Source organism: Eutrema salsugineum, unplaced genomic scaffold (assembly GCF_000478725.1).
Source record: "Eutrema salsugineum unplaced genomic scaffold, Eutsalg1_0 scaffold_13, whole genome shotgun sequence".
Lineage (NCBI taxonomy): Eukaryota > Viridiplantae > Streptophyta > Magnoliopsida > Brassicales > Brassicaceae > Eutrema > Eutrema salsugineum.
In genome coordinates, this window is record NW_006256885.1 from 4,561,830 (window position 1) to 4,696,086 (window position 134,257).

At 36.3% G+C, this 134,257-nt stretch overlaps 29 protein-coding genes and 4 pseudogenes across 29 annotated transcripts in view; 24 read left to right on the plus strand and 9 right to left on the minus strand.

Annotated features, from left to right (window-relative positions):
* Positions 1 to 449, plus strand: part of LOC18024080 (CASP-like protein 2A2) — a 724-nt gene extending 275 nt beyond the window's left edge. The window contains exon 2 of the mRNA XM_006407024.2: positions 26 to 449. Within this exon, the coding sequence (XP_006407087.1) occupies positions 26 to 380 (355 nt within the window). The 3' untranslated portion in view covers positions 381 to 449. The remainder of the gene's footprint in view (positions 1 to 25) is intronic.
* Positions 450 to 4,320: 3,871 nt separating this feature from the next.
* Positions 4,321 to 5,760, plus strand: LOC18024081 (serine/threonine-protein kinase WAG2). The gene has a single exon (XM_006407025.2). It carries the CDS (start codon positions 4,321 to 4,323, stop codon positions 5,758 to 5,760), a length of 1,440 nt encoding a protein of 479 aa, XP_006407088.1.
* Positions 5,761 to 8,053: 2,293 nt separating this feature from the next.
* Positions 8,054 to 8,494, plus strand: LOC112088981. The gene has a single exon (XM_024159650.1). The coding sequence runs from the start codon at positions 8,180 to 8,182 to the stop codon at positions 8,324 to 8,326; it is 147 nt and encodes a 48-aa protein (XP_024015418.1). The 5' UTR covers positions 8,054 to 8,179; the 3' UTR covers positions 8,327 to 8,494.
* Positions 8,495 to 8,922: 428 nt separating this feature from the next.
* Positions 8,923 to 11,016, minus strand: LOC18024082. The gene is made up of 5 exons (XM_006407026.2): positions 10,659 to 11,016; positions 10,312 to 10,559; positions 10,185 to 10,218; positions 9,423 to 10,084; positions 8,923 to 9,339 (listed from the first exon to the last, which is right to left on the minus strand). The coding sequence occupies exons 1-5, from the start codon at positions 11,014 to 11,016 to the stop codon at positions 9,082 to 9,084; spliced, it is 1,560 nt and encodes a 519-aa protein (XP_006407089.1). The 3' UTR covers positions 8,923 to 9,081.
* A 5,176-nt stretch (positions 11,017 to 16,192) lies between these two features.
* Positions 16,193 to 20,494, plus strand: LOC18024083 (protein STRUBBELIG-RECEPTOR FAMILY 7). The gene is made up of 16 exons (XM_006407027.2): positions 16,193 to 16,404; positions 16,936 to 17,068; positions 17,165 to 17,236; positions 17,333 to 17,398; positions 17,479 to 17,550; positions 17,637 to 17,705; positions 17,795 to 17,866; positions 17,947 to 18,012; positions 18,098 to 18,160; positions 18,244 to 18,569; positions 18,658 to 18,947; positions 19,032 to 19,303; positions 19,383 to 19,515; positions 19,628 to 19,761; positions 19,858 to 20,014; positions 20,106 to 20,494. Exons 1-16 carry the CDS (start codon positions 16,311 to 16,313, stop codon positions 20,229 to 20,231), a joined length of 2,145 nt encoding a protein of 714 aa, XP_006407090.1. The 5' UTR covers positions 16,193 to 16,310; the 3' UTR covers positions 20,232 to 20,494.
* A 1,408-nt stretch (positions 20,495 to 21,902) lies between these two features.
* LOC18024084 (zinc finger CCHC domain-containing protein 7) lies at positions 21,903 to 25,070 on the plus strand. The gene is made up of 8 exons (XM_024159330.1): positions 21,903 to 22,003; positions 22,284 to 22,589; positions 22,721 to 22,867; positions 22,960 to 23,118; positions 23,317 to 23,475; positions 23,580 to 23,696; positions 23,821 to 24,021; positions 24,121 to 25,070. Exons 2-8 carry the CDS (start codon positions 22,296 to 22,298, stop codon positions 24,877 to 24,879), a joined length of 1,836 nt encoding a protein of 611 aa, XP_024015098.1. The 5' UTR covers positions 21,903 to 22,003; positions 22,284 to 22,295; the 3' UTR covers positions 24,880 to 25,070.
* A 230-nt stretch (positions 25,071 to 25,300) lies between these two features.
* LOC112088931 lies at positions 25,301 to 25,932 on the minus strand (annotated as a pseudogene).
* Positions 25,933 to 26,366: 434 nt separating this feature from the next.
* Positions 26,367 to 28,714, plus strand: LOC18024085 (pentatricopeptide repeat-containing protein At3g14330). The gene is made up of 2 exons (XM_006407029.2): positions 26,367 to 26,393; positions 26,573 to 28,714. Exons 1-2 carry the CDS (start codon positions 26,381 to 26,383, stop codon positions 28,507 to 28,509), a joined length of 1,950 nt encoding a protein of 649 aa, XP_006407092.2. The 5' UTR covers positions 26,367 to 26,380; the 3' UTR covers positions 28,510 to 28,714.
* A 759-nt stretch (positions 28,715 to 29,473) lies between these two features.
* On the plus strand, positions 29,474 to 30,081 carry LOC18024086 (putative RING-H2 finger protein ATL61). The gene is given in 2 exon segments (XM_006407030.2): positions 29,474 to 30,008; positions 30,011 to 30,081. Coding segments are annotated over 2 exon segments (606 nt in total).
* A 2,730-nt stretch (positions 30,082 to 32,811) lies between these two features.
* Positions 32,812 to 36,048, plus strand: LOC18024087 (pectinesterase/pectinesterase inhibitor 3). The gene is made up of 3 exons (XM_006407031.2): positions 32,812 to 33,468; positions 33,918 to 34,401; positions 35,133 to 36,048. Exons 1-3 carry the CDS (start codon positions 32,866 to 32,868, stop codon positions 35,822 to 35,824), a joined length of 1,779 nt encoding a protein of 592 aa, XP_006407094.1. The 5' UTR covers positions 32,812 to 32,865; the 3' UTR covers positions 35,825 to 36,048.
* A 1,023-nt stretch (positions 36,049 to 37,071) lies between these two features.
* On the plus strand, positions 37,072 to 38,972 carry LOC18024088 (pectinesterase 1). The gene is made up of 2 exons (XM_006407032.1): positions 37,072 to 38,161; positions 38,299 to 38,972. The coding sequence occupies exons 1-2, from the start codon at positions 37,072 to 37,074 to the stop codon at positions 38,970 to 38,972; spliced, it is 1,764 nt and encodes a 587-aa protein (XP_006407095.1).
* A 6,204-nt stretch (positions 38,973 to 45,176) lies between these two features.
* Positions 45,177 to 46,168, plus strand: LOC18024089. Its single transcript, XM_006407033.2, has 3 exons — positions 45,177 to 45,511; positions 45,624 to 45,748; positions 45,854 to 46,168. The coding sequence occupies exons 1-3, from the start codon at positions 45,341 to 45,343 to the stop codon at positions 45,990 to 45,992; spliced, it is 435 nt and encodes a 144-aa protein (XP_006407096.1). The 5' UTR covers positions 45,177 to 45,340; the 3' UTR covers positions 45,993 to 46,168.
* A 61-nt stretch (positions 46,169 to 46,229) lies between these two features.
* Positions 46,230 to 53,713, minus strand: LOC18024090 (1-phosphatidylinositol-3-phosphate 5-kinase FAB1B). The gene is made up of 12 exons (XM_006407034.2): positions 53,625 to 53,713; positions 52,444 to 53,210; positions 51,442 to 52,185; positions 51,163 to 51,316; positions 50,704 to 51,048; positions 49,745 to 50,602; positions 49,314 to 49,645; positions 49,117 to 49,240; positions 48,901 to 49,029; positions 47,277 to 48,758; positions 46,932 to 47,198; positions 46,230 to 46,846 (listed from the first exon to the last, which is right to left on the minus strand). Exons 2-12 carry the CDS (start codon positions 53,046 to 53,048, stop codon positions 46,520 to 46,522), a joined length of 5,367 nt encoding a protein of 1,788 aa, XP_006407097.1. The 5' UTR covers positions 53,049 to 53,210; positions 53,625 to 53,713; the 3' UTR covers positions 46,230 to 46,519.
* Positions 53,714 to 57,711: 3,998 nt separating this feature from the next.
* Positions 57,712 to 58,503, plus strand: LOC18024091 (protein LURP-one-related 11). Its single transcript, XM_006407035.1, has 2 exons — positions 57,712 to 58,026; positions 58,129 to 58,503. The coding sequence occupies exons 1-2, from the start codon at positions 57,712 to 57,714 to the stop codon at positions 58,501 to 58,503; spliced, it is 690 nt and encodes a 229-aa protein (XP_006407098.1).
* Positions 58,504 to 59,363: 860 nt separating this feature from the next.
* On the plus strand, positions 59,364 to 65,201 carry LOC18024093 (probable E3 ubiquitin-protein ligase rbrA). The gene is made up of 4 exons (XM_024159488.1): positions 59,364 to 59,839; positions 64,706 to 64,862; positions 64,914 to 65,032; positions 65,132 to 65,201. The coding sequence occupies exons 1-4, from the start codon at positions 59,364 to 59,366 to the stop codon at positions 65,199 to 65,201; spliced, it is 822 nt and encodes a 273-aa protein (XP_024015256.1).
* A 2,477-nt stretch (positions 65,202 to 67,678) lies between these two features.
* Positions 67,679 to 68,730, plus strand: LOC18024094 (annotated as a pseudogene).
* Positions 68,731 to 70,193: 1,463 nt separating this feature from the next.
* Positions 70,194 to 71,043, plus strand: LOC112088932 (probable E3 ubiquitin-protein ligase RNF217). Its single transcript, XM_024159489.1, has 2 exons — positions 70,194 to 70,837; positions 70,950 to 71,043. Exons 1-2 carry the CDS (start codon positions 70,194 to 70,196, stop codon positions 71,041 to 71,043), a joined length of 738 nt encoding a protein of 245 aa, XP_024015257.1.
* A 652-nt stretch (positions 71,044 to 71,695) lies between these two features.
* Positions 71,696 to 72,717, plus strand: LOC18024095 (probable E3 ubiquitin-protein ligase RNF217; the record flags this gene model as incomplete). The annotated part of the gene is made up of 2 exons (XM_006407039.2): positions 71,696 to 72,543; positions 72,651 to 72,717. Coding segments are annotated over 2 exons (915 nt in total), but the record flags the coding sequence as incomplete, so codon positions are not given.
* A 1,574-nt stretch (positions 72,718 to 74,291) lies between these two features.
* LOC18024096 (subtilisin-like protease SBT1.5) lies at positions 74,292 to 77,203 on the plus strand. Its single transcript, XM_006407040.2, has one exon. It carries the CDS (start codon positions 74,658 to 74,660, stop codon positions 76,995 to 76,997), a length of 2,340 nt encoding a protein of 779 aa, XP_006407103.1. The 5' UTR covers positions 74,292 to 74,657; the 3' UTR covers positions 76,998 to 77,203.
* A 1,956-nt stretch (positions 77,204 to 79,159) lies between these two features.
* Positions 79,160 to 79,268, minus strand: LOC112089048 (annotated as a pseudogene).
* Positions 79,269 to 80,299: 1,031 nt separating this feature from the next.
* LOC18024097 (ethylene-responsive transcription factor RAP2-2) lies at positions 80,300 to 82,550 on the plus strand. The gene is made up of 3 exons (XM_006407042.2): positions 80,300 to 80,744; positions 81,275 to 82,158; positions 82,253 to 82,550. The coding sequence occupies exons 1-2, from the start codon at positions 80,450 to 80,452 to the stop codon at positions 82,111 to 82,113; spliced, it is 1,134 nt and encodes a 377-aa protein (XP_006407105.1). The 5' UTR covers positions 80,300 to 80,449; the 3' UTR covers positions 82,114 to 82,158; positions 82,253 to 82,550.
* A 1,438-nt stretch (positions 82,551 to 83,988) lies between these two features.
* On the plus strand, positions 83,989 to 85,756 carry LOC18024098 (annotated as a pseudogene).
* A 974-nt stretch (positions 85,757 to 86,730) lies between these two features.
* On the plus strand, positions 86,731 to 88,312 carry LOC18024099 (GDSL esterase/lipase 4). The gene is made up of 4 exons (XM_006407044.2): positions 86,731 to 87,062; positions 87,228 to 87,355; positions 87,439 to 87,669; positions 87,763 to 88,312. Exons 1-4 carry the CDS (start codon positions 86,795 to 86,797, stop codon positions 88,255 to 88,257), a joined length of 1,122 nt encoding a protein of 373 aa, XP_006407107.1. The 5' UTR covers positions 86,731 to 86,794; the 3' UTR covers positions 88,258 to 88,312.
* Positions 88,259 to 90,087, minus strand: LOC18024100 (GDSL esterase/lipase At3g14220). Its single transcript, XM_006407045.2, has 5 exons — positions 89,778 to 90,087; positions 89,531 to 89,649; positions 89,229 to 89,429; positions 88,726 to 88,981; positions 88,259 to 88,629 (listed from the first exon to the last, which is right to left on the minus strand). Exons 1-5 carry the CDS (start codon positions 90,025 to 90,027, stop codon positions 88,373 to 88,375), a joined length of 1,083 nt encoding a protein of 360 aa, XP_006407108.1. The 5' UTR covers positions 90,028 to 90,087; the 3' UTR covers positions 88,259 to 88,372.
* Positions 90,088 to 91,214: 1,127 nt separating this feature from the next.
* Positions 91,215 to 93,352, minus strand: LOC18024101 (GDSL esterase/lipase ESM1). The gene is made up of 5 exons (XM_006407046.2): positions 93,011 to 93,352; positions 92,804 to 92,922; positions 92,164 to 92,364; positions 91,803 to 92,058; positions 91,215 to 91,707 (listed from the first exon to the last, which is right to left on the minus strand). Exons 1-5 carry the CDS (start codon positions 93,273 to 93,275, stop codon positions 91,379 to 91,381), a joined length of 1,170 nt encoding a protein of 389 aa, XP_006407109.1. The 5' UTR covers positions 93,276 to 93,352; the 3' UTR covers positions 91,215 to 91,378.
* Positions 93,353 to 98,415: 5,063 nt separating this feature from the next.
* Positions 98,416 to 100,630, minus strand: LOC18024102 (GDSL esterase/lipase ESM1). Its single transcript, XM_006407047.2, has 5 exons — positions 100,292 to 100,630; positions 100,080 to 100,198; positions 99,588 to 99,788; positions 99,200 to 99,461; positions 98,416 to 98,950 (listed from the first exon to the last, which is right to left on the minus strand). The coding sequence occupies exons 1-5, from the start codon at positions 100,554 to 100,556 to the stop codon at positions 98,610 to 98,612; spliced, it is 1,188 nt and encodes a 395-aa protein (XP_006407110.1). The 5' UTR covers positions 100,557 to 100,630; the 3' UTR covers positions 98,416 to 98,609.
* A 2,032-nt stretch (positions 100,631 to 102,662) lies between these two features.
* LOC18023434 (GDSL esterase/lipase ESM1) lies at positions 102,663 to 104,829 on the minus strand. Its single transcript, XM_006407048.2, has 5 exons — positions 104,517 to 104,829; positions 104,290 to 104,408; positions 103,918 to 104,118; positions 103,540 to 103,801; positions 102,663 to 103,220 (listed from the first exon to the last, which is right to left on the minus strand). Exons 1-5 carry the CDS (start codon positions 104,779 to 104,781, stop codon positions 102,880 to 102,882), a joined length of 1,188 nt encoding a protein of 395 aa, XP_006407111.1. The 5' UTR covers positions 104,782 to 104,829; the 3' UTR covers positions 102,663 to 102,879.
* Positions 104,830 to 113,483: 8,654 nt separating this feature from the next.
* On the plus strand, positions 113,484 to 118,960 carry LOC18023436 (phosphoinositide phosphatase SAC2). The gene is made up of 17 exons (XM_006407050.2): positions 113,484 to 113,660; positions 113,879 to 114,005; positions 114,180 to 114,384; positions 114,481 to 114,646; positions 115,260 to 115,482; positions 115,733 to 115,809; positions 115,915 to 116,102; positions 116,196 to 116,293; positions 116,383 to 116,516; positions 116,646 to 116,780; positions 116,911 to 117,268; positions 117,371 to 117,492; positions 117,579 to 117,692; positions 117,790 to 117,966; positions 118,069 to 118,218; positions 118,323 to 118,419; positions 118,523 to 118,960. Exons 2-17 carry the CDS (start codon positions 113,919 to 113,921, stop codon positions 118,619 to 118,621), a joined length of 2,430 nt encoding a protein of 809 aa, XP_006407113.1. The 5' UTR covers positions 113,484 to 113,660; positions 113,879 to 113,918; the 3' UTR covers positions 118,622 to 118,960.
* Positions 118,961 to 120,036: 1,076 nt separating this feature from the next.
* On the plus strand, positions 120,037 to 122,252 carry LOC18023437 (dnaJ homolog subfamily B member 8). The gene is made up of 6 exons (XM_006407051.2): positions 120,037 to 120,509; positions 120,808 to 120,901; positions 121,097 to 121,164; positions 121,437 to 121,493; positions 121,580 to 121,801; positions 121,919 to 122,252. The coding sequence occupies exons 1-6, from the start codon at positions 120,399 to 120,401 to the stop codon at positions 122,045 to 122,047; spliced, it is 681 nt and encodes a 226-aa protein (XP_006407114.1). The 5' UTR covers positions 120,037 to 120,398; the 3' UTR covers positions 122,048 to 122,252.
* Positions 122,253 to 122,705: 453 nt separating this feature from the next.
* On the minus strand, positions 122,706 to 124,302 carry LOC18023438 (protein PATRONUS 1). The gene is made up of 5 exons (XM_006407052.2): positions 124,142 to 124,302; positions 123,737 to 123,813; positions 123,372 to 123,641; positions 123,241 to 123,284; positions 122,706 to 123,078 (listed from the first exon to the last, which is right to left on the minus strand). The coding sequence occupies exons 2-5, from the start codon at positions 123,801 to 123,803 to the stop codon at positions 122,875 to 122,877; spliced, it is 585 nt and encodes a 194-aa protein (XP_006407115.1). The 5' UTR covers positions 123,804 to 123,813; positions 124,142 to 124,302; the 3' UTR covers positions 122,706 to 122,874.
* A 414-nt stretch (positions 124,303 to 124,716) lies between these two features.
* Positions 124,717 to 125,501, plus strand: LOC112089023 (dormancy-associated protein homolog 4-like). Its single transcript, XM_024159937.1, has 3 exons — positions 124,717 to 125,013; positions 125,154 to 125,202; positions 125,314 to 125,501. Exons 1-3 carry the CDS (start codon positions 124,824 to 124,826, stop codon positions 125,339 to 125,341), a joined length of 267 nt encoding a protein of 88 aa, XP_024015705.1. The 5' UTR covers positions 124,717 to 124,823; the 3' UTR covers positions 125,342 to 125,501.
* Positions 125,502 to 125,929: 428 nt separating this feature from the next.
* On the plus strand, positions 125,930 to 127,834 carry LOC18023439 (trihelix transcription factor ASIL2). Its single transcript, XM_024159879.1, has 2 exons — positions 125,930 to 126,001; positions 126,111 to 127,834. The coding sequence occupies exon 2, from the start codon at positions 126,130 to 126,132 to the stop codon at positions 127,510 to 127,512; it is 1,383 nt and encodes a 460-aa protein (XP_024015647.1). The 5' UTR covers positions 125,930 to 126,001; positions 126,111 to 126,129; the 3' UTR covers positions 127,513 to 127,834.
* Positions 127,835 to 129,483: 1,649 nt separating this feature from the next.
* LOC18023440 (COP1-interacting protein 7) overlaps positions 129,484 to 134,257 on the plus strand; it is a 7,151-nt gene continuing 2,377 nt past the window's right edge. The window contains exons 1-9 of the mRNA XM_006407055.2: positions 129,484 to 129,840; positions 130,385 to 130,478; positions 130,573 to 130,755; positions 130,840 to 130,939; positions 131,019 to 131,049; positions 131,499 to 131,535; positions 131,708 to 131,860; positions 132,322 to 133,457; positions 133,888 to 134,257. The exon at positions 133,888 to 134,257 is cut by the window's right edge and continues 379 nt beyond it. Of these exons, the coding sequence (XP_006407118.1) occupies positions 130,420 to 130,478; positions 130,573 to 130,755; positions 130,840 to 130,939; positions 131,019 to 131,049; positions 131,499 to 131,535; positions 131,708 to 131,860; positions 132,322 to 133,457; positions 133,888 to 134,257 (2,069 nt within the window). The 5' untranslated portion in view covers positions 129,484 to 129,840; positions 130,385 to 130,419. The remainder of the gene's footprint in view (positions 129,841 to 130,384; positions 130,479 to 130,572; positions 130,756 to 130,839; positions 130,940 to 131,018; positions 131,050 to 131,498; positions 131,536 to 131,707; positions 131,861 to 132,321; positions 133,458 to 133,887) is intronic.

Consider the following 134,257-nt stretch of genomic DNA (forward strand, 5'->3'; position numbering starts at 1 on the left):
TGTTTTTATTGTTCCCTTCTTGTAGGTATTTGGTGAATGCTAATGGAGTCTGTGCTGCCTATTCTCTTTTTTCTGCTATCTGTGTAACAGCCATTCCGTGTCCAATAAGCAAGCTCCGAGTATGGGCATTGTTCTTGCTTGACCAAGTGGTCACATATGCGGTTTTAGCGGCTTTTACCGTATCTGCAGAGACAGTTTACTTAGCATATAAAGGAAACTTAGCCATCACTTGGAGCTCTGCTTGTGATTACTATGGAGTCTTCTGTCACAAGGCACTGGTTTCAGTTCTATTTACATTCCTTGTGTCTGTTCTCTACATGTCGCTTTCACTCATCTCTTCTTATAGACTCTTCAGCAGATTTGAAGCACCTAAGCAGTGAATACAAAGAACACATAAATAGGAAGTCAAAGGTACAAGAAACTGAAAGAGAAACATGTTCTGTTTGGTTAAAGTGAAAGAGAAGGTTGAATAAAAGTGTAACTGAAATGTAACTTTTTTATTCCCCTAATGTTAACTAGATATTCTATAATTTTTCATACAATCACACATCATGGTGATCAGAACCAAATCATATAAATTATTACGCAATGCAGATCGTCCTCGGCGCGAACTTCTTATTAGAGAAAAATGCAGAAAAATGGAGGACCATATGGTTAGGTGGTTTATTTTATAATACGTACAAATGTTAGAATTCCTACAAGGTGAATGTTAGAATCCGTACAAGGTGATAGAAAAATTAGCACCCTTAACCAAAAAAAGAGCTAATTTGTAATGTAGATAAACTCAAATTTATGTTGCCATCATATAGAAGTGTTAGGAATCAAATGTGAATAAAAGACAACAAACTGCAATCATATACAAACAGACCAAAACTCTAGTGATCCCTTAAACCATCACATAAGGCCCATTTACAGGTATGGGCCGACATTGAATTAGGCAGCCATAAACGTTGACCATTTGACTTCTAGAGTGCAATTGTATAGATTATTGTAGTACTACTCCTAACCTCAATAAATTATATTCTATTATTTGTAGACGTATTAGGTGTGCATGTTCCTTTGTGTGTTGGTTATGCCAAAATTAATTCGTAAGTAACATTATTTCTATTTGTTTTAGTCTCCAGTTAGGTTTACTTATTTATTTAAAATGTTTTTAACTTAAAAAGGGGCATAATTCAATGTATTTGAAAACCCATATGGTATGTTGTTTTATTCAATAAATTGGTCGTGGGCTCCAAGGTGATGATTAGGAGCTTCTGTTATGTCTGATCTCAGTGAACGTTAGTATATGTGATATGACCAATTTAAACTTGTTAAATTAAAGTGCCTTGTACTGTCCAGGGACTTTCATTAGACACAATAGTACTTACAATAAATTAACAAAATTAATCATCGAATCAAACAAAATTCAAGCTAGGATGCATTGCGCCTCCAAAGGGACTAACAATATGGTTTACACTCCAATGTGAATTTATTTGGGCGTCAACATGATTCCGATGCCTTTGTAGTATAGTCCTGGAAAAAAAAAGAGTTAATGGCATTTAGTGGTATTACTCAAAAAAAAAATCGTTGAGATATTTTGTAAATTAGGTAGTCCTTTAAATTCTTCACAGAGTAATAATATCACAGCATAAGTTTGAATGTGAGTTTTTAGAATGGTTTGGAATGTGAGTTTTTAGAATGGTTTGGAATGTGAGTTTTTAGAATGGTTATATATGTGTGTGTGTGTCTGTGTACACTAAATTATAGACATCTTATAATGATGAGATATTTTTTTCTTTCTGTTAGAAGTAGTTGTGGCAAAAAAATGCAACTATTCATCACATGAAAGGTTAAGCATTATTTCATTTTGAAATAATGGTTTCTCTTAATAATTAATACAGGTTGGATTCTTTGCCCCCCATCAATTATTTTCTCTAATTTTTTTTCCTTCCTTTTGCAGTGTCTTATTCGTAGCATTTGAAATCGAAACAAATAAAAATAAAAAAATTATAATATGAGTTACTCATTCGAGAATCGATATAATAAATACTAGTAAAGTAATTGATATGATATATGCATGCGTTACATAGACACCATCACCCCAATTGTGGATCGCAAAGGTAAAACTACTTCATTGTAATTCTGTGAGAATATAAGAAGGTATAATTATGTTCGTCGACAAGAGTACAGATGGATCTTTTTATGCCAAATTAAACCACGTGGTTAAGCAATAAAGTGCCATTACTCCTAATGCAAATCGCTTAATGATATATTGACAATTTGACATTATAGTGTTCATTTACCGGTTAACACATATACTTGGGGTAAGATCCTCGTGTTTTCCTTTTCCTGACATCTTGGGATTACAGTTTTTGTTTCACGATTTTCTTTTGCATCATGCAATTGTGTTCCGGTATGATCTGGCATATATTTCACTTATTTACAGTTCATTAATGATATTATAAAAGACTATATACAAAATTTCTCTTATATAAGCAAATTTTTTGAAGTTCACCTAAACCAAGGAAATGTATGGAATATTGGAATCCTTCAAGACATATCAAAAAAAAAAAATTTATATGTTCTTTAGTGTCGTTTTTAGGTGTGCATCGAGAACCGCTTATCATTTTGCGGATTATTTAGCAAATGCCGCCCTATGTTCTTTCCTCCCAAATGAACTATCTGCGTTTTAATGAAATTTGTTGTTCAAAAGAGAAAACCAATCATTTTTTCTGTGTAGACTCTTCGCTATACGACCGTTTAAGCCATTGACTAACCGTCAAACTCTCCTCTTATCTTTCTTAAGAAAACATATACCGTATTTTATAGATTTAAAATTATAGCTTTCTGAACCTGACGGACGAGCAATCCACGAGCTTATAAGTTGATAGCTTCAATAATTGATTCTTTTTTAAAACAAAGATGGTAGTTTATATAATAAAAAATAATAATAATAATTTAGGTAGGAAGTAAATGGGAAGTAATTATTGGAAGAATTATTATCCTAATTATATATTAGATTTTAAAAAGAGAGGCCCACAGAGAACAGATTAGAAAATCGATAGAAGCGACAAAGGGGGGGTCCCATGTTGGCCACGTGGCAGACAAAGTAAGACTTTTGAGCCGACGTGGGTCCCGCAACGGTAAGAAGCCATAGTAATGGCCCATCACATGGATCCAGTTCCCATATTCTCTTCAACATGCGAATCCCTCTTCAAAATTCTGACCCACCCAAAAATCAACGATGAAGTTTTATGTTTTAATATTAAATAATTATTCTTAAAATGCATCGTTTTGAGAAAATATTAATTAGTTTTCATCATCATTTTTTGTTTAACAAAAGGTACTAAAATACTTTATTCACAATTATTTAGTACTCTATATCCTTAAGTTGCCACATTACACTGCTTATAAGATATGAATTTTCCTTTCAGACTTTCTCCAAAAAAAAAAAAGATCTTGTGTGTGTAAAGACTTGTAAATGCCCATGCATGCATAGGGGTGGTACTTGGTAGAGTTAGCATAGAAACTTGATAGATGACAATATGACATAATTTGTATTTGTTGGATTATGGCGAAAAGTAAACTTATATCTCAAAATTATTGTGTTTCAACTAATAGTCTTGCTACGCAAAAGCTGTACTATTTTAGCATTAAACGTATATAATTGACTCCTTAAACGATAGATAAGATTACCGTAGTCTCAGCTGAGTACACGTAAGCATGATGAAGCTAAATTCGAGGAACGTTACAGCCGACAAACTGTTACCGCCTCATGAATGCACACAGTCGCGCATTTACTCTCACTGACCTTAAGTTTCTTCACATTGATTCACGCACCGATTAAAAATTACGGTAAAGCCAATTATATTTTTTTTTTGTAGAAGTAAAATACTAATTTCCCTCAACTCTAAATTTGTTTTTTCCCTCCAACTCAGTAATTTCTCTTGAGCTATTGTTAAAATCGTAACTGCTTAATTTCTGAAAATATTATCATCCATGTGTTAAAGACATGTGATAAAACAAGCATGTGACTGCACACCCAAAATTAAACATAATTCCAATCCATGATTAAAATTTAAGATTAAACAAAAATGAACCGTTAAGGTCAGACGAATCACATTACCTTGTCCTTTCCTCAACTTCCTCATGTCAAGCCTAAATCGCCCGAACATAACCTTTTTCTTTAATCAATAATATAGTAATTAACTAATGAATCACCTTCTTCCTCTCCATTCTCAACTATCTTCTTTATAAATATCTCAGAATTCCCCGCCCTTTAAACACACAAACACACACACACAAAAAGAAGTGAATATAACAAGAAGAAGAAAAAAAATGGAAGAGGAAGATATATATTTCCCCGACACCGATCTTGATCTCAGCTTCACATCCACCGTCACCGACCGTACATTTGCCTCCTCAAGCGGACGCTCCAGCCTCACGCTAAGCTTCAACGACAGACTCTCAACTTCATCCGTCGTAACAAACTCCTCCACCTCCTCCTCCACCGTCAACCACCGTCGTCACGATCCTCACTGGTCGGCAATCAAATCGGCAAAACATCTCTCCTCCACCGGAAACATCCACCTCCGTCACCTGAAACTAATACGCCACCTCGGCACCGGAAACCTAGGCCGAGTCTTCCTCTGCAACCTCCGCGACTCCTCCGCAAGATTCGCTTTAAAAGTCATCGATCGAAACAACCTCACGACGGCGAAAAAGCTATCTCAAGTCGAGACGGAAGCAGAGATCCTCTCCTTGCTAGACCACCCTTTCCTCCCTACGCTCTACGCTCGTATCGACGAGTCTCACTACACGTGTCTCCTCATCGATTATGCTCCCAACGGAGACTTACATTCCTTGCTCCGCAAGCAACCTGGTAACCGTTTACCGATTCAGCCGGTTAGGTTCTTCGCCGCGGAAGTCCTCGTCGCCTTAGAGTACCTTCACGCAATGGGAATCGTATATCGAGATCTCAAACCGGAAAACGTTTTGCTCCGGGAAGACGGACACGTCATGTTGTCGGATTTCGATCTCTGTTTTAAATCCGACGTTGTCCCTACTTTTAAATCTCGCCGGTATCGGAGAACTTCTTCTTCACCGTCGCTCCGTCGGCGGAGGAGCGGTTGCTTCTCCGGGGTCGCGGCAGAGGATAAGTACGAGAGGGAGGAGATCGTGGCAGAGTTTGCGGCGGAGCCAGTGACGGCGTTTTCACGGTCTTGCGTCGGAACTCACGAATATCTTGCGCCGGAGCTAGTCTCCGGCAATGGACACGGAAGCGGAGTAGATTGGTGGGCCTTCGGAATATTCCTTTACGAGTTGTTGCACGGAACGACGCCGTTTAAAGGATGTAGTAAAGAGGAGACCCTGCGCAACATAGCATCGACCAATAAGAACATGAGTTTCCACGGTGATTCAGAGGAAGCGAAGGACTTGATCGAGAAGCTTTTGGTGAAGGATCCGAGGAAAAGGCTAGGATGCGCCAGGGGTGCGCAAGATATCAAACGTCATCCGTTTTTCGACGGGATTAAGTGGCCGTTGATTAGGCATTATAAGCCACCGGAAGAAGTTAGAGGTCTTGTGATTAAGAAGTCGCCGAGATCACATGCTGGTCACGTGACGGCAGTTTCACCGCGACGGAGGAAGTCGTTTTTGTGGAGGGCATTGTCTTATTTACTGCGCGGTAAAAGCTCTAGTGGTGGAAGTAAAAATCATAGCAACAGTAATTATTATCATTATGTAAGCAAAAGCTACGCGAGTCGCAAACGCGTTTAAGGCTGTCTTGCGTTTTTTTTTTCCTTTTTCAATTTTCTTAGAGGTGAAGCAACACAAACATAGAGATAGAGAGTGTATATGCGTATTACTATTAGTGAATGTATACAATAGGATGTTCAACGATTTTGTGTCTGAATATTATACCACAATACATAGTCTTCTAGACTTCTATCATATCTTCGTCTATATTCTACTGACTGCGTAAGTATCATTTCACTAACTCCAATCAAACGATTATTGGCTCTTAAGCAAGGTTTTCTAAAAGAAGACATGTAACTTCGTTTTTTCAGTTTACTGAACTAAACATTTGGTGACAAAGACGTTAAATATAACAATGATTTGAACATACTAGTTACTAATTAGAGACATATATATGGGTATTGGTCAAAAAAAAAGAGACATATATATGGGTCTAACCGTCTAAGAACCATACTTTTTTTTTTTTTACAAAAATGAAGTGGAGTTTAAGAAATTGGGCCTTACTGTTAGGCCGATTATATCTAAATGCAATTGAGTAAGAGGGATACTAGTAGTAGTAGTCCACATTGTATCCTTCGATTTATTGGAATGTGGGCGCATTATTTTGGGTGTAAGAAACAACATAATCAAAATTATGATTCTGGTTGGGCTTAGAATCATTAGACTCACAATAACATAACATATATATGTTAATACATACAACATGATTGAGAAGACTTTAGTTTGATCCAAATCTGTTATGATCCGGAAATTAATTCACGAAGTGACGCAGAATTGATTAGAAAAATGAGGAAGAAATCAAGAGGGATGATTGTGTTCTACCAGCTGTAAAACCGCAACGAATGATAGAGAAACGGGAACAGTCACAATCTCGCTTACAGAATTTGTTTTGCGTAATTTGACACTGGTTTAAAATAATGCTATTAAACCCTGATATGGTTGGTCCGACCACAATCTACAAAATATATTTCATTCTAGTTTTTGTGACCGGTTTATGATATATTTTAAAAAAAAAACCATTTAAAACTTTAAAAGTAGTTTACCAAGCTAGCAAGCCAAAGAAAAGTCCATTATCAACAAGTCAACAACCTATTTTGGTAGATTTTTTTTAAAAAACCTAAAATTCAACCATGCATACGTTTTTTTAACAACAAAACACGACGTTTCATTAAGCTGGTGGAGAAAATCCATACACATAAGAAAGCCAATTCAATACCGAGGAACTTACACATAGGAAAATATAACACCTTGTGCTCTTGTAACGGCAAAATTAAATTGAAGCAGTCAGTAACAAGGCGAATATCAGTCAATGAGATCGAGTTCGAAGTATTTTTATCATGATATAAATTAAATGGTCTAGCTATATATTTTTCGATCCGGTTTGATTCGGTGATTTGATGCTCTTAGATATTATTATTCAGTTTTGATCACATTGGTTGGAGTTGAGATTTGAAAAAATAAAAAAGGGAGAGAAGCGAAGCAGCTCAAGTGGAGAAGGCGAAGATAAGATTGCCGGTTGCATGTTCCCCTAAACCTAAACCCAATCTCAATGTTTTGTCTTCTTTCAACATCTCTCCTCTTTTCATGCCCACCTTTCTCCCTTTTCTACTCTTTCTGTAGATTGTGTTGAAGCCTATTAAACAATGTTGTTAAGTTAAATCGATCATTTCCTCTAAGGGTTAATAACAAATAATATTAATCAACAGCTGTGTTTACCGCGTTTCTTACATATAAATAAAGGCGCACCAAATAGTGTAGGCCTATTAAACAATATACTAGATTATTTAATTCTCTGATGAAGTTCATTTTAGAAGAGCAGAATTTTGAATTGTATACTTGTGCATCTTGTTCCTTTCCATACACAATACCGTATTCGAATTTCGGGTCTGATAAAACTGAATACAAAAAAATACGATTAACATACCACAGGAAATATTTTGAAAGGATTCGTAATTTTTTTTGGGATGATCTTCCAATTTTTTAATGGAATTTTTATTTGTTGAAGTTTGTTATGCTATCTTTAATGTATAAAAAAAAACATAAAATGTGGTATCTTAAAGATTTGTTATCTTGCAACCCATAATATAATATTAGACAATGACAGAATATAGTATTTTATGTCCAAAATTATGATTTCGTGAAAGTATAGTTCCTTGGAGATTTCAAAGCGAGCCATGCAAATCCCAATGAACCAAAAAAAATCAAGACCATGTTCATCTGCTCTGAATTCACTTCCTTTTTATTTACTACACCTCTTTCTTCTTTTTTCTTCTCTATAAATACTCTTCAAATTCTTCTCTCCTTCATTGCAACTCTTTCATTTGCACTCTCTTCCATCACCCACAAAAGGGTTTTTTTTTTGGCCTTGGGCACCCAAAGTCTCAACCTTAAACCAAAAACAAAGTCTGTGATCACTAATATAAACCTAATTATCAATCCCATGGCAGAATTCAAGAGAAAGTTCAACAAAGGTCATGCCTTTACAAGCAAATGTGTTTCCTTGGTGAAGGAACAACGAGCTCGTCTCTATATTCTCCGCCGTTGCGCAACCATGCTTTGCTGCTGGTACATCCATGGCGATGAATAGAGAGAGCCCATTGAGTTCTTCTTTCAAATTAACCTCTACATATCACTATATATATTTATATATATCCTTCCTCTCCATCTCTTCTTCTTGAGGCTCCATTGGATGTTGAAGCTCTCTCTGTTGGTGTTGGTGCTGGACTCTCTTTAGTGGCTGCATGCATGGCTTGATCCCCCTTCAAGAACTTTTGATTCTCTCTCTTGTGTTGGTGCAAAACCCTGCGATGTCTTTTTTAAACCTAAAAGTCAACTCTTTTGGTTTTTTTTTTTTTTTTTTGTTTCCATGGGGTATTTTGCATCAACCAAAGGAGAGAGAGACATTAACCTCCGATTGAGCTGGCGAAGTTTTTACTGTTTTTGGAATATAGCGAGAGACCCCATGGATGATGTTATGTGAAAAAGGAGTTTCATACTGTGAATTCTTCTGGAATAGTTTCATTTTGACCAATGAGTTTTGGGTTTAGTTTCATTTTGACCAGTGAAGTCTTTTCTAGTTTCATCTATATATGACCTTATGACCTTAGATCTTCTTGTTTGATTTTTGCCTTTGGTTGTAACTTGTAATTGTAACCCGATGCGGGATAAAGAATAATAACACGATGAATAAACTTTCAATTTTTGCAATGTAGATATATTGGCTCAAGCTCAAAATTGAAAAACTAAACAAACAAAAAAACATCTTAATTTATTTTACAAACCAACATTTTAACGGTTTACTCTAAGAACAAGGTTCAAGATCAAACAAAAACAGAGCACTGTTCAAAGAGGGGACATCTGAAGGTCATAATCCGGTCCAAGCCTGACCGAGTTAACGTAGTCACTCGTGCAATGATCCGACAGACCTGGAACAAACAGTCCCATGATCCTAAACAAAATCCTAAACCATCCTTCTTTATAATCCGGTCCATAGATAAACCCCATTGTCAAGCCTCTAACCAACTCCCAAACTGCGTTTACATGACCAAGAATCTCGTAACGCATACCGTAAGGGTTCGGATCCGGCTCATCCTCTGCTTTCTGTCAAACATCCAAGAAAAACCATCAATTTCACATTCCAAATCTGAAATCCGTAAGTTTTATATAAGTGATGATAACATTACTGTCTCGTTGTAGAAGCTATCGTAGTAAAGACAGAGTCCGAAATGTTTATAGAGGAACGTATTGTTGTCGTAAGGCAGTCTCGGTACAAGATCGTTGCAGTATACAACTCGAAAGTATCGGTCAACGGGGTGATTCAGTTGATCTTTCATGAATAACCCGACTTCTCTGTTCCCGATCCTCGGTTGTCCAAACGTGTAAACACCAAGCAGCCTCTTCATCATCTCTGTCTCCTCTTTCAACACAAGCAATGTGGGAAACAGCACAGCTAAAGCACCACCTAAGCTGTGACCTGTGACTACAAATTGGGCGTTTTCGTGTTCTGAAAGCAAACGTTTCAGAGTTTTTCGAACTGCGTAATAGGCGCTTCTCTCTACCATCTCTAGGAGATAGTCTTTATGATTCTCTTCCTCGGAGGAGTGTTGATCGGAGAGATGGTAATGGAAAGTGGGAGTGTCGTCTCTGGTACCTAAACCCATGGCTTCGATGAAACCCATGTGAAGCTTTCCCACATTTGGGATTTCATACCAAGAATAGTCGAAATCGGTTCCCCAATCGTCTGCATCAAAGGGCTCAGTGCCTCTGAAGCTTATTAGTATCAAGTTTGCATCTTTCTGCTTATCCGTAAGTATAAAAACTTGTGTAGACATCTGCTTCTGATAATCTGTGAACATAGACACAAAAAAAGAAAACACATCCACACAAAGTGTTCAAATATAAAGTGAAAACTGTTAAGAAGCTAAATCTTGCTATCTAATTCTCACCATTCCAACAATCCAAGAACTCCACCACATTCATCTGCAGACATTAAGACATGGAAACTTTTATTAAAGTTGGAAACTTTTTCCCACATGAAAATGTATCTGAAGTTTATATTCTTAAATAGCTTGCCTTCCAATGGAGATTAACGACATTTTCAACAACCTTGGCGTTCTCATACGCAAGCTTCGACGCCATCACACACAAATCCATAAGCCCACGATTTCCCGGTTCGATTCTAACCCTTGCAGAAGAACCCGAATCAATGCTCACCAACTGTTCGACGAAACTCCAACTCTTGTACAGATCAATTCGCCCATCAAGGTGCCCAATCGTACTAATAAACGTCACAGAGCCTCTTTCTGGTATCACAACTTTCGCTGCAACACAAAATCAATTCGCATTAAAATCATCCAAACTCATAAAAATGCGATTTTTTTTTCTTCTTCGTTTCTGTCAAAGTTTGTAACTTTACTTACCTTGAATAAACCCGAAAAGCAAACCGAAGAAGCCGCCATTGGCAGACAATAGATTGAGGAGAAAGTCAACGAAGAAACCTGTGTATTCCATTGGCGTTCGGAGAAGTCCGATGATCTTACGGACCAGAATCGAAACCACGATTACCCAACGGTGATCTTCCGCTTCCTCATCGATCACTGTCGTGTTCCTACTGGAGTATTCATCAGGCCATTCCAGGAACTTTTCCTTACTCGTTTCGTCGCCTCTCAAACCGTACCAAAACAGGTCTCTGTACCCACCTCGGTGAGGTCGAACGATCAAGTAGTTCGACCCGTGACCCGGATTCGAAGCCGAACCCGATTCGTTGTGTTGGTGCATGTCTCTGGTTCCCTCTCTTCTTTTGTATCCTATCAAATAGAAGGTAGCTTAATAATGTAATATGGATGAATGTATATGCATGCATATACCTCTCTGTTTGTATTTAGGCTTTAATTTGTTGCTTGTCTTTTTGGTTAAAGCATATTTTTAGTTAAGCCTCGTCACTATCGTATCAAGTACTGCAGATTCTGATTTTTTTTAGTTAGCTTGTAGCTTGTTTACTTTTCTTTTCTTTTTGTTTTTTAGATTATTTTTGTCAATGGGGAAACCAAAATAATTGTATCAGTAACGAACAAGAAAAACTAGTTTTGGAAAGTTCGACTAATTCGTAACCAAAACGAAAGTTGGACTAGTTAATGCGCTTTGGAGTCATCTGACCAAAAAGGAAAAAAAAACGACTTTTTTCACCTGCCATTCTTTTCAACTTTCAACTGAGTTGAGTGTATATTAAGGAACGTTTTCTTTTCATATGTTCTATGCGTAATAGATGAATCTCAGTTGTTACTTGTTGTATTCAATTGAGTCTATATTAAGGAACGTTTTCTTTTCATATGTTCTATGCCTAATAAATCTCAGATGTTACCAGAGCCGTATTTGAGATTTCTCTAACTACAAGCGAAAAGAAAAAATTAACCTTTTAAAACTTTTTTTAATACAGTTTAGCCCACAAATAATTAGCAAAAAGAAGAAAAAAATAACAAATATGCATTTGGAAAGAATTGAACCCAGCTAAACTTCTAACCAAACATGCTTTTACTTATTCACAAACCACTTAGACTAATTCAAACTCTGAAAAATTAGCCCTAAAAAAATATTTAACTCCTGTAACTCTGAAATACATGTTTTATTAGGTTGTGCTTAGCACGGCTCTTGGATGTTACTATGATACTTGTTACTTGTTACGGCTTATACTTCCAGCATTTCTTATAATAAATAAAAAAACAAACAAACAGTACTTTCTTCACTTTTACAGTTTACTATAAAGAACACTTAAATTGGATAACCGAAATATTATTAGCACCAAAAAGAATAATCGTTCTGTCAGGAGTCAGGACTAATGCAAGATAAACGTAGGCACCTCACACGTGTGACGTGTCGATGTTCAGAAAGTGGGCCTCTGTCCTCAACGGCCCAAAAATCCAAACATCTTACGTAGTCCATGTGTCATGTTGTTCTCGCTCTTTCTTACCCATCTTTTGACAAATGTTTCATTGCTATCTCACACTTTGCCCCAAAATAATCTTTTTTTTTGGACATCGCGTAAGATAGTCTTTCTAAGCTAAGATTTTACATAAATGTGTCACTTTACATGTATTGTCAAACGGTTTCCAATAATGCACATAACCTTTATTGGAGGAAATATTGAATCACATGTTTATTCAATTTTACGGCAAATCCCTATGATTGAGAATTTGGGATGATTGAGAATGTGCTTTTATGTTGTGGTTAGTGTAGAAGTATATTGGGTTTGGCAAGTAGATTTGATCGTTGTAACATAAAGCTGTGAGCACTTCGTCGTTTAAGGTGAAAGGACCGGCCGGTTAAAGCGGCACTCTCGACTCTCGCTATAGATTTATTAAAAAGGCTCGGTTTATATCATTTAATGCAAGGTTTGCAACTTTTTAAAACAAATAAAATTATCCTCTCTTGACATGCACGCAACACGTCGGTTCTGTCTCTTCTCAGTTCTCAATCCTTATTCCGAAAGAAAGTGTAAACTCTTCAACAAGCAAAGCATTTTTTCTTATGTATCTCTTTTCTCAGACGGCTAAATAAATAAAATGATTTGTACCGTTTTGTTTATCTTTTTGATTTTTAGTATTTAAAGTTCATACAGCGGAATTTTCAAAAAGAGGAGAGAAAATTCTACATCATATGGCAGAATATTTATACTTCTAGAATTTAAATGGAGGCGGATTATCTGTTCAGAATCTTTGTTGTGATAGCGTTAGTTGAATAGGCTATTTTGAATATGTAAACGATACATATATATATATATATATTATATATATATATATTCGTGTGTGTGTTCATAGGTTATACATATACCAAAACAAATGCTACAATTTTATGTAGTTTTTAATTAAGTTAATGGAGTACTGTTTTTCTTTGATTCTTTCTATGAGATTTTCTGGTGGACTTACTTGTTAACAAGTGGTTTATTTGATATTCCTAGAAACTAGTGTTGGAATAACTTTCAGTACTCTGTTTATATAAATTAAAAGAAATATTCTATCCGGTCCGTATGTAACACAAAAAAAAAACATATACAATGCCGAGTCTAGACTCCGAAAGAATAAAAAAAATAAAGAGCAGAGAGCCAGAGACTGCTAAGTTTGTATTACGAACTTACGAATAATTTATAGGATTCAGAGTCGCATAACGCTATATAGTGCAGATACTTTACTTATCAGAGCATCTCGTACACTCAGAATTTGATCTTACTTTTTCATGTGTAGGGTTAATAGACCAAATGAACTGGTCTGTATAGGTCATTGCAAAAATAAAATTATAGGATCCATAATCTATATAAAGGGTTTCTAGTGGGACTACTTGAAAATCCGGAGTGGAAAAACCTCTTTTGAAGAAAACCATACAAGTAGTATATACACAATCGATTATAAAAAATGTTGGAAATAAATAAATACAAGCATACACAATACACACTAACACACACACACACCGGCCAATTTTATATGGAAGCAAATAGTTTTCCTCCATCCTTGCGAAAGGACTACCACAATAACGTAATTAGGTCGCCTATCTTTTTGGACACGAGTGAAATCAAAACGACGCGTAGTTTGTCGGCAAACAAATAAACGGCAGCACATTACGCGTAGTCTAGTCAGGGATCGTCTGACGTCGTCTTGTAGTTAACGGATTAATTGGTTTTTCTGGAAGATTTGTGGTTACGAGCTTATGTTTTGTCATTTTTATATTGATTTGAACTTCTTCTTTTTCGTTTATTTTTTCTTTATAAGAACTTTTAATTCATCGAACATAATAGTCCGTGTCAAATGTCGATAGAAATTAGAATTATATTCCTAATACATAATCCACTTGACAATACAATCCTACAAAATTTATAATGAACTGAAATTATTACTAACAGTGAGACAAAAAAATAATAATGAACAAATAGTAGCTTGCTGAGATTGTTTTCGTCACCCGATAAAATATCTGTAGATAAACATCAGGTTTTTTCGAAGCTAACTTGCTTGTGTTTCGTTTGCATCTAATTTTTTCTTCAAATCTGTTTTTGTTTTTAAATATTTAGTTAATTGCTCGGATGTTCCCCTAACCCAACCCGGGAACGGACCGGAGGGTCATTTTAGCTAATAAATATTTATCGGAAAAATAAATATGCTGGAGAGATACGTCAAATCTTTCATTTTAGTAATTTATACTATCCGTGTCACACCTTGAGCTGGCACACGCACACGCTTGGCTTCAAGCCTCGATTGATCTATTCATTGACCTAAATTATAACATTAGGCAGATTAACAAATTTGTTTTGAAATGATCCAACATACGTGGGAATATAAAAACTCTGTATTTGCGGGGTTCGTAGTATAAGAGTTTTAGCTATCTAAAGGACTACTTATGTTACTGTATAAATTTAATCTACCATTTTGTGATGTATGAATTGTAGAAAAACAGATAGATGTCGCCAATAGTTTTCTCAAAATTGTATGATGAAAACATATATTTGAACTACTATTATTCCAAAATGCTTAATGCCAAACCCCGTGTCAAATATATATTTGTCTCGTCGGTGCATTTTAAAACTAATATCCCAAAAAAAAAAAAAAAAAAAAACTAATATCCCAAACACGTATTTTTGGCCGGTCAAATACTAAGGTCAAGTGAACAAGTTATTAATTAAACTGAGAAAAATCAAGAAAGCGAACGTACACTAAGAAATTTTCAACGAAAACGTTAACTAAGTGAATGAGAGGCAAACCACGTACAATGACCGATTAACACGTTTTTACCAAACTATTTATTTCATTTTAATTGGAATAATCTATCTAAATGATTCATTATCGATGATGTAACTTTGAGTTTGACAATAATTTGAAAGTTAGCGAGATGATTGGCATACATAACAATACTGAATGACGATTTACGATGTACCATTTAACTAATAATGTTAAACATAATCAGGAAATAGTTTTTTTTTGTGTGCTAAGTTCTCTTTTATGACACACATTGATCTGAACTAATTTCCGTCTCTCTAATAGAAAAGGTCATGGTTGCTACAAGGATCTCGTGAGTTTTATTACTGATACAATGTATACCCATAATTGCGATATTAGTGCGTGTTTTAACTCATATTCACTCACCCACATGTTTCTTCTCAAACAAAAAAATTACCTTTTTTGCACAACAAACAAACAAAAAAATTACCTTTTTTGCACAACAAACTCATTAGTCTAGTAAGAAAATTAACTTTTTACTCGATTTCCTTTAAAATCCCACTTAGATGTGAAGGAAAAGTAATTATTTCTTCAAAGCAATGACTGATAGACAAATCATAGCCAATCTTCAAAGTAATCTATACTGTATGAAAGCTTCGTTTTGTTTTTAAAAAGACAATAAAAATAAACTCTGTATGAATTTTTTGAATCACAGAAAAAATGTTAGTACTGTATTAGCTAAAAGGAAAATATAATTAAAATAACGAAAAGAGAGAAGAATATACAACCTTTTAAAGCGCGTAGGCCTTATGAAAACTACAGGTAGTTATTACTTTAATTTGTATATGTATTTTCTTTAATTCGTGGGAATGGGAGATAAAAACCAAAAGACAATGTGTCAAACCATAACCATGATACACCAACCAAGATAAATTGATTTAGTAAATTTCATGGACAAATTTAAAAGGATAATTAGTGAATTATCCTACTAAGTGTAACATTAATTAATATTAAATGAAAATGATTGAATAAACAAATGTAAAAAAGTATATCGAAAACAAAAAATGCTAAGCTAAGCGCCGTAGCCTATTTCTATGGCTCTTGGATTCTTACTTATAGCAAATCGTGCTTGCCAGCTTTACTCGATAAATTCGTCTTATGGCAGAAACAGTATAAAATCTAGCTAACAAAAATTTATCCTCAAATAATATTAATAAAATAAATCGATGAACACAAAAGCCTGAAAATTTACAAATTCAGTTTTTTGGGTTTTTGCCATTTGGGTTTTCTTTTGTCTCATTTGGTTTTAGAGAGAGAGAGAAAGGGAGAGAGAGGGAGAGAGAGGGAGAGAGAGGGAGAGAGAGGGAGAAGAAGATGACTGAGAATCGGTTGGTTTTGCCTCTGTTTATACTCTGCATTGTTGGGTTTGAGCCAAGTCTCATTCATGGAGCCACAGATGCATCAGATAGTGAGTTTACTTTTTTCATTTTCCTTAAAATCTTGCACTGTGTTTTATCTCTTTCTCCCCAAAAAGTCTCAATCTTTTCATTTTTATTTCTTTGTAATCCATCATTTGTGTAAGTTTTATCGGTGATTCTGGGTTTATGTTTCTTACGAGCTTTTGATTTCTTCATCCCCAAAACTCAAAACTTTCTGTCATGATGTTCTTTTCTTCAAAACGGGTTTGTTTCGTCCAAAGTGGGTTTCACCAAATCTCGAATCTTTTCTCTTTTCCACTTACTTTTTATTTTGTTTCTTCTTTCCTTTCTTGTGTGTATCTTTTTCTGGGCTTTTTTTGTTGTTGTTGTTCAGTCTCAAGCATTTCTTCAACTAGACCGGAAACTTTAAGTCCTCTCATAGTTCATAAAACCCCAATGATCTCTTATCTTGGATCTGCTTGACGGAATCAAAAAAAAAAAATCAAAAATGATGATGATTCAATCCATGGTTTGAAATGTTCCCCCATGGTCTCTGATTCAGTGATTCTCAATATGTGCAGCTTCGGCGTTGAACACCATGTTCAGCTCCATGGGTTCTCCAGGACAGCTATCACAATGGACAGCATCAGGAGGTGATCCTTGTGGCCAAAACTGGAAAGGCATAACGTGCTCTGGCTCAAGAGTTACTCAAATGTAATGATTTTTGTATCATATTCAAATAAATGTGTCCTGTCTTGTTTTCTCTTGTATCTATGCTTGATACATTTTTTTTTTTTTATCTACTTGCAGAAAGTTATCAGGTCTTGGACTTTCTGGATCACTAGGATATATGCTTGATAAATTGACTTCTGTAACTGAGTTGTAAGTTTCACATTCCATGATACTTCAAAAATTCATTTCTTTTGTATCTAATGACATAGCTTATAATCTCATGGATTGTTCTGGCGAAACATGCAGTGATCTAAGCAGCAATAATCTTGGAGGCGATTTGCCATATCAGCTTCCTCCAAACGTTGAGAGATTGTATGTTTGATGATTTTCTTTATATGTTCGACAAGTTTCTCTGTGTGTTACCAAGTTGATAAAATTTCTGAATTGTTTAGGAATCTTGCTAATAACCAGTTCACTGGATCTGCTCAGTATTCCATTTCTCTAATGACACCTCTCAAGTACCTGTAAGTTCTTAGTTTAGTTCAGTTATTTATCTTCGAACATCTTTTGGAGAAGATAGGTTATTTAATGCTCATTTGGTTTTTCCCAGCAATCTTGCTCACAATCAGTTGAAGCAACTAGCTATTGACTTCACGAAACTCACATCTCTTACTATCTTGTAAGATCTTTTCTTCCTGACTTCTCTCAGTTAAGAAACTTGATTAGCTGAAAAACAAGAGTTTTGACAAAATTCATGTGTGGTTTCAGGGACCTCTCTTCCAATTCTATCACGGGCTCTCTTCCGAGCACCTGTCGCTTTCTAACGAGTGCAAAATCAATGTAAGTATTCTCCATGTATTGAAAGAAATCACTATAAGGGAACCAGCTAATACTAACATTGTGTTTGTTGAACTTCACAGTTATCTTCAGAACAATCAGTTCTCAGGCACAATCGATGTACTAGCAAGCCTTTCTCTCGAAAATTTGTGGGTAACTGAAGCTTATCTGTTTTAAAAAGCTATCACATTTAAACATCAATTTGAATGATTTTCTTGCTGAATGCTTCCTCAGGAATATTGCAAACAATCGTTTCACGGGTTGGATCCCAGATTCTTTGAAAGGCATTAACTTGCAGTAAGTTTTTCATTAGTTTCTTTGATTTTCTTGGAACTTTTTTCTTATCTCACTTATATTGTCCTGAACGATCTTGGAAACAGAAAGGATGGTAATTCTTTCAATTCGGGGCCTGCTCCTCCACCACCTCCTGGTACACCTCCCATCCGTAAATCACCTACTCCTAAATCCGGTAACGGTGAACACCGGTCCAATGGTGATTCCAACAGTAGCAATGTCTCAAAGAAATCAGGGATGGGAGCTGGTGGAATAGCAGGAATAGTCATTTCATTGTTAGTTGTAACAGCAGTCATAGCTTTCTTCCTGATCAAGAGAAAAAGATCAAAGCGGACATCGTCCACAGACATTGAAAAGACTGTTAACAACGTTAACCAACCCTTCACACTCGCTTCAAATGACTTTCATCAAGGCAATAACACGTTAAAGAAATATTGCTATAATGTCTATACATTGACGTGTTCTTATGGTATTCTAACTTTGTATTCACGTGGGTGCAGAGAATAAGTCGATACAGAATCCACCAGTAGTTGAGACAAAGAAACTAGATGCTTCTTTGTCGATGAATCTACGCCCTCCACCAGCTGAGCGACATAAGTCGTTTGATGAAGATGATTCAACTTTGAGAAAACCCATTGTTACAAAGAAAGCTGCTGTTGTTGTTCCTTCAAATGTGAATACGTATACGGTTGCGGATCTTCAAATAGCTACCAATAGTTTCAACGTTGAAAATCTTCTTGGTGAAGGGACTTTTGGAAGAGTATACAGAGCTCAGTTTGATGATGGAAAGGTAATTAATTTTATAGAACTCTTTACATGTAATAGCACAATTTCTTAATGTTCTGCTGCTGAGATATTGTTTTAATCTTAATAGATACTAGCCGTGAAGAAAATTGACTCGTCTGCGCTTCCTACTGACACGGCTGATGATTTCACCGAAATAGTATCGAAAATTGCGCACTTGGATCATGAAAATGTCACAAAGCTTCACGGTTACTGTTCTGAACACGGCCAACACTTGGTGATCTATGAGTTCCATAGAAACGGCTCATTGCACGACTTTTTACACCTTTCGGAAGATGAAAGCAAACCGTTGATATGGAATCCTCGCGTCAAGATCGCTCTTGGCACTGCGCGCGCATTGGAGTTAGTCTTTAAACATCTCTAACACATTATTGCCGGTTATACGGCAAGAGTCTCATGGAAAGTATTGTTGTTGTTGCAGGTACTTGCATGAAGTTTGTTCACCATCTATAGTCCACAAGAACATCAAATCAGCAAACATTTTACTTGACTCAGAGCTAAATCCGCACCTATCAGACTCAGGTCTCGCTAGTTTCCTTCCCACTGCGAATGAGGTATATACGGAGACTTCCAACACTTTTATACCTTCTCCAGTCTCTATTATTTGCTCTCTCTCTCTCTCTCTCTCTTTTGTCCATTACTTAATAGTTCTGATACAATGTGCAGCTACTAAACCAGAACGACGAAGGATACAGCGCACCAGAAGTTTCCATGTCAGGCCAATACTCTCTAAAGAGCGATGTTTACAGTTTCGGAGTAGTGATGCTTGAGCTTTTAACCGGAAGAAAACCATTCGACAGGTACTTCTTTTGTATATGATCCATATCTCTGTGGTAGTTAGGTGAGGAACTTTTTGTGAAGAGATAACTGATGTGCTTGATATTGCGGCGTGACAGCACAAGGTCAAGGTCTGAGCAGTCATTGGTGAGATGGGCAACACCTCAGCTTCACGACATTGATGCTTTGGGAAAAATGGTTGATCCAGCTCTCAAAGGGCTTTACCCTGTTAAATCTCTCTCCCGATTTGCAGATGTTATCGCCCTTTGCGTCCAGGTAATGTATATTATACATAGAAATGTGTGTCTGCAGATGGGAAGAATGAAATGAAAGTCTGAATGTAAATGGTGTTCTTAATTTGTGACAGCCGGAGCCAGAGTTTAGACCACCCATGTCCGAAGTGGTGCAGGCCTTGGTTGTGTTGGTGCAAAGAGCAAACATGAGCAAGAGAACTGTCGGAGTCGGTAGCTCCGGGACCAATGATTACATGTAAATTCTTTTACCTGAGAGACAAAAAACACTTTGCCCCTTTTTACTCCCTTGTCTGCTCGGATTATGGGTCGGAGGAGATAAAGTGACAGAGACAATCAACAAGACAAAAGTTTTCTTCTTTTTCTTTTGTTTTTTTCCATAAAACTGAGAGAATAACAACAACCATACGCATTGTACAATCACCATGTTTCCTTGTAAAATGTTCCCAATCTGTAGCTTCTTTTAGATTCCGACAACATGAACAAAGACCATCCCCTTTTGTGAGTTCCGAGCGAAGACGGTATTTGATTTTGCCATTGTATTGTATTTTCATTTTTTGGAATAAAGTTTCCTGTTAATAGTTGAACTTTATTAATCAATTTGTAAGTTGTGTGGTGCTAGTGAATTGATTGAAGCTGAAACAAAACGGTCGTGTTTTGAAATCTGATGGAAACTTTCTTTTAAGAGACATGATTGATGCAATTACAAAACCCCCAACTCATGTATTAGACACCCGACACTGAGCAAGATTGGTCTTGAGTCTCAACGGATATCATTGATTTCTGAAAAGAGCAAAGAAACAGAGGACGACATGTGGATACTTTATGACACGTAGCTTATAAACCGACTACAGTCATGCAAACCTCACGTGTGAATCTATCAATCACAACCATATATTATAGTAGCTATTGTATACACTTTGTAAAATCAATCAAAATAGAGAGAGAGAATGATGATCGGAAAATGGTGTAAACGTCTCGGAACCGCCGGGAAGAGTGATGGTCGGTACTATGGCGTGATTAGGACCATGGTTGGAAAAGCTTCGAACCGAGCCGGTGTTCATGGTTCCAGGACTCCCGACGCTAAAGCACTTAACAATGTAATTATATTCATATACATATGTAGCTAGTTTACCAACTACTTAACTAGGTCTATATTAGATATCAAATCCTTGTTTGCTAATTATTATTGAACAAATTGTCCTAGTAATTGTGAAATTCAATTCTTCTAATGCCTAGGAGGACGAGATTAGGGAGAGGATCAATAAAGGTATAGAAGACAAAGAGCAGAAAAGAAGAGAGGTTGAGACAAAAGTTGAAGACTCGCAAAGAGGATCCAACGACGATGCATCTTCTGCTCAGTGATTCACTAATGTTTTTTTTTTTCCTTTTCTACTGTATATACTCTTCTTAGATCTCAATAATTTTCCAATATGCATTATAGTATAACCTTTTGGGTTTAGTCTTCCACGATTTTTCACTTGAGAACGAAATTCATAATGTTTCAAAATATACAATAACAGCAAAGAAAACAAAAATACTAGATCGTTGCAATTTGCAAACACAATATACATTTGGAAGCAAGAGATGAGTATAAGAAAGATACAGCAAGAGATGAGTATAAGAAAGTATGGTCAGAACTACAAGAAGCAATTGAAAAATCCGGTTATTTACCTGATACAAGCGTGGTGCTTCATGATGTTGATGACGATTTTATTGTGTGAACCAGACAACAAAATGTATACCCATGAATACAGAATACCCATAATAAATTGCAGTATAGATGAAGCCCATAAATACCCATGACAGTTTTTAAAAAATTGGTTTTTTGTTTTGTCCCACATCGACAAACTTGGATAATTAAGAAGGGGAAACTGCACTATAAATTAGAGACTTCATCGCTATTGGAATTCAAACAAACTGCCACAAGTTGTATGCCCAAACCGAATTTGTGTGCGAATCACACTTCTTGGGCTTGTTATTGGGTGTGATTAATCGCCTTTAGGCAACACAGGTGTGAAGACTGTTTTTCAATTAAATTCCAGTATTGGAATTTAAAATAACTCACACAAGTTGTAGGCCAATACCGAATTTGTGTGCGACTCAATCCTGTTGGGCCTGTAATTGGGCCTGATTAATCATGTGAATACGTGTTTGAATACGTGTGAAGAGTGTTTCTTAATTAAAATCCCAAGGGGTCACCCTCAGTTCAACTGGAGAGAGAATTGAGCAAGCTCTCTCCAAGTTTTATAGCATAATTTTATGGTCTCATCTTATTTTATCATTTTTTTCAGGGATAAGTAGTCATGCCAAAGCGCAACGATGAAGATGAAGAAATTATTTTTGATGACAGAGAGGACACGGAAGAAGATCCTATAAACATTGGAAATGGCTCTGATGAAGATAATGATGATGATGAGGGTAATGAAGATCTTAGCTTGAAGATATTAGAGAAAGTGTTATCGAGGCATGATTCAAAGAAGATAAGTATGTTAGATCTGTCCGGTTCTGGTGTAGTAAGTACTGTGATTGTCAATGGAGGAAATTCAAAGAGTAGTAAGAAGATGAACGGAACCAATCCAAAAGATGCCCATAAAATTGTCAGTATGAACGATTTGTTTTTCTGTTATAACTTTTAAAATTAGTTGTTTTTAACTTCAATGTTGTTATTTGTTAAGAAAAATTTAATACTTGTGTTTAATGCTCTTCGGTTTCTCTTAATTTGTATCAGTCCATTGGTTCAGCAGACCAAAGTGAGGATAAGATGGTGGAAGATTTAACAAAAGGGAAAGATGATGATGATGAGGTTAAGGTTGAGAGATCTGCTGAACCAAAAGCTGGAGAAATTTCTAATAATATGGTTTTGAAAAAGCTTCTTGTGAGTTGAAATCACTGCTCTTTATCTCCCATATTTTTATTGGGGAATAATTCTATCTGTGATAAACATTGTTGGGGTCTTGTGTTATTCAGCGTGGAGCGAGATACTTTGACTCTCCTGATGCTAGGGAGAGTTGTTATAGTTGTGGGGAGCAAGATCATGTTACTGTTAATTGTCCAACTTCAATCAAGCGTAAGAAACCTTGCTTTATATGCGGGAGTTTGGAACATGATGCAAAGCAGTGTTCAAAGGTGCGATTTTTAAGCTTAATGGTCGGTGTTTTATGTAGTTGCCTTGCTTTTCTTCTCTCCAATATATTCATAAGGCTTATGTATAAATTCGTAGAAGTGTTTGAGTGTAGTTATGTGGTTCACAAGACAGATTTAGGACGGCTAGCGAAGTTATTGTTGCATAGGTTTGCTGAGTGAATTTTTTTCTTGTTTCCATAGGGACACGATTGTTATATTTGCAAAAAAGGTGGCCACCGGGCAAAAGATTGTCCGGATAAGTACAAAAATGGGTCTAAAACAGCCATATGTTTAAGATGTGGAGACTCTGGACATGACATGATTTTGTGCAAGTATGAGTACTCTCTGGATGATTTAAAGGTAATTTCGTTTTCATGAAACTCAGTACTCTTGCTTAGTATAGTTGGATTATATGGTAGATCAGACGGATGATAATGATATATTTCCATATTTACTTTGACCAGAATATACAATGTTATGTCTGTAAAAGCTTTGGCCATCTATGCTGTGTTGAACCGGGTAACTCACCGTTATGGGCTGTGTCTTGTTATAGATGTGGTCAGCTAGATCACATTGGACTGGTAAGTTGTTACGATTTTGCTTTGGGATCATCCATACTGTCGATTACAGAATTGATCAATTCTCATTTTAGTTAAAATAGTGATGCAGAGTTCATCATTCGACTAAAATAGATTTTCTCTTTAGGCTTGTGGTAGGTACTATGAGGAAAGCACCAAAAAAGATTTTGCTAGTTCATGCTTTAGGTGTGGGGAAGAAGGGCATTTCTCACGTGAATGCCCGAATTCGTCGAGCATTAGCACTTCACATGGCAGAGACTCACCTAGTTTATGCTACAGATGTAATGGAGTAGGACATTTTGCTCGTGAATGTCTGTATTCCTCTCAGGTGGGATCTTTCTCTCTCCATTTGGTGCTTTGAACTTTCAATTCTTTCTTTTTTTTCTCTGATGTTATGACTTAGGGTTCTTTTTCTTTCTACATTTAGGTCTCCAAGAGGAATCGTGAACTATCTACTCCATCACATAAATCTAACAAGAGAAATAAACAAAACTCGGAACACACTCCTACTCCCCATGAATCCAACAGGAAGACAAAGAATATAGAAAATTCTGAACACATTTCTACTCCTCGTGAATCCAATGGAAAGACGAAGAAGAAGAAGAATAAAGAAATCTTGGAATACAATTCTACTCCCCATGAATCCAACGGGAAGACGAAGAAGAAGAAAAATAAAGAAACCTCGGAACACTACTCTACTCCCCGTGAATATAATGAGAAGATGAAGAAGAAGAAAACACATAAAGGAGAACATGGAGAACATCTGCAAACTACACCACAGAAACCAAAACTGAGAGGCGGTTGGATGATAGATGATCTGGAAGACTATTCTTTCCAAAGAGGAAATATCAGGAGGCCACGGTCCCCTATTACACCATCGGGTCATAACTATCATAGGTTACCCACTACATATATGGATCATACTCATAACCATAGATCACCAACATTTAGTTCTGGTGGTCATTATCCAGGTTCTCAATCAACCACACCATATGGTAGAAACCATAGAAATTCATCATACGAGTCTAGTGGGCATCTCTCGGATGATTTGCATTCAAGGTGGCAACCTCATTATCCTTCTCTTTCCCATCATCATCATCAGAATCACAGATATGCATCTGCACCCTCAAGGTATGGTCCGGCTCACCACTATAGCGAGTATTCAGAGAACTATGGTCGCTGGTAGTATCAATTGATATTGTCAGAGACGATTATTATGCTTGATGGTGTTTGTTGGTTTCAAAAGTTAGCTTCACTAGACTTCTTGTATTTGATTTGGGACTGATGTCAGCTTCTTGTTGTTTTGTTCTCTTCTCTTACGCAAGTACTTTGTTCAGTCCTCATTTCTTTCCCTCAAGTAGATTACTCAGATTTTTCTTTGTTATCTCTGTTTTTTAATTTAACTTTTAAAGATAATTTTGTATTTGTTATCAAATATGATTTCATTTATAAAATTGGTTTTTGTTTTCTTTAATCAACTGGATTGGTTGCTTACAAGAAATGGGTAACATAAGAAGAATGTCTTTTCTAAATTTTTAAAAATATTAATAAACAAGTACATATTTCACTGTAGAAAATGATCATGATTTTGAGGTAACTCTTAATTTTCACTCCAAATAGTTTTTAACAATATCTAGGCCACATAACTCCTTCACTGGCATTGCAGCCGGAACTGGCAACTGAAACTTTGAATCCAAACCAACCTCACATTTCCACATCCTTAGCTGTTTGCGTGCTACTTTAATCCCCTATATTGTGCCACAGTGCACCGAAGCAGCCACTAGCAACGGAGGCTCTTCTAAAGCTGCATTTACACAAACCACCATATGATCATAAAGTTGATTGTTAGTTTTTGAAATGTTGTCTACTATGAAGAGAGTACGTGTTTTTCATGGCAGCCGTTGTTTAGTATTTCGATGTTGAACTATGTAGGAATGGTATTTATGGTCGGTATCTTGTATATCCATATGTTGTCTGCCACAACGAATCCATCCGAATCAGTTATATATTTTTCAAGCATGAAAAATCCAAGCTTTTGCACAAAAGCTCCTTTAATCTGCACAAACAAGATTTATAGGTAAAAGTTCTATTTGCTTAAACATATGTGCTCTTTTTATTATATTATATGTCCTAAATCGACAACCGGATTGAGACTTTTGTCATAGTCATACAAGATTTCTGTCTGTAAAACTGTGATTTTTCCCGTCACAAGGTCTACTTCAACATATAACGATACCATTGGATTACCAAAGTTGCTTCATTTCCATAACTTAAATTCAGATTTTCAAAGATAAAAAGTTACTGAGAAAAAAAACAAAAATTTGTTTTATTAACTGCAACATCGTAATTCATGTATTTCGTAGGAGTTTCTTCTGGAATATACAAGTCACTAGCTAATAAGTTCACAGACTGCGCATAGGCTAAGGGCATAACAAAGAAAAATACACAATAACAGCAAAGAAAAATAAATACTATATCGATGCAACTGGCAAACACAAAAGGCCCAAATATTAGAGGCCCACTTACAAATCGAAATTCAATTGCCACTCTGTGATGGCTTATCCATCTTCTTCTCTGTTTCTACTCAACAAAGGAATAACTTCTCCGCTACTTGCTTACTGTAAATTTATAGAGAAGAGGTTTTGAGTTCTTCCTTCTTCTCTCACTCATTTTCTTTTGAATATTCAATGCCTACTCCAGGTACGTTTGCATTCGGATTCCGAACATTATGCGCCACCGAATTTCACTTCTTTGTTTCAGATTTTTCTTTGTTCGAATTCCACCTTTGATGATATATATGCCTATGGAATTATCACTTCTCTTCCGTCCAAAAATGATTTCTTTAAAGCTTATGCCTTTACGATTCGATAAACTTGCAGATGTTGCAACACTTCAAGCTTATCTTTCTCCATTGGGGTCTCAGAGTATTATCCATTCCAGATTTTTACAAATTCCATGGAGACAACAAGCCGGCTTCTCAAAGCACTTAAAAGGCCTCTCTAAATCCGGAAAGCTCGACGAAGCCGTCGTCACTCTGATAGAGAAGTCGTCCTCACTCTCCAATCTCTCCAGCCCGGAGGCTTACACAGACGTTCTTCACGCCTGCATCTCCGCTAGATCGCTTCACCATGGCCAAAAGATCTGCTCTTTGGTTCTCAACAGCCCTAGTCTCCGTCACGACCCCAAATTGCTAAGCAAGCTCATCACCCTTTTCTCGGTTTGCCGCCGATTGGATCTCGCTCGGGAAATCTTCGACGGTGTCACCGATCCGACCCTTCTTACTGAAAAAGTTTGGGCGGCGATGGCGATTGGGTACTCTAGAAACGGGTCACCGAGAGACGCTTTGCTTACGTATATAGATATGCTGTGTAGTTTCATTGAGCCTGAGAATTTTTCAATTTCCGTTGCGTTAAAAGCGTGCATTGATCTGAAAGATATCCGGGCTGGGAGAGGAATCCATGCGCAGATTGTGAAACGGAGGGAGAAGGTTGATCAGGTGGTGAATAATGCGCTCTTGAAGCTTTACATGGAACGTGGCTCGTTCGAAGACGCACGCAAGTTGTTCGATGGAATGCCTCAGAGAAACATTGTTACTTGGAACTCTTTGATTTCTGTACTCAGCAAGAAAGTCCGAGTTCATGAGATGTTTAATCTGTTCAGAAAGATGCAGCAAGAGAGAATCGGGTTTAGCTGGGCGACACTGACGACAATATTGCCCGCTTGTTCACGTGTCGCTGCTCTTCTCACAGGGAAGGAGATTCATGCGCAGGTTCTGAAATCGAAAGAGAAACCTGACGTTCCATTGCTTAACTCATTGTTGGATATGTATGGGAAATGTGGAGAGGTTGAGTATTCTAGGAGGATCTTTGATGGTATGTCAAGTAAGGATCTGACTTCATGGAACACGATGCTAAACTGTTACGCAATCAACGGGAAGATCGAAGAAGAGATCAATCTGTTTGAACGGATGGTAGAGTCAGGCCTCGAACCAGATGGGATTACATTTGTTGCCTTGTTATCAGGGTGTAGCGATACAGGGCTCACTGAGTATGGTCTAAGCTTGTTTGAACGCATGAAAACAGAGTTCGGAGTTTCACCGGCCTTAGAGCATTATGCTTGTTTGGTTGACATCTTAGGCCGAGCGGGTAAAATCAAAGAAGCAGTCAATGTAGTAGAGACAATGCCCTTTAAGCCAAGTGCATCCATTTGGGGATCACTGCTTAATTCTTGCAGGCTCCATGGGAATGTTTCAGTGGGAGAGATAGCGGCAAAGGAGCTGTTTGTTCTTGAGCCCCGTAATCCAGGGAACTATGTTATGGTTTCTAACTTATACGCTGATGCAAAGATGTGGGAAAAAGTGGATAAGATCCGAGAGATGATGAAACAAAGAGGGATCAGAAAAGAAGCTGGTTGTAGTTGGATACAGGTTAAAGATAAGATTCAAATCTTTGTTGCAGGGGGTGGATACGAGTTTCGTAACTCAGATGAGTATAAGAAAGTATGGTCAGAACTACAAGAAGCAACTGAAAAATCCGGTTATTTTCCTGATACAAGCGTGGTGCTTCATGATGTTGATGATGAAACTAAGGCAAATTGGGTTTGTGGACACAGCGAGAGACTCGCGACTACTTATTCTCTAATCCACACCGGTGAAGGGGTTCCTGTTAGGGTTACCAAGAACCTGAGGGTATGTGCAGACTGCCATTCGTGGATGAAGATTGTATCGCAAGTAACTGCAAGAGTCATAGTCCTCAGAGACACAAAACGATTCCACCATTTCGTTGCCGGCATCTGCTCATGTAAAGACTACTGGTGACCAGTGAAAGTATTCGATTACACCAAGCGCAAAATATATTAACATTTGCAACAAGCTGTGAATACAAGCAAAAAGTGCTTTGAGCTTTCTGCCAACAAGAGAGCCATTTGCTGAAGCATCATTATAGGAGCATTTTCCAGTTTGTAGTCAGTTCATATTGTATATCTATAACTCAATTGTATGTCAAAAGTAATCTATAAAATATCAGCATTCCTATTATTATATTGTCGTTATAAATGCTTAAAAAAATAACAAGTTGATTTGATGGAGTCTCAGTATTAGAGGCTTTCATATTGTCCAAAAAAAAAAAAACACATAATGAAGAGAAACTAGTGATTATTAAGGCAATCAAAGACTGAAGAAGAGTAGTGGAGTGTTCATCAAGAAAGAGATAAAGAGGAAGAAGGTCACGTGAGGTGAAGCCAAGTCATGCGTTGGGTTAATCACATTAACTTTTATGGTTTTCTTTAACAATTTCAATTAGGAATTTTCTTAGTTTTACTTTCTTATTTATTTCAGTTTAGGAAGTTTTCCTTTTAAGAATAATTAGTCAGAGTTAATCTCTGAATATGTGTATGTTCAAGAAAATAAATCAAATCATTAACCAAAAAAAAAAAGAAAAAAAAACATGGGCTTTGAAGATGAAGGACTTTGATTTTTGCTTATCAATAGTTATCGTCTACGCCATTGCTATTCTTCTGTTTGGATTCCTTCGACTGTTTGGATTCCTTCGACTTAAATTGCATCTCAAAGAGTATATATCTGTATAAAATATATTTTTTAAAAAAAATAGAATTCCTAATTAAAATGGAATTGGGTTTTTGTTACGCTGTTATATATAAATAACTAAACAAATTTAATAACTAATAAGGTTTCGGCTGCTAAGAGCTTTCTCTAGGGTCTGTGTTTTGTTTTTTTAGCTTTTCTCTCTTACTAAATCTTTCTTCCTCAAAGGGTTTTGAGGATGAGAGATTCTGTTTCTGAATTTCTAATACAGTTCGGAATAAACTTCGGCCTCACCGTGTTTTTCTTTGGGATTGTGTGTGGATTGGTGTTTTGTCTTATTAAGTGTGATTGTAACGATGACAATCATCATCATAATGATCATGACAACAGCCATGACCATGTCATCGTGACCATCATGGAACATTCTGGTATCAAGCCCTCCGTTCTCCGATCAATCCCCGTCGTAGACTTCAACTCTAACGACTTCAAAGACGGCGTCGAATGCGTTGTTTGCCTCTCCGATCTCGTCCACGGAGACAAATCCAGGGTTTTGCCGAGCTGTAACCACTGGTTTCACGCCGATTGTATCGACTCGTGGTTTCGATCTCACTCCACGTGTCCTATCTGCAGAAAGAGAGTTTGTTCGGTGCAGCGAAGAACGAGACCGGAACTTGGTCTCGACGAGGGTTTGGCACAAGACCACGACCCGAGTTCCGAACATCCTCGGTTCCCGACCGATCCACCTCCAAGTACCAACGCGGCGACGGTTGTTGAAGAGGCTGCGTTGAATCAGACGAGATTCGACCAGATTTTACGGCGGTGGTTGTAGATTCCCCGGGGAAGTGAATCGGAGAGTTTTATCTGCTTGAGTCACGGAGTTCGATCCTAACAAACTAAACGATTCCAACAGTTATCGAAAATATTCAGGCCCATTTTCATCGATATCGGCGGCCCATTATTATGTGAAGATTCGGCCCATATTCAAAGCTACCATAGTATTGTATTTTTGTGTTTTCCATTAAAATTATTGCTTTTTCTTTTGTCGGAAATTATTGCTTATTTCTGCAAGTTGTTGACAAACACAAAATTTCAACTTTATAATTTCCCCAAGTACGAATGTGTTTTTTTTTTCCAACCTACAAGAAAGATGCGAACTGGAGATACTGTGGATGTCGCGATGAATGTTTTACTTTATAACTATTTTCAGTAATCTATTTATTTCAGAAAAACAAATCATTTCCCAACGCTATCTACTGACTACTGACACCGATTTAATTTATATTAACTGTCTAGTGTAGCAACACGTGCAGAGCGTTAGCACAGAATAATCTACCAACCAACGTGACCTTACCAAGAATAATTGACAGACTTGTGAAGTTTTTTTTTTTTTTGGAATAAAGACAGACTTGTGAAGTTGTAAATGTGAATATGGAATAGTTGTACATGTAATATAATATGAACTAATTAATTACGTTAGTTGTTTATATATTTATGGTATTTGATACACTCATCCACATTATTATTTTAAACAATAAAAACATTCGAAAAGTAAAGAATTAGGCCGTCGTTTATCAAAAGAATGAGACGTACGCTACATCGGATGCCTTGTATTTGCAAGTAGGTGTCGGAAAGGATTATGCAAGTTGTTTTCCTTCTTTTAACGTACCCTAACCCACACTATTAAATGTTCTGCTTCTTCTGCTACTTACATTTCTAAGAAAAAGAAAAAAAAACAGCGTTCCCAGCCTTAAATGATCTACTTTTAGATATGAGAGATTGATAATAGAGAGGGAAGCAGGATTTACAGATGATTATGACATAACCTTTTTATTTAAATATACAAAATTATGAAAAAAGAAAAGAAAAAGAAAATGAAAGAAAGATTGTGATGATTGCAATTTACAACTGGACCTGCTTTTCAAGACGAGGGACTAAAAAAAAAAAAATGAAAACTAAAAGTAGCATTATGGCTGGGTTTGATTTCGTAATCGCAAATTCAAACCTTACGCTCTGCGTTCTACTATAACTATAAGTCCATTCATAGAATTTTATATAACGAACAAAGGGTTATTACAAAAAAAAAAAAAAGTTATTACAAGAAAGCAAGGATTCTGCGCTGTAGCCTGTAGGTAAACCGACAAAAACTTAATTTAATCGAATTAATGGAACATATTTTTTTTTCTTAAGATGTTAAATGGACCCATGACAGGCTTGCAGCATCCTGTTACAGTTCCACAGCCATCGGCCTAAATAATTTATCATTTCATCGACATATTCGGTGCCACTATCGCCATGTAACACTTTTGTTTTACCTTAACTACATTACATGCACATTTTATACTCAAATAGCAGTATAGAATTCTCTCTCTCTCTCTCTCTCTCTCTCTCTCTCTCTCTCTCTCTCTCTCTCTATATATATATATATATATATATTCTATATGGTATGACTAGCGTTCTAATTAGGAACACCATTTACAGACTTACAGTAAACATATTCTCTCAGTGCTAAATATAAAACTCATTTCAAAAATTTAAATAGAATATTATTATTATTTTGAACTACAGAGAGAAATGTATAGCTTTTTCTTTGCAACACCAATAATGTTGTACAGGTTGCTGTTAATCGTTAAAAGAATATTATCACCCAAAAGAATAATTAATATGCTACTTAATAAGGAAAACTTATTGTCGGTTCGAGTTATAGAGCAACTATGTACTTATAGAGCAACTGAGCAGCTAATATACTTTTTCTATCACAAAATTCCCGAGGTTACATGTTCTAAGTAAAAAAGATTATAACGTCAGCAAGACAAATACACGCAGGCAAAAGTATACTACTATTAGAAACTTAGTATATTTAATTCATATTGATATAAATGTAGATGTATGTACGACGAGTTTAGAAAGTAATCTCCCAGGCTATAGCGCAATCAGGTTTTTAGATTTGTTAGAGGTACCGCGAATAAGTTTTTTACGTTCTTGAATTCAGCCAAACGTAAGTTGAATTCCCAAAAAAATTAATTTGATGCCTTTCATAGTTTTATTTTTTAGGTATTGGGGATTACTGCCAAATAAATGCTTATGATTTGAACCAATTAGTCAATTACTCTACGACAATTGACAATATTGTAAATAACAAATACTAGTTACCGTACCAAAGTGCTATTATTTAACCGAAAAGTGTCAGAAATACGAAAGGGAATTAATATACACTAAAGCGAGCTTTAATAAACAAAAGAAAGAGAGTGTAAGAAATACGAAAGGGATTTAATCCCGTCTCTTGATCAATTAGACATTTCGTTTAGACTCGTCTTCAAAGAATATCAATCAAATACAAAAATACAAATTTGGGAGCACTACATGAATAGCACTTCTGTGGAACTCGAATAATCGGAATAATATTCTGTTTTTGTTTTTCCTTCACATTATCTTCTATGAACGAGGCGGCTTATAACATGTGTTTTTTTTTTCTTCTGTTTACTGAAATTCCACTCAAATAATAGAGTCGGGAAAAGTAAAAAGAGAGAGAGAAAAGACATTTTAAAAAATCTCGTGTCTGATTTTAATTTCATCAATATAAACACCCTAACCCTTCACGAGCACTCATCACTCACCCATCAGTGTCAAACAATGGCATCTTTAATCAAAGAAATCTTCTCTAAAGATAATCTCAAGAAAAATAAGAAACTTATATTACTATCCGCCGCCGTAGCCTTGCTCCTCGTAGCCGCCGTCGCCGGAATTTCCGCCGGAGCTTCAAAAGCCAACGAGAACGGAAAAAGAACACTATCTGCGTCGTCTCACGCCGTGCTAAGATCCTCATGTAGCTCCACGCTTTACCCTGAGCTTTGCGTCTCCGCTGTGGCTACCTCCGGTGACGTCAAACTAACGTCGCAAAAAGACGTCATCGAGGCGTCGCTTAACCTAACGACAATCGCCGTGGAGCATAACTACTTCACCGTGAAGAAGCTGATCAAGAATAGGAAAGGACTGACTCCTCGCGAGAAGACGGCGCTTCATGACTGTTTGGAAACTATTGATGAGACGCTCGATGAGCTCCACGAGGCTGTGGAAGATCTCCATTTGTATCCTACCAAGAAAACTCTCCGGGAACACGCCGGTGATCTCAAAACCCTAATTAGCTCCGCCATTACTAACCAGGAAACTTGTCTTGACGGCTTCTCTCATGACGCCGCCGACAAAAAAGTTCGTAAAGCCTTGATGAAGGGTCAGGTACGTATGTATACACCATATCTGTAAGACTCTAACCGTTAAAATAAGATAATTATGCGAAATGTATGACATAAAATGGTTTAGCGAATAATTTGAAATAATTTGAAAAACGCAATTATCGACAAAATGCATTTGTTTTTGGTAGCAAAACTTATGGAATCCGGAATGGCTCAATAGAAATCACTATTTTTGAAAATGTGTTATTTAGTGGCAAAAAATTAAAAGGTAACAAAAAATAAGATGTATATCCATACATCACATCGCTTTGACAATTCTTTAGAAACTTTTTTTGTCTTAAAATGAGATGTCGTTAGCTAGTGCCGGCCCAAATGTATGAATAGTAGCTAACGGTTGTTGTTATTAGAGTATATCATTTAATTCTATAAACTTTAGATGACATGATTTTTTCTAACGAAATATATCTTTATAACGAAATCATTATTGTGTAGATACACGTAGAGCACATGTGCAGCAACGCACTAGCAATGATCAAGAACATGACTGATACCGATATAGCCAATTTCGAGTTAAAAGCTAAACTCACATCAAACAACCGTAAGCTCAAGGAGGAGGAAACTACGGCGTCCATAAATATCGCCGGCGCCGGAGAGCTAGACTCCGAGGGGTGGCCGACTTGGTTATCCGCCGGGGACAGGAGGCTTCTTCAGGGATCTACGGTGAAAGCCGACGCCACCGTGGCGGCTGATGGTAGTGGTACATTCAAGACGGTGGCGGCTGCGGTTGCGGCGGCGCCAGAGAATAGTAATAAGAGGTATGTGATACATATAAAAGCCGGAGTATATAGAGAGAATGTGGAAGTGGCGAAGAAGAAAAAGAATATAATGTTTATGGGAGATGGTCGCACGAGAACTATTATTACCGCAAATAGAAATGTCGTCGACGGTAGCACCACTTTTCACTCCGCCACCGTTGGTAAGCAATTTTTATTATTATTATTTTTCGTTTTGAAAAATTATTAAAGTATTGCACGATCGATGTGGTCCTTTTTTGGTGGGAAAATCTTTACTCTTTTTTCATGCACATTAATTATACACAAGTAGATTCTTAGTCTTAGTACCCACTACGAGTCTACGACAGATGATTCGCACATGAAGCCTAGCATAGGAGATAAAATTAAATTGGAATTTTGCATTACCAAAATCGAACAAAAAACTAGATTAGGTATGACTGTATGAGTCATCATGTGCGAGTATGGATCCATCATTTTTTCTTGGCTTTATTCATATTCTTTTCCAGGTCACGTTGTGTGGATTAGTTTATGGCTCATCCACTCGTGAAGAGTGCCTTTGGTTTCATTACCTTTTTTCTTTCTTATCTTTTACTATTTTCTTTTGTTTCATTGTTGTTGACTTTTCTATTGAATCTTGTCTCTTATTTACATTTGTTACACCATTCCATTACAACAACTTTTACATCTACACACATTTCAAGTCTGTATTTCATTTTTTGAATATATTTTCAAAAGGGACCATCATCAAAAAGGTAAAGTTAGTAGATTTTGCTAAACTAAAGTGAGATTCCAGCAGAACTAGTCCGTGTTTAGCTAATGATTATTAAATTATTTCATGTTTTTGCAACCTTTCTTTTTTTTAAGCTAATGATGCCGTTAATTAACCGGTGTCTTTTTTTTGTGTGGGTCCCAGCTGCTGTCGGCGAGAGATTCCTAGCGCGTGACATCACATTCCAGAACACGGCGGGTCCGTCGAAGCACCAAGCGGTGGCTCTCCGTGTCGGTTCCGATTTCTCCGCTTTCTACAATTGCGACATGTTGGCTTACCAAGACACTCTCTACGTCCACTCTAACCGTCAATTCTTCGTCAAGTGTCTCATCGCCGGAACCGTCGATTTCATCTTCGGAAACGCCGCCGTCGTGCTCCAAGACTGCGACATCCACGCTCGCCGGCCAAATTCCGGCCAGAAAAACATGGTCACGGCCCAAGGACGAACCGATCCGAACCAGAACACAGGGATCGTTATCCAGAAATGTCGGATTGGTGCCACGTCGGATTTACTGTCCGTGAAAAGTAGTTTCCCGACGTTTCTTGGCCGGCCGTGGAAGGAATATTCGCAGACGGTGATAATGCAGTCGGATATCTCCGACGTGATCCGACCCGAAGGGTGGTCGGAGTGGACCGGGACTTTCGCTTTGAACACTCTGACTTATAGGGAGTATGCGAACAGAGGAGCAGGGGCTGGAACTGCAAATAGAGTGAAGTGGAAGGGCTTTAAGGTAATTACGGCTGCTGCTGAAGCTCAGCGATATACGGCTGGTCAGTTTATTGGTGGTGGAGGCTGGTTAGCTTCGACCGGTTTCCCTTTCTCGCTCGGTCTTTGAGATATTATTATTGTTGTGTATTCCCTACATTATTGTTTGGTCGAATAATTTATTGATTTTATAGATAAATCAAATTGTGTTTGCTTGCGTTGTGTATTTTCTAGATCGTAGTATTGGAAACGAGATAAGAGAATAATGGCGATTTTTGGGCCATCAGAATTTTAATTAGATTTGTCAGAGAAGATAGATTGCTTATTGATTATGATGATGACTGATGTCATGATCTTATAACTTTTATCCAATTTTTTTTTTTTTGTCAACGAATTACCAATGTTTTTTCATATTTAATTCTTTTTATAATTTCGTTATACAATATGCTAAAAGCTATATATGCAATATATATACCAAGCAAACCAGATTTCACTCAACTAAATTGTTTCGTTATACATTCTTCTATTGAAATTGCATTAAAAATAAGATGTTACATGGCCAAGCTCAGTGTTTTTAAGCCAAGACTAAGCAGCCGAACAGCACAAGCTACACACAAATTGGAAATACATTTAAACCAGCATTCTTTGAATATGATATTTCTATAAACGATATTTATAGAACTTAGACTGTCCTTGTACATCCTTAGTATTCTGCAAGAAACTGATCCCAAAATTAATGTAAAATCACCACAATATCTCATCAACTATATAGTATCACTCCAATCGTAATCCCAAACATTCAAAGTTTCCATAGTAAAAACACGAAAAGCCATTAGAATCAATACTGTATAAACGATAAGATCTTCAATAAAATCATGATGTAAGCATAAGTGGGCATTAAAATGTTCAATCAAAGAACCAAATATATTGTGAAGATTTCGTGCATTAAAATCCAAACAATACAGATCTAGCACAAATAACTCAACAATAAATTATTATTTGACATTGAAGACGAGAAAAATTGATTTTTAGTGCATTAATATTCGACCTGGTTTAGACGAGACAATTGATTTGCCCTGATTAATGAGAGAGTGCATATTCGACCTAATATTCTAATAGAGATATGGTGAAAGACTGAGGAAAAAACTACCTAATGGAGATAGGTTTAAATTAATTAGTGACAGAACATAATGAATCACCACTTCCTTAAAAGAACTTGCGCGAAATATTCACATTCCTCTACTTATATAATTCAATCATCAACACACCCACATCATAAAACCATTGTTCGACGAAACAAACAGAAACCCTAAAAGTTTCACACAAAAAACAAAAAGAAACCCTTGAAAACGTTGATTTTGTTTTTTTTTTCGTTTTATGGATACTCTGAAGGTAATCAAAGGATATTTCAAAGTAGATGAAGCGCAAGATGTAGAGTTGAAGAGAAAGACGTGGAGGCAGTGGCTTTTAGTGGGAATTTCCGTCGTGGCTCTGTTGGCGATTACCATCGGCGTCGTTGTTCATAGCCGGAAAAACAATTCACATGGTTCAACACTGAGTTCAACTCCAAACTTGACACCAGCCGCTTCACTCAAGACCGTGTGCAGCGTGACTCACTTCCCTGCTTCTTGTATGTCAAGCATCTCTAACATTCCATCTTCCAACACGACGGATCCTGAGGTTCTGTTCAGGCTTTCACTGAAAGTGGTGGTCGACGAGCTCGCTTCGATATCCACTTTGCCAAAGAAGCTCTCCGAAGAGACAGACGATGAGAGTATCAAATCAGCGCTTGGTGTTTGTGGAGAGCTTCTAGACAACGCGATGGATAGTCTCAACGAGACTGTTTCCGCCATGGATGTCAGAGACGGGAAGAATATTCTGAATCCTACGAAGATCGACGACCTCAAGACATGGCTCAGCGCAGCCTTAACCTACCACGAGACGTGCTTCGACGCGCTCGACGAGCTACGCTCGAACAACAACATGACGACGACGGAGAACTACGCTAACTCCACAATCTCGCGGAATCTGAAATCCGCCATGAGAAACTCCACCGAGTTCACTAGCAACAGCCTCGCAATCGTCGCCAAGGTACTCTCTACCTTGAGCGATTTTGGGATTCCAATTCATAGGAGACGGTTACTCGGTTCCAAGCCGTTCTTCCCACGTTGGGTGTGTCCACGTGTGCGGAAGCTACTTTCTGCGGAGAATGTTACTCCAAACGTGACGGTGGCTGCTGATGGCTCCGGCGACGTCAAAACGGTTAACGAGGCCGTGGCAAAGGTTCCGAGTAAAAGTAACACCATGTTCGTTATATACGTGAAAGCTGGTACGTATGTAGAGAATGTGGTTATGGACAAGAGCAAATGGAATGTTATGATCTACGGTGACGGAAAGTCCAAGACCATTATTTCCGGCAGTAAAAACTACGCCGACGGGACTAAAACTTACGAAACGGCGACGTTTGGTAACTCCCTCTCTCACTTATATTTCTCACTCCATTTTATTTGGTTAACGCTGGTTTATATTAAAGACATTAAAAGTTTGTATACAACAATGTTATGGAACTTTTGTTTATGATTTTCTTACGTGTTCCTCACGCAGGTGTTCAAGGGAAAGGATTCATTATGAAAGATATTGGAATCATAAACACAGCCGGACCAGAGAAGCACCAAGCGGTTGCGTTCCGGTCAGGATCGGACCACTCGGTTTATTACCGATGCTCATTCGATGGCTATCAAGACACTCTCTATCCTCACTCAAACCGACAATTCTACCGTGACTGCGACGTCACCGGAACAGTCGACTTCATATTCGGAAACGCAGCCGTCGTTTTTCAAAACTGCGATATCATGCCGCGTCAGCCGTTTTCGAAACAGTTCAACACTATCACCGCGCAAGGCAAGACCGATGATAATCAGAACACGGGAATCTCAATCCAACGGTGTAGAATCTCCGCCAAAGGAAAGGTAACCGCTGAGACGTATCTCGGCCGTCCGTGGAAGAAGTATTCGACGACTGTGGTTATGCAGTCGGAGATTGGGCCGATCGTGAATCCCGCTGGGTGGGTACGCTGGGATGTCGGAGTTGAGCCTAAGAAAATACTTTACGGAGAGTATAGGAATTTTGGTCGTGGATCGGGCTTGAGTCAGAGAGTTAAATGGGCCGCTTACAAGCCCGTTATGTCTGATGCCGAGGCAGCGAGGTTTACTGTTGCTGCGTTTATCCAAGGAAACAAATGGTTACCAGCGAGTGGAGTTCCAAATCAGCTCACTTAGTGACTAGAATTTCTTCTCTCGTAACCGTATTATTTGGATTTAGATTATTTAAGAAACGTTCTTTTGTTTAAAATTATTATTATGTTATTTGGAATTAGATTATTAAAGAACAATACTTTTATATGAAAAGATAATATTGTATTTGGATTCAGTTTTCTACTTTAAAAAGGATATTTCAATACAAATACAATGTTTTAGATTGGGATCGATACAAGTTACAGTATAGTTTGCCATTTAGACGGACAATCAATGACTACATATATAGTAACACTGATAGTGAGTTTTGCTATTTTTCGGTAATTATTGTGCACTTATGCCAGTGATTTCAGAAATGATAACATTGAGTATTCAAACATCAAGAATTCCCTTAATTAGTGTGCATGGTATGCGACTGGACTCAAGCTTAACGGTGGCTAAAGATAGCATGGGCGATTACCTCACGATCAATGAGGCGGTGGGAAAAGTCCCCAAGAAAGAAAGTTCGAAATTCATCATCCATGTCAAAGAAGGCATATATAGAGAAAATGTAATCGTTGACCGAGACAACGTTGCAATGTTTGGCGATGGGAGCTCCAAGATGGTAGTCCGGTAGCTTGAACAGGTTGGACAAACCACATTACACCACATTACACCACATTTCAAATTGTCACATTTTGTAAGTGAATTTAAATTTTAGGACATTAGAATTGAAATGGTCACATTAAAAGACTGAAATAAGAATAAAATAAGTAAATTTATAAAAATAAACATAATAGATGCAAAATATATGCAAAATATGAGCAAAATATAACAAAAAATAACATAAAATGATTCATCATCGATTGAACTTGCTTGAATGTCTTCGAAGAGATGAAGAATAAAAACTTTCTAATCATCTAAAAAATTTAGAAAAGATAATTAAGGTGCTGACATTTTCTTTGGCCGAGTTTTTTTACTAGATATGATAAAGCAGTTTTTTTCAGAGTACTATGTAAATTCTGACCAAAAAGAAACTTAAACTTAGAAAGTAAAGTAATCAAAATGACTTTAAAGATAATTCTAGGCAAGCAAACAAAAAAGTTTCAGAGGTTTAATGTTTATTCGTCGTTATTACCCAAATAATGAAAGAAAAACTTTGGTTCGAGTACAATTTAGTCGTAATTGGAATGTTATATTGCATTTTGATGAAATTATGTAACTTTTGTTCTCATAATAGGACATAGACGTTTTCTTGCATTCTCAGCAAAAAAAAAGTAAAACAATTATACCTTTGCAGCTAAAAGGTATAAAACGTCAACACCACTGCGAAAAATAATTTAAACACTCATATCCTTTGCCAAAGACGTGTCAGTGTCTTTGTGGCATGTGATTGTATACACGGTACACCAAACATTTACGTTGCTAAAGACGGCACGGGAGATTACCTCATAAATAGTAGTAATAACGGGAGATTACCTCATAAATAGTAGTAATACTGATTGGGAGTTTTGCTCTTTTTTCTTTACTTATTGCACTTATGCCAATGTGTATCAATTTGCAACTCCTCGACCATCTGTAAGTCAATCACTACAAGAAAACATGCCATATTCCTACGAAAATTCCTACGAATGTATTTGGTATGAATATTTTTCACCAATTTCTTACGCAATTATGACGAAAAATAAAAGTGGTAAGAAATAGGTAAGAAATTTCCTACAAAAAGAAAATGTCAAAAAGTGGTATGATATATCCAACCAATAACCTACTAAATTTATATTCGTAGAAAATACGGTCAAAATTTGGTAGAAAAGTTGTAGGATCCAATTGACTGTTACATTGGTGGAAATTTCGTAGGAAATTGTCCTACGAAATATTGTTTGTAGAAAAATCGTACGAATTTTGTAGGAAAATATGTCTTTTAGTTTGTCCCACATCGAAAAGTTAAGAATTTAGATGAAGAAACTGCACTATAAAAAGAACAAAATTAAAATTTTCTACGGATTTCCTACAAAATATCGTTTGTAGAAAAAATCGTAGGAATTTCGTAGAAAACTTATGTTTTTTTATTTGTCCCACATCGACAATCTAAGTTAATTTAGGTGAAGAAGTTGCTCTATAAATAAGAGTCTTCACCTTCTCTCCCTCTAATTAATAATTACTTAGTCAAATTTTAGGCTCATAGTAATTATTGAATTTATTTTGTTTTTTGTATATATTTCATTAATCAAATTTATAATTAATTTATATTTTATTTTAAATTCAATTTCTGATATTAATTTAGTTTTTGATTTTTATAAAATTATATTGGTAGGAAATTGGTAAGAAATAGTAGTAAAAGATTAGTAAAAAAATCGTAGGAAATAAGTATGTGATGTTTCGTAGGAAATTGGAAAGAACACTAATCGATAAAAAATAGTAATAATTTGGTAGGAAAGTTCTACTAAAAATTCCGTAGGAAAAAGATCCTACCAACATTTTCGTAGGAAATTTCCTACCATTTTCTTACCTTTTACAATTTCCGATGGCCGATTTCCTATAACAAAATTTTGTAAGAATTTGGTAAGAAATGACTGTTTGCTACGTTTTTCTGACGATATTTTCTGTAGGTTTTCGACATGTTTTCTTGTAGTGAATTCTAATGTCCCAGTTTTATATAATCAAATATAATTTTGTATCAAATATTTTTAAAACATCAAATTGATTTTATCTTAGTGAATCTCGTGACTTTTCTATTTAAGTGTTGTTCAATGCATCATTAATATTTAAGTATTGTTCAATGCATCTCATGACTTTTCTCGTTATTATTGCGATTGGGGTACAAACGGTACCGTCACTAAAGACAGAACAGGAGACTACATGACAATCAGCGAGGCAGTGGCAAAAGCCCCCGTGAAAACAAGTGCAAGATTCTTCATCTACATCAAAGAAGGCATCTATCATGAAAATGTTATCGTCTAATGTGATAACGTGTGAACGTTTGGAGACGGTAGAACAAAGACAAAGGTGTACGGGAGCCTTAACAAGATAAAAACATCAAATTGATTTTAATCTTAGTGAATCTCGTGACCTTTCTATTTAAGTGTTGTTCAATGCATCATTACTATTGAAAGACTGAAATAAGAACTAAATAAATAAATTTATAAAAATAAACATAATATATGCAAAATATATGCAAAATATGAGCAACACATAATTAAAAAATAACATAAAATGATCATGTATGATCATCGATTAAACTTGCTTGTCTTTAAAGAGATGAAGAAGTTAAAACTTTCTAATTATCTGAAAATTTTAAAGGTAATTAAGATGCTGATTTATTCTTTGAAGAAACGGAGAGAGGTGTGATCAATAGCTCAACTATTGTCACTAAAACCTTAGGTGGCTTAACAAAACAAGATGGTTAAACCAAACATGTATTCCATACGACAGTTCAAGTTAATTCCATTGTGATAATTACTGATAAGTGATAAAGCCTAAAAACAAAATTAAGTATAAGGATATCTCAAGCTCTATTATATTTTAATTTTAAACGTTACTTTAGAGTAAAATTTTCTCCAAATGTCACTTACTTTTAATTCCAAAATAGAGTAATAATGTTACTTCTTAGTCTATATTTAGAAATTGAATAATGCTATTTTTTACTGTGTTTTATAGTTGATTTTTTATTTATTTATACAACGGTCCTTTGAATTTTAATTATTTTTATTTATGATTGAAACAAACAATAAGTATTTGTTGTTTACCTGACCAAAAAAAAATATAGAAGATAAAGGTAGTTGCTGATCTCATTTCCTCGGTCGGTTATGCCTTTATACTGTACTGTAACTATCTACCCCTCAAACACGAGATTGTTAATGTTATATAACCTCAAGGGATAGACCAATAAGTAAGACTTTTAAAGTGGTGTTTGAAGAACTGTATCTATATCCATTTACAACTAAATATTAATTTATTCCCCGATATCAATCATAATTCTCAAGCAGAAAGAGGTGAAAGCCACTAAATCATTCCTATGTGCTATAATGACTAATGTAGCGATTAATAACATTGACTCTTCATCTCCTTCACCAAACTGTAAAGCTAGATCACCGATATGAAAAAAAACACCTGCACAGAAGTATAAAACCCTAAAAATTACATAGTGAAGGAAAATAGAAACACGATTAGAGAAACTATAATAACTACTATTGAACTTTTATGAATGCAAAAATACTTTACGAGCTGGTTGATTGATCGGAGTCGAAGAAACCATCTCTTCAAGTTTCCGAAGACGCACTCTTGCTTGAATAACAAGTTATACTCAAATGAACACTTGGGCCTTTAATGGGCACATATATTTTATATAACGGGCTTTAAATTAGGCTAACATATAACTTCTTAGTCTAAGTATTTATCAAACCTAAATACGCATTTGTTTCTCGGTTCCCAGCTCATTTACCTGCATTCACTCGTACTCTCGTAGACGTATGTTTCTACTATTGTGTCATCTCCAAAATATAATAGGTTACTTAAGAAGATAACATTAATAATTACATTTTATAATCATACTTGCTTATAAAAAACTTAGAGATCGTACGATATTGATAAGTTAGGCCACCACTACGCCATGATATAAGTGGACGACGATCTAGAAAAATGATATTAAAAAAAAACTTGATTGACGTATATAACCTCCCAGCCTCCTGAAACACAGAGACCACAAATACTTAATTATAGTCTTTTATATATAAAACCGAATAATTAATTAGCAACTATTATCTATCAATACTATATTATTCATTTGACAAAAAAATGATTGTGAATTTTTTAATCGTTTTGTTAAAGCGATTCTGGAAGTTTGCTCCAGCGTTTGTGACCTACCTTGATCTATGATTCCACCATTTCGAGTTTTTCTATATTATTTTTTTTGGTTAAAAATTTCTAAAGTCGTTAATGACTCAAAAACTAGTGAACATTTGTGGTTTTCATTCAAGTAAACAAAATAAAGATTCGTATAAGTTTATTTAATTTTAATAGAGGAATATTCGTTGGCATGTATAAATTGGTATTAATTTGTTAGTTAACGAAACCAGCGAGGTAATACTACTCTAGAACACACCATACTGACGTTGGAAAGAGACGACGACATTTTCCGCGCAACTGTACGACGATGTCTCCATGTTTAGCTAACAATTAATGATTAATCTCTCGTCCAATCATATTATTAAAATATACATCAGTTATTGACATTTTGAAAGAAAACAAAATTTTACATGTCACTAGATAGACGGACATGTCACTAGTGTCGTTTAAATTTTTTTTTTTCACATCTATTTAAAAAATATACTCCATTAGAAACTTCATATATCCCTAAAAGGCAAAACTATTAGTATTATTAATTTAATTTAAATTTAAATTAGGGATGATTTCAAAATTTAAAGTACTAAATTTCTATTGAAAACCTAAAACGATATATTTTTATTTCAAATTATAAGAAGATTTAACTAAAAATGGAGAAATTAAAAAAAGTAAGGTTCTTTTTAAAGGTATCATTTATATATAAACTAAAAATAATTTAGTCATGTAAACTAAACAAAAAGATTGAAATACATGTGACACTGTATTCAAGAAATGTAAAGATTGAAGGAGATGTGAAAACATTTTATATTTTGAAAAAAAACTCCAAAACATCTTATGATTTTAAACAAAAAAAACTAATCTCTAGTGGTTTCTTTTTCCTTTAACGAATCATTTTTATTAAAACACTACTTTTATTTTTGTCAACAAGTTATAGACAAGTTATAGACTTATACTACGTTATGTTGTGTTTTTAGTTTTAGTAAGCGAGTATATAAATCCAAATGGCAAATTCTGTGATTCAAAAAAAAAACTAATTGGAGGTACCTCATAAATATTTGATAAGGAGGTGGTCTTCTCATCTCATGATGAAATATGTTAAAGCATTTTATGTACAAATGAAACTGCGTAAACGACAAGTGAGTATTATTTTCTTTTAAACAACACCAGTTAATACTCATACATGAGTAGACATATATGCGCATAAATTCAACGATTACAGGGGAAAAATTGACTGGCCAACCTTTCATTAGAGAAAAAGAAAGAAGAAAAATGAACCATTAGAATTTTGTTTTACTAAGATAATACGAAAGTAATGACCCCACGACAAAGACATTTATAAACTTGTTAATAAGATGACCACTCTTTTTCGGCTATTATATTATTTGCATCTTGTGTCTATTTAAACCCAATAAAACTTTTGATAAAACTAAAAGATTCAGTCAATCATCGGATTTATAAGTTTTGTTTTGCCATAATTTTATTTAAGTTCTTGGGACCTATAAACCAAAATTTTTGTCCCAAACAAGAAGAGATCAAAGTTTCTTCTGAAGAAAAAGAAACACATAGAGGCTATGGCATATTCAACTAAACTTTGTCTTCCTCTTCAAACACCATGTTTTGTTCCAAAGACAGTAAGACTAAGATCAAAGACTTTGATGCTTCAACAGAGTCAAATTCAAGTTAAAGTCAAGCAAGTCACAGATTCACAGCCTCAGCCAATCCGATACTCCACCAAGAACACTGTACGATCCGTTCTTCTTCTTCTTCATCTTTTGTAGAACTGGGTCTTGATTTTCTTGAGAATCTAGACAGGCTATTTGGCAATTAAAATATGATTTTTGTTTCCTGAAACAGCTATTTGAAGATCCGACACAAGGGATCATATGTTACACCGATGATAATGGAGAGGTGATATGTGAAGGGTACGATGAAGGTCCTCGTTGTCCCCCAGAGAGTCCAATGGTAGCTTCTTACTCAAGGTATGATAACCTCCTAATCCTAAATTAAATGTCATCAGATCGATCTTGTTTCTATGTTTTTTGATTATTGAATTTGGTAAAAAAATTATATAAAAAAAAAAACAGAGAGGTGGAGATTCTTGATCTTCTGCAAAGAAGTTATCTCGATTTGAGAGATGCAGAGAAGGGTGATAGTCAAAGACGAGGAATTGCTTCAAAACATGCGATAATGATGATCAAATGGAGCAGCTTTGACTTCCTCTAAACCTCTCTTTATTTTATTTTTTCTTTTCAAAATCAAAATCTGTTCTCTCTTCATAAAGGCCTCTTGAATAAGAATGTACAGAAAAAAAAAAGGCTGTAAAAGAAGCAGCGATTTGCTTCTTTCTTGTTTCACTTTTGTAAGAACACAAACATGAATATATGTCCCAGATTCTGATTTCAATGTTTTCTTAAGCATCAAGAGGGAATCAACGAGAAAAACTGTGAAGGCAATCAACGATAGAAGAAAAGAATCTCATATACAAAAGAAAAATGTTATTTTTTTGTACAGACAGGATAAAACTGAAATGATCTCACATCTTTCTGAGGAAATTTCAGACAATCTCCTAAAACTCTACCTGAACGACCCAGAATCTAAAAGACGCAAACAAAATCCATATCCGAGAGAAACCCAATCTTCCAAAAAATTAAAAAATGAATCATAACCGAAGAATTGTGTTCCCCAATGCAAAAAGAAAAACCAATTTTCTATACAAGACCAAAACAACTTACATTATGAGTATTCATATATCACTCTGCTTGTGTACCGGCTTGAGAGGTTTCTTCTGGTTGATCAGACCTCGAGTTATTAGTAATGACATTAGGCGGAGACCATTGATCAGGAACCATAAGGAAGTAAGTCGTCATCGCCTTTCTGAATCTTCTCTTGTATTGCTTTGGAGAGATTACTGTCGGTGCTTCATTCTTTGGTCCTCCTAAGATTCCTGTAAATTTCACCCAAGACTCTAGATGTTTATCCCATGTGTACTGCCTCAAGAAGTCGATAATCCCGAGAACTAGCTCGTTCTTTTCTTCATCCACGCCTACTAGCAACGAGTAATCCATCACATCACCCAACTGCAAACACAAACAAGATGCACACGTTTATAAACTTTATCAAGAGTAGTGAAGAGTAAACGATTTGTGGAAGAGTAAAACTCACTGCAAGAAAAGCGGTATCGTTCCAGACGGCTCTTTCCAACAACCGTTTTGCTTTGTTACCGACAAAAATGGGAGAAGTTGGCATTGCCTCAATCAAGTTTTGATCCAACAAGACGTTGTTGCTCCCACTAGAGTCAGGATTGTATCGCGCCCGGGAAGAACCTTTGAGGTCATAAAGCCGTTTCACAGTTCTACCGAACAGAAGATTCTCCATAATCAGAACATCCATCTTTGTTTCTTTCCCGCTCTTAAGTTGCTTCGTTGAAACCTATTAACACAAATACATATTCTCATCAAGAGTGAATCAAACCTGAACAGGAGTTCTCTCGACCTAGCAGTTACGTACCTGATAGATTCCCAAAATTTTTGCCAGGCAAGTTGGGCTTTTCGTGCTGATAGACTCAGATAAGTATTTGAAGTAAGCAGGTGCAAATTTGATGAATGACTCCAATTCTGTCTTGGTGACTTGCTTGATGATAAAACGATCGTCCAGGGTTTTAGCAAAGAATACATTGCTCTTTCCACCTTGAGCTCCCCATTTTTTACACCGGCTAAGAGACCTTATAAACTCAAGTTCCGAAGGGATACATATACCCCTCAACGCCTCAAACCGTTTTGCATAGTAACAAGTAACTGTGTACTTCACTTTTCCAAGAGTGCCATCTTCTCCATATGAGACTCGAGCATGTAAAGCTTTCGTATATGAAAGTGGGTCCAGACGCAGTGAGCTGCTGCGAGACGAGGACATTGAAAGTATACTTTCATCGACTGAACCAGTGCTTCTGCTAGGGTCAAAAATGGTGTCATCAACTGGACGAGCGATATTCAGTTCAGAAGGATATGACACTAGAGAATCTCCTTCAACTTGGCGTTGATATTCGGGTGACATTAAGGCATATGCGATCATACTCGTGGGCTCATCATCATACACCGGAACAACAATATCATTCATGCCTACAGGCAGAAGTAGTCTTGGTCCACCTTGAAGCTCTGCCTCTATAAAAGATGAAATATAGATAGGGGTATGCTCGCCAAATGTATCCATCTTCTGAGAGCTAAGCAGGAAATTCTTGTTGATGGAACGGTAGAAATTGAGGAATGGCATACCTAACCAGCTTACAGAATCTTCTGAGTTCTCATAATTTCTACTCGGTAAAGCAGGTGAAACTGGATAAGCCACCTTAAAGCCGTTTTGCTGTTCTGGGAGATCTATTGGATTTAAGCCCTCTGATATTGGAGGGAAAGTTGAAGAGTTTGACATGGAGGAAGGAGGAAGCAAGATCTTATTATTAGTTGGAATCTCCACTGATGTTTGACGTTCACCTATCCATGCTGCGTCAAGAGTGGCTGATAGATTTTTCATAACTATCTGGCCATCAGACTGTGTCCTGCGAACATCGAGTTTATTTTCCAAAGGATCAGAAGTATCAGGTAAGGTCTTGCTGGGAGAAACTTCTCCCCCATCTTCCTTTTCCTGATTTAAATCTGAATTTGTATTTGCTTCCTTCTGAACCTTATATAACGAGCCAGTGTCACCAGCAGAATCACCATTAGGATTCAGATTAACCTCTGAGCCAGCAAGAAGAGAGTTGGACCCAGCATTCATCTCGGGGAGCGTCTGGCTCTTAGACAGGGGTGGTTTCTCCTTTTCTTCTCTGCTTGTATCATCACTACCCTCAAGCTTATGTAAAGTTGATGCACTAATTAATCGGTGATCCCACATATATGACTGAAAAATCAGCTGTCTGCGAAGCCGGTATAGCTCAAGAATGTCCACGAGATGTTGGCCTTCCTTCACTTCCCCGTGCAACATCTTTTGCATATTTTCCTGGAAGAAATGTAAGACGAGTTACAAAACAGACCTTTTGTCTTAAAATAATTTTGTCGTATATCTGTTTTAAGAGATAGAACCAATTTATTTAGCATCGCTGAGTTTTAGATGCTCTTTCATATAAAACATAATTTCTTACCTCGAATTCTGCTTTCTCTCTTTGCAGCACTTCTTCGAGTTCACCAATTCGACGCCTAAAACCTTTCTCTGCGATTTGACTAATAGCATTTAATACTTCAGAAAACAGAAGCTCTGCTCTCTCTACCACCTGCTTGATAAAAAAGAGAGGGAGAGCTCAGTCAAATCAACGTGTTAGATTTCGATACTGCACCCAAGGAAATCACAGGTATTTAACCTCGTCTGTCTCTCTCTGTATCCAGTCCTGATTATTATAGTTGAAACTAAGAATAGATGGAGGAAGGTAGACCGAATGAACATCTATAGTAGCGTAACGGAAGCAAGCAACCATGTTCCCAAATCTGCACGGGCACAACTTGTTAAAGCAAAGGAAAAAACACAGATTTCTAAATAAGACATGTTTTAACAACTTACCCATAGAAGCGAAGACAGTCTCTATGCAGAGAATGGCCACAACATGCTACTCTACTGGCAGCTGCGTGATTTGAAAAACTGAGCTCCAGAAACTTCCCAAACGATAATCCCCATGCAGCATCAGACATCACCACTCGTAGAGTCGCTGGAGGGAAGCCGTTAGGTCGCGGGCATCTCAGGCATCTATGCCACATCCAGATCTTCCCCTCCTTTTCACCAGGTAAGAGATAATCTTGAAGCTTCTTAACAGATATCGTAAGGCTACCTTGCCGATGAGTGTAACAGTGAACGTGAGCTTCTGATGGCATCTCACAAGAACGGCACCTGTAACTCTGCAATTTAAGCATTTATTTGAGTTACCAAGGTATTATGTAAGCTGTAACTGATAAGTCGCATTATTGAACAAAAATAAAATAGAAAAATAAACTCACATGATCGAACAAATGATCTCTCAAGAACCGTCCCAATGGTTTATCAAAACTACCATAGTATTTTATCCGAAAGAGGTGAGACCTCTCACACACAGTTCCTTTCCACACTGATCGGGACGATAGAGAAACCAAAATGCTCTGGTGATCAGAAGGTGACGGAGGAAATTCCTCTTTTTGAGATTGTGGTTCCTTTGGGTTCTCACTGTTTTGTTGTTGGACGGTTGTAAGCTCTGAACCAGTGTCTTGATTTTCAACCATAACGCTCGTACTACTTTGAGAAATCTTTTGCACAAAGCATTGCGCTGATGAATGCAGGGAACTGTTTGATATGTCTTCTGCCTCAACAGTTGGATTGCTTTTGTCTGCTGGTGTGTCGGCCAGTGCAGATCTCTCAGATAAATCTGAGTTTCTTCCCTCTATCACACGGTCAGGCAAATTTAATGAAACATTATAGCGTGAAAATAAGAAGCTCGGATTTAATTCTCTAGCCTGCCAGCCTGAACCATTGGGTATCAGAGGATCTATATCCTTCTTGGTGGATAGATTGGCAGTGGTCGAAAGCAACTCTGATGCTGGGACACTGTTTGCTCGTTGTGGTTCGGAACCAGATAGCACTGTTGGAGATTTATCATATGTGGAGACCATGAAACCTGGCACAGTAGATATCGAACGTTCAATGCTCGTAGATTTATCTGGAAGTGCCACCGTAATTGGGGAATTCAAGGGAAGTTCTGGTGACGCTCCTTCGTCAGCAAGAAATGATGTCTCGAGTGCCAAATGATAAGCTGCAAAAACTCCATATTGGACCACATGCTTCACTTTTTTCAATTCATCTTCATTAGCACCCCTAAGCAAAATCTGAAGAAGAAAGGACAAAAAAGTAAGAAGTAATGTCGTGATGCAATAAGATATAAGAGATCTGCTCTGTATATCAAATTTTAATGGGTGTGAGTACTTACTGTAAAGCCTAATGGCTTTGGACAACCCTCAAAATACATCAATGTCTTCACTACTTTCTTTCCAACTTGACCAGCTGAACCATGTTCTTCAAGAAACCTATCCACCCGAAAGTTCTCACAGTAACCCAGCTTTTGAGAAGAGAGGTGATCTACTGATGGAATTATATGAGCACCAGTGCATCGAGCAATGCGATCTAAAAGCGGCCTCTTGATGTTTAGAACAAGAGATATGTCTTTGACTAGAAGATATTCTTGAGCAAATCGAGATACCGACTTTTCGACTAGTAGAATATTTGGACGTTCAGCGTGAATCTTTGCAACAGCCATCTTTAGATGATCCTTTTCCTGATAACCAAAATAAGTGTAAGAAGTAGAAGGGTTTAAGTATAAATACGAAAACTCCGTATCTATTACCAACGAGACGCAAAAAGAAATAGGGAAGTGGCGGGCAAATGTCACCTGTTGCAACAAAGTATCAAAACTCGATAACTGGTTTGAGACCCTTTGATACTCAAGCCCACCGCCTAAAATCAATAGTCGAGCTTTCTCAATCTTCGCTCTCATTCTCCTATGAGCCACATTTTTCTTGCAAACAACTCCCTTTACTACCATGCTGTAAAGTAATACACAAGATGGATTACTGAAAAATGAAACTTCACAAGAATCCAGATAACATGATGAGAATTACTATGGACTTGACACCAGTGTTTTGGGATTAACTTTTGTTGCTTCTATTACCTATCATGTCGGAACCCGGAAGCTAAGCACTTTACTTTGACATAGCCACCAGGATCCATTCCTCCACTTTTGCTCATATCAGGCTTCAATAAATTAGCAGCCTCCCAAGAAAGAGAGGTAATAATCTCCAACCAGCTCTCTTTGCCCTCTTCATCGCTCACAGGGATGTTCTCAACTTGCAATAATTGTGCAAGCAAAGCCCTAAAGTGCCCATCAACCACATTCTTCATAGCCTTTTTGTGCTCTTCACTTGTTCGATCCTCGCTACGGTACTCTCCACTTCCAAAGCTAGTGGAAGGTCGTAAGTATCCCCACTCACCTGAGGCATCTCCCTCATTATCTTCCTCATCAAACAAAGGACTTTCTCTCTCATCTTCTTCATTTTCTGGATCAGGTGGAACCCACAAAAGTCCATTGTTCTCAAAATCCACAGGTTCTGCCACTTGATCATCTGAAATATCTGGAGGAGATGGAGCTTCACATTCGTCACGACCATCATGCTCATCATTCTTCTGGAACTGCTCTGATCCTTGTCCAATTAGAGATTCAAGACATTGATGAATGAGTGGAGAGCCGCTTAAACTTTTCTGGTCAGCGGTTTCTCCACTAAGATGCTTACAGGGGCCATCGCATATGCTCATTTCATCATATTCCATTGGACCATAATATTCGTTAGCTTGAGGAGAATGACTCGTCTCAATATCAGTCTGGTATACACCATATTCGTCGTACTCATCATCACTCCTGACGCAAAAAGGAAAAAAAAAAAAAAAATCAGTTACCAAACACGATTGTGGATCTGATTACCTAGCTTTAACTCCAAAAACTAAGTTTCTGATACATACTTCACATGCAGAAGAAATATTTTGATCGATCTCTACCCTGGAATTGCATAAAAGGTGTGGTCAAAGGCCACAGGATCTACCCTAGAGCTTGATTGCAGAGTCTAATAAGCTTCACTCGTACCTATGAGATCAAAGAGAAGTAAGAGAAAAGGAGTACCTATTAATAGTGAAGCGAGATGGATCTTCCACATCTGTGGCAATGAAGCTGCCCCTCCTAGAAGTTTCTTTACCTTGCCTGGTAGTGCTTGTCTCCATTGAAGATACTCCGTGCAAGCTGACATCAGAAACACGTTGAACCCTTTCATAAGGACCAATTAATCCTGGCATCGAGCCAAGAGCGAAGCTACTACTATTGGCAGTTGTACTAGTCTTTGAGCTAAGAAGACTCGTCTCTGAAGCTGAAGTACTAAGTTCCGGGATATTTGAAACATGAGGTCCACCAACACCTTGTTCCCATTGCCTGAAACAATAATTGCAAACACGTATCCTCTCCCACTCTTCACGGGGAGTTCTCGAGTCGCTGGGAGCAAAAGGTACTGAATTTGCTGTACACTTGCCACAGAACACTCTCCCACAAAGACGGCAATGGTGCCTACGATTGATAAGGGTAAACTGACTATCACACTCGTAACATACACGACAGCTCTGATCAGGCATCCAAAAATCCCTGGACACAGTAGCTGGCTCGGACCGCCAGGGGAGCCAGGATTTTACCAGACCCACTATCTCAGAGAGTGTCCTATTACTATCTCTTGTATCCATCTAAAATCTTCCCAACCATCATGTTATGACGGTCATGGAAGTCTAGAATCCAAATAAGCAACAGAGCTCAACACATAACAGATGACAACTCTGATATCCAACTGATATAACAACGGATTAAAGCAGGCAGAGCAACCCAGAGACCTCTAGCTTAACCTCTCACTGAAAGAAATATTAATCAAAAGTCAGACATATAAGTCAAACGCTAGAAATGGTTTCAACAAATGTTTCATGAATCGGAATAAGAGTATATCCAACCATCACAAGAGTCAAGGATGATCCGGATCCAATTATCACTAGATTAACACGAAACCAATCAGAAACAAACAAATTCTGGGGGCGTTGATCAGACAAACATTTGTTCTGTTTTTCTCACGAACAAGCAAAGATCTTTCCAGGTATGAAATCAAAAAATCAAGCAAAACCTAATTATCAGGAACCGATCATGTGCGAAATTTCATGCTTGGTGGAGACTAAAATGCACATCGAAATCGAATAACTTCCATATCACGATCAGGAATTAACGAAATCAGAGAAATAGCCTAAAACCCATCTGAATTGATCGGATCAAATCACCTTAACAGAAACCTCCCAGTCACCAGGAGATCGTCGTCTTGTATACTCGAATTTCGAGGGATTTTTCCCCTTTGATTTCAGGCTTTTTGAATTTTTTTTTTCAATTTTTGGAGCTATTGACTGATATTCATGGTTTTTTGTGGCAGGGAAAGCGACATCGTCACAGCAATAATCCGCGTCACACAGTTTACAATCTACACCTTCACGTAGCTAATTCTAACTCCCCACCATTTAAACATTTAATTTTCCTACGCGTAAATTAATGATGGACCAAAACTTTTTTATTTTTCAATGAAATACAGTCCGACAATTTTTCGAGAAATTTAGCTTTAAAAAAAATATATGATACTCCTACAATTTGAGAAACATTTAATTTTCCTATGCGTAAATTTATTATGGTCCAAAATTTTTTTTATTTTTCACTACGCGTAAAATTGTTTTCAGAAAATTAATGGGTTCAATCCCAAGACCAAGAGTTCTATAAATAGAGCTTGTTAAAGATCTCAAAAATTGTAAACCAATTTGTTTTCTTCAATAGACTTTTTTTTTTGGTCGAAATTTTTCTTCACTAGACTTTATACCCCAAAAAACGAGATAATGAGTTTCACAAAAATCTTTGTGACTTTCTTTTTTGTAGTTACATTGGCTGTTTCTTTGTCCATCCAAAACGAAGTGGCAACAGGATGGTTTTTACATACTCATTATTGCAACTAATTAGCAATTATGAGTATCGCTATTCGCTGCTCCCTCTCAAATCTGAAGCCTTGGATTATGGACAACTCTGCAGCTCTGAGACAAAAAAATTATTCTCTTCACTGGCTTCATCACTTGTTTCACTTACAGTCTTTTGTATGGGCTAATTAGGCCTTTTGGGCTTGTAACATTTACATTCCCATGCTTCTAAATAGACAATCGTTTAGCAAAAACAAAAAAAAAAAACGAAGTAGCTTTTATCATAAAAATAAAAGAAATCTACAACATGGATAATTTTGAGAAATGATGAAAGAATATTGAAATTATAATTTGGTATGTTATATCTATATTGTAGTTAGATTAATAGGGAGTTTGTGTATTATGTGCAGAGAGCAAAGCGAAGTATGATCCGGTTGGTGTAAAATGCTTGGATATTTTATGTACGAGTACATATACAACAAAAGAATGCGAGGGGAAATGCATATCATCAGGGTACAAAAATAGAGAATGTCTTTTATTGGATCCTTCGAAGCAAGAACTTCATTGTTGTTGTTATTTTATAAAGTGATGATGATCCGTTGATTTTCTTATATTTGCCTTTAACTAGCTATGAGAAGCATGTGTTTTTTCTATATTAAAAATGCATCTATTAAATTTTAATCACTTGTTTATTTCTTCTTGAAAACCATAATCGCGATTGAATTTGTAATTGCATCCGTATTTTTTTATCCTTTAGTTATTGGTCAACACGCAAATAAGTAGCAGTTGTTAATGATTGGCTTCTAAGCTAATTGTTATCCTTTATCAAAAAAAAAAAAAGGTAAATGTTATTTCTAGGTTCATAGACTTGCTTTGGCAAAAGAAATTGCAGTTATTCGTTCAACATTATGTTACGGTGTCGAAGAAACTTGAGCCACCCATAATGATAGCAATAAAGCTCAGGTACATAAATGATTACACTAAGCCACATTAATGCAAATCCTGAAATTAGGAACCTTTTAAAATTGTAGACCAAATAGGTCTATCTGTGACGACAACAACAAAGAAAAAGACAAATGCATAATCCCGTTTGGAGTTGGATAAGTGGCAGAAAGTAAGGTTTTGAAAAATGGTATGTACTATGCAAATTAGTGGAACGTTTTGTTTATTTCTGTACGGCAGTTATTAGTTTAAAATTTTGATTTTTTTCCTCTTACCTATAATTTGCTGTTATAACTTCGTTTACTTATAAGCACTATTTACCCTCCCAAAAATAATTTACAAGCTTATGTTTATACATCAAGCATTCGAATCTTATGTGCCCATTCCAGTTTCTTAAAATGGCCCCAAAAAAGTGTTCTTTTAATAATATTTATTTAGGATATATATACTGTACACTCACACATAGATAAATATTAAATTTGTAATTGGCCTTTTGCACACCAGTAGAGAGATCCATATATATGCTTGAAAAATAATAAGATTAGGCTACCTAATACTTCAATTAAATTAAATACTTCATACACTATATCATATATTGGTTTAAATAATCTAACAATTTTTTTTAAAAAAGTTCTTCTCTTTTTGTCGGTAATCGATATATGGACCTGGTGCTTATCCTAACACAAAAAAGGCACAAAAGGGCACAAAAAGGCACCTCCAAAAAGGTATATATATTGGACCGTTTGTGTCAGCTAAATTGGAATTGTAACGGATGATGACACTTAGTGATTAAAGTTCATATAATTAATGCTTCAAAATTCTTATGTCAGAAGATGTCATCAATTTGTCATCTTAAACAATGAAACTCGTAGACTAACGCAAAAAAAAACTCGTAGACTAACGCAATCACATGGAAAAAAGTAACACGAGGTTAAAGTGTCGTTATTAGTGTTTTCTTACGAGTATTACAACCTTACCATACCATGAAGCGTGAACTATAAACATTTCAAAAAAGGTAATTAGGTTTTGATTTTTGAACTCGAAATCTAATTAAATCGAGATACATAGTCTATATATAATGTTTAAGACAGATGATTTTAGGACATAAAAATATACTATCATAAAACTATGCGAAAATCAACTAATTAATAATTTGTTACCTGGTATAACAAAAGCGGTTATTTTTCGATTTCAAAGTATTTCTTTTTTGTCAGTTATCTCGTCCAATAATATACTTCAACTTGCTGTTTAGTATCATTTCGGGAATCCGTCAGCCACGAGAAAAGTTCAAAATGCCAGAAATTTGATATTACTCAATTAAAGTGTATAAAAAATAATACGACAAACTAAAACCTAATTTATAGTTTGCACGATTAAAGAAAGAAACCAGAATATATAATTAAGACAGAAACAAAGGGTAATGATGCCTGACGCTTATCCGCCTAAGACCTAAAATAACCTGTGACACAATGCACTCTTCGTCGATTTCAACTCCATTTACAGTGACTACCAAATTTTCAATAATTATAACATAATTACAAAAGTTATATAATCATACGTACTGTACATATTTTATCTTAGGGTAAACGATACACTTCAAAAAAAAAAAACTCTAGCGTGACGATGTATATCCATATATATGTATATATATAGATATAGATATACGTATATTTAGATATAATGCCTGTACAGTATTAAGCATCGAATAATTTAGTTTGTTTCTATGTGGTTGCTGATATCGTGTGATCTTTATAGTTTATACCACGAAAAGTGATTATATAAAATTTAATATATAGAGGTATGTTAAACGAAATCTGAGCTAATATGTCAAATGCCATTTTTATTTTTTTATTGAAGTATGTTATTAAACTAATTGAGACATACACAGCGAGAAAATACAACTCAAAATGGTAGGAGCAACTTCTCAAGCTACCTAGAGCTCCATATATATATATATATATGATCTATATAGATTATATATAGTTAAATTATAAATTTAGTATCTTTTTCTTTTTTTCTTTTCTAAAGATTGTCGTTAGGATTTCACATTAAACATGTGGAAGAATACCTTGATATCGATATCAAGCTGTTCACATATTAATATACACAACAGAAAATGTTATAAATAACTCGAGATAACATGCATAATTAACAATTATAAAAAGAACTGGAGATTCAAACCTATAATGAGACCAACTTTCTTCTAAAACACGTGGAAGCTTAATAATGTGATAAGACTTTTTTTGGGCTAAAATGTGATCAGAACTTAATTACTTTGAACATCGAATATTAATAAACTAGTAGACAATCATTAAGTTGACTTAAATTAATCACAAACGAACAAAGTAAGTAACTTCGACAACTCGGTTGTGTATATAAACCCAAGTTTTAGCCATTTATGTCCACCAAATAAAATCGTTAAAAAAAAAAAAAAATTGAATCACTGTCTCGATAGTCGATATAGATATATTTTATGCAAATATACCGACGACCTTACGAGGCAAAAGCTTGGCAGAATCGAATCTGTCCAGCGGAAACTATGGTGAAGATTCATCCCTACCAGACAACCTCCGGCGCCGGAGAAGAAACAAGTTCTCCGTACTTGACGACGGGGAAAGAGAGCTTCACGATTTGGATGAAGTCGTTGGTGTTCAATACAAATGGTTGCACCGTCTTCGATTCCAAAGGAAACATAATTTATCGTGTCGATAATTATAATTCTAAGAGCTGCCGAGAAGTTTTTCTTATGGATTTACACGGTCGTGTCTTGTTTACCTTACGTAGACAGGTAGACACACGTCTCAATATTGTTTTTCATATCATGCAAGTTCCTTTCTTTCTGGTTGCAAAAAAAACTAACTATTAATTTCTTTTCTTTTTTTTTTGGTAGAAATTTGGATTGTTCAAGACCTGGGAAGGATATAGACCATCTCGGACAGCTGAATCAACAACAAACTTAGAATATTTTCGTCTGAAAAATAATATTTTTCAGATTCCAAACAAAGATTCATCTTCTTCGTATAGAGTCATAACGGGATCGTGTAGAAACGATGAACAATATTGTTATAAGATGGTCACTAGGGGATCAAGTTTAGGAATCGAGGACAATTGTGGAAGAATCGTTGCAGAAGTGAAGAGAAAAAAATTGAGGAATGGTTTAGAGTTAGGAGAAGATGTTTTGACGATGATGGTGGAGTCACAAGTTGATCACTCTTTCATCATCGGACTTTTTTTAACGCATAGTCTTATCAACTGTAAACTGTAATAAAAGGTAAAAACTTTATTAAACAGGTGCTAATTGATGAGTTTTTTGGGTTGTAAATTAGTTTTTTTTTTTTTTAACTTCCACAAATTTTGTATCGTTGTTTCTAATCAGGAAACAACTAGAGTCATGTAAGATAGATAGTTTCAACTTTCAATAAGTGAGTGTAAGCTCTCTTTTCTTCGTTATTTGTTTTTTTAAGAGTTAAAAGATGGAACCAAATGACAAATTAATAATTGAGATGGATTATATAATTTCAACTAATGTTACTTGTAAGATAAGAGTCTCAATCAGTAAACTGACTGTATATAAGCTTTCCTTTTTTCGTTTAAAATTGTAAACGTTGAAAGATGGGCCTAAACAACAAATTAGTTAATCATTCAAGATGGATTTGGTAATTGCATATGCTTGGGGGTTATAAGTGAAGAAAGTTACATGTTTAAGGACCCAACTGATTATTTTCCATAACTTATTCAAAGCGCGGTGTATATCTCTGATTAGTTAATAGTTAAATACCAGAAAATAATGAAATTATATGGGTTCCGTGAGATTTGATTCGATTCGATTCGATGCCTAGGAGAAGATCTGCATCCTTCATCTTCGGTATACGATAAAACGACGACGCTGTATCACTTAATTACCGGAACACATCTCCGCAGCTATCCCTCGTCCCCTTCTTACTCTCCACCTCCATCAACAAAAAACCCTAACCCTAAGGTAAATTGTTCGCATAAGCTTTTTTTTTGGGTAACAATTGTTCGCATAAGCTGAGTTCGAAACTTCGAACCAAACTCAAGACAAAGGAATAAAAACCAGAACAAGACGATATGGGATCCTGGTTCTCATCATCGTCAAGCACAAATATGGACTTAGGTGTGTTGACAGTTAACGACGAAAACTATACGAGGGATCTCCATTACCAAGAAGCTCTGTTTTCTTCCTTGGTCGCTTCAAAGGCTGAGACTAACCATCATCCCCAAATCCAAAGGAATATCGCCACTTGTATTAAGCAGAGAGCACCGATGATCAAAACCGAGAACGAACCATCTAAAAGGTCATGTATGATCTGTATGGACGAGAAGCCTTCCTCGGACATCTTCCGAGGAGCCACTAACTGTGATCACTCTTACTGTACCAAGTGCACCATCCGTTACGTGGTGACCAAGATAGAGGAAAACGTTGCGAGGATCAAGTGCCCTGACGTGGAGTGCAAGCGTCTGATAGAACCGTACACGTTTCGAGATCTGATCCCAAAGGACGTGTTCGATCGTTGGGGCAAAGCCTTGTGCGAGTCGTTGATCATGTCTTCGGAGAAAATCTACTGCCCGTTCCAAGGCTGCTCGGTATTAGCGATATATTAGTGATATTGTTGTAGTTATATTTGGATATCATATATTTAGTATCCCGTGAATGTTGGGAATGATTAGCTGTGTAAGATCCCTGGTTTGTGGGGATTCATATTGATCATCACGGTCATACATTGTGTATATAAGAGGGAAACCTCCAAAGGAATAAGATCACATCGATTCCTCATTTTGGCATGGTATCAGAGCCAAAACCTCTTTCACTTCTAAATTTCTGATTTAAAATCTCTGTTTCTCTTTCAATGGCTTCTGAATCGGTGGAAAACTCTGGCACAGTTGCAACTACTGTTGCAGAGACAAGCTCTTTAATGTCGCCGTATTATCTTCATGCTTCTGATAATACGGGGCAGGTGTTGACTCCCATTCAGTTGAATGGATCGAATTACGAATGGTGGGCAAAGCTGATGCTGAACTCACTTCGTACGAAACGAAAGATTGGTTTCGTTGATGGAACTCTAAAACGGCCGTCCGACAACTCCGATGATGCAGAGAAGTGGGACATGGTCAACTCGATGGTGATTGGCTGGATTTACAGCAGTATTGAGACGAAGCTTCGTCCTTCGATATCTCTGGTGGACAGTGCGAAGGCTATGTGGACAAGTCTTCAAAGGCGTTTTTCGGTGAGTGATGACACTCGAATTCATCAGCTTCACAGCGATATTACAGCGTGCAAGCAGAATGGTGACTCGGTGGAGGTGTACTTTGGAAGAATCAAAGTTTTGTGGGATGATCTCGCAGATCTGGACAAGGGATTTCAGTGCTGTTGCAAAAGCGCTGATTGCGACTCGATGGTGAAATACGAAAAGAATCGAGAGAAGATTCGCGTGCACCAGTTTCTTATGGGGCTCGACACTTCACGTTTTGGCACAGCTCGGTCCAACCTTCTCAACAGACAGTTGGATCTAAACCTGGAGTCTGTGTACTCTCAAATTGTGCAAGAAGAAAGGCACTTGTTGATGATGCGTAGCAGTGAAGAAAGAATTCCGGTGGTTGGTCTTTCAGCAGTAACGGGAACTCCACAAGCTGCCGCGGGAAGGTTTCCTAAATCTACCGTGACCTGTACACATTGTGGGAAAACGGGGCATGATGCAACGTCGTGTTTCCAATTGATTGGGTTTCCAGATTGGTACTCTGATAAATCAAAGCCTTCGGGTGGAAGAGGAAATGGTCGTGGTCGAGGAATTGATCAAGGAAGGGGACGTGGTGGAGGACGTGGTTCAAACTTCCGGGCAAACAGTGCAACGGTTGGTGATAGCTCCGGTGGCGATGACAATCAAGCTCCCGGAATACCAAACTTCACACCCGATCAGTGGGCATCTCTAGCCAATCTTCTTAACAGTCAAAAGCAGAATGGGTCAGAGAAGCTCTCGGGTAAGTCAGAGAAACTTTATCTGTTTGGTCCAAATAGTCGATATGACATCATTATTGATTCTGGTGCCTCTCATCATATGACGGGTGATATTAATCTGTTGACTGATTTGGAATCTATTGATCCTTGTCCGATCACTTTGCGTAATGGAGAACTAACCTAGGCTACTCGATTTGGACGACTTAACTTTGGAGGCCGACTTGTTCTAAATCGTGTTTTCTATGCTCCTCATCTCTCCATTACTCTGATTTCAGTAGCTCAGTTGTTGAATGATATTGCTGGATTTGTGCTGTTCACGAGGAAATTTTGTGTGATACAGGACCTCAATTCGAGGACTTTGATTGGTGCGGGTAAACAACAGGATGGCGTTTATCACTTCAAGGGTGTTGTTGCAGCTCATTCTGGTTGCGCAGGGAGTGTGAACACGAGAGAGCTATGGCATCGTCGCTTGGGTCATCCTTCATCAGCAGTTCTTTCTCTTTTATCGCATGTTGGTTCCTTTTCTAGTAGTTCAGCGAGTTCTGAAAAAGTTTGTGACATTTGTATACGAGCTAAGCAGACTCGAAATAAGTTTTCTGATTCAAATAATAAAGCTGATGATTTTTTTGCACTGATCCACTGCGACCTTTGGGGCCCTTATCGTGAACCATCGTTAAGTGGTGCTCGGTATTTTCTGACCATCGTCGACGATTTTTTGAGAGCTGTGTGGACAATCTTGCTACTTGAGAAGAAAGAAGCCCCCACTGCTCTGAAAACGTTTATTTCCTTTGTTGAAAGGCAGTTTGACAAGCGTGTCCGTATTGTCCGATCTGATAATGGATCAGAATTCGTTTGTCTAAAACAATTTTTTGCTGATAATGGGATTTCTCAGCAGACTTCGTGTGTTGCGACACCGCAGCAGAACGGCCGGGTTGAGCGTAAGCACCGGCACATTCTGAATGTCGCACGTGCTCTGCTTTTTCAAGCACATTTACCAACGCGTTTCTGGGGGGAAAGTGTGCTCGCGGCTACATACTTAATTAACCGGACTCCGTCGAAGATCTTGAACAACAAAACCCCATATGAATTACTGTTTAATCAGGCTCCTTCTTATGATGATCTGCGGACATTTGGTTCTCTGTGCTTTGCTCGGCGAATTTCACGCGACAACGATAAGTTTTCTGATCGCAGTGTTCGTTGTTTGTTCGTGGGTTATCCTTTGGGGAAGAAAGGTTGGCTGCTATTTGATCTCGAGACGGAGACGACATTCTCCTCTCGCGATGTTATTTTTCACGAACATATTTTCCCTTTTGCAGAAATGTCTACGCCTGACGAAGTCACCACTTCACTTCCTCTGTCTCACACGCATCCAGCTGTGTTTGATGATGAGTTTGCTAGTGACTTGACGACAGGGGGAGTGCCTACTTCGTCAGGGGGAGTTTCTACGTCTGTATCACAAGGGGGAGTTTCGGTCTTACCTGAAGAACCAGTTTTGACGAGCCCGTCGTTACCATTGTCAGACTCTAGTTCTTCCGATCATGTTCACACAGAGGAACTTGGACGTGGGAAACGAACCAAGACACAATCTGTTCTTCTCAAACCATATCAGATCTATGCGGCTCAGGCTGGTAGCACTGTTGGACATGACTCTGATGACACTGGTTCTTGCGTATATCCTCTCACCGATTTCTTTTCTTCCCACAGGCTGTCTCCCACACACCGAGCTTATTCTGCTGCGATCACGTCTGTGACAGAGCCGCGATCCTACAAAGAGGCTTTCAAACATAAAGTCTGGAGAGAAGCTGTTAATGGGGAGGTTGGTGCTCTTGAAGACACTGGTACATGGACGGTAATGACTCTTCCTCCAGGTAAACAAGCTATTGGATGTCAATGGGTGTTTAAAATCAAATTTAACTCAGACGGCACAATTGAGCGATACAAAGCACGATTAGTTGCACTTGGTAATCGTCAGCAAGAGGGCATCGATTACAAGGAGACGTTCGCGCCGGTAGTCAAGATGACGACGGTTCGTATCTTACTTGGTGTTTCTGCAGCTAAAGGCTGGGAATTGTATCAGATGGACGTCCATAACGCTTTTCTCCACGGCGACTTGGAAGAGGAAGTATATATGCACTTGCCTCCTGGTTTTCATTCGTCCACACCAAATCAGGTTTGCAAGCTTAACAAGTCGTTGTACGGGTTAAGACAAGCTCCACGTTGCTGGTTTTCTAAGCTTTCGACGGCTTTGTTGGGTTTCGGTTTTCAACAGAGTAAATCGGACTACTCTCTTTTTACTCTGCTCAAAGGATCTTCGATAATCTATGTACTGGTTTATGTTGACGATCTCATCATTGGTGGAAATGATTCTGCGTTGATTGCTCGATTTAAAGACTACTTGCATCGGTGTTTTCACATGAAGGATTTGGGGGTGTTAAAATATTTTTTGGGAATTGAAGTCTCACGAGGAAAAGAAGGCATCTACTTGTCTCAACGAAAATATGCACTAGACATTGTGGCAGAGTGTGGACTTCTCGGTGCAAAACCAGCTGATACTCCTATGGAACAAAATCATAACTTAGCCAGAGCTGATGGTCCCTTTATGTCTGATCCGAAGAAATACAGAAGGTTAGTGGGACGACTGGTCTATTTAGCTGTGACTAGACCTGAGCTTAGTTACTCTGTTCATATCCTCGCTCAGTTTCTTGCGCATCCGAGAGAGAAACATTGGACCGCTGCTCTGCGTCTTGTTCGGTATCTCAAAGGTTCACCGGGGCAAGGAATTTTGTTGAGTTCACAGAGTGATCTCACTCTCTCTGCGCATTGTGATTCCGACTGGGCAGCGTGTCCACTCACACGTCGTTCTCTCTCAGGTTACATTGTCTGTTTAGGGGATTCCATCATCTCTTGGAAGACCAAGAAGCAGAAGACGGTATCGCGATCGACTGCTGAAGCAGAATATCGGTCTATGGCACTTGCGTTTTGTGAGCTTATTTGGACAAAGGCGATTCTCGAAACTCTGGGTATTAAACAAGCGGCACCGATGTCTCTGTTCTGCGACAACAAAGCTGCTCTTGACATTGCAGCAAACCCAGTTTCACATGAACGTACGAAGCATATCGAGGTAGACTGCCATTTTGTTCGTGATGGAGTTCAGGATGGTACCATTGTTACTCATCATGTCAAGACGACAGATCAGATTGCTGATATATTGACTAAACCGCTCGGTTCCCGGCAGTTTCGATTTTTGTTGTGCAAGATGGGCGTTCGCGACCTTCACGCGCCATCTTGAGGGGGAGTATTAGCGATATATTAGTGATATTGTTGTAGTTATATTTGGATATCATATATTTAGTATCCCGTGAATGTTGGGAATGATTAGCTGTGTAAGATCCCTGGTTTGTGGGGATTCATATTGATCATCACGGTCATACATTGTGTATATAAGAGGGAAACCTCCAAGGGAATAAGATCACATCGATTCCTCATTTTGGCACTCGGCGATGATGGTGGTGGACGATGATGCTAGAGTGACGGCGACCGAATGTCCTTCTTGTCACAGACTGTTTTGCGCTCAATGTAAGGTGACGTGGCACGCGGGCATTGGGTGTCAGGAGTTCCAGAGATTCGGGAACACGAAGATGAAGAGAAGCGTAGTTAGTAAGGCAATATTAACCATAACCAACAAAAAGAAGAAGGATAAGAGTAGCGATGAAGAAGATGCAATGCTGATTGAGATGGCCAAGAAGAAGCAGTGGAGGAGGTGCCCTAGCTGCAAATTCTACGTTGAGAAAATCGTTGGCTGTATGCATATAAACTGCAGGTCAGTTTTTTATGATCATTCAATACATTAGGAAGTGTTATTCAAAATTAAATTTCGTTTTTAATTTGATACTATTTGTCTTTTGGATTATTTTTGTAGGTGTGGTTTTCAGTTTTGCTATAAATGTGGATCAGCGTGGACTTCTCGTCACGCTCTTCACGCATGCTGAATTCGTCCTACCGTTATAAGGCCATTCTTATGCAAAGTTTCTTGATTTCTTTTTTGACAAGGTAACGTTTTTTAACAGATAACAGTACAAGAAGTTGAGTTTCAATCGCAATCGCAGTCGGAATGTTCACTAAAGCTTTCACATTTTTTAACTTTTAAGTACCAAAGCCGACAGCGTAATTTCTTCTATAATTTTGTCCCAATTTATTCCAATTATTATATTCTTTTACAATAATTAATATATAGTCTTATTCCATTTTTTTGGTATTTGTGTAATGTTAATTTTAACTTATTCTGTTTCTTCATATAAACAATAAAAGGTAAAATTTTAATATGTAATGTTAACATATTCAACTATACTATGCAATCAATTGTTCTATTTATTCGTAAATAAGAAAGCCATTTTCTTTAGAAAAAAGGAAATTTTCAAGCATTTAATCTAATGCAATTACCTTCGACTTCATGAACATCCTATGTAGTGTATGCCATAACTCATCAAGACCCCAAAAAAAAAATAACAGAAACAAGACGATATGGGATCCTGCTTCTCTTCATCATCATCTTCGTCAAGAACAAGAATGGTAGATTATTACTATTCCCCTGCTTTATACGATTACGACAAAGTTTTCAGAACCTCCGATAAGGTTTTCAGAACCTCACAACAAGATTATTTGACTACATATACTACATTCCATAAAAAAAAAAAGGTCCAAATCATCTATAAACAAAAATATACGAGACAAATAATACCTTTTACCGAGATATGATGTCTTTGACAGATATATGAAAATTAAATGTTAATACTTATTCAAATATTTTTTTACCAAATATGATGTTTAACAAATATAAAAATTAAATGTTTATAATATTTATTACCAAATACGATGTTTTTAACCAATATGAAAAAACTGTTTATGGTAATATTTTTTTTTTTAAATTGCAGAAATGTTGAGGTCTTGGAAGTAAATAATGGGATTTATATGTTTAATACCAAGACCAAAAGATGTATAAATAGAGCTTGTTAAAGATCTTAACCAATTTATTTTCTTCAGTAGACTTTATACCCAAAAAACGAGATAATGAGTTTCACAAAAATATTTGTGAGTTTCTTTTATCTTGTTATGTTTGCTGTTTCTTTGTCCATCCAAAACGGACTGGCATCAGGTATGGTTTTTATATATTAATTACTGCAACTTGATAGCTTTTATCATACTTGACAAAAAAATAGCTTTTATCATAAAAATAATTAAACCAAATATACAACATGGACAATTTTGAGAAATGATCAAAGAATATGGGCTTTTGAAAATATAATTTGGTATGTTATATATATATATATATATATATATTATATTGAAGTTAGATTAATACGAAGTTTGCGTATTATGTGCAGAGAGCATAGCGAAGTATGATCCGGTTGGTGTAAAATGTCTTGATATTTTATGTTCGAGTTCATATGGAACACAAGAATGCGAGGGGTACTGCATATCATCAGGGTATAATAATGGAGAATGTCGTTTAGTGGATTATTCGAAGCCTCATAACCCTGAACATTGCTGTTGTTATTATATAAAGTGATGATGAATCGTTATTTTCCATATATATGCCTTGAACTATGAGAAACATGTGTTTTTAGTATATTAAAAATGCATCTAATAAAAAACTACATTTAAATCATTTGTTTTTTTTTCATTTTAAAAATCGCAATCACGATTGCATTTGTATTGGTATTCGCATTTCTATATCCATCTTAGTTATTGGTCGGCATTAAGTAGCAGTTGTTGAAGATTAGCTTCTAAAGCTAAATGTTATTTCTAGGTTCATAGACTTGCTTCAGTAAAAGAAATTGCAGTTATTCGTTCAACACCATGTTACGGTGGCGAAGAAACAACGCCTTGTGGACGTCTCCTCCCATAGTACAGATTGCGACAAGGCATCAGACCCGGTGATCTAACACTAATAAATAAGTTTTGTTTACCTATTAGTCTCTGTGGTATATCTTTGCAAGGTAAATTCATTCTTTAACAGATAACAGTACAAGAGAAGTTGAGTTTCAATCGCAATCGCTTTCACATTTTAACTTTTAAGTACCGAACACAACAGCGTAATTTCTTCTATAATTGTCCCAATTTCATATAGTCTTATTCCAAGAGAAGTTGTGTTATATATTTTTCAACTTCATATAGTCTTATTCCAATTTTTTTGGTATTTCTGTAATGTTAATTTTAACATATTCTGTTTCTTCATATAAACAATAAAAGGTAAAATTTAATATGTAATATGTAATGTTAACATATTCAATTATACTATGCAATCATTTGTTCTATTTATTCTTAAATAAGAAAGCCATTTTCTTTAGAAAAAAAGGAAAATTTCAATCATTTAATCTAGTGCAATCACATTCGACTTCATGAACACCCTATGTAGTGTATGCCATAACTCATCTAGACCCCAAAAAAAAAACAGAAACAGGACGATATGGGATCCTGCTTCTCTTCTTCATCATCATCTTCGTCAAGAACAAGAATGGTAGATTATTACTACTCCCCTGCTTTATACGATTACGACAAAGTTTTCGGAACCACCGATAAATATGCGAGGGATCTCCAACGATTTTCTTCCTTGATTAATTCAACGGCTAAGATTAACCATCATCCCCAACTCTAAAGGGATACCGCTACGTGTACTAAGCAGGAAGATCCGGAGATTAAAATCGAGAGCGAAACCGCCGAACAATCTAGAAGGTTTTGTCTGATCTGTATGGACGAAAAGCCTTTTTCCGACATCGTCCGAGGAACCAATAACTGCACTCACTCCTACTGCACCGAGTGCACCGTTCGTTACGTGACGACCAAGGTAGAGGAAAACATAGCGATGATCAAGTGCCCTGACGTGGATTGCACGCGTCTGATAGAACCGTACACGTGTCGAGATCTGATCACAAAGGACGTGTTCGAGCGTTGGGACAACGCCTTGTGCGAGTCGTTGATCCTGTCTTCGGAGAAAGTCCACTGTCCGTTCGAAGACTGCTCGGCGATGATGGTTGCGGATGATGATCAAGGTAATGATGCTAAAGTGACGGAGACTGAGTGTCCGTCTTGTCACAGACTGTTCTGCGCTCAATGTAAGGTGACGTGGCACGCAGGGATTCGGTGCCAGGAGTTTCAGAGATTTGGGGACACGAAGAAGAAGAGTAGCGATGAAGAAGATGCTTTGTTGGTTAAGATGGCCAAGAATAAGCAATGGAGGAGGTGTCCTAGATGCAAGTACTACGTTGAGAAAGTCGATGGTTGTTTGCATATAGATTGCAGGTTAGTATTTTTTTCATCATAATACAAATCCTTTTGTTATGAAGTGTTTTTTTTCTTTATTTTCTGCTTTGATAAAGAAGGAAGTGTTTTAAAAAGCTAACTTTCGTGTTAATTTTGGTTGTTGGATTATTTCGCAGGTGTGGATTTAATTTTTGCTATCGTTGTGGATCAGCGTGGGATCGTTTTCACGCATGCCATATTCGTAGTCTATTCTTTTAAAGTATTATTATCGTCATATACGTTGATGTAAGGACAAATTGCCACTGGCATTTGAAACCGAAGCCCATGACTAGACTTGTCCACACACTTGATTTTAAAAATTATCGTCGTATTGATATATTAATTTTCTTACAATGGAAAGTGGTCAATTGCCGTGAATTCATCTTGTATATGCATTTCTCATTCGGAAAACCCCTTTATCATCAGAGTGGATCACGGGTCACTTTTTGGTCTAGTCTCATCATAAGTATTATCGACTTTTTGACCAGTCTTGTTGTTCTTTCTTTGATTTGAATGTCGGAAAATCTTTAAACTCTCTTTTTTTCTCCTGGTGGAAGATCGTCTAAACGCTGATACCATTTAAAATCCAATTACTCGCCTCCCAGTTAACTTAACCGGCACACAGAAGTAACGCGAGCGTCTCCTCTCGTAATACAGGGTGTAACAAGGCATCTGATCCGGTGATCTAAGAACGGAGTTTTGTTCATTTCTTTTGGTTTACTAAAATCCAACAAATTCGTTGCTTCCCAAAAAAATGACCACCACGAACTAACCGTGTGACAAATCCAAAAGACCCATTCCGAACATTGTTCCCCAAAGAATATAATAACTTATGGTATACTCATTAAACTGAAAAAAAATGCATATCATGCCGAGTGGTTTATAAAATTCTAACCAATCACTTTCAAATTAACTATGACCAAAAATAATACTTTCTCCGTTTCTTTATATAAGCTGTTTTGAATTTTTTTCCTTTTCATAATATAAACTATTTTTAAAGTTTTAGGTAAAAAGTAATACGCCTAAACCCTAAATCCTAAATCTTTGCAATTAATAAGCTAACTCGGATCTGGATACAGTTGTTTCTTGGATTGGGCAAAATCAGTTCCGGATCTAAGTTCTCCTAAAAGTTTCGTGTGTGTGTCTTTACCCAATATCATATATGACTTATATATATATATATATATATATACAATCAATTAGTATTCTTATATAACAAAAATGTTGATTTCCATTTTACAAGATTTACAAACAAATTAATACTTTTGATTTTACTAGACTTCCCAAACCAAATAACGCTAACCATCTTTCCATTTTTAAGAAGCTATGTTCTCTTCCCTAGTGGCTTCAACGGTGTAAAGTATATAAAAAAAAAACCTTTATTACTCAATACTAGATTTTGCACCTACACCCATGCTAAGCATGAGTAATATATCTTTATTACTCAAAACTATAGTTTACATTCATGCTAAGCATGAGTAGTTTTTTAATGCTGATATTCAATTAATTATATTTATTATTCAAGATTCCTTTGTATAGTTTACAGAATCTTCAATAACTGCGAAATCTTGATGCCCTACTTTGTACCTGTATATATGATCCTTGTGCATAATAGGATAAGCTCTACATTCGACAAGATCAGAGCCACCTCTAATACTCTCAACAATAATTTACAAGTACAAATGAATCACACCAGATGGATTAAGCGAGAAGGATGGTGGAAAGAAGTTGAGAATCAATCCGCCGAGCCATCTAGAAGGTTATGTATGCTCTGTATGGACGAGAAGCCTTCCTCCGACATCTTCCGAGGAGCCACTGACTGCAATCACTCCTACTGCACGGAGTGCACCATCCATTACGTAGCGGACAAGATCAAAGAAAACTCAGGGTGGATCAAATGCCCTGACGTGGGGTGCACGCGTTTTCTAGATCCCTACATATGTAGACATCTGATCCCTAAAGACGTGTTCGAGCGTTGGGAGAAAATCTCGTGCGAGTCGTTGTTCTCGCCGCGGGATAAGTTCTACTGTCCGTTCAAAGACTGTTCGGCGATGATGGTTGAAGATGGATTTAGTGCTAACGTGACGCAGACCGAGTGTCCTTCTTGTCACAGACTGTTCTGCATGCAGTGTAAGGTGACGTGGCACAAGGGGATTGGCTGTGAGGAGTTCCAGAGTTCTGGGAACACGAAGAAGAAGAGTAGTGATGACAAAGATGCTGTGTTGATTCAGATGGCTAATAATAAGCAGTGGAGAAGGTGTCCTAGTTGCAAGTTCTACGTCGGAAAATCCTATGCCTCCTATGGCTGTATGCATATTAGGTGCAGGTTAGTAATATATAATATATTCATTACAATTTTCCTTATGAATAAGGAATTGTTTTAATTAAACATTAATATTTGGGTTTGTTTAATTTTTTTTTTTTGATGTTTTTTGTAGGTGTGGATTTCAGTTTTGCTATCGTTGTGGATCGGCGTGGAAGGATTCTCATTACGCATGCAGAACTCTAAGGCAGTATTACATCTTCAACTAATGTTTGCGAGATAACATTATTCGATTTGCTGCAAAAAAAAAAATATATAAATAAATAGAGAATATTTGATGGAAAAGAAAATTAAATTACCGTAATATTAACCAAAGTATAGTTCTAACTTGTCTTAATCAGGCCGAGTAGTTTATAATTAACATTTTTATATAGGAAAGTAATATTCATATTTTCTATAACTCTCTGCCAAATTGATTGCTCTAGCATTGTGTAGAATATAGATAGTATTAGTAGGTATATGATTCTTTTTGGAATTGAAAATCACCAATTCGCCAGAGCATAAAACTTGTAATAGCTTTAATAATATCTGAATCAGTTCTTCAATTTTGAGGGGTTTTTCTTCTTCTAACAATTTGCCAATTTCGTAAGACGGAATTACTTATAGTGGATATTTTGATAGAGTTAACCAAAAGGCATTTGACTATAATGTGAATGTGGAAGGTTTTTTTTTTATTATTGTTTCTAGAGATAACCAAACGGCATTTGACTATAATTTAATTGCTTAAAATTTCATATTCAAATGCTTAGTTAATCTTCATCAATACTAATTAATCCTATGCAATTAACGAAAAAAGACCTTTCGAATTCAACATCCAACGTCATTATTTAAGGTGAATGAGCCCAACTCTAATGGAAACAAAACGATATCTTGAATGATGGATCATCATCATCGTCAAAAACAAAGATGGACGTGGATGTGTTGGTTGATGAATCCTACTTCTCTGCTTTATTCGATTACGATGAAGTTTTCCCAATCTCCGATGTTAACTACGCGACGGAGCTTCATCTCCAAGAAGCTTTGTTCTCTTCCCTAATCGCTTCAACGGCGGAGATCAATAATAATCCCCAAGTAAAGACGAATCTAGCCACATGGATTAAGCAAGAACCGGAGATAAAAATCGAGAATGAATCCACCGAGCCATCTAGAAAGTTATGTATGATCTGTATGGACGAAAAGCCTCTCTCCGACATCTTCCGAGGAACAATCACCTGCACTCACTCCTACTGCACCGGGTGCACCATTCGTTACGTGGCTTCCAAGATTAAAGAAAACTCAGCGAGGATCAAATGCCCTGACGTGGAGTGCACGCGATTGATAGAGCCCTACACGTGCAGAGATCTGATCCCTAAAGATGTGTTCGAGCGTTGGGAGAAAATCTTGTGCGAGTCGTTGATCTCGTCATGGGACAAGTTCTACTGTCCGTTCAAAGACTGTTCGGCGATGATGGTTGGTGATGGAAATAATGCTAACGTGACGCAGACCGAGTGTCCTTCTTGTCACAGACTCTTCTGCGTGCAGTGTAAGGTGACGTGGCATGCGGGGATTGGCTGTGAGGAGTTCCAGAAATTTGGGAACACGAAGAAGAAGAGTAGTGACGAAGAAGATGCGATGTTGGTTCAGATGGCCAAGAATAAGCAGTGGAGGAGGTGTCCTAGTTGCAAGTTCTACGTCGAGAAAGTCGATGGTTGTATGCATATAAGTTGCAGGTAAGTAATATATACTAATATTCATTACAAATTATTTTTGGAATTGTTTTAATTATATACGATTATTTCAGCTTTTTTGTGTGTTTTGGTTTTGGTTTTTTTCGTAGGTGTGGATTTCAGTTTTGCTATGGTTGTGGATCGGCGTGGAATTCTGATCACGCATGCCGAATCTAAAGGCCCATCGATGCGTAGTTCGATTTATTCTATGTGTGTTTTAAAATGTGTAATCGCAGTAAAAAGATAAATCACATCTGATATGCTGCAAGCAATAAAAAGGATTTGGTGAAGAGATAGTAGATTTAATAAACGCAACATTATAAACTTTCTGCGTATATCTGCAATGGTACTTTACTTAAATAATTTGAATCTTGACGAAATTCATTCGATACCAACCACAAAATTTAGGTTGTCGAAATTCATTCGATACTTATTGATATATATGACTAATTTGTCTTAGTGGCGTAAGAAACTGGAGGCCCATTACTTTTCCTGTATTCAGATGCTAGATTTAAGCTCGTTTAACGCCCATCAATTGAATTTGCAAACGTAAGTCTATACTGAAATTATTGTTTTCCCCATGAAATCAAATACTTAGATATGAAAAAATAAAATAACAATTAAGGATCTAAAAGGTCGAAGGTTGATTCGACTTTGGTTCAAAACTAAAAGGAAAAGTGAAAAAGAAGATTATTAATGAGAGAAAGATGGTCCAATTTGTCCCGCTTTAGAGAGCGTCCACTCATTACTAGACTTCCTCCATAGTCAATAATTGCATGTAATTAGAATCAAAATATATAATAGTCTAATTTTATTGTCTACAAAGTCCCAACTTAAATAGGTTAATAATTTAAACGGAAACCAGGATATTCGGATGAATAATTCTTAAAAAAATAAATAATACGCCTGAGTGTTGGACCTAGTTATGGTCCGTATCGCCCACCAATACAGAGTTGAATGGGTTCATTTTGTTATTAAACTAGTTTTTATCATCCTTAATTACTATGGTCTTCATACTATTATTTTAGATGGTATGCTCATGTAAAAAGAGAAAGAAAAACAGCAGAAACAAACAAAAACACGTGAACACACTGCTTTTGGCTTCTGGGTTATTAAAAATGCGTTAGAATATAGGAATCAATTTAAAAATACGCAATAAACATCGACCTACTCAGGTGGATTTTCTATGGAATATGGACACATCGTAATTCGTAATTATTACATTATGCTTCCAAAGGTCCAAATATAGTGTTTGTAAGCTAACTGTTAACAACAATAATAATTACTACTCCCTTCACAGTTAACAATAAGTCGATCATAATTCATAGCATATGATAAATTAATTGGGTCAAGTATTACATCTATCTAATAATCAACATTTGACAAAAATATATCACAATGTCTCATGATTCTCATCCTTGTTTAGATTAATTAAAACTAAAAAGTAATCCTATGAATCTACACGAGCGATTCAAACACGTGTCGAACAAGCATGGGACCCACATGACATCCACCGGTTCAGATGACATGAACAATCCTTACTTTAGTACTTTTGTTTTTTAGGCTTTGAAGTTCGAATCATTCAAACTCTTTTAATTACAAAGATGGAATAAAAAATTGCATTAAATATAAAAAAAACAGTCGACAAATAAATACCCCATCACTGCATTATGCAAATATAAATTCAAAACCCCGTGAACGAAACATAAGAATCTTGTCACCTGAAACATAACTGCAGACGAGTACATTATCAACTGAATATAAAGATTTGTATTATATCTTCTATTGGACGATAGCTATGTGAGAAAATAGATTTCGATCTATACACTATTCTTTTTTTCCTTTTGAAAAGTATAAGGGTGTTTTCGTAATAAGGAAAGCCAAAAAAAGAGACAGTGCCTCCAGCTCACAGACACTACACACTAGACAGTGGCACAACTTCTTCTGCTAGCTTGCTCTGTACACACTACACAAGTCTTCCTCTCTTTCTCCGCTTCCACCCAAAAAAATCAAATAGCAATGTGGTACCCTCATCAATCTTCTTCTTCTTCTTCTTCCACTCTCTAACCAAATCAAGTATCAGCAAAAAGAAAAAGAAAACCTTTTTTTCTCCGTCAATGGATTTCTTCTTCTTTCTCTTCCTCTTACTCTGGTCTCTTTTTTCAGCTTCTTCTTCTTCCTCTATAAACGACCTAAACCATTTGACTTACATCGTCCACGTAGACCACGAAGCTAAACCCTCAATCTTCCCTACTCACCGTCACTGGTACACATCCTCTCTTTCCTCACTCACTTCCACTCCTCCCTCCATCATCCACACATACGACACCGTTTTCCACGGCTTCTCCGCTAGACTCACCGCTCAAGACGCTCGTCAGCTCTTAGACCATCCTCACGTCATCTCCGTTATCCCCGAGCAAGTCCGTCACTTGCACACCACTCGCTCCCCGGAGTTTCTCGGCCTTAGGTCCACCGACAAAGCGGGTCTCCTCGAGGAATCCGATTTCGGGTCGGATCTTGTTATCGGAGTTATCGACACGGGTATTTGGCCAGAAAGGCCTAGCTTTGACGACCGTGGTCTTGGTCCTGTTCCAGCCAAATGGAAAGGCCAATGCGTAGCTTCAGTGGATTTTCCGGTAAAGGCGTGTAACAGGAAACTCGTGGGAGCGAGATTCTTCTGCGGCGGGTACGAAGCCACCAACGGAAAGATGAACGAAACGACGGAGTTTCGCTCTCCTCGTGACTCCGACGGCCACGGAACACACACCGCCTCGATCTCCGCCGGTCGTTACGTATTTCCCGCCTCCACGCTCGGCTACGCTCGCGGCGTCGCTTCCGGGATGGCTCCGAAGGCAAGACTTGCCGCCTACAAAGTCTGTTGGAACTCCGGCTGCTACGACTCCGATATCTTAGCCGCTTTCGACACGGCAGTTTCCGACGGAGTCGACGTCGTCTCTCTCTCCGTTGGAGGCGTCGTGGTTCCTTATTACCTAGACGCCATCGCCATTGGAGCGTTCGGAGCAATCGACAGAGGAATATTCGTCTCCGCCTCCGCCGGTAACGGAGGACCCGGTGCTTTAACGGTGACTAACGTCGCTCCGTGGATGACGACTGTTGGAGCGGGAACAATCGATCGCGATTTTCCGGCGAGTGTGAAACTCGGTAACGGAAAAACGATTCCTGGTGTTAGCGTTTACGGTGGACCGGATCTGGATCCGAATCGGATGTACCCGCTTGTATACGGTGGTAGCTTGCTCGGCGGCGACGGTTACTCTTCGTCTCTGTGTATAGAAGGCTCGTTGGATCCGAATTTGGTCAAGGGCAAAATCGTACTTTGCGATAGAGGAATCAATTCTAGAGCAACGAAAGGTGAAATCGTGAGGAAAAACGGAGGCTTGGGGATGATTATAGCGAACGGTGTCTTCGACGGAGAAGGTTTAGTCGCCGATTGCCACGTGTTACCGGCGACATCTGTTGGTGCTTCTGGGGGAGATGAAATCAGGAGATACATCTCCGAATCATCCAAATCTCGTTCTTCATCGAAACATCCAACGGCCACGATCGTTTTCAAAGGGACCCGACTTGGAATCCGACCCGCACCCGTCGTTGCATCTTTCTCCGCTCGTGGGCCTAATCCAGAGACACCGGACATTATTAAACCGGATGTAATCGCACCCGGTTTGAACATCCTCGCTGCTTGGCCTGACCGGATCGGTCCATCGGGTGTTCCTTCCGATAACCGGAGAACGGAATTCAACATTTTATCAGGCACTTCGATGGCGTGCCCGCACGTCTCAGGTCTAGCCGCTCTGCTCAAGGCGGCTCATCCCGATTGGAGCCCGGCGGCGATAAGATCCGCATTGATGACGACGGCTTACACGGTCGATAACCGAGATGAACCAATGCGGGACGAGTCTACCGGCAATACATCGTCGGTTATGGATTATGGTTCGGGTCATGTTCATCCAACCAAAGCTATGGATCCAGGACTAGTCTACGATATAACATCTTACGATTACATCAATTTCTTGTGTAACTCAAACTACACAGGAGCCAACATTGTGACGATAACACGGCGCAAGGCGGACTGCGACGGTGCTAGACGTGCGGGACACGTTGGGAATTTGAACTACCCGTCGTTCTCCGTCGTGTTTCAGCAGTATGGAGAGAGTAAAATGTCGACACATTTCATTAGGACGGTGACAAATGTGGGAGATTCGGATTCGGTTTATGAGGTTAAGATTAGGCCGCCGAGAGGGACGACGGTGACGGTTGAGCCGGAGAAGCTATCGTTCAGACGGGTCGGTCAGAAACTGAATTTTGTGGTTAGGGTTAAGACGACGGAGGTGAAGCTATCACCAGGAGCGACAAGTGTGGAGACTGGTTATGTAGTTTGGTCAGACGGGAAACGAAATGTGACAAGTCCCTTGGTGGTTACTCTTCAACAACCTCTGTGAAGGGGTTTTAGGATTTGGAGACCGGGAAAATTCTGGTCTCTTCTCTCTTCTTTTTTTTTTATAAGTTTAAGAGGAAGATCATAAGTAGTTGGTGTTGTTTAATGTATAATGTCTATGATCTTTGTTCCGGTGTTTCTGTAATATAAAATGTATCTTTTGTTGTTAAGGTGCTCTGAACCTAAACGCAAGTCCCATTTTTGTAGAATCCATTAAGCCGAGTAAAATATCTTTTGACCTTCAATTTGACGTGGGCTTTTAATAAGGCTTGTAAAGCTTCACAAGCCCATATCTTTCGTTTTCACTTCAAGATATTTGTTTCTACGGGAGTTGGTGTGAAAGCAACGAATATATTCATTTTACTAGTTGGGTTGTTGAGTTCACTATTTGCATGCTACTTATATATAAAAAAAAAATACTATTATTCAATTTATTTTTTTTTGTCGTTTTATTCGAATTAAAGGATGATAATTCGAGTGATCGAGTCGAAAAAATAAAATAAAAATAGAATGATGGTTTGAATATAGCCTAAATTATAAGATACGTGTAGTGCAGGTGTGTTGGCGTGTGTAGTTTACTGGTAGTAGTGGCAGACACCAAGATTCTGTGTTAAATAAAGACTTCGATTTAAGATTGAAATATTCGATTGGGAACTTTCTGGATTTTACGGCCCATCTAACGTAAATACAGATCACCTAAGACTTCATTACTTTTTATTGTCTTTGTTAAAGAATAGTTTAAAATGCACATTTAATTATTACTATTGTTTTTTTAAAACTAATTTCCACTTATTTTAGGGCGTTTAGTTCATTTAATGATGAAATCAAAATAATTGCAGGATACGGATGCCGGATGGGTAGCTTTCATAAGTTACATCATCTTCTATTTTAGGAGCTTTGTTAATCGAACCAAAAGATAATGGTCCTACCAGCTGTTGCATTCTTATCGTTATCTTTGTTATATATTTTTCTGGTATAATTTTATCTTGTACACACTGATTTACTACAGACGTATATTACTATGGGTATCCATCTTCAGTTCTCTCCAATATAATTTGCAGAAACATAATAGAAAAATATAAATTTATTTTCAAAAATGTTAATAGACATAGTATCATTTGGGAGACTTGATCTGCAATATTAACAGACAATAAACAGATATTTAAAGTATACTATGGGTATCCATCTTCAATTCCCTGCAATATAATTTGCAGAGAGATAATAGAAAAAATATACTTGATCTGCAATTAACAGACGATAAACAGATATTTTAAGTTTTAACTATTATAAAAATGCGTTAAAAAAATGCGTCAAAAAAATGCGTCAAGTATGTGGTACAACGTGGGGCCCGGATAACGCAAAGCCTTGTTGCACATCCACTTGCCCAACTTGTCTTTCTTTGATCTCTTTTCAAGCCTCAAGAAACTTCGTGTCACACAAGCGCACATAGATGATCTCAATTTTTGCATTTCCAAATTTTTTCACTCCATAAAAAATAATATCTAGGGATGGGCCGATGGGGTTCATTTATTTTGATTCGTCAAGATACTAATGTACACATATGTGATTAATTGATTACTTCCTCGAAAATTGGCAATTATGTGGGAATATATCAACTATAGCCCGGCAAAATTTGAAGTATACATCTATGTATACGATTACATGTATATATAAACATATACGGATATACCCTCATACGTGGATATGTCGTGTTGTTCATGCCGAAAGCTATATCAAATTCTTAACTTCCTTAAAATTTATTATTCATCGTAATTTTTAGTTATTTATCCATATAAATTATATTATTGCATGTTATCCCCTAAAGTAAACAAAAATGATTTATTAACATACACACAAGAATAGGAAGTAACAAAAGTTTGTAAAGATGATAACACTCTTACAAACAAGAATAGGAAATAGGTTTTAACAGCAAGAGCTATATGATGTCGTGTTGCTAAGCCTATAATGCCGTATTAGTTTTATTTTCTCATATTTGTACTATCCATAAAAAGTCTATATAAAAACTTAATAAATTAATATAATTTACACACTATAAAGCATAAAACAGACATCTTTTCCATCATTCGATTATATATTTATATATTAGATTGAGAAACTAAAGTAGTTTTGTTATGGCATTTTGTATTATTTTTTTTTTCTATTCTGAAATGTTGTGTAGGACTGTGTAAGAGATATTTTTCCTCTGATATTATACTGATAAGAACAGATACTAGTATATTACAATTGATCTTAGCCAAAAGGCCGAGAAAGGTATAAAAGATATAGTGAAAGGGAAAATGTTCTATACTTCTAATAAAGAGATTGTTTTTCTGTTCAATAAAGCAGCCAGTCAAATGATTGTTGTTGTTTTTTTTTGTTTTGTGTCATTGGCTACATATATATAATTCGATCTCTGGGTTCTATTTTTCTTTTTCTTAAAGAATACTATAATTTTTATTGAATGTTGCATGCACCTAACACTTTCTTTTTCAATTTTTATGGCCTCCTTTATTTACCGTGGCATGTTACACCTTGACGTCTCTTCAGCAGTTCGTCAAGATTCTAGGAAGTAATGTTTTTCCATTTTACCCTTACCTTCATACAATTTTTTTTTTTAACATCATTGTCCAAATAGATGTTACAAGACATAATGTTAAAAAAAATCAGCTTATTAGTATATATCTATTTGATTAAATAATTTGTATAATTTGTCACTTTCTAGTGTTAAACTCGTATGAGAGTACTTTTTACCCTTGATCACATAGACCACATAAGGCAAGACATCATGCATGGTTTTACTATCTGAGACAATCGAAAAGAAATAAATCACTACTAGTAGTTCTAATATAATGAAGAACACTCAAACTTTATTTTAAACGAAAACTGACTATTTATAGCTCAACAAATTTTCTTACTTCTAATTACAAAGTTGTGTCTAAGTTCTTGTGATATGTATTTTTCATTAACTCTCCGTGAGTTTATCACACATCTTATCACATCAAAGTGAAAATTAGACCTCAAAGAAAAGAAAAGTTTAAATTTCATTGAGATGCAACTTATATCTCAACTTACCATATACTAACGTTTTGAAATAACACTTATTATTTAGCTAACATTACCACTAAAAATAATAAAACATTTTCTTTTTGCGGAAACAAATATGACGAATTTAATTATAATCATATATCTCTATATAAGTTAAAGAACAGCAGTATTTTACTCACAATGGCATTATTGTAGAACGTCTAACAAGTAAGGGTATCATAATAAATAATTAGCCTATATAATATGCGACGCACCATTTCTCTACCTTTCTGGAGAGTAACAACAAACCATAGCGAGATAGGAAAATAAAGAAAACACCCCAAAATAACCAAATATTTATAGTTTCGCCGCTAAGTTTCAATTTCTTAACATTTAACACCCTGAAAGAGTAGTGATTTTGTGAAAGCCGCCATGTGTGGAGGAGCTATAATCTCCGATTTCATTCCGCCGCCGAGTTCCCGCCGCGTCACCAGCGAATTTCTCTGGCCGGATCTGAAAAATAAGGGAAAAGCTTCGAAGAAGAGATCGAAGAAGCGGTCCGATTTCTTCGATTTGGACGATGAATTCGAGGCTGATTTCCAAGGGTTTAAGGATGATTCTTCTTTTGACTGCGAAGATGATTTCGATGTCGATGATGATGTGATGCCCTTTGTCTTCACCGCAGCTACCAAACCCGTGGCTTCCGCTGCCGCCTTCGCCTCCGCTGGTAAATATCAGAGCCTAATTTAAATTTTGATTCGGATCTCATTTTACGATTCATGTTTTCATTGATTTTCGTTATTTTCCATTTCGATTGGAAAAAATGAGAGTTTTTCTTTATGATTCCCTTAAATTTGGTTGGTCTTTGATATGGGTTTCTGGATCATCATGAAGTTTATCTTCATATTCCTTTTAGTTTCTCTTTCGATGGTTATTCCTCAGCAGAAGATATTCGAGCCAAAAAAGTAAAGATCTTTATAACTTTTTCAAAGGTTTCTGGGCAAAGGAAGAAGATATAGACTTTTTATCGCTTTGTTCTTTACAGAATTATTGCCTTATTGCTTCAGTTATTATTTAATGTCTTTGGAAATGGTTGATCTCATTGGTTTGGTTATCATCTGTTGATTTATTTACTAGTTTACCGAGATTTTGGAGTTGTCGATGTCCAGATCCCGTAGCCGAAGATGCAGTTTTGTTTATGTAATTTTGTAGAGTTATCATATGATTGATTGATATTGTGTGTTTTGACTTCATTAGGTTCAGTTTCTGGCAAGAAAACTGTAGAGTGCGATGTGCAAGCTGATAAATCTGCCAAGAGGAAGAGAAAGAATCAGTACAGGGGGATTAGGCAGCGTCCTTGGGGAAAATGGGCTGCTGAGATCCGTGATCCGAGAAAAGGCTCTCGGGAATGGCTTGGAACATTCGACACAGCTGAGGAAGCAGCAAGAGCTTATGACGCAGCTGCACGCAGAATCCGTGGCACTAAAGCTAAGGTGAATTTTCCAGAGGAGAAGAAGATCCCTAGCGTCTCTCAGAAACGCCCTGCTGCTAAGACCAGTAATCTTAAGAAGCCAGTGGCCAAACCAACCCAAAGTCCAGCTTTTGTTCAGCCGCCAACACATCTGAGTCAGTACTGTAACAGCTCCTTTGACAACATGGGACAAAACTCCTTTGGTGATATGAGTTTCATGGAAGAGAAGCCTCAGATGTACAACAACAATCAGTTTGGGCTATCAAACTCGTTTGATGCTGGGGGTAACAATGGATACCAGTATTTCAGTTCTGATCAGGGAAGTAACTCATTCGACTGCTCTGAGTTCGGCTGGAGCGATCATGGCCCCAAGACACCCGAGATCTCTTCAATGCTAGTCAATAATAACCAAGCTCCGTTCACTGATGAAACCAATGCAGCCAAGAAGCTCAAAACCAACTCTGATGATCTGATGGTATACCTTGACAACGCCTTATGGGAGTCTCCATTAGAAGTGGAAGATATGCTCGGCGCAGATGCTGGCCCTGTGACTCAGGAAGAGGAAAACCCAATGGACCTATGGAGCTTAGATGAGATCAATTCCATGCTGGAAGGAGTCTTCTGAATTGCTTGATGGGTTGTCTAGTTTGTATATAAAAGCTGTGTGTTGGTGAGTTTCAAGCCCTTGTGGATTCAATCTTGTCGTCAAACAATATCAACTTTGGTTACTTAATCTTCTGTCTGGTTTTTGTTGTGTCTCACAGGATTTTGCTGTTGGGGGGAGATGGTACAAGTCACACCTGGAGCTTGTTGAATTGAAGTCTCTTTAAATTTTCTGAAATAAAAGGAGTGATGAAGTAAATAGAGGGTATAATTTCTATGTAATGAGTCTTCTTCCTTCATTTTTGTCCATCTTTTTTTTCTTAAGACAGTCTTTTAATCCTTCGAGCACTCTTTTTAATCTTCGTTTATAGCTTATCTGTCACCCCTCGAAACTTCGAAAGTGTTTTGTTTTGTACCCCCAAAACTTATTTAACATTTTAATATAATATTTGGAACCTCTGTTTGTTTTATTATTGTATCTCTACTGCCTAGCAAAACTTATGCTTGGTTGATATATTGAGAAATGCTAAATTTCTTTACTCATCCATTGTAAATAACAAAGAGATCGAAAAGATTCGGTGTGGACCTCGAAAACAACAACGATACTAAAAATCAGGAAACAGAACCGAACCGGACAAAGAACGCGTCTTGTATAATAAGGAGAGAAAGTGAGTCACTTGCAAAACAAAAACAAAAAACAAAAAAATAATAATCGAACAAAGGACAGTAGAAATGGGGTTTGCTCATGTTAACAGTATATTATACAGAATTGAGTTATTCTTGTAAACTTTCTCGTGAACCCACGGATAGACTAATTATATTATAGGGATCTCTATATTATATTACACCTATATTTTTGACAAGAGAATACATCCAAATTATTCTGTGGGGCATTGTGTAGAAGCAGGTTCAATGTATGATCGATCAACGAGACAGCAACTGATTCTTTAACATTTTAGTTTGTTGTTAAACATTTTCATTTCATCTAAAGTTTATCACTCAATGTCAATGACAAAAATAAATAAAGAAGATCAATTTAATGAACCTACTCTAGTGACTACTGCCCATTAATCTCTTATGCGATGGGTTGGGTAATTTGCACAATAGAAGGTCTTCATAGTTAGTTTTCAGTTTAATATGCATCAAACGTCAAAGTACGTATACTACATTACATGAATTATAAGTTAGGTTTGTTATTTTGGGGTTTTAGTTTGGAATATATGTCATTGTACATTCACCACATGGATTATAATTAGATTGTATACGTTTAAACATTATTTTGTGTTCGTATCGTGAATTCCATTTAAGAGTATTTTCGATTTTCCTTTCTCCTTTTGGCCAAAGCATAAAAGTCAATTTTGAATTCGCCAATTTTTTTGTTTTAAATCATTCTAAGAAAGAGATTGGAAATTTCCTTATCAGTTTCTTTTTGTTTTATTTTAAGAACCTTGATTATTTATATTTTTATTAAAACCTAGAGTAAAAAGATTACGTTTGATTTATTGAAGAAGTCCTTTATTTAACTAATCAGTTCACATGAATCATGATGATGATAATTAAACTTTCCCATTGACCAGCCGTCCCGTGAAAGACAAGAAACTGATATTTTTAAGCATATTTCTTATACGAAGCTCGACTGACTAACTCAATTAAGTTATATTTATTTTATATAGTTCCCTCCGATAGTATAATCAAATTAAGACTTTTCAAAGAGGAAATCTTTTAAATTAATTCTGGAAAATCAAAAGCTTCTTTGTCCAGAAACGTTTGCGAGCATTTCTCTTCATTTTTTTTCTATAGCTAGCTTTGACTCACTATCAGCTATATAAACGCACGCGTTGTTCTACTTAATTAGCACACACACAATTCCTATATAAAAAAGATAAATACGATTCATATGGCAAACATTGACGGATTCCGTTCGATAATCTTACTCTTTTCGACTATAATTTTATCAATCAATTCAATAAATTGTGAAAGAAGTCTGTTAACGAAGCAAGCAGCTTTGTTTGTGTTCGGAGACTCAGTGTTCGACGTTGGTAACAACAATTACATCAACACATTCCGAGCTGCTCAGGCCAATGTTTGGCCGTATGGTCAAACCACGTTCAAGTTCCCGACCGGGAGAAATTCTGACGGCCGTTTAATTCCTGATTTTATCGGTATAAACAAAATTAAGCACATATCCATCTATATATCTTTGCATAGTTCATCATTCGAATATATTGATATATATAAAATTATCGTGGGATAACTTTGTGGCAAACGCAGCGGAATACGCTTGGTTACCGTTGATACCACCTTATCTACAGCCCGGAAATAGCGTCAATCAGTTTACTTACGGCGTTAATTTCGCTTCCGCCGGTGCCGGAGCTTTGATTGAAACTTATCAGCCACAGGTATTTAATTATCATATATGTTCAATAATATTTGCATATAAACTAGAAAAAATATAAGTTAGTACTTGAAGATATGTTGAGTCTTTGATTCCTACTTGAATCATATATACGGCTTTGACGGTGCTTTAAAAAAAAAAAATTCTAATTTATTGACAAAAACAATTTGATATATATTTTTTAAGGTTACTTACATCTCTGTTCTATTTAAGTCGTTTTAAACATTTTTTCTTTTATTTGTATCTTTAATTAGAACGTGATACCGTTGGGAAGCCAATTAAACAACTTCAAGAATGTGGAGAAGATGTTTAAAGAGAAATTAGGAGACGCAGAGACCAAAAGAATAATCTCGAGAGCTGTTTATCTCATTCAGATTGGTCCTAACGACTATTTTTATCCCTTCTCTGTTAACGCCTCCCATTTTCAATCCAACAGTAAAGACAAATTCGTCGATTATGTTATCGGTAACACCACGACTGTGATCGAGGTATTTATATATATGGGCTAACTAATTCCATACAAAACTCTTATTTTTGAATATTTGATAGGTTAATGGATATCATAATGTTACCACAAGAGTTGATTACACACATGCAATGTGTCAAGATCTCTATCCTAAGCTACTAATTAATCATAATTCATAAGATTTTTTGTATTCTTTGCATGCAGGGAATTTATAAAATTGGAGGAAGGAAGTTTGGTATCATGAACATGGGTCGACTCGACTGTGTTCCGGGAATGCTAACAATGGATCCAACGAGAATAGGATCATGTTTCGAACCCATCACTTAGTTGATAAAACTTCACAACGTCAGAATTCCGAACGTTTTGAGAGATCTACAACGTCGATTACCCGGATTCAAATACTCTCTTTTCGACTCCTACACTGCTGGAACCGAAGCTATGGAAAATCCCACAAAATACGGTATTAAGCCTTTTGTGTTATTTATTATTCTTGTTTACAGTAATATCTCATATATGTGAGGCTCAAGTATAATGCATGTTTCAAATGTGTTTTGGTAATTAGGGTTTAAGGAAGTGAAGAAGGCTTGTTGTGGAAGTGGACCGTTCAGGGGAAGCAGTACGTGTGGGTACCGATCAGGAACGTCACGTGATTTCGAGTTATGTGAAAACGTTAATGACTATATGTTCTTTGATGGCTCACACACGTCTGAGAAGGCTAACCAACAGACCGCGGAGTTGATGTGGGACGGTCCGTCCGATCTTGTCGGACCCTACAATCTCAAGACCTTGTTTCAAAACATTTAATGAACTGAAGTATCCAGAATGTATGGTCACGTTTGTGTAACGAACGATATAATACCTTTGATGGTTGTATTGATAATTATTTGAAAATTATAGATTGGAAGATTGAGATAATCGAATCAAATACTACGACACACAAAGACTCAGCCACTCAGGCTTCGTTATTTCTAGATCAAAGTCAAGGCACTGGAGGATGATACAAGCCGATTGAGATTAACATTTGGATAATTTTCATTTTGGTCAACTCATTCTAGAAAGCTAGACCACCGCTTTTTACTAATCAATAGATTTGAGTGAATACACATCAATAATACCGGTCAAATATTTCTAACAATTATCACATCTTACTTTTAAGTTTTCGCACTACATCGTCAAAAGCTTTTCAAAAAATTCTTGCGTTTACAGTGTCGTGGCCAAGGGAAGTCCACATATACGATCACATCAAATGTTTTTGGTTTTGTTTTCTTCAGTATAATCAGCGTTGTTTTTTCTAATTTTACTTGACAAATCTAACATTACCGATACTTTTTTGAATGTAAACTTTCTTCAACAACTAGAATTTACTTTTGGTTTTTCTTTCAAAATCAGATGTTCTTTTTCTGGTTCTCGGTCAAAATTCAAGACCAGATAAAATCAAGATAACATAAGAATTCAACCATTTGCACCGAAAAAAAGAAACATAAAAATTCAACCAACTATGATAAAATAACATAAATGTCTATTGCAGTCCAAAAAAAATGTCTATTGAAATATATGGGCCGTTAGAAGGTACCTATACTATTACCAATCATTTGAGGATGTCTTCGTCAAAACTCAGCCGCCGTATACAAAATAATCGGGTCGTACGTTAATTAGAATTTATATTCAAAGTCGTACAACCGTAATTTATTACTATTGCAAAAGAAAAAGCAACTTGACCACATTGCAAGTTATAAAACAGTAACATTAATTAAACAAACTAAGCACCAGAGCACCTCTATATATAGATATAACGGACAAGAGATGATTTTGTAAAGGAAGAAGAAGAGAGTGCAACTAAACATGGCAAGTTCTGTATTTAGTTCGATGATCATCATCTTATTCATCTGCACAATAAGCTTATCGCTAGGCTCAGCTTCTTGCAAAAACGATTTCGTAACGAACAAAGCCGCTTTGTTCGTGTTCGGAGATTCTCTGTTCGAAGCCGGAAACAACAATTACTTCGATTCTCTCCCAGGTTTCCGGTCAAATTACTGGCCGTACGGTAAAACAACGTTCAAGTTTCCCACGGGACGGGTTTCCGATGGACGTATAATCACAGATTTTATCGGTACATCATCAAATTAACAATACTTTCTTATTTTATTTCACTAATTTATTCTTTTGATAGAGAAATTTAGCCTACTTAGTATTCTGATTTACGTTAATTTTTATATCGAAACTATCATATAATTGCATGTTGCTGAAAATAACGTATAATTTTCTGACGTGGCAGCTGAATACGCTTGGTTACCGTTGCTCCCGCCAAATCTACAGCCTGGTTACAGTAACAGTCAATTAACCTACGGAATTAATTTCGCTACCACAGCCGCCGGAGTTTTCGCCGCAACTTTTCCCGGAGTGGTAATTATTACTCTTCAAAAGAAACATAAAAAATTATATTTTTGACTAAAATCGTTGACTTTTTTTTTTGGGTTTCATCAAAGTCGAAAGATTTAGGAACACAATTAAAGAGCTTCAAGAACGCATCGCAAGTGTTGAGATCAGAGTTAGGAGATGCAGAGGCGAGAAGGATCATCTCAAAAGCTGTTTATCTTTTTCACATCGGAGCAAATGACTATCAATACCCATTTTTCGCAAATACCTCAACTTTTAGTACCACCACCAAAGAGAGTTTCGTCAAATTCGTCATCGGTAACACAACGAACGTCATCGAGGTTATATAACAGTTTTGTTAACTTTTAACAAAAGCAGAGAGGAATATAAGAATATTTGATTCTTAAAAAAAAATGTGAAATCCATTTTTTCAGGAATTGTATAAAATGGGAGCAAGGAAATTCGGATTCTTGAGCTTGGGACCGTACGGTTGTACACCGAGTGCGTCGATAATAGACCGGACAAAGATCGGATCATGTTTCGAGCCGGTCTCGGAGCTGATCAACCTCCATAACCAAGAGTTCCCTAAAGTCTTGAGGCGTCTGGAGCGGGAACTATCAGGATTCAAATACTCTCTTCACGACTTTCACACTTCTCTACTCCAAAGAATCAACAATCCTTCTCGATACGGTTTCAAGCAAGGGAAGATGGCATGTTGCGGGAGCGGACCTTTGAGAGGAATCAATACATGTGGATTCCGAAACGGACCTTCGCAAGATTACGAGCTATGCGAAAACGCTGAAGATTACATCTTCTTTGATCCTTCTCACTTGACGGAAGAAGCTCATCGACAGATCTCTGAGCTGATTTGGAGCGGACCGTCTAATATCACTGCTCCTTACAATCTCAAAACATTATTTCGAATCTAAGTCTTTTTTTCATTGTAAACGGTTTGCTTTTGTTTGTTTCCTCCATTTCTTTATGAAACGGATTACTACAACCATTTACTTATTTTACAAACAAACAGAACAAAAACTAGGGCTTTTAGATTTCTTGCGCCGCAAGATTAGTCACCGATTTGCCTACGAGATCCCTTATGTTAACCGGAGAGACGACATGTTTGTCACCGGAATAGAAGAGATTAGCGATGTCTTCATCCGTTTTCTCAGTGTTGTGACGACCGTCGAAAAACAGAAATGATTTCTGGTAACTGCAGAGTTTCGAATGCACGTTGCTATAACCGCACCCGAACGCATTTCTCGATCCAGTACCGCAACATGAGGTCGTCGTATCAGTATATCCTAAGCATCAAATTCACGATTTCATTTCATATTAGAAAAGCCGAATCAGAATGTTAAAAAAAAAAAGAGAGTTTGTTTTTTTATATAATTGGTTACCATGGCGTGATGGTTCATTGATCCTTTGGAGGATTTCACGGTTGAAATCAAAGAGGCTGTAACGAAAGCCACGGTATGGCACGGTCAACGCAACGAGCACACGTCTAAGCCGTTCATTGTGTGTTGTCACCATGAAGTTAACCATCTCCATACAACTTTCACCTGTCTTGAACTCTTGTCTCACTATTGGTAAGCAACCAAGCGGTGCCAAGTTCTGTACCGCAAACTTCCTCGCTCCACCTGACCGGTACAAACTCTGCATGTCATCAAATACATTTTCCCGGTTCAATTGTTTGATTGATCGCCCAATAATGTAAATACCACAAACGATCAAAATCTCGTAAAAGCTTGGTCAAACCCGTAAACCGGCAGGGATGGCATTCAGAACCACAGACCGGACTAAATCTAAACCGGTCCAGATAGCCGGATTATAGTCCATTGCAATATTTCCTAGTTGAATCAAATCAATCAAATTAATAGAGTTGTTAAGCAACTGTACATACCATTAGATCTCTGGATAGCCTTTGAAGAACATTGGCAACATGAGCAATCTGCTCCACAAGATTGGCATTTGGGTGAGCCTTTGCGAAATTCAAGTAATCATCAGCTCCGATGTAGATCAGGTATATAGCTTCTGCTCGTTCTTTATCGGTCCATTTCTTGCGTAACTCTATAAATTTCGATATCTGTTGTCCTAAACTCATCTGCCCAAACAACAAACATAATAATAGTAATAATTACAAATCCATCTTAGTCTTAATCCTCTTTATCAAAGGCGGAAAAAATAAGAAGAGAAGAAGCTTACAGTGTCAGATTGGGATCCAAGAACAACTGCTCCAGCAATGGCGAAGCTTGCTCCATGAGAAAGATCGGCTGTTGGGTCAAGAACCGGAGGAATCGGTTCGCGATGACCAATCAATCGACCTGATTGCAATTAGATCGGAATCAATTACAAGAACCTCAGAGAGAAAAAAAGTTTAATTTCTGTAAAAGTTTAATTACAATTACAAGACTTTTTTTCTGTAAAAGTGTGTCCATGTATAAATATATACCGACGAAATCAGGGACAATGTGGCCGTCAGACCAACGACCGGTTGGATCGTCGACGGAGTCGCCGTAAGGCCACATAGTGGCCGGATCGAACGCCGACGAGAAGAGCTTCGTGTTGCCCACATCGTAAGAAGAGTCGCCGAAAGTGAATAAGAGAGGAGGCTCGCCGGCGGAAACGTTTGCCGGGAGACTGGAGAGCGTAAAAGACGCTAGTAACCCTATGAAGAAGATTGAATTACGGTTGATTGCCATTTTGAAACAAAGGCTTTTTTTGTTAGCTCTTTGACCGTGGAGTTGTGTGTCGACTAGTCTGTGTTTGGACTTTTATGCTTGTCATGTTGTTGGTATATGTGCTTTTGCACAAAAAACCCGGATCCGAATATCCGAACCGAAACCGAACCGAAATAGAGGTATCGAATCCGAACCGAAATTTTTAAAAATATCCGATGGATCTTAAACTCTTATACCCAAAGAACCGGAACCGAACTAGTACCGAACCGAGAACCGATTGGGTACCCGAATTATCCAAAATATAATTATATATCCTTTTAAATATTAGATTTTTTTTGATATTTTTGATATTTGGTATATATTTCTGGTTTTACAGATATATTTTCTTTATTTTTGGGATTTTTGGATATATTTTTAAGTTTTGATATATATATTTTTGAATTTTTGTTATTAAAAAAGTGTGAGTCGAATTAAAAATTTGAGGCAAAAGATCCGGATCCGATTATCCGAACCAGAATCGAACCGAAATAAAGGTATCAAACTCGAACCAAAATTTATAAAAATACCCGATAGATCCCAACTTCCTCTACCCGAAATATCCGGAACCGATTGGTTCCGAACCAAAACCGAACCGAATATCCGAATGTCCAGGCTTATGTGCTTTACTTGGACCAAACCAAACCGACGCTAACTCCACTGATTAACAAAATATTTATAAATAAAACCGAAATTAAAACAAAATTAAACCGAAGGGCGAATGGTTCAAAATACGTCTGTCATTAATACATGTGATGAGATCCAATCTTTATAGTATTAAGAGAGAGTGGCCAGGAGGTGAGGTGGTTCCTTTGTTTTTTATTTAATTATTATTGCCAACCTCGGGAACCACAGCTAATAATATTTTTCTCCCTCGAGGTAGCTAGTATTAACTATATTACGACAAAAAAAAAAAACTCGTGTGTATTATCCTGTATTATATATTAATATGAGAACTTCTTTGTGACGTTACAAAAAAAAAAGAGAACTTTTTTGTAAAAATATTAAATTTAACATATACGTGTTAACATAACTTCAAAGTTGAACTTCTTTACTGTAACAATCTCAATAGTTTTAGGCTTTCAGCTAAGGCTAAGAGCTATCTACACAAGCGTAATTAACGATGTCTATGCATACCAAATTATCATAGCTAGTGATGAAGCTGTAGAAACAATTGCAAAATCTCTTATTCTATTTTTTCATAGTTTACGAAGCAGGTTACATTAAGATATTCAAAAACCATTTTATTCGACAGAAAGCAGATATCGATACAATATATAATAAACGATAGTATCATATCGAATTTGATTGAGCACAAAAGTCATCCAACTAAGAGTTAATAAGCGGATAAACCGAAGTTGAAAACGCTAGCTGGACGACGACGACGGATCGAGTTCTTCTTATTAGGCTCCCAAAACTCAAGCATATTCACTCCAGCTGGGTACACGATTAGCTCACGTACGGTCATCGGCTGGATCACGTTAGGGTCTGCTCCATAGATCAGATGAGCAATTTCCTCTTGAGCCTTCTCTGTGTTGTGACGTCCATCGAAGAAGAGGTAAGCTCTTTGGTACTCACATAGCTTCGAGTGCACGTTTCCCATCCCGCAACCGTACGCATTGTGCGTCCCAACACCGCAACATGATGAGTTCGCCACGTAGAATCCTATACAATATATATATTCAGATATTAATTAAGCAAATGATTTTGATTAAAATAGATATATGTGTATTATTGGTTAATGGATTGATGATTTTTACGGTAGTTAAGATGTCTCTGTGTCCTACGGATGATGGCGTTGTAGAAATCGAAGACGGTGAACTGAAAACCGCTGTTCGGTTTTTTAGCAAACTCGTTCAATATCGGACCGATCTTCTCGTTGTGTTGTTTTGCCAAATTGTTGAGTGGCTCGTAACACTCGTTGCCTGTTTTGTATTCTTGTCTAGAGATCGGTAAGCAACCCAACGGTGCTAGCATTTGAACCATGAATTTACTCGCTCCCAATGAGTATAACAGCTGTAACATAAACGTGACTATAGTAAGCAACATTTGAGCATATATATATAGAAGTACAAAAACGCATATATACATTTGTTTGTTGATTGATGACAATTAACTTACGCCTATGTCGTTCTTTAATCGGTTAGTGACGGAAACGACAAAAGCTTGCTGAGCAGAAGCGTCTGCAGTGGGATTGTTCTTGGTGAAGTTCAAATAATCTTCAGTACCGATGTATATCATAAACAGTGATTTCTCTATGTAGTCGTCGGTCCAAGTTGATTTCATACTTCTGAATCTGTTCACTTGTTGGTTCAGTGTCATCTGGATAGACACAAGGAATTTACAATTAATTTAAAATTTGTGTTTATTATGCATGCGTGTGTGATTTCTTTTTCTTTTCTTTTTGGTGGGTCTTAAGTTGTCAGCTAGTCACATTCAACATCATATTTAGCTCTGTTTGTTTTGTGTGTAATTTCCACATGGACAACCGAAGATCGTCCATGTCTTATCATTTTAGCACATATTTCCAATTTATTTTCTCCTAGCTTTTATAACTTCTTCCTCAGTTTAGCAAATCACCCTAAAAATAACCCTAATGGATCTTATCTCTTTTAAGTTTCTAAATAAATAAAACAAGTACAGCTGTAATTCACATGTTTAAAAAGAAGGAAAAAATAGAAATAAATGAAAGCTAATAACATCTATTAACTATTTACTTATATATCCAAAATTGTTAATATGATATTTTTTTGGTACTTACAGATTCCGCCGGAGCACCAAGAATAGAAGCATCGGCGACGGCAAAACTAGCTCCACGTGAAAGATCAACGCCCGGTTTCAGCGCCGGCGGGATTCCGTTCGGAATAGACATGAAGTCACCTATACAATCATCATCATATATTGTCATATTATTAATTTATCTTATTTACTAACCAATATATATGTATATATAGGAAAAAGAGCGTACCGATAAAGTCAGGGACGATGTGGCCGTCGGAAAACTTGCCGTTGGGGTCGTCGCGGGATTTGCCAAAAGGCCATTTGGTCTGTGGAGGGTTTTTGTTTGTGCTTAGAAACACTTTGTTTCCGGCGTCGTAATAAGAGTCTCCGAAAGTGAACAACGCTACCTCCGGAACACCCTCGCCGGCGTAGACGACGATGATCGGATTATGGAAGATAGTCAATACCAATATTGCCCCCAGAACACTCACCAAATCGCACTTGCCTACCATCTCTCAATTATTGGTTTATGCTAGCATGAGTGGAAATATTTTGGTCGGGTAGTGGTGAACTTCAACACTCTCCACTTGTCATATTTATATAGCAAAACATATAATTATAATAAGCTTAAATGATTTAACTTTATTAAATAAAAACAAATTTTAACGGATGAGGTCTCGTCTCATATGTTATCTAAATTTTAATAATATTTAATTGTATGGATTTTTTTCCACTATTTAGAAATCCACATAACCAATATTAGTATTTTTTTTTCTCAATTATAGATACTTATGATGTGAGAGACCCCAATTAAAGGTGCTTTTAGCATAAGATATATTGTAGGACATTTATCCTTCCGATGTTTATTCAATTTCGATATCTGTGGAGGTGGTATACTTCAAACCCCTTTGTCCTTTCATGGGTTTTAACTTTTGACACTTGTCACATATATAATCACACTTTTTTTGGGATGTAAATGTGAAGATTTATACCATTTTCAATTTTCCTAATACAATGTTGCAAGTAACTTATTCGACAACCCATACAACAAATAAGAAGAACAAATACCCCCAACCAGAGCAACAATCACGGAGGTCTAAATACAAGAGGGATAGTTCATTGCCCTCCAACCCACTCATACTGTGATATACAGCATATAGCGTGAAAAAAAACGGCCAGATTTTAACTATTGTTCATATTATAACGGAAATTAAAATTTTTGTTCAAATGATTGATTGACAAATTCGCAGTAATTTCTCTGCAAGAAACCATATTATATGGTTTAAGGATTTATCTAGCATTGTGATTTCGAGATTCTTTGTTCCGTTAGTTACTTAGTTATTCATAATATATGTCAAAGTCGGTCGCGGACTGAAACCAATAAAATTAATAACGTTTTAGATACCAAATATTTATCAAATATTGAAAGACATCATGTTTGAAAAAATAAATATTGGTTGAGTACTTTTGCTTTACTAAAAATTCTGTAGTTTGAGTTTGATTAAAACAGTTTTAGTGATTTGTTTATAAATCAAATGTTTCTTACTGAACTCAATTTCTTTTGATGCTTTAGCCTACAATAAGTTCAATTAGCATTGGTTCTTGTAATGGGCTTTGTTCATTCCGTATCATTTTAAAGCACACGTTGATGTAAAAGTCTAATTAATTAAAATTACTAAAATAACCAGAAATTATAGAAAAGAAATCAAAACGTGGCTGAAATTACTAGTACTCATGACCAGGAAAACAATTGCAGGATAATTCTTTTTAACCAACCGTGATGATCTATATGTTAATTGAGGGAATCGTTCTCCCTCTTTTATTTATCCTTTTTTTGTGTAATAACAGAGATTCCCATTTTTAAAAAAAAAACAAAACAAACATAGATTCCTATGTGAATTACGTGTTTCCCAGGGAGTACGTGGCATGGATCAATATGACAAAACATGAAAATAATTAGACATCAGCATGCATGCAAAAACAAAGCCAAAAACAAATAACATAAATACAGCATGCATGCAAAAACAAAGCCAAAAACAAATAACATAAAATACAGCTTGCATGCATTTACCAAATGTGAAATGTGTTTTGTTTTTAGTAAGAAAGTTCTGACAAACAGAAACTATTTTCGGATTGGCCAGAGCATCACTGACGACATATGCACATGATATTCACTTCAGTATACGGTCCCATTTACAAAATCGGGATACCAAATACTTATTTAAAATGAAAATAAAACAAATGGTTGATAGCAAAATTCAGTAGGTAAAATTTGGCTAATTAATATCCATATTGTGCTAAGTATGTATCTACACTTGGTCAAATCTATAAAATAATATATTATATGAGATATAATAAATTAAATAACAAAATATAGTATATATGGACAGAGGGATTTAACCATCTGAACTGCCTAATGAGTCCCCGAAAGTGAACAGTGTTACATTCGGAACACCTTCGCCGCCGTAGACAATGATCGGATTAGGGGAAGATGGTTAACACCAATAGTACCCCCAGAACATTCACTATATTACATTTTCCTGCCATCTCTTAATTATAAATAACGCGAGCATGAGAAGTGGAAGACTGATATATAGTATAGGGTGGTGAGCTTCACACTCTCCACTTGTCATATATGAAAGAAAAAAAAGAGCTAAAGCCTTGAGGAAATGAAGATAATAACGACTGAATATTTTCATGATTTCATTACTTTAATTGAGCGATTACACCATCAAGAGTATATTTAGAGACAACGAACATAAAATGGGAAAAGCCTAAAGCAGCAGACAGCTGTCCTTCACATATCAATCATTGATCACACGATCCAAAGAGAGCAAAATGGTTGTGGAGCGTGACCTGGTGAGCTGGCTTGTACGGAGGAACCTGAGTTTTGTCTGCAAGTGAAGCTCTGTTTTGCAGAAACAAAGTGACTGTTGCAGACTTTATCTCTTTGCTGGGCTGCTCTTCATTTTGTGAGCCCACTTCTTTCTTCTCTTTCAAGTCTATGGGCTTTTCTTCCTTGACGAGGCCTATTTTCTATTTCTCTCTTATATTTCCTTTGGTTTCCAAATTTGTTCTGTTGTTGAGATGTGTTTAACACCTTATTAATATTGCAAAAAATAATATGTATATAATCCTTAAAATTATTTAACTTATTTGCTATAAGATAAAAAATAATAATAACAATCTTAACGCGTCTCTTAGATTATTATTATTATCATAAATACGTTTGAGTTCATAAACTTTTTTTTTTGGACAAATTACAACATTGATCAAACAATCTGAACTAAAAACAATTGAAATTCTTAACAGTAGTTGGTTATGAAAGTACTTGCCTACTTGGCACAGAGCTCTTACTCGGTTTCTTTTTTGGTAGTTTTTCCTCACAAGCTCTAAAACTTATATCCTCGTTAGTGGTTACTACAAAAAAAAAAAACCGAGTAAGAGCTCTGTATTCTTTCCGTATTCTTTCTATAACACCCACTTAATGTAGATCACCTTTTTACCCTTTTGGAAAGTTCTACGTTTTTTTGTGCAAGTATATATGTAGATCACTATCAATCATCAAACCCTTTTTTCTTTAAGATAAGATTTTATATCAACATTTACTTCCTTTCTTTCGGAATTAGACCTTCCCCGACAACATTACACACCTACCATCCCTATAATTTCATATAATGTTAGGATTACAATTTTCGGTCAACGCGATATTCTATGCTTCTGTTTTCTTTAGATTAGAATCTCCCGTCATCAGCATTATACCTCTTTTTCTTAGGAATATAGAGGTCTTTGTTATCACTATGTATTTGACTTTGGCTCTAACGGGGGTTGATGAATCTATTTAACTGCCATTTTTTTGGTTTTCTTGTTTATATATTCACAATCGTTGACAGATGTTTTTTATAACGTCGTTAACAAACCTTTTAGTGACAATTTTGTTTGAAAAAGTCTTCTATTTATAAATTAAAGGAGATTAATATTTTGTTATAGTTCATCAATCAATGTATAACAAGTTTTGTGACGTTCATATCTCAGCTCGTCTATTTTCTAAGACCAATGCGTGTTCTCGATTGACACTGGTAGGCTTGTAGTACCGCACCTCTAAACGTTCAAAGGGGCCACCATCTATAGCATCTAATAATTGTGGTAGTACAATCATTATTTTTACTGTTACCCAACAATAATTAATGGAGTCGATGATTAAAGTTCAGCCATCATATCAAATGTATTATTATTGGTTGTGACATACCAACCAAGTAAACGTTTAAAACGTGTTACGTGTCCTCATCAATCCGGGAATGTAAATGAACGCTTTGAAACGGTTGATTCAAACGGGCGTTCTTGAAACGGCCAATATTCCAATGAGCTCTAGTGCTCTACAGTTAACTCTTTGTTTACATTTTATATGAAGTATAAGTTATTTTAATCATGATTTTGTAACGATCAGCTAATATTACATTAATCGTGAAAAAAAAAATGACAATGATGATGAGATGTGTATAATCGTATTCGCATAAATGATTGAAAGTTTAGTTTTCTTGAATTTTGTCAATCACGGGAATATTAACTAACTTCATCATTACACTGTAAGCCAAAATTAGAAAGAGAACAAAAAAAGTTAAGCCAATGGTACAAACGTGAATTAAATAACAATGATGAGATGTATATGTTTTGCACTATATACTTCACAATTACAGCTCGAGTGGCCTATACCCAACGGTGTGGCTGCATGCGAAAAAGTTTATATAAATTTTTTTAACCAAAAAAAAAAGAGTTATATATAAAAATATATTACATCACATGCACATTAATTGTTGATTGACTCATTAAATTTGCGAAATAATTCAACTTTTTAATGCAATATTCACATATTGCATTATTCACGGACTCAGTAATTATTGAAGGTCCCATAGTGTCGAAAAAGGTCCCTTTCAGTTTACTCCCTTTGATTGGCACAAGACTTTTTTTTATATATACTAACATTTACACAAGACATTTATTGGTGGTGCATTTAGTCATTTAATTAGTCGTTTATATGTAGCTAAATTTTTCCCTTTGATCGGCACAAGAAATTTTTTTAACACTGTTGGTGCATTTAGTCATTTAGTCGTTTATCTTGTAGCTCAATTTCCCATATATGACAGATTTGAAGTCAAAAGGAGACACACATTTGATTGTTACATATGCATATGTCTCTTGAATAACCATTCAATCGTCACCCAATTATTCAACGTCGGTCCCTACGAATTAAATATTAATTATATAATTAAAAGCAATTATATAATTTAAAAGCAACATACTGGAAATTGACAATTTAAAAGCAACTAAAGAATATAATCACGCAAATACAACACAGTGCAGATTTAAAATAAGAATTATGCTCTCAACCAAAGTAAAGAGGACAACAAATTTTTATATTAATACAGTACTTGATATTCCCCTCTTGTGCTAAATTTATTTTATGTTTCTGTTTTCTTTTATTTTGGTATTTATTTATTTTAATTTTATAATTGGTTATATCATTATGGTTTTGTTTATCATATATGTCGTTATTGCATATTTTTTTATTTCTAATTAAGTTAACAACTAATCTTCTGCAATCAATTATTAGCTAAATTTTAAATATTATAATTTCGTTTTAAGTACATTCTATAGAAAAACAGTTGCATTATCTTTTATTATATTTTTTCGTAGATTACGAAACATATTACACGAAGACATTTAACATCAATTTATTCGACGGCATAAACCGAATTACCACGTAACGATCGACATCGATACAAAATACGATAGTAGTAGGCTCATCATACATATAACCAAAGATTCATCAGCTCAAAGTCATCCAACTAGTAGTAAGCTGATAAATCGAGGCCATCGAGGTAAGATGCACGAAATGGACGACGACGACGACGAATAGACTTCTTGTTGGCCTCCCAATACTCACGCATATTCTCCTTAACCGGATACACGATTAGCTCACGTACGGTCATCGGCTGGATGACGTTAGGATCGGCTCCATAGAGAAGATGAGCAATTTCCTCTTGCGCCTTCTCTGTGTTGTGACGTCCATCGAAGAAGAAGTAAGATCTTTGGTACTCACATAGCTTCGAGTGCACGTTTCCCATCCCGCAACCGTAAGCATTATGCGTCCCTACCCCGCAACACGATGTGTTCGCCACATAAAACCCTATAGATCAACATGAATCATTTAGATTATATTATATCTTCACGCGCGTTCGATTATCCTTGTGGCTTTTATCAGATCTTTGGTATCTTTAATCTGTTTTTTTGTTTGCATTGTACTTAATAAACGTTTAATAATATGATAAGATCGCTGAAAAATTCTCAATGTACTAAACAACATGCAACAATTAATTAGTTAGTGAATATTTTTTTTTGCTAAATAGTGAATATTATGGTGATGACGATGACTTACGGTAGTGAATACTCCTGCCAGACGCAATCCTACGCAAAACGGCGTTGTAGAAATCGAAGACGGTGAACTGAAAACCACTGTTGGGTTTTTTAGCAAACTCGTTCAACATCGGACCGATCTTCTCGTTGTGTAGTTTAGCCAAATCGTTGAGTGGCTCGTAACATTCGTTGCCGGTTTTGTATTCTTGTCTGGAGATCGGTAGACAACCCAATGGTGCTAGTAATGGAACCACGAATTTACTCGCTCCCAGGGAGTATAACAACTGTAAAAATAAACATAAATATATTTTATATATATATGTAAGCCAAAACATACATAAATAGTAAGTCAAATGAACATATTAGTTAATGTACAAATACGCATAATATACTGTTTGTTGACAACTTACGCCAATGTCGTTCTTCAATCGGTTAGTGACAGAAGTGACAAAAGCTTGCTGAGCAGAAGTGTCTGCTTTTGGATTGGTCTTGGTGAAGTTTAAATAATCTTCAGTACCAATATATATCATAAACACTGATTTCTCGATGTAGTCGTCTGTCCATTTTGATATCATACTTTTAAATTTGTTCACTTGTTGATTCAGTGTCATCTGTATATACATCAAAAAAAAAAAATTGGTAAACATGTTAAGATTACATAGACAAGTAATTTAAAAAATAAATCAATTAAACTTTTCTTATTAATAACTATTATTAAAAGAAAACATTTATTTTCGATTTTTTTTAAAGCTGTATATTTCTGAATGATTCTTTCTTATTCTTTCCCCAAAAGGGACATCGTTTAAGCTGTATATGTACTTCAGGTATTATTATACCTAAAAAGTCTCTCTTTTGTAGAAAATCCAATGTTTTCTTTTTTTTTTTAGCGAAAGCAGACTTACAGATTCCACCGGAGCCCCAAGAATAGAAGCATCGGCGACGGCAAAACTAGCTCCACGTGAAAGATCAACGTCCGGTTTAAGAGCCGGTGGGATTCCGTTCGGAATGGACATGAAGTCACCTATACAATAACCATGAGATCGATTAGTTATTATCTTGTGTCTTAATAAGCTACACTATATATCGTTAATTAGATTATTAATAAAGAGCGCACCAATAAAATCGGGGACGATCCGGCCATCGGAAAATTTGCCGTCCGGGTAGTCGATGGATTTGCCGTAAGGCCACAAGTTTTGTGGAAGATTTCTATTTTTTTTAAGTAGAAACACTTTGTTTCCGGCGTCGTAGTAGGAGTCACCAAAAGCGAACAACGCTACATTCGGAACACCTTCGCCGGCGTAGACAATGATCGGATCATGGAAGATGGTCAATACCAATAATGCTCCCAAAACACTCACTAAATTACACTTGCCTGCCATTTCTCAAAGGTATTATGCGAGAGAGAGAGAGGAGAGGAGAGGATTAATGGACGGGTGGTGAACTTTCACGCTCTCCACTGGTCTTATTTATACTGCCAATATAATATAGTACTCGTTTTTCTTTCACTAATATAATATTTTTTTAATAATATATTATTCAAAAGTAATGTAATCTGTAAAGAGAAATCTTATCTATATCGCATCCCCTTACAATTTCAGGCTCAAGACTCACGTAGCATGAGGCCATATCCATAACCGTTTCTAGAGATACGAAGTCTCGAACTTTAAAAAATGACACTCATCATATTAAATTCATATAAAATCAAAATTTAAAACATAATCCAAAAAAAAATAAGATAACAAAATTTAAAACATAACATTTCTTCTCTTCTTTGTAACAAATTCATTAACCACGTTTTCAACACTTTTAACTAACTCTCTTTTGATAGACATATAATTTGATAGACATATAATGAAAAATATATATAAATCTATAAAGAGTTAGTTATGCTAACATTTTACTGAGATTTTTTAGAAAAAAAGTTAAAACACATCGCGTCAATAAATTATCATCATTAATCATTACTTTATTTTTTTATTAATTAAATATTAGATTTAATATTTAACTAAAATCTGTTGTTGCCTTTGGATCTTCAAGTTTTTTTATAAAATTTGAGCTCGTAAGCCAATGCTTCTTTTTCACTCACATAGGCACGAACCTGACCATATATCAACACTTTAGTACGAGAAGATATGAGGCCATATCAAAAAAATATTGTTTGCCCGAAAATTGTTACTTTATGAGATTTTTATCGACACTTTAGTACGACAATCTATGCGACCATATCAAGAAAATTGTAACATTTCAGAAAATTATTTTGTTCTAACGTATAGATTGGTCGTTAAATTGCTTTCTTTCTTTTTTTTACGTACATTAGTTAAATTGCTTAAAAAGGCATCTTAAAGCAAAATTTTGGGTAAACTTAATAATAACGTATTTACCTTAGATACAATTCTGTTTTAAGAGGTTGAGATTGAAAAAAAAAGGATTTCAGATATAATATATATATATATATATATATATATATATATATATATTGGAATTAGGTTTTCATTTAATAACGAGTTGTTGGAAATATTAATATCAGCAAAAGTTATTCGGCTTAAAAATAACCGTCTTAAAACTTTTGCCTCTCGTTATTCAAGTTAGTACCATATCTAATATCCCTAAGTTATTCGGCTCTAAACTGTTCTTCTTCGATCCATCTGCGATTCTGCGCCCAGCATGTTCTTCATTGGGAATCTCTGTCTTGTCGTCCATCGTAATTTGTCTCATTCAATTCTCCATCAACATGTTTTATCTGGAAACGTTTTACCCCCGATTTAAATGGTCTCACCTAACAATTGATGATATTTGATTATTGTCACTTAGTATTTATTAACTCCCTGAAATTTTTTGTCTTTCGCAATACGGCGCTCAACTTTAGAAATTATCAGCTTCTTATTTTAATCTTTCGCAATACGTCACTCATCAACTTTAGAAATTATCAGCTTCTATGTACTGATCTGATCTCAACGTATTAGCAAACTCGAAATGGAATATGAAAACTGCCAATCGCATATATTTGTATATCAACAAAACGATTCATATATACGCGCGACTTGTATATAGATATCCACAACATATTTTTTAAAAAGTGGGAAATCTTTCAGGAACAGATGAAAAACTCTAGTTTTTGTTAGCGTCCACTGTAGTATACGTGGAAAATGGAGACAAACTCTCTTGTCAGTTGTCACAGACCATCCTCAACAACAGAGGTATTCACGAACGCTAAAGATAATTGCAAATGTGGCTATTACCTTGATTGATTTATCTGCAAAATAGTGATACTAATTTTTGTTGAAAATCAAAAGTAGAATCAACAGTTGCAATATACATATAATATATATATATATATGTGTGTGTACTTAATTTATTTATATACATGCATATATACTCATAAATTTATTTTAAAACAGTTTATATGTATACTGTAGTCAAGAATTATTATGTATATAAAATAAAATATCTACACACCTATACTATGTAGCGCGTGATGAACAAGCTATAGAAAGACCTTTTTATTAATCTTCGTAGATATTACAAGAACACATTCAACAGCAATTATTAATATATATATTTTTTTCACTCAACAGCAATTTATTCGACGGCATAAACCGAATTACCATGCACGACACCGATACATAGTGCATTAGCAGATACGTAGTAGTAGGCTCATCATACATATAACGAAAGATTCATCAGCTCATCAAATTCATCCAACTAGTAGTAAGCTGATAAATCGAGGCCATCGAGGTAAGATGCACGAAATGGACGACGACGGCGACGAGTAGATAACTTGTTGGGTTCCCAAAACTCACGCATATTCTCCTTAGCCGGAAAGACGATTAGCTCACGTACGGTCATTGGCTGGATCACGGTAGGATTGGCTCCATAGAGAAGATTTGCAAGTTCCTCTTGCGCCTTCTCCGAGTTGTGACGTCCGTCGAAGAAGAAGTAAGATCTTTGGTACTCACATAGCTTCGAGTGCACGTTAACCATTCCACAACCATACGCAAAGTGAGTCCCTACCCCGCAACACGATGAGTTCGTCACGTAAAACCCTACAGATCAACGTGAATAAATTGAAGTTTAATTATATGATCTTCACGTACGGTTTACGTATCGTTTGTTATCTTAACTAGTGATAATAATTTTTGTGTGTTTGTAATATGGTACTTAGTAAAATAATTGATGATATATAATCAACGTATCTTAGCAGAAAACTTTCCATAAAAATCATTGTATTTTTTGTGTTTGTAATATTGTACTAAGTAAAAAAATTGATAGTGATAATAATCATATGCGGCCCTGAATTTCTGAAACAATAAGCAACACTTAATTAGTTAGTGAAGATTGATTATGATGATGAAGACAGCTTACGGTAGTTAATACTCCTGCCTGACGCAATCCTACGCATAACGGCGTTGTAGTAATCGAAGACGGTGAAGAGAAAACCGCTTTTGGGGATTTTAGCAAACTCGTTCAACATCGGACCGATCTCCTTGTTGTGTAGTTTTGCCAAATCGTTGAGTGGCTCGTAACATTCGTTGCCGGTTTTGTATTCTTGTCTGGCGATCGGTAAGCAACCCAAAGGTGCTAGCAATGGAACCACGAATCTACTCGCTCCCAGGGAGTATAATAACTATAAAATAAATGAATAGTATATGTAAGCCAAAAACATACATAAATAGTAAGTCAAATTAAATGAACATAATTAATGTACAAAAACGCATAATATACGGTTTGTTGACAACTTACGCTGATGTCGTTCTTTAATCGCTTAGTGACAGAAGTGACAAAAGCTTGCTGAGCAGAAGCGTCTGCTTTTGGATAGGTCTTGGTGAAGTTTAGATAATCTTCAGTACCGATGTATATCATAAACACTGATTTCTCGATGTAGTCGTCGGTCCATTTTGATATCATACTTTTAAATTTGTTCACTTGTTGATTCAGTGTCATCTGTATATACATATAGGAAATTAAAAAACGACTTGAACTCTTCTTTTTGTAACTCTTAACGAAAGGAAACCTTAATGTTAAAAATCTTTAAAGCTAATATACTTCATGTGTTATTAAAAAGATAAACATAAATAGTCTATCTCTTTCTTTTAATAGTAAAGGCAGACTTACAGATTCCACCGGAGCTCCAAGAATAGAAGCATCGGCGACAGCAAAACTAGCTCCACGTGAAAAATCAACATCCGGTTTAAGAGCCGGTGGGATTCCGTTCGGAATGGACATGAACTCACCTATACAAAAGCCATGATTTATTATTATCTAGTTTCTTAATATAAACTACGCTCCTTGTATTTATATATATATATATATATCTTTAGAATATTAATAAAAGAGCGTACCGATAAAATCGGGGACGATGCGGCCATCGGAAAATTTGCCGTTGGGGTAGTCGGTGGATTTGCCGTAAGGCCACAAGTTTTGTGGAAGATTTCTTTTTTTGTTTAGTAGAAACACTTTGTTTCCGGCGTCGTAGTAGGAGTCACCAAAAGTGAACAACGCTACATTCGGAACACCTTCACCGGCGTAGACGACGGTCGGATCATGGAAGATGCTCAATACCAATAGTGCCCCCACAACACTCATCAAATTACACTTGCTTGCCATCTCTCAAGTATGAGTTATGCCAGCGAGAGAGAGGAGAGGATTGGATGAAACTTTCAGACTCTCCACTCGTCATATTTATAGTGCCAAAATGATCATAATATTCACCGTTATGTAAACTTTCTTTTTACTGGCCACATAAAAAGATTAAAAACATAATAGTGGGGCAATCAACAAATTAATTAAAAAAAAAAATCTTATTGATATCTTATCTTACGATATGAGGGAGGCTCAAGACTCACGTGGCATATTATCTTAATGTTTGGATGCGAAAACATGTGTGCACGAAATTTAATTATTGTACGAGATTCTTATCGTCATTCTAGTAGCACAAGATACGAGGACATATATATTACGAAAATAGTAACATATCACGAAAATAGTAACATTTCAGACAAATAAGGGGACTCCTCTCCATTGAATATCATCAAAGCGAGAGCGTAATGTACCGATCTTCACAACAACCTCCTCTCCTTTGAATATCATCAAGGCTTTGGTGGATCGGAGTATGCAAAACAGACTTATATCCTTCCCTCCAAAAGATCGTAATTCTTTTTTTCTCCTTGAATTTTAATTTGGTTGTATTTCTCATCTGATTTAATATTGATTTTGCTTGGTTCCAATTTTGGGTAAGCTGTAAGGGTGCTTTTCCGTTTTAGTATGTAACTGTAACCGTTTCTTTCTAGTATCAAATCTTAACATTAAACCCAAAAAATAATAGGACGCCAAATTTTTGTTCTTTTTTTTTTTTTTTGAGAGCTTCTTATTCATCTTCTTAACCAAAAGGATTCTAACGTGTAGATTTGATCATTAGATTACTTTAAAAGCCATCTTAAAGCAATTTTTGGGGGTAAGCGTTTTTCCTTTAGAATAGCTTATTTTTCTTTCATAGTTAGTTACATCTCCAGTATACAGAGGATTTGAAATTCGCACAAAACTTACAAAAAAAAAAATAAAGAGGGATTTATACACACACGTATATATATATATATATATATATTATTTTTTAGTTGAATTCTCGAAATTAGCTTTTATAAATATATAACGAGTTGATTAAAAAAAAAAAATCAGCAAGAGTTGTGCGGTTAAAATTAAGCGTCGGCTTCAGCATGAAACATGTTTTTCTCGTTGGATTAGGTAGTCATGTTAGTACCATATCTCATATCCCTAGGGACCTTCCTTCAAACACCATATAGTGTGATGGATACCCAAAACAAGACAAAAGAAAATTTAAAATTGAGTAATGACATATCACCCACTAAAAACCAAAAACCAAAACCATACACCGATTGGCTTAAATCCCGTTAGAACACCTCCATTAGAGATTTTTAATCCATTTGTGGCTCAGTTTCGTAAATAAAAAAATTAAAAAAAATTGTAAAAACTTATTTTCTTAAGGAGAACTCTTTAGATAAGGAGCTGAAGAGACCATCTTTTAACACATGTGGCAAGCGCTTACTGGACGTTTAATAACTTTTTTTTTTAATTTTGTGTAATTAATTTTAGCTTTTTATCTCTAAAAAAACATTAAACTATTCATATGAAACCCAACATAAATAACATTAATGGAGATGCTCTTATCCCTTTAAACTTCATTTAGATGTGAAATTTTAATACGTCCCTCATGATGATGACTCAACTCGATGACTCAACTCGAACCGAATCTCACTTTAAAATTAATAATAAACTTTTTATGGATCAACAAACAAATCTCTAATATCATTCTGATATCATATTAAATTTTATAGGTTTCCAACTCAAAACTAGTTAATAATAAATAAATTAACCTGAATTTTTTATATACAATAGTCTTTTAAACTTTGAAACTTTGGATCGTGAAATTCTAACATATATTTTTGCTATAACTTATAGTAAAGATGACAAGTTGTAACATTCCAAACACAATTTTAATTCAAGATCACGATGCATGGCAAAAACAAAGAGTTTTTTTTGGTTTTTCCCAACAATCCAAACGGTTTTGATGAGTAAGAATTCTAAAGTTCACTGGTGAAAGATTTTTCATTAACCTTCTTTGATCTTTCATCGAAACAAACTTTTTCTGTCTTTCCGATGACACGTTTTGTTTTTGTGAACATCAGATTTTGCATTTTCAAAGCAACAATTCGAAATTTGTTTATATAAATGATCACCTACTTTATTATATAAACCGCGCCACCATAATACGCCATTTAAACTCTGAACACCAACAAATATTTTTACTATCTTAACTATCTAATCAATTCTGGCCCTGGAGACAATCAATATAAGCAGCTACCCACAACGACAAAAACAACTACTTCAATAATCTGGGGCCATGTTGCTTTAAATTTTATTTGGACCATATAAATAATTCGGGGCCCTTGTATACTAAATTTTTAAATATGACTTGTTTCTTAACATCATGAAAGTTATAGCGCCACCTACCGTATTGAGCTACCTAAGGATGACGGGGTCAGTTGACCCCATAACTTTTATAAACTTTGTTTGCAGGCCTAATTTATAATGTTTAATGGTTGATTTGTTTAAAACATGTAAACTGACCCCATTGTACGAGGTTTAATTCTTTACCCTTGCACCCGTTTTGATCATTTTTTCAACATAATCGGTTCTTTTTTTGGTGAGTTTGTGCATTTGATATGCTTATGCACAATTTCTAAACGAGTATTAAACTAATAATGTTTATACAATTGGTTTTGATTTTTGTTTTTTTAATTAATTGTTTGGTTATACCTTTTACCAACCCAAAAAAAAACTCGATTATCAATGAACACAACAATTAACTATGTTTTTTTGTTTGAACATTATAATTAACTAATGTTGATCACTAAACTATCCATTTATATATATTATTTATAATAAGTAAGCATCTTATTTCTTGTAGTCCATTTTGGAAGGAAGGAGAATGGACAATTAATTACTCGAGAAACAAGTAATTAATGGTGAGAAGACTGAGAAGGTTTTTCGATCCACTACGTAGTAAGCAACTCCGAGGAGTTCTCCATGTCGATGATTAGTATTATTAATTGCTTTCAGTTTTAAATTATACTTATAAGATTTGAATTTTTTTTTTGAAACCCTTTCATTTATTTTGGAAAATATCTCTAAAGTTTATGAGTATTTATCAATTTGAAAATTTAAAGAAATTGTAATTTCGAATAACTAAATGAGACTTTTAATTTAAACTTTAATTATATGAGTTGTATTTATACATGTTTTCTGTTTTAGAGTTTAAAATATTTGATTTTTTTATCCGCATCTCACGGAGACCTAATCTAGTAACTTATAAAAACATTACTTCGGTACCTAAAACTGTGTATATGTGTAATAATTTACCATTTATTTAATGATATAACCCTTGATAAAATGGTTAATTTGATTTGACAAAAAAAAAAAAAGAGGAAAAAGAGAGTGAGTTGCTGTTAGGGAAAAAAATTGATGTGGGATGTGCGATATTTCTTCTTTGTCTCGTCCCATTCCGTCTCGGCCAAGTCAGATCCGATCCGCAAAACTCAAATATTTTTTATTTTGTCCAATCCGATTTTCTAAGTTTATACAGTTTAGAGTGAATTACATCTTTCAAATCTACATAGTGGAGTTAAGACTTAAGACTCATTATTGCATTAACGCATTTCGACCAACAAAGGAATTACATAAACGCATTAGAAATAAACCATCACTATTAAGATTATATATAAGAAGTAGAATTGAAAATTAATCAAAATTTAATACGTATAAATGTAAAATTTGATGTCACTGAAGTTATCTGGAGACGATTCGTACATTTATTTTAAATCATGAGCATATATTAATGTAGATTTAGATACTGTTGAAGTTATTATGATGTTTAGAACATCGCATGGTCATTCGAACTAACTCACCATAATGTTGTTTCAGAGATTTTAACTAAGCAATCGACTCTAAGTATAAATCTAATTTATATTCATGTGATTTTTATATGCTTTGAAATCATATAATTAGAAAACCAAAATGCAAGGAAAAATAAATAATATACTTGACCTTTCGGTGGCTCTGATGCTTACTTGAACCCTGCCAAGAATGACCCAACTCCATCTGATTATCAAAAACAAGCTTTTGATGATCAAGTCATCACTACTTTTATAGAGGCTGCAAATAAAGGGAAAATGCTTAGCAGTTACATGATAATATTTGCGAGAATATGAACAATATTTTGTTCTGCTTTCGATTTCATAGTTCATCTCTGGTAAAGCTAGAGCTCTTTTGTGATATACATACGATGCCAAGACTGTGTTCCTACTGTTAATGCCAATGTGATGGGAACGTGACATGGATAATAAAACTTCTTGTTGATGTTTTTCGTCAATAAACACCAAAAGCCTCGTTGTGGATTTACAGTTGATTTAGTTGAACTCCAAATAGAATGCTTCATGAAAATACAAGAGACATTAGCATAATATGGGCCTTTGTAAATGGGCTTACCGGCCCGCATTATATGAAAATAGTTTGTTTTAACTTGTGAAATGATGGAATGATATCACCATCTCACATATTTGTATCAATGTATCATCTTATGTAATCTTGACGTTTATTCATTTTATCATTCTATTAAATCAGTAGAAAAAAAAATATCAAAATGTGGTCATTCCATATATTTTTTTAATGATTTCTTCTAGTTTCTTTTTTTTTTTTCTCCCATTTTATTTATTTAAGTTTAACAAATCTAGATTTAGTAAATATTAAATGGCACACCTTTTTTTGTTTTCTTGCAAGAATTGTCACACCATTAGTGTCAGAAGGTATTTTCAAAATTGTTTTCCAATTGAATTAATTATAAATTCTTAAAATCAAATAAATAATAAATTTTTTGAGAGAAAAACACTAAACTTATAAATCGTATGATCGAATAGAACTTAAAATATAACCGTACAACATATTTTGATTCTTAGATTTTGCTGGATGTAGTCCCAAAATTTCATAGTCATCAACATCGAAAATAATATATTAGTTTAGATCAACTTTGAATATATTTGCTAACAGCTACATTCATCATGTTGCATCTTTTTAATTTTAGACAGAAAATATACTTTGAATTGATGCTGAACAATTTTACATTTTCAACTTTTTATAGAGATTTTTTTTTTCAAACATGAATTAAAATTCTAAAATGGTACTGTATTATTTAGCATTCAGGCGTTTAGAACTTAGAAGGTCATTGATTGTTGGGATAAAACAATAATTTTATAAAAAGATTAACATCAAAAACAATAATTAAGAACTATAAAAGAAAGGGGAATATAAAGTAGTGGTTGCCAAAAAGGGAAGACACTCGTTCCCTCAATCATTGGACATGTCACTACTTTCCACATTTTCGGCTCTATTAAATCCCCTCTAGTCTCACCCCCATTTTCCATTTTCTTTCTTTAATCTACTTTGTAATTCACTGTCAATGTTAACCCGTAGTTTTTTGGTTTGTTTACCTAGAAAAAATGACATTTATCTCATCTATCCTTACTTTTAGGATTTATACTTTTAAGTTTTGAACCAGCTCGAAGTACATGATTCTTAGTTCGTCTTAAAGTCTTTAGGCGCATATATACAGATAGCCCGATAGAATAGCATTGGAGGATGTTCAAGTCTCAATCATTTGCCGTAATAAATAAAGATTTAACTTATTAAATAGCTTCAGTCTGAAAATGCTTTTGATAATCACAAATTCTCAATCCAACACACAAATGATGAATTAAACCTTATGTTTATTCCGTTTTGGCCTTATGATTTATTTATTAAAAAAAAGAATAAACAACAGACGGAGAATAAAATTTAGGACAAAACTCTTTTCAACGCCATAATAAATTGATTGTTTTAAGGTTGTCATACGAATCTGTAATTTTTTCAGGTTTATGTCTAAAAGGAGAAATAATAGAAAAAGAGAAACCAATAATTGCTTAAAAAAAGGCCCCGCGGTAGTCACGTAGCTGAAATGTTAAAAGTGCGTGAGTTGCAATTTAAATAGTAATATTAGCGAATAAATAATAATTACGTAAAAATTTGCTGCCACGGTGGTCCAGACATAATCCACGTGATGCTCGTTGTGATATGAGGAAAGGCCCACCCTGTGCCACGTCATTATGCCAGCTGTCTCCAGTTCTTCATTTCAGGGTCTTTCCCATGTTGTTGTTGTACATCCCACTCCCCCGAACTCCGTCGTTTTAAGCCGTCGGATATACAAATCCAACGGTTCGGGAGTTTCATTAATGTTCTTCCTTTCTTTTTATATGTCGATGCGTGAAAAGTCCAAAAAGGAGTTTCTCGCCTTTTTTTTCTTAACTCGGATTCTCTCGTCTTTGTCAACGCAATTTTTATTTTTTATAAACAAAACAAATGCAGTTTTAGTTATTTGATTTTCGAAAAACTAATCAATGTACAAGTACAATACCTCTGTTATGCAAGAATCTTTCCACTTCTATTATTTGAAAGAGATAAGCTCATTGTAGCTATTTATTTTTAGTTTTAGAGTTTAAAGTACATTAGAACGGTTCATTTTAGAGTGACGTAAGTTTTTTTTTTTAATAATTACAATGACATATGTAGAAACGTGTATCATTTGCAATCTCATTTCAACAAACAAAAAAATAGCGTGTATCATTTGCAAACCCTTTGATTTTATAACGAAGAATTGGCTATGATCAAATTAATATAAAGTTGACGAGGGCATATAAGCATATTAGTATATTCTCCTTTTTGTTTATGCTAATATTCCATTCGCTAATTGCTTTCTAATGATTCTATTCTCCAATATACAGCTTATAGAGAGGCCAATGGTCCGTCCGACGACAAGTCGAATCCAACTTACTTATGATACTTCTGAGTTATGATGTTCATCTTGCCTACTTCTTTATGATCTGTAAATTCCATATATCACTGCAATCATATATAAATTATATTTTCTACTATCATTCATTATTATCACGTTCATGACGCTTGACGACTATATTTTATTTAGATTAAACAATATAGTTGTACGTGTTTTCTCTTACTGTTTTTAGTTTACTTCTATTACTATGTCTTTATTTTACTTTCTCCTACGTAGTAGATAGAAATGGCATAAAAAATAGTTTCAAATTAATTAGAAGAGCCAATAATGGGATTTGTTTTGTTGAATAGACTTATACAATTTATATTTTACCCACTTCTGAAACAAAAGTACTGCTTACTATCTCACAGAGTATTCCTTTTTCAAGTTTCGTCAGGTTTTGTTTTTGAATATGTCTTTATATTTTCTGACACCTACATAAAATCATTTTCTTCACCATAGGCATAAATTTAGTAGACTTGACTAACTTAATCATACCACAGAATATCTTAAATCAAAGAGAAGGCCCAAAAATACCCGTCAATATCAATGTGAGTTTGTTGTACACCCGTACACGTTTGATTAATCTTCTTCACGCTGTAAGAAAAGTACGAATGGGTCTTTAATTATTTGTCTTAATATTATTTAGTGAAATTAAGGTGAAAACGAGTTTGACATGATTTGTGAAATAGAAAACTGACATTCACGAAAATGCTGATCACGTTTCTCATTGACTTCATGATACTTGCTTGCTAGCCGTTAACATCAAACCCCATTCGGAAAAAAATCAGTGAGATGTTTTCCAAAAAAATAAAAATATATAGTATATTTTGCAGAAATATTAAAATTAAAGAAAAAATTGGATTAATTAAATGAAGTCATTAGAAAAGAATGTGGAACGGAAGATGAAACGATCATATTTTTGTTTGAATGTTCTCGATCAGATTTTGTTTTAACGCTTCCAATAATATGAAATTAATCATTATTTTGTGTTTCATTAATGTTAAGATCTGTCGTTATTGATTTATTCAAATTTAAATTTGTTTTTGTCGTTACCGATTTGTTTAATTTTTTTTTTAAACAATCGATCTAATTAATTTTTGAATAAAAGTAAGATAAAAATTTTTTATAAAATGATACTCTAAATGCAACATAGAAGAAAATTTATCAATATTTCAAACACAACCATCATTGAACGTAATACGCTTAGAGAAGAATTTATATATTTCAGTTTTTTGCATTTGTTAATATTTTTTTTTGTTTTTCCTCCTTTTCAAATGATATATAAATCTACCTTTAAACTATTTTTAGCTCTTTATATTAATCTTTAATTATTTGGAAATAGATTCCTTTGTTATTCAAGAATTATATTTTTCAAACCATTTTCTATATTTTCTTACATTATTTGTCTTACAAACATTATTTATACTTAAATTGATTTGCGTTTCTGATTCCCATTTGTCAAATTATTATTCGTTGCAAAATATTAATATGTTTTTTTTTGAATTTAGGTTATATTGTTTATTTGTAAAAAGTTAGTTTTGATTTATTTCTGTGTAAATGATTTAAGCTCAAATGGAGTTAATTTTGTCGGCCAGCTCATATGTAGTTGATTTTTAGTAAGAACTACACATAATTTTAAAATTGGCAACAATTGGACATTTTTATTAAATTTAAAATGGTACAAGTTACAAGTAACCCTTTAGTTTCAGCCAAAAATTTTGCAAGTCAAACTTACCTTTTCGAAATCGAATATTACTAAAGAACCGTTTATTTATTTATTTTGCAAACGACAAAATTACAATTACAGATTTAGGAGATATATAAACGAGCGCCTAAAGTTAAAAACTTTAACACCCAGAAAAAAAAAAAAACTAAATTTCATATTTTTTTTATATTTTTGTCGTTAAATTTTTCTGTGGTTCCGGTCACCGCAGCTCTGTCATCATCTCCTCTTTCTGTATCTTCTTCATCTACCAATCTGAAGCCTTCTCAGATTCTCTTTGAATTTTCCCGGAAAATCTCGATCTGTCGACCGTATTAGTAAAGGGTGAATTTAGAATCGTGTCGTCTATGTTTGTGTTACAGTTGTAATTGCAAAGATTTGTTTTTTTTTGTTCTTTTTGAATTTTGTGTAGTTTGTGTATGTGAAGTCAGATTCAGTTTTCTGTGAGCTGTACAGATTTTTTGGGGGTTAAATTGTTCTGTGATCTATTTGGGGTTTTGTTCAATTTTCTGAGATTTCGTTGTTTGTTATTGTATCGGAAGGCCCGACTTTATCGAGCTCCGGGTTTGAATAGCTTTTCAAATGGCGGCGTCAGAGAGATCGATAGACCAAGAAGTCGACATGAGCTCTTCCTTCCTCCAAAAATTCAGGCTTTACGAGACCCGCTCGGTGATAATTCTCATCTCTCTCTCTCTTTCCAACATTTCATTAGGATTGATTCTCTTTCTTTATGTGTATGTGTTTTGCTGCATCGCAGAAATTGATCTCTTTTCTTTTTGACTTCGTTTGAATATGAATCCGCAGATTTGCTAATTCTGAACCATTTTGTTTTGTGTGCAACAGAGCTTCTATATGGTTGGAAGAGATAAAAACCGAACCTTTTGGAGGGTCCTGAAGTTAGACAGGACAGAGCCAACAGAGCTCAACATTTACGAAGATTCGACTGCTTACACAGAAGCTGAATGCTTCGAAACTTTGAGAAGGATACACGAAGGAAACAGATCATCTGGTGGATTGAAATTTGTCACCACTTGCTATGGGATCATTGGTAATGTGTTATAGCATCTTAGGCTTTTATACTTAGCTCTTTCTTCTTCTTTTTAAGCTTAGTATTTCTTACTTCTCTGACTGTTTCTTGGTTCAGGATTCATAAGGTTCTTGGGGCCTTATTACATGCTGATAATCACTAAAAGAAGGAAGCTTGGTGAAATCTGTGGGCACACAGTTTATGGTGTAGCAAAGAGCAAGATCATTACGATTCCACATGCATCTGTGCTATCCAATGTGGCTTTTACTAAGGATGAGAAAAGGTCTTCTTATGTCACTTCTGCTTGTAAAATCGAAAAACTGTACCTTGCTACCTTTATTACATTTCGAAATTATAAAAGTTACTTCTTGTATTTAGATTTTTATGACCTTTCTTCTGTCTTTTTGTTCCCTCTCTTTTTTGAGTCTTTGATCTGCACGATAAGAGTGTCACAGGTTTCTCTTAGACAAGTTAACAGTTATTGAGGTAACTGTGTTTGCATTTGTTACAGGTTCTTTATACTTTGTCCGTTGCCTATTGGAGATAATTCAACAGCTTAGAGTTTCATTAATACCCTTTCCACTTTGTTTAATCTTTAGTCAGACAATTTTTGTTGCACTTTTTTGCTTTTTACTATTTCTAGGTATTCTTCTCCATTGTCTGTACAGTGGACACACTTATGATTGTTGTATTTATTTTGATATATGTTATATGGCAGAGGTACTATCAAGAAAGGGAGATCTTATTTTTTACGTTCTTCTAATTTCGTTTAATTTGATATATTTTTAACTTTGATTTATCTTTTACCTGCCTTTCTGTTATAGATTATTCACTGATCCAAGTTCTAACTTATATATCTTGTTTTGTTTCTTTTGTCTTCCCTGGAACTTTAATAGGTACAAGAGATTACTCTGTACTGTCGATCTCACAAAGGACTTCTTCTTCAGCTATTCCTATCACATCATGCATTCTCTTCAGAGGAATCTGTCAAATAATGTGGAAAGACACACTTACTATGAATCAATGTTTGTCTGGAACGAATACTTAACTCGACGGATTCGAAATAACGCCAAGGACTGTATGTGGACAGTTGCCTTGGTGTATGGATTTTTCAAGCAGGTATTACTTGTCTTAATTTGGTCATAACGTTTCTAAAACCGTTTATACCATTCAGAGATATGCTAATTAAAACGTCACGTTGTCCATGTTGCTTGATTTTGTACACTTCTGCCGCATGAGAGGAGAATCTATTGCAAGAATTAGGATTAAACCCCACACTATGTGGATAACTTGTCAAATCTTTTGTCTTTTGATGCACATTAAAACTTGTTTACCTTTGGAATGACTTTTTCTTCTGTGTAATATGTAGGTTAAACTAGAAGTTTCTGAGAAGAACTTTAGATTGACACTAATTGCGCGCCGATCTCGGCATTATGCTGGCACAAGGTACAGTCTCTCCACCTGAGCTTTGTTCTATTCTGCCATTTGTTTTGGTTAAGCTGAATGAGATTAAATCTTAGTTGGGTCGTAATCTACTTTCTTGTTCTCCAGATATCTGAAACGTGGTGTGAACGAGAAAGGCAGAGTAGCTAATGATGTCGAGACAGAGCAGATTGTTTTCGAGGATGCTCAAGATGGTAATCCTGTCCGAATAAGCTCTGTAGTTCAGAACCGGGGTTCGATTCCTTTGTTCTGGTCTCAGGAGACATCACGCTTGAATATCAAACCTGACATAATATGTAATCACTTTGTCCTTCAACATAACTCTATAATCTTGTCTATTTCTTTTCTGCTTTGCTTGTTGCGCTGATTTTCTCTTTATCTATGTAAAGTGTCGGCGAAAGACCCCAACTTCGAGGCAACCAGACTGCATTTTGAGAATCTCGCAAGGAGATATGGGAATCCAATCATCATATTGAACTTGATAAAGGTTGGTATATCCTAACTCATCCATGATGATACATATTTTTGATATATTCTTTTAGGTAATCTCTAATTCACTTGATTGATAAAAAACAGACGCGTGAAAAGAGGCCAAGGGAGACTATTCTACGTGCAGAGTTTGCAAATGCAATTAGATTTATAAACAAAGGGTTAAGCAAGGAGGATCGTCTAAGGCCTCTTCACTGGGATTTGCATAAACACTCCAGAAAGTATATGATGGACACAACCTTTATATGCTTCTTTGTTTCCCTCTCTATTTGCATTGCATTTTCAGTAACACTATATTAGGTGTTCTGACTTACTGAAAATGTTGTTTTTTTATTTTTTTTCCCATCCAGAAAAGGCACAAACGTGTTGGCAATTCTCGGCAGGTTGGCTACTTATGCACTGAACTTGACTGGCATATTCTACTGTCAGCTAAGTTTAGATCCTAGAGCAGATGGCTTTCAGAACAAGAATCCATCCACCTTGGAGTGAGTATCCAAATTAGCCAACACTTAGTTACTTTCTATGTGGTTTCTTGCTTACCATGTTATTCATCTCTCTTGCATTCCTAGTAACTAGGGCTTGGATTAATTTATATCCTTTTGGGTTTTATTGCAGGAACAATAATGGTGAATGTTCTACTTATGATCTTCCCAGTAAAGATGAGACTGCATCAAATGTGGCGGTGGAAAGTTGTAATGAGAGTAAGGATGCTAAAGAGGATAAGCAAAAAGAAGCTACGATGCTGCAGAAAGGAGTCTTGAGGACCAATTGCATAGACTGTTTAGATCGCACCAATGTTGCTCAATATGCCTATGGGTTGGTAGCATTTGGACGTCAACTCCATGCTTTGGGATTAAGAGAGGCTACTACTATTGATCTAGATAATCCACTGGCTGAAGATTTGATGGGAATTTATGAGACAATGGGAGATACGCTTGCGCTTCAGTATGGAGGATCTGCAGCACACAACAAGGTTTGTTTTCTTAGCTTCTCTGGCCATAATATGTTGCCTTGTTATTTGAAAACCTGTGGGAATAATGATTATCCAAATAATGTTATTACTGTGGAATGACAGATATTTTGTGAAAGGCGTGGTCAATGGAAAGCGACGACTCAGTCACAAGAATTATTCAGAACTTTACAACGTTACTACAGTAACGCCTATATGGATGCTGAGAAGCAAGATGCGATTAACTTGTAGGCTGCATTAAGTTTCTCTCTTTGTATTTCTCTGGTGTGACAAAATTATCTGACTTTACTTTTTCATTTGTATGCTTGTTCAGGTTCTTGGGATACTTTCTGCCACAACCAGATAAGCCAGCGCTATGGGAATTGGGTTCTGATCAGCATTACAATGCAGCTAGGTTTCTTGCCAATTCTGTACCGGAGAATTCAAGGTACATTTTCCTGGTTAAACGAGAAACTTGCAGACTAGTTTTGAATGATGTTATATGTTCATTAGAGATACTTACATTACGTTGTTATCGGCTTTAGGTCTACGATGAAACGATCTCTATCAGAAAGTAGCATCATAAGCGAGAGCAGTACAGCCGGGTTGGGGGCAGTAGCTAGACATGGTTTAGCTGAAAAGGATGAAGAAGGTAAAGGTCTTTCAGATTCAGCTCCTGAGATCTCAACTTCTGAAACTGCTAAGATTGCTGCTAGTCTAAGGTAAAAACAACAAAGAAGCTTGTGATCTTATGTCATATAAATCATCTTGATTGTGTTGTTGTCAGCTAAATCTGGGGAATGTCTTTGTGTTTTTTTTTGCAGTGCTCCATCACCGACATTGGAGGAAATAGGTTTAGAAGAGATTCTTGAAAACGATTGCTTCTGCTATGGTGACCAATGTACATGTTCAGCTTTTGATATGGATTGGGTTTCTTCTTCAGGAAACTCTTGTGAAGATGAGAGTTACGGAAGGTAAAACCAAAAAAAAAAAGAAACTTTATTTGAATATATTTGTGGCTTACCATTACCAACCAAATATGTTATTCTGAGTCGGACATATATTTCATTTCATGCAGATCCACAGTGGTTAGATCCTTCGAAACCATTCCTGAAAGTACAAAAATAGAGTCAGAGATATGTGTTATTGAATCATGTTCCAGCGATAATAGAAAGGTGTGAAGAAGATTAACACGAAGCTGCCATTGATACCTCTTAATACCTTGTTAATCACCAAACTCATCTCTCTGTGTTTTTTTTTATTATTTACTTTTGACAGAGAGATGAAGTTACGGTGGAGGAAGAAGTCATTTCTGGGATTCCTCTTCCTCAAGGTTATGTGAGGTGGGTGATGGATGGAGACGGACATTTCTGGTGAGAGAAGAGCTCTACATTTTGATTTTTTTCAAAAAAAAAAAAAGGAAAAAAAGAACATACCTTCTTAGTGCGGAAGAAGAAAGAAAAAGTATCAGAGCAGAACATAACTGAAAAAGAAAAAAACTAACCGCCACTAATTTATTAATCGGATTGGAAGAAAAAAAAGGTGAAAAGGTTAGAGAAAGAGAGAGCCTGAGAAAGGGTAACAAACTTGTAAATAATTTACAGAAGACATGATGATGAACATAACTCAGATCTTGTTGGATTTTTTTTTTGTTTTGTTGTTCGACAATTTTATTATATTCCGGGCTCTGAATTCGAATAAAACAGAGGAAGTTCAGTTACTGTCAATAAAAGTTTCAACGACTCCAAAAGGGTTAAAATGAGTTAGAACTTAGAACCGATTGGACTATCTTAGATACATGTACACACACGCACTAAATCAACACCTAAGCATTACAACAAGTACAAACAGCTAAGCATTACTAAGTACCAAGTAGAATCTTACAAAGTAATTACATTACGAGGTAATTACAATGATGTCAATTTCGAGGGTTTCCGACAAAAATGGATGAACAAAAACCGAATCCTAATTACTGGCTTAAACTATTACATTAGTCAGAAGTGGGTCCCGCGGATGTAACGCGTTTTAAAGCTAAAAGCACATCTTCACGAAAAAAACTGACGGTGGACGGTGACGCAAGACCTCCGAGTTTAGACCAATTTACGATAAAACCACATTCCTGAGAACCTTCTGGAGAGAGCCCCACTAAGAAAATATCAACAAATCTGAAATCTCAGCCGCACTCTTATGATTGATTGTAGTATGAGTTTCACCATTAAAAAAAAAACAAAATATCATATTTAGCCATCAGCATTTTTCTACTAAAAACGATTCCAACTTATTGGAAAAATATAGAATTAATCAGATCCAATATCTTAGGAAGTTTATTACTAGCATTTTCTTTCTTTTAAAAAAAAAAATATTACTAGCATTTTTCGTTTACTAATTGTCGTGAATATAAATAATTTCAACTTTGTGTTTACAAAAAAAAAAAAAATAACAGTCCGAACTTTTTTGCCATCGAATTTGTTATGTAATGGACAAGTCATCCACACTAAAAATTGTTATAAGGAACGTCATTACCAAATTAATTGACAAATAAGTTATAAGTTGGGGGTATTTGACCCAAAAAAAGTTATAAAAGTGGTGGTAACAGATTTTTTAAAATTTTTTTTTAACAGAATTCATATTCTTCTATTAGTATTTTCTTACTTCGAAAAAGTATCGAAAGATATTAATTTCGGACAAATGTAATTAGTATTTGTTTGACCGGGAAAAAAAAAAGAAGAAGAAGAAGATAATTTATTAGTTTATTGATATTTAAATAAAAAACAGGAAAGTGCAGGAAAAAAATCTAGACATGTGGAAAGAGGTTCTGGAGAGTTCCATTCTCACAAACGTATGTAGGAGAGATAGAGAGGAGAAATAAAAAAAACCTGTTTTTCCCCTCTTCTCTCCGAATTTTTCTTCTTTGATCGTCCACGATACCAATCAAACCCTAATATCTCCGTATTTGTTCGTATTTAACAACCTAGTTTCGAACCAATCGAACCACTTTAGTACCGATACTCGACACAAGCTCTTATAGATATTGGTCTGTTGCTCTGTTTCTGGGAGTTCAAAATTCGTCGAATTTACGAGAAAGAATAGATTTTTGTTTTGTTTTAACGGGTTTGGCTTCCTGGGTTTGTAATCTGGAGGAGAAAAGCTAGGTATGGCGTCGAACAATAGCGAGAAAAGCAACGATGATTTGTATGCTGTTCTGGGTTTGAAGAAGGAATGTACGACGACGGAGCTCCGTACTGCTTATAAGAAGCTTGCTCTAGTGAGTTCTCTTAATTTTGATATCGTATTTTGTTTATGGATGTACATGACAATGAATGTTTTCTGTTTCCTGATTTGGAGTATTGCATGTAATAGCAATTTAGTTTTTGGGTTCGATTCTCATTAATCTGTAGTCCAATCGATTCTGTGATTCTTATTCCTGGTAAATTTTCGATTGCGGATCGAGGGATCATGCCTTAGCTGATAGGGTTTGATTGAGATTATAAGCACTTGTAGAATCATTCCTTTTGTCACTGAAATTTTGATTTGGGGAACTTTGATTTTACGTTGGAAATTAGAGATGGCATCCAGATCGTTGTTCGTCAATGGGGAATTCGGAGTTTGTAGAAGAAGCAAAGAGGAAATTTCAGGCCATCCAAGAAGCCTACTCTGGTAATTTCACCAACTTTGCTTCATCTTTCTCTCAAAGCTCTCGGTCAATTTTTGATATTTTATGGAACATATTGGAGTTGACTATTGGATACAGAAGATCCTCTATTATTTCATTGTTCCTTGATGTGTGTTTTTTTAGTATTGGTTATGTTCCTCTGATTAAGCTTTTTTTGTTTTCTTTTGGTGCGCACACAGTTCTGTCCGATTCCAACAAGAGGTTCCTCTATGATGTTGGAGCTTATCACGATGATGATGACCAAAACGTAAAAAGTCCCTTTTTATTTTTACTTTTTTTGCTTAAAGATTTTCACTTTCTACCTTTTTCTTCTCCCATCATATGCTTTAAATCCAGCCAGGGTTACTGAGAACATTTATTTCAAAGGGGACAATGCTCTCGAAAGCAGAGCATGCCTTGTTTTGTGTTGAAAATGGATCGAGTGATATGACTTCTTTGTCCTAAATTCGCTTTATTCTCTTCCCTCTATTGTTATTGAACATATGAATCATGTTAATGATGGATACTGTTGTTGTGTAGGGAATGGGAGATTTCCTGAACGAAATGGCGTCCATGATGAATCAATCCAAGCCTAGTGTAAGCAGTCTGCATTAGTTTCCCATTAGTTTATTAGACACCATTGATTTCGGCCGAGTTGATATTTTCGAGATGTTGGTTTGCAGGAGAATAATTCAGGGGACAGTTTTGAACAGCTACAAGATCTGTTTAATGAGATGTTTCAAGGAGACGTGACAGCATTCCCATCATCATCATCATCATCTTGTAGTTTTGTATTCGACAAAAACGATCAGCGATCAAGGTCATCATTCGAAACAAGTTCAATGGGTATTAACATGAATAATCCGTTCGGATTCGACCCCAGAGCTCATTCCTTCTCTTTAGGGGTAAAGAATCATAAAACCTGGCCACATTTGATTTCACTATCTCTTAATGATCCCCGAGAATGGCGTTGGTTCTTGAGCGTTCCTTTAATAATGAAATGGTTTTTGCTGGTCAAGCAGGTGGAGCATCAGCAGGATTTCAAGAAAGGGAAGAACAATGGCGGGAGAAGAAACAGGAGGAAAAATGATGCTCAATCGGCTGCTCACGAAACGTCGTCGTCCAACAACTATGGAGTTCCTACTTCATAGGCAATTTACCTAATTTTATTTCAACTTTGATGGATTCTTCTCCGAGTAACAATGGATGCTCTTTGTCCATTTTAATACTCCCCTCAATGTTTATTACTATTTTTTTTTGTCCTTTGTCTCTACGTTTCTGCTTACCATTATTTATTTCAAAAGTTGGTGGTAACTCTGATAGCATTGAAGGAAATTAGTGGTATAACATTGTTAAGTTTCACAAGTGTATAAAATTCATTCTTACTAAAATTGAATAGATGGTAGGAATTCTGAGACAAATGCTGCATTTGCTTCATTAAGTGATATGTGTTTTCTCACAAATCTATGTTGAAGTGCACGAACAGATATGCGTTTTCTCACAAATCTATGTGCTGCACATATATACTAATATAACATTTCTTGTATGTAGTTCTCTATCTTATGCATGGCAAGATAGCCTTCTCATGATCCTTTTCGGAACTTCACCATTTCCATAGATGATATATACAAATGTTCAAGTATAGTACAGATTTGTTGCTAGATAGGATTCAAGTGCTTGTTGTGGAATCTGTATATGTAAAATTTGATTCTCAACATTTAAACTTAACAAATGATTTTAAACTTCATTGTTTTTTGTTTGGTTGAAAAAAGAATATAAATTAGGAAGAAGTTATATATCAGTCCACAAAAAAAGTTATGTTTCTTATTTATCTGATCTATTTGAAATTCAACACAAATCATTTAGGTAGGTGCAATGCAAGAAGCATATTACCGTTATGGTATTATTACAAGAGTTTAAACATGAATATTAAAAAGATGCCTGAAGGATGAAATATTTCAAAAAAGAAACAGGAAAATCAGAAGAGGTCGTCATCATAGTCTTCCTTGAGTGTGAATTCAGCTGAATCGAACCGCCAAGGCAGAGGAGTGGAAGGCATCATCGTAGAGCCATGTCTTCGTATTGGGGAGCGCCATGGAGTTGAGCTATTCAGCCAACCAGTCAACTTGGGCGATGGAATCTCTTCTGCTTCGTCGTAAGTCAGATTGTTCTTAGCATCCATCTGAAACCAAAAACACACTAGGCAGAGTCATAAAAAAAAAGTGCCATTGTAAGGTTCCAAAACTAGAACAAATGGATCCATGGTGTATGTAAGATCAGTGACTTAATAACAATCTCTCATAAATCAAGAGTCAGAGATACACATTGAATCGGAGTCAAGTACCATTTCTATGTCAAACTTGAGATGCTTTTCCTTGATGCTGGAATCTGCATAAAACACACAAAAAAAATCAAGCTTAGCAAAAGTTGACAAGCAAAGATTGGTTTTTACCATCAGAGCTTAAGTATATTTACCATGGTGAAGTAGAAGAAGATCAGCATGATCATCCCAGAGATTTTGCTGCTCTTTGATGCATTTGCTGTGATCATGCAAGAACCTCTCCCCGGCTATGTTGATCTCGCTTTTTGCAGAAGCAGAAGAAGCGATTTGCTTGTTCTTAGAAGAAGCTTTCGGATGAATCCCGGACTTGTTTGTAATATCATTCAGAGCCTTACGAGCAGCTCCGGGTTTCTTCTGACCAAGTACAGGTCCTTTGGTTTTTACAGAAGCAGCAGTAACAGACTCTGTAGTAGCAAAAGAGAAAGAAAAAGTCTTGTTTCAAAACATTCATCAACAGTTTCAAACATATGATCTAAAGAGATAGAGAAAGAATGACTACTTTTGCGATGAATCGGAGCGTTCTCGTCAGGGAAAATCATCTGTTGAAGAGCGTTCATGTTCGCCATAGGTTTCAACCTGTTTACACCAACAAAAGCTTGTCAATGTTCATAGACACAAAATCGGGAACCATCAAAAGATCGAAGCAATATCAAACATTTGCGGATCTGATTCCAGAATCATCAAAATCAAGCAGTTAAAAGAAAACCCTAAAATGGGTAGATTTGATTCCAGAAACCCAGGAACGAAATCGAAAACCCAATTTGATTCTCTAGTTAATTCAAGCAACATAATCCCGGAAACCCAGAAAACGAGACGGATCAAATAGCGACAAACGGGAAAGAATAACAAAGAATCGCCAGATGAACAGTCTAATCTGAACCTAAATCACACGAAAGAAAGATACCTTTCGTAAAATGGAGTAGTTTCTTGGTGATATTCAAGTGGGAGAGAAGAGTCGAAGAGCGCTTTTCTGGAGATTGTTTAACGGTAACTTTTCAATGTTGTTCTTTCCTTTTCTTTCTAGTTTCTAGGAATCAGTTTCTAGAGTCGACGATTGAAGAAGAGACTCGACATTAGGCGAAAAAAATGAATTTAAACCCCAAAAAGGTTACTAGCCGTTGCATAATGTTAAAAATACGGCCCAATCAAGAGTTGGCCTAGGCCCAGGCTCATGATGTGGAAAGTGGAAACAAACAAAAAAAATTATATTGAAAATAAGGGAAATTATTATTGATTATCAAACTAGCTACGTACAGTAGTTAGATTTTTGTTTTTGACAGCGTCAAACAAGTTGGATGAAAAGTCAAACGTGTCACATCCTATAAACTCATTGTCTAAGCGATCTTCTTATCGGCTAGATTTATCATCTATGTTTAATAATATCATCATCCTTGATTAAATCTCCTTAATTTTGGAAGGTTAAATTAAGGTCAGTTCTATATAATTAGTCTATTCAAACGCTTCTCTTCCCTGATCTTTATATAAAACCACTATCCTCTCCAATAAAGAAGAAAAAAAAAAACGTAAGAGACCCCATTAACAACAAACAAAAACAAAACCCTTTTTAAAAAAATTTGATTTGAGATATGGGATTCTTGCACAAGCTTTGGGATGAGACGGTGGCTGGTCCCGCGCCAGAAAACTGTTTGGGGAAGTTGAAAAATCACATTCCCGACGACAGTGTCACAAGAAATGGTCACCAAAAGTTGATGGTGAATCCAGGTCGTGTCTCGGAATCTCCTGTCGGATCAATCAACCCCGGTTCTCCTTTGACTCGTGAGTTACTATTTTTTCTTTTTTCCCTAATTAAGCGCAGAAGACTTGAGGTGATCTTTATGTACATAGTCATGCATAGTCATATATATATATATATGTGCAGCCTGAAGATATACTGACTTGTAATCATTTATATGCAGCTGGGACACCAAGTGAAACGCATGCCGCAAGTCTCAATGCATGCGATTGGTTTGATCCCTCTCTGTCTTTTCATTCTCATAATCTCTCTATCTCTCTCTTTCTTCCAGTTAGTTTATATGTTTTAAAAAATACCCTTAATTAACATCCATAATATTGCAGGATTGTGCTAAACGCATTAGACCGTTGAGAGATTAAAAGGAAAACAAAAATGTACGCTATGAATGTTAATAAGGGAAGAAGTATCCTATAATCCAACTACTTTGTTTTGTAAATTGTAATAACAGTGTACATAATGTATAATGGATTTATGTAAATAGTAATCGCTTTTTGGAATGTATGTTGGTGTTCTTTTGGACACATATTTTTCTTCTAGTATCTTTTAAAGAAGTGTCCGTTTATTACTGTTGGACACAAAAAAACAAATGCATGATGTGATCAAAGTAACATATGCAAGAAGTAGTGTAATTATTTTGGCCTTGTAACCCGTTAAAAGTTAAAACAATGTATTGTGGGGAAAGAGATGAGGGTATATGTGTTTTATTTGCTGTCCACCAAAAAAGAAAAAAGAAAGGCAGAACTTTATTCGACACAAATCGAACTCAGAATCATAGCCCACATTGCATAGACCAGTAGACTAAACAACACTAATATAACTAATCAGCATAAAAAATATCTATATATAAAAAACGATAAAAACGCACAAAAAAAATCCCGATTAATCCCCGATTTTTTGGCTAATTTTTCGGCAGTCTTTACCCTTAACCGGGCCGGCAACTTTACCGGTGACGGAATGTTACTCTGTCCTACCAATAACGTCCTTACACGTCGACTCCCCGTATCGTCTCAGGTTCTTCCACGTGTCCCCCTACTCACCGACGCCGTCTCCTTCCCGTTACCCCCGAACAGATATTAAGCCGAACCCTAACCCTATCTCTTTTCTACGACTTCTGAACCAGATCCGGCGAAATCACATTCATGGAGGACGAAGAGGAGATCAGATCGCACGCTTCGCCGACGGGTTCCGATTCTCCCGATCCGTCTTCTTCTCCGCCGGCGGGACGTATCACGGTTACGGTGGCTTCGACAGGTCCGCCTTCTTATTCCCTGACACCTCCGGCATCTTCGTCGCTGAAGGATCCCGACGCGTTGGCTCTGGCGCTGCTTCCAATTCAGGCCAGCGGTGGTGTCGGAGGCAGTAGCAGCAACGGTAGACCAAGCGGCGGCGGCGGGAGGGAGGATTGCTGGAGCGAGAGGGCTACGGCTGTGCTAATTGATGCCTGGGGGGAGAGATACTTGGAGCTTAGCAGAGGTAATCTGAAACAGAAACACTGGAAAGAGGTGGCGGAGATCGTGAGCAGCAGGGAGGATTACGGTAAAATTGCAAAGACCGATATACAGTGCAAAAACAGGATCGATACGGTGAAGAAGAAGTATAAGCAAGAGAAAGTTAGAATCGCTAATGGCGGTGGCCGCAGCAGGTGGGTGTTCTTCGACAAACTTGACCGTTTGATTGGATCAACGGCGAAGATCCCGACTGCAGCCCCTGGCACCAGCGGTGGTGGAAGTCCTGGCGGAGGAGGAGGAGGAGGAAGTGGATTGCATAAGATTCCGATGGGTATTCCCATGGGCAGTCGTTCGCATTTGTACCATCAGCAAGCAAAGGCTGCAACGCCGCCTTTCAATAATCTTGACCGTCTAATCGGAGCTACGGCTAGGGTTTCAGCTGCTTCGTTTGGCGGCAGTGGCGGAGGAGGAGGAGGAGGAGGATCCGGCAATGTACCTATGGGAATCCCGGTGAGCAGCCGTTCAAGTCCGTTTGGACAGCAAGGCAGGACGCTGCAACAACAGCAGCAAGGCAGGACGCTGCAACAACAACAGCAAGGGATGATGGTGAAAAGGTGCAGCGAGTCGAAACGGTGGCGTTTCAAGAAGAGAAATGCCTCTGAATCAGACTCGGAATCCGAAGCAGCAATGTCTGATGATTCCGGTGACAGTTTACCACCTCCACCTCTGTCCAAGAGGTTGAAGACGGAGGAGAAGAAGAAGCAAGAAGTTGATGGAGGAGGGAACAAGTGGAGGGAGCTAACTCGTGCGATCATGAGATTCGGCGAAGCTTACGAGCAAACAGAGAATGCAAAGCTGCAACAGGTGGTCGAGATGGAGAAAGAGAGGATGAAGTTCTTGAAGGAGCTCGAGTTGCAGAGAATGCAGTTTTTCGTGAAGACCCAATTGGAGATATCCCAGCTTAAGCAGTGTGAGAGGAGAATCGGTAACACTAGTAATGATCATCACAGCTGCAAGAACAACAACAACATCAATTCAATTGTCAACAACAGCAACAACGATGTCGGTAACTAGAGTTTAGTAATTCAGGTCGTAATCTACATATTTTTAGATTTGAGTTTGAAATTGTTGAAAAAGAAACTTATCTAGGCTTCATGAGTGTATTAATATTTTTACCAAATCTTTGTTAACTTTGGTCACATGGAACAGATTTAACTTCACTGGAAAGTCCTGAGATCATCCTGCATAACTTTCTCCGGACTCCTCTGACATATTTTAATGAGGAATCATCTGTAGATAATTTGTCTTCTGCAGGTTATTAAACTTTGAGTTAGAATGTGTGTTCTGTGAGATGACACTGGTTTAGAACTTGGCCTAGACATTCTTGATCGTTTATACAATCCAACCGCACCTTTATTGTGTACGTTTGGTTATTTTGATATTGAAGATTTGCATGTGTACCTAAAGACATATTAACTCCTTTTTATATTAAAAATTGTTTTAGCTAGATTTTCTTGCATCTGAAGCATCATTAACGACCCATGATTTGTTGTAAAAGTAGAATGTTAGGCAAAACAACTTTTTGTTTGTGTGTTTAGTTCTTTATGATGTTTTCCTTTTTGGCGTTTTTAGATACAAGAAAACTTGGCAATCACTTTAGAATTAATCTTTTGCACTAACCTATAATTACATTCTATTCATGTTTTGTTGCTCGTGTACTTTATTTTATTATTGCTTCTGATCGATTTCGTAGGGTATCAGGTATTTATCGGAAAGTACAATTTGATACTTGACTAAAATACCATAATTCAAACTTGCATTATTTTTAACTTCTTTTTGACGAATACAATAATGAAAACTTCTTCGTTTTAAATACAATCCTAAAATTTGAATGCTTCTGAAAGTTGTCTTTTTTGTAGAGAAAAGTTCGATTCAACAAGTAATGAACCAAGGTGTCCACGTATTTTCTGAGTGCTATAGATTATTGGCTAACGATATTTTGGTATCATTGGGACTCCAGCATGCGTAATCGATCTTTTTTTCTCAGTAAAATTTGAATGACTATTTCTCAACAAAATCATGTACTCATGTAGTGGTTACGGTGGAAATAGTTAAAATGCTATGTTGCAAATACTTATTATTTTAACTGGGCAAGAGAATATACGCAACAAAAACATTTGGAATTTAAGAATGAATCGGTAAGATTTAAAGCAAGGTCTATGTTATTTTGTTAGGGGCCAATTCTCCATTGGAATTTAAGAATTCGGTAGGATTTAAAGCTAGGTCTATATATTATTTTGTTAGGGCCAATTTAGATATTTTCCAGCCTTTTTCATGGGGTCCATCATTTTGTTTAAAGTGTCTCCAAAAGTTGGAATTAGAATGGTTGGTGTTAAAATATGATTAGTTTTGAGCAGAGTGGAATAAGTAGTTTAGTATTTCTTTTTGTCAACATCTAGTGTTTAGTAATATTTGTTTAAAAGTTTTAAATATATGTATATATACGTATTTGTATACAGTATACACACGCAGATTTTTACTCTTTGAAACATGGATGGAATCGTTAAAATTTTGGATCTGAAAGCTAAAGTATTAAAAAATACACAATTGTTCCTCGGCCAATTTGTGACGGCGACAGCCGCGAGACTAAAAAAATTTCCTTTAAAGACGAATTTATCCCTCTGTTTGTAAGAAATTTTTATAAAAGCTTTGTGTAGTTTTTGTCATCTTTCCCTGTTTATTATAAAAACCCTGTAAAAGCCTTACCTATTATATCCATTTTTGGTCAAAAAAATACTTTGTAATTAATATCAGAAAGAAAACTATTAGAAAAAAAAATTAATATATCCTTACCTATTATATATATTTTGATACACTGGAAAAATTCAGAGGGTGAAGCCAATGAAGGGTACCAATTAATACTTAATATAGAGACAGCCCTATTTTCGGAATTTTACATTTTTCTGCCGACTTTTTTTTAATTTAAATTTTCAAATTTACGCTCTATTAATTTTTTTTTTCACGTATACGCTACTTCACGTCAACAAAAATGGTGATTTCTGTCTGAAGAACGCTTTCTCTCTCTAGATTTTACTTTCTCTCTCTAGAGTAGTTTGACAAAGAGAGTTTACAGCGAAAGGAGAGACAATGGGTGAGAATCGAATCCACCATCACTCAGAAGTAAATAAAATAAGAAGTTGAGTTGAGTTTTCGAGTGAAGCAAATAATTCAATCGCCATTGCTAGGGTTCTTAAGAAGCTTTGAGAAGAATTAATTGAAGATGCTGAACATAAAAAGCAGAGAAAGAGACTCGACAATGATAGTACCTATTCGAATGTGAATCGGAAAGAGACCGATTCATCGGAAAAAGACGAAGATCTCATTTGTCTCTACCCGCCGCAGGTAAGGTCTGCTAATGGCTGATCCGAGTAGGACTTCACTTGAATTTTCAAAGTCTTTTCTGATTGCAATGGCGTTTTTATGTCCCTTTCGGATGTGGGTTTTTTTTTTTTTTTTTTTTTACTTCGGCTTGAATTTGAATTCGAATTCGAACCCTCGGTCTTCCTAGATTCAACTTTATTCGGCGTGAATCAGTTTCCTTTACTGATTGGATTTTCAAATTTCCATCATCGGAACCAGATCTAGCAATGCGCTTGGTTCTGTATTCTTGTGAACTCTGGGGTTTCTATTATTGTAATGTGGCCTTAGTTGGGTTAAATTGCATCTAAATATGGATATTTGCTTTGATGTATTCACTGATTCTTCTTTTCTTCGAATTTTCCAGTGTGGATCCGTTAGCCATGTTTCTGTTTTATTTTCTTTCGCGGAATTCTGCCGCTTCAAATTCCTATAGCATTTTACGTTTTTAAGAGATGAGTTTGTGTTTGCTCTTTACTCAGGATCCTGTGTCTTTTTTTGTCTTTCTTTTTCTTTTGGGTATGTGAAGGGGAAAGACTGAAGATTTTGTGCAAAAGGGAGAAGATGAGACCAGCTATACCTCTTGACTACGCTGTCTTCCAACTCTCCCCGAAGCGGTCAAGGTGATGATATTAATGAGTGATTCTTCTTTGCGTTGTTAGATTGTTAATGTTAGATGGTTTCTTAGATACTCTGTGTTTTTTTTCTTTCTGGCAGATGTGAATTGTTTGTGTCTACTTCGGGGAATACTGAGAAGCTTGCTTCTGGACTGGTGAAACCATTTGTTGCTCATTTGAAAGTTGCTGAAGAGCAGGTTGCACGAGAAGCTCAGTCTATCAGGCTAGAAGTTGAAAGCAACAAAAATGCTGGAACTTGGTTTACGAAAGGGACCCTCGAGAGGTTACATTCCATTTTTTGAACAAGAAGATAGTGGAGCTGTGCTCATGCTAACACTCGAATTTTCTCGTACCTGCTGGTTTCTAGGTTTGTACGCTTTGTTAGTACCCCAGAGGTTCTGGAAATGGTAAGCGCATTGGATGTGGAAATGTCTCAGTTGGAGGCCGCTCGAAAAATATATGGCGAGGTACTTCACCTCTTTTAAGGAACCAAATGCTGTGTTAACTGGAATGCTTTTACTGATTTTGATAAATATCTTGCTTTAGGGGACTGGTGATCAACGACCTGGTGCAAAAGGTATGCCTACGGATAACTTGTCTTCTAATTGTATATTATGTTACGTATATCGTCCACGGGGAATTTTGCATTGGCTCTTAGGACTTGGTTACACTGACCTTCAATGATAAAATGTTGTGAAGTGAATTATGATGCTGGCAAGTCATTTCATGGACGCTAGAAAAGTATCTTGTATAGACCATCATTGTGCCCCTCCTGATTACACTCTTATACTGGCTGAGTTTACACAATGTACGCCTCCAAAATTAATGAGCTACCGCTAGAAATCTTACTGCCAAATGTGAGAAAGGCATCTACAGGCTCACCTTATGAGTGGCATTTAGAATCTGATGTCATTACTGTATATCGTTTTCTATTTAATCCACAAAGGTCCTTCAGATATATTCAGTTACATGTTAGTCATTAATTTATTGCTTTGGAATTATCTGGCTAAACCTTTCTTGGTTCAGATGGCACAGAAACTACACCAGCAGCTGATGTGACAAAGTAAAGTCCCAACCTTTCTTGATATTTACCTTTGATAATTATGAATATTTGGCCGAAGTATCTATTTATTATGTGTTCTGGTTAACTGTGCAAAGTTCCTGGAGACAAATATGTCTTATGCACACTTGAAATGTGTAACGCTGAATCTCTCCCCCCTTTTCTGCCTTTCCAGGAAGGAGCTACTGAGAGCTATTGATTTACGGCTTGCAGCAGTTAGACAGGACTTAGCAATTGCTTGTAATCGTGCATCGGCTGCTGGCTTCAACCCAATCACTGTCTCAGAGCTTAGTCAATTTGCTGATCGATTTGGGGCCAGTCGCTTGAAGTAGGTGTATTTTGATTTCTAGATATTCATAGTTGCAGTATCAAATTGTACGCCTTTACTTGGTTGCATAGTCTACATAGCAAGAATATGCAACCAAGGTTTCTAGGTTTATTATCCTCTTGAAAATTTGGACTTCGTGATAACACCTGTTTATTCTATGATCACCGTGACCTCATATTTATATACTCGCCTATATGTTTTATGTTTACATGTTTTGGCCTTGAGATGCATGCTCTTTTCCATAAACAGAAATCCATCATGCTCTAATTTAGGTAGGTTTGGTCTGATGGAGACTTGAGAACTGCTGGTAGGTGCATGAACATTATTATATATGACTAGGATGCCTAACTGTACTTTGGTTACCAAAAAGTCAACCTGGTGAATTATCTCACTTTTTAGAATATGCATTTCTAATTCATACCAAAACTCTGATCATACTTGGTCTGCTATACTTATTGCAGTGAAGCATGCGCCAAGTTTATCTTACTTTGCCAGAGAAGGCCAGAGCTTATGAGCTCGTGGAGGTTCAATCAGGAAGAAGAAGCTATACGCTCGTCTTGGGAATCTGATATGTCAATCGATGATCCCAATGAAGACCCATCTAGAAACCTAGCGACTAACAGAACCCAACAACATAGGGAACATCAAACTGGTATGGAAGAGCAAAGTACAACAGGAACCAACTACTGTCAACAAGAATCAAAGCCTACGTCACAAAGTAGTCATGATGAAAAGGATGAAGAAGAGGATCAAAGTCCTGTGCAAAATGAGCCAGTAGCAAGTCAGTCTAGGCAACTCACAAGACGGCTCAGTGTGCAGGAGAGAATCAACATGTTTGAAAACAAGCAGAAAGAGAACTCTGGAGGGAAAACAGCTGTGGTAAAATCCACTGAGCTTAAAAGGCTCTCTTCTGATTTATCATCTGCTGCAGGCATGGAAAAAGTTGTGGTACGAAGATGGAGTGGTGCTAGTGACATCAGCATTGATTTGGGAAATGATAGGAAGGATGCTTCTGGTGATAGTCCATTGTGCACTCCCTCGTCATCATCAGTGTCCAAAGATGGAAGTAGTATATCTTCGAAACAATTTGTCGGCTACAATAAAAAAGAGCAGAATGGATTGAGTCGTGCTGACAAGCCTCAAAGGAATGAAGACGAATGTAGTTCCAACAACGTTATGGACGAAGTAGAGTCCCAGAATTCAAGCTCTACTTCCTTGCGAAAAGAGAAGGAGGTTGACTTGAAGGTGCCATTGAGCACGGATAATCAAGTGGGACATCAAGGAAACTCTCAGGATTCCAAGCTTACATACTATGATAAAAATTCTGGAGGCACTCTGGATTACTCAGGGAATGCAAATATAGATGATGAGCCTGACAACAAAATGGGCGATTCTGAATCAAACAGGCAGAACGAAATACAGCTTAGGGATCGTCGGAGTCATTCATTGTCTAAACTACAGCAGTTAGGTGGTACTGAATCTAACATCACTAGTGGTCGGAGCAATGGAGGAACTGCGGAGTCTCCTAGGAAAGAACCTTCGGCTAGGCAATCACCACTAGTTGAAGATCGCCAGAGAAAGACACTGGTTTATGGAGGTCAGTAAAGTAGAAATGTCTTGGTCTTTCGTTTATGTTCATATATTGAGATATTTCATGCGTGGGAATTCCTTTATACTTTCATCTATTTTTAATGCTTCTAACCCAATATTGACATCAACGGGAATTTTGGATCACCAAAGAACCATCATGCACTGCCTTTCTTTTGTACGCTTAACTGAGATATTCTACGTCTATGGTTTTTTCTTTTGCTTTTCTAATGCTTGAAAATGATCATGACCGTAACTTCTTTTTATTATATTATTATTAAACAATTGTGTCTGAGAATAGGAGAACGACTAATTCTCAATGTGGTAACGTACCTCTCTTCTTTTCTTTTCTAGACATATATTTTTCTTAATATCTTGACTTCGACAAAGGGGAAAATATAGCAACCTTCTGATTATTTTCTTGCACCATCTTCTTGTAGGTTCTGAACAGATGAAAAGGCCGTATGGTAGAAGGGCTGAAATTGGTTCTGCTGATGTAAATAAAAAGTCACCTGCAGCCATTAATAGTGTGTCAGATATCTCCGAGAATGATACTCTGACCCAAGTGTCCCCGGCAGAGCAAGTTCAAAGGGCAAGAGCGTCTAAGGGAAGTCAAGAGCTGAATGATGAATTGAAAGTGAAAGCTAACGAGCTTGAAAAGCTATTTGCTGAACATATGCTCCGTGTGCCAGGGGATCAATCCAGCTCTGTCCGTAGAGGTAAGCCCGGAAAGCCGAGTGAACAGGCTGCGACTTCACAGCTCAGAAAACCTGTAGCAGAGGATCTATCTCCTGCCCAAATTTCTAATCA

Excerpts from the sequence above, each read along its gene's own strand:
- LOC18024089 (XM_006407033.2), top strand. The coding sequence starts at position 45,341 with ATGGCATATTCAACTAAACTTTGTCTTCCTCTTCAAACACCATGTTTT. Across the intron at positions 45,512-45,623 it reads GATACTCCACCAAGAACACT|CTATTTGAAGATCCGACACA; the intron begins GTACGATCCGTT and ends TTCCTGAAACAG. Across the intron at positions 45,749-45,853 it reads ATGGTAGCTTCTTACTCAAG|AGAGGTGGAGATTCTTGATC; the intron begins GTATGATAACCT and ends AAAAAAAAACAG.
- LOC18024096 (XM_006407040.2), top strand. The coding sequence starts at position 74,658 with ATGGATTTCTTCTTCTTTCTCTTCCTCTTACTCTGGTCTCTTTTTTCA.
- LOC18023436 (XM_006407050.2), top strand. The coding sequence starts at position 113,919 with ATGGCGGCGTCAGAGAGATCGATAGACCAAGAAGTCGACATGAGCTCT. Across the intron at positions 114,006-114,179 it reads GGCTTTACGAGACCCGCTCG|AGCTTCTATATGGTTGGAAG; the intron begins GTGATAATTCTC and ends TGTGTGCAACAG. Across the intron at positions 116,781-116,910 it reads AAGAATCCATCCACCTTGGA|GAACAATAATGGTGAATGTT; the intron begins GTGAGTATCCAA and ends GTTTTATTGCAG.
- LOC18024101 (XM_006407046.2), bottom strand. The coding sequence starts at position 93,275 with ATGGTAGGCAAGTGCGATTTGGTGAGTGTTCTGGGGGCAATATTGGTA. Across the intron at positions 92,365-92,803 it reads TTGGTGCTCCGGCGGAATCT|ATGACACTGAACCAACAAGT; the intron begins GTAAGTACCAAA and ends GTGTCTATCCAG. Across the intron at positions 91,708-91,802 it reads ACAGAGACATCTTAACTACC|GATTCTACGTGGCGAACTCA; the intron begins GTAAAAATCATC and ends TATATTGTATAG.
- LOC18023439 (XM_024159879.1), top strand. The coding sequence starts at position 126,130 with ATGGAGGACGAAGAGGAGATCAGATCGCACGCTTCGCCGACGGGTTCC.
- LOC112089023 (XM_024159937.1), top strand. The coding sequence starts at position 124,824 with ATGGGATTCTTGCACAAGCTTTGGGATGAGACGGTGGCTGGTCCCGCG. Across the intron at positions 125,014-125,153 it reads CCCCGGTTCTCCTTTGACTC|CTGGGACACCAAGTGAAACG; the intron begins GTGAGTTACTAT and ends ATTTATATGCAG. Across the intron at positions 125,203-125,313 it reads AGTCTCAATGCATGCGATTG|GATTGTGCTAAACGCATTAG; the intron begins GTTTGATCCCTC and ends ATAATATTGCAG.
- LOC18024097 (XM_006407042.2), top strand. The coding sequence starts at position 80,450 with ATGTGTGGAGGAGCTATAATCTCCGATTTCATTCCGCCGCCGAGTTCC. Across the intron at positions 80,745-81,274 it reads TGCCGCCTTCGCCTCCGCTG|GTTCAGTTTCTGGCAAGAAA; the intron begins GTAAATATCAGA and ends TGACTTCATTAG.
- LOC18023438 (XM_006407052.2), bottom strand. The coding sequence starts at position 123,803 with ATGGCGAACATGAACGCTCTTCAACAGATGATTTTCCCTGACGAGAAC. Across the intron at positions 123,642-123,736 it reads CGCTCCGATTCATCGCAAAA|AGTCTGTTACTGCTGCTTCT; the intron begins GTAGTCATTCTT and ends TTGCTACTACAG. Across the intron at positions 123,079-123,240 it reads TCAAGTTTGACATAGAAATG|ATGGATGCTAAGAACAATCT; the intron begins GTACTTGACTCC and ends TTTTGGTTTCAG.
- LOC18024100 (XM_006407045.2), bottom strand. The coding sequence starts at position 90,027 with ATGGCAATCAACCGTAATTCAATCTTCTTCATAGGGTTACTAGCGTCT. Across the intron at positions 89,650-89,777 it reads CATTGTCCCTGATTTCGTCG|GTCGATTGATTGGTCATCGC; the intron begins GTATATATTTAT and ends AATTGCAATCAG. Across the intron at positions 88,982-89,228 it reads GGCTATCCAGAGATCTAATG|AGTTTGTACCGGTCAGGTGG; the intron begins GTATGTACAGTT and ends GATGACATGCAG.
- LOC18024099 (XM_006407044.2), top strand. The coding sequence starts at position 86,795 with ATGGCAAGTTCTGTATTTAGTTCGATGATCATCATCTTATTCATCTGC. Across the intron at positions 87,356-87,438 it reads CCGCAACTTTTCCCGGAGTG|TCGAAAGATTTAGGAACACA; the intron begins GTAATTATTACT and ends GTTTCATCAAAG. Across the intron at positions 87,670-87,762 it reads ACACAACGAACGTCATCGAG|GAATTGTATAAAATGGGAGC; the intron begins GTTATATAACAG and ends CCATTTTTTCAG.
- LOC18024102 (XM_006407047.2), bottom strand. The coding sequence starts at position 100,556 with ATGGCAGGCAAGTGTAATTTAGTGAGTGTTTTGGGAGCATTATTGGTA. Across the intron at positions 99,789-100,079 it reads TTGGGGCTCCGGTGGAATCT|ATGACACTGAATCAACAAGT; the intron begins GTAAGTCTGCTT and ends ATGTATATACAG. Across the intron at positions 99,462-99,587 it reads GATTGAAGAACGACATTGGC|TTGTTATACTCCCTGGGAGC; the intron begins GTAAGTTGTCAA and ends TTATTTTTACAG.
- LOC18024082 (XM_006407026.2), bottom strand. The coding sequence starts at position 11,016 with ATGCACCAACACAACGAATCGGGTTCGGCTTCGAATCCGGGTCACGGG. Across the intron at positions 10,219-10,311 it reads TCGTTAATCTCCATTGGAAG|ATGAATGTGGTGGAGTTCTT; the intron begins GCAAGCTATTTA and ends TAATGTCTGCAG. Across the intron at positions 10,085-10,184 it reads GTTCTTGGATTGTTGGAATG|ATTATCAGAAGCAGATGTCT; the intron begins GTGAGAATTAGA and ends CTATGTTCACAG.
- LOC18024087 (XM_006407031.2), top strand. The coding sequence starts at position 32,866 with ATGGCATCTTTAATCAAAGAAATCTTCTCTAAAGATAATCTCAAGAAA. Across the intron at positions 33,469-33,917 it reads AAGCCTTGATGAAGGGTCAG|ATACACGTAGAGCACATGTG; the intron begins GTACGTATGTAT and ends ATTATTGTGTAG. Across the intron at positions 34,402-35,132 it reads TTTTCACTCCGCCACCGTTG|CTGCTGTCGGCGAGAGATTC; the intron begins GTAAGCAATTTT and ends TGTGGGTCCCAG.
- LOC18024093 (XM_024159488.1), top strand. The coding sequence starts at position 59,364 with ATGGACTTAGGTGTGTTGACAGTTAACGACGAAAACTATACGAGGGAT. Across the intron at positions 64,863-64,913 it reads ACACGAAGATGAAGAGAAGC|AGTAGCGATGAAGAAGATGC; the intron begins GTAGTTAGTAAG and ends AAGAAGGATAAG. Across the intron at positions 65,033-65,131 it reads TGTATGCATATAAACTGCAG|GTGTGGTTTTCAGTTTTGCT; the intron begins GTCAGTTTTTTA and ends TTATTTTTGTAG.
- LOC112088981 (XM_024159650.1), top strand. The coding sequence starts at position 8,180 with ATGGCAGAATTCAAGAGAAAGTTCAACAAAGGTCATGCCTTTACAAGC.
- LOC18024088 (XM_006407032.1), top strand. The coding sequence starts at position 37,072 with ATGGATACTCTGAAGGTAATCAAAGGATATTTCAAAGTAGATGAAGCG. Across the intron at positions 38,162-38,298 it reads TTACGAAACGGCGACGTTTG|GTGTTCAAGGGAAAGGATTC; the intron begins GTAACTCCCTCT and ends TTCCTCACGCAG.
- LOC18023434 (XM_006407048.2), bottom strand. The coding sequence starts at position 104,781 with ATGGCAAGCAAGTGTAATTTGATGAGTGTTGTGGGGGCACTATTGGTA. Across the intron at positions 104,119-104,289 it reads TTGGAGCTCCGGTGGAATCT|ATGACACTGAATCAACAAGT; the intron begins GTAAGTCTGCCT and ends ATGTATATACAG. Across the intron at positions 103,802-103,917 it reads GATTAAAGAACGACATCAGC|TTATTATACTCCCTGGGAGC; the intron begins GTAAGTTGTCAA and ends TTTATTTTATAG.
- LOC18024083 (XM_006407027.2), top strand. The coding sequence starts at position 16,311 with ATGACTGAGAATCGGTTGGTTTTGCCTCTGTTTATACTCTGCATTGTT. Across the intron at positions 18,948-19,031 it reads CTCAGTTTGATGATGGAAAG|ATACTAGCCGTGAAGAAAAT; the intron begins GTAATTAATTTT and ends TAATCTTAATAG. Across the intron at positions 19,516-19,627 it reads TCCTTCCCACTGCGAATGAG|CTACTAAACCAGAACGACGA; the intron begins GTATATACGGAG and ends TACAATGTGCAG.
- LOC18024090 (XM_006407034.2), bottom strand. The coding sequence starts at position 53,048 with ATGGATACAAGAGATAGTAATAGGACACTCTCTGAGATAGTGGGTCTG. Across the intron at positions 51,049-51,162 it reads TTGATACTTTGTTGCAACAG|GAAAAGGATCATCTAAAGAT; the intron begins GTGACATTTGCC and ends TTTGGTTATCAG. Across the intron at positions 49,646-49,744 it reads GAGATCATTTGTTCGATCAT|AGTTACAGGTGCCGTTCTTG; the intron begins GTGAGTTTATTT and ends CTTAAATTGCAG.
- LOC18024091 (XM_006407035.1), top strand. The coding sequence starts at position 57,712 with ATGCAAATATACCGACGACCTTACGAGGCAAAAGCTTGGCAGAATCGA. Across the intron at positions 58,027-58,128 it reads TGTTTACCTTACGTAGACAG|AAATTTGGATTGTTCAAGAC; the intron begins GTAGACACACGT and ends TTTTTTTGGTAG.
- LOC18024081 (XM_006407025.2), top strand. The coding sequence starts at position 4,321 with ATGGAAGAGGAAGATATATATTTCCCCGACACCGATCTTGATCTCAGC.
- LOC18023437 (XM_006407051.2), top strand. The coding sequence starts at position 120,399 with ATGGCGTCGAACAATAGCGAGAAAAGCAACGATGATTTGTATGCTGTT. Across the intron at positions 120,902-121,096 it reads CATCCAAGAAGCCTACTCTG|TTCTGTCCGATTCCAACAAG; the intron begins GTAATTTCACCA and ends GTGCGCACACAG. Across the intron at positions 121,494-121,579 it reads TGAATCAATCCAAGCCTAGT|GAGAATAATTCAGGGGACAG; the intron begins GTAAGCAGTCTG and ends GTTGGTTTGCAG.
- LOC112088932 (XM_024159489.1), top strand. The coding sequence starts at position 70,194 with ATGAATCACACCAGATGGATTAAGCGAGAAGGATGGTGGAAAGAAGTT. Across the intron at positions 70,838-70,949 it reads TGTATGCATATTAGGTGCAG|GTGTGGATTTCAGTTTTGCT; the intron begins GTTAGTAATATA and ends TGTTTTTTGTAG.
- LOC18024084 (XM_024159330.1), top strand. The coding sequence starts at position 22,296 with ATGCCAAAGCGCAACGATGAAGATGAAGAAATTATTTTTGATGACAGA. Across the intron at positions 22,868-22,959 it reads TGGTTTTGAAAAAGCTTCTT|CGTGGAGCGAGATACTTTGA; the intron begins GTGAGTTGAAAT and ends TGTGTTATTCAG. Across the intron at positions 23,119-23,316 it reads ATGCAAAGCAGTGTTCAAAG|GGACACGATTGTTATATTTG; the intron begins GTGCGATTTTTA and ends TTGTTTCCATAG.